At 48.5% G+C, this 144,179-nt stretch overlaps 1 long non-coding RNA gene across 1 annotated transcript; it reads left to right on the plus strand.

Moving 5' to 3' along the window:
- Positions 1-18,481: 18,481 nt before the first annotated feature.
- On the plus strand, positions 18,482-102,030 carry LOC140422755 (uncharacterized). The gene is made up of 3 exons (XR_011947583.1): positions 18,482-18,586; positions 86,037-86,153; positions 101,972-102,030. It is a non-coding gene; the product is annotated as an uncharacterized lncRNA (long non-coding RNA).
- The last annotated feature ends 42,149 nt before the right edge of the window (positions 102,031-144,179 follow it).

Consider the following 144,179-nt stretch of genomic DNA (forward strand, 5'->3'; position numbering starts at 1 on the left):
CGGCCGAATGCCTGCAGCAGTCGCGCCGTACAACATGGCGCCAGCCATGCGTGGACCCGACCCGCCATCCGTGGCCACACAGTCCACATGTGATGACACGTATCCCACACCATTGAGAACTAATCCCATCGGGGGCAGAGCATCGCGAGTGCGCCGGCCAATGAGGTACCAACGGCATTGTGACTGCGCACATCACCATGATGCCATTACTGAGGGGACGGAGAATCGCAAACCGGCGTCAAGCCTGCACTGGCCTTTCCCGGCGTCTGAATCGATCCTCCGCCCAATCACCCATTACGATATCGGCATCGGGCAACAGAAAATCCTGCCCATTTTTTCCAAGTGTCCATTTATCATATCCTTTATAAAGAATTTGAGCATTTTCCCTACTACTAATGCAAAGCTAACAGGTCTGTAGTTCCGGGTTTTCTCTCTCCTTCCCTTCTTAAATAGAAGGTGACATTTGGTACCTTTCAATCTGCAATACTGTTTCAGAACCTACAGAATTTGAGAAGATTTTATGGGTGGAACAGTGGGTAGCACTGCTGATTCACAGCACCAGGAACCCAGATTCGATTGTAACTTTGGGTGACTGTCTGTGTGGAGTTTGTTCTTTCTCCCCGTGACTGCGTGGTTTTCCTCCGGGTGCTCCGCTTTCCTCCCCCAATCCAAAGTTGTGTAGGTTAGGGGGAATTGGCCATGCTAAATTGCCCCTTCGTGTCCAAAGATGTGCAGGTAAGGTGGGATTACGAGGATAGGATGGGGGAATGGGCCTAGGTAGGGTGCTCTTTCAGAGGGTCAGTGCAGACTTGATGGGCAAAATGGCCTCCTTCTGTACTTTAAGAATTCTTTGGTTCTATGATCACCAATGCATCCATTATCTCCATGATTATCTTTTTTAACGGTCTAGGATGGGATTGGATTTGTTTATTGTCACGTGTACCGAGGTACAGTGAAAAGTATTTTTCTGCAAGCAGTTCAACAGATCATTCAGTACATGAGAAGAAAAGAAAATACATAATAGGGCAACACAAGGTACACGATGTAACTACATAAACACCGGCATCGGGTGAAGCATACAGGGGTGTAGTGTTAATCAGGTCAGTCCATAAGAGGGTCGTTTAGGAGCTTGGTACCAGCGGGGAAGAAGCTGTTTTTGAATCAGTTCGTGCGTGTTCTCAGACTTTTGTATCGGCTGCCCGATGGAAGAAGTTGGAAGAGTGAGTAAGCCAGGTGGGCGGGGTCTTTGATTATGCTACTCGCTTTTCCCAGGCAGCGGGATGTGTAGTTGGAGTCGATGGATCGGAGTCAGGCTTGTGCGATGGACTGGGCTATGTTCATGACTCTGAAGTCCCCCCAGCCTTTGCAGAAGCCCCCCCCGGCCAGCAGCATGGGTTCCAGCTGAGCGGCGCAGGACGCAGTCCAGAGAATCCAGCCCAGTCTTCCAAATGGAGAATCCCACCCATTATATCTGTTGTCTTATGACCATCCTAAATGCTCTTTGATTACATATCTATGAAGTGACCAGGATGTTTTTCGACATTCATAGAATAATTGGCTGGCTATTTAATGCTTCCCAATTGTTTGAGGGAGGTGGTGTGGGAAGTGCCTGTTCTGCTCATTCCCACCCCGCTGACCCATCACATGGAATCAAACATCAACTGGCCAATTAGCAGCTGCCTGGTGGAAATACCTGAAAATTACCATTGGAAAGCTGAGCTCCACATGCAATTGGGTATCTAGGACTAGGTAGAAGTGTGGCTACATTGGTGAACTAGAAGTCAGTCATGCCTTCTCACTCTCTCCTTTTTTGTTACATCAGCCTAAAAACAGCAAAGAAATAAATTCTATAAACAATCAATCGCTGCCACCTTCAGCAGCAGACGTTACAGGCCGCCAAGTAGGCCTTTTCATCTGCCCTTGTGCCCCTTCCTCATATCTGGTATAAATCACTCCTAATATTTTTCCTGTGTGGCTACCGAGAAATAGAGTGCAGTCAATTCAGTTGGTCTTTTTCAAAATGATGGCTGGGTTTCCAATTTGATCATCTGCTTACTTTCCATAATATTGGAGACTGACTGGATGGATGACATGGGATTGTTGATCCAATGTCATCACGCCACATTTATGTCAGGAAGGGAGCTTTGTGGTGAATGTATTCACCATAGTATAAACTGTCTGTTTAGTACTGTGGCCTATAGCCAGGAAATGGTAAGACGATCTACCCTGTCTGTATAGTACTGTATCCTATGACCAGGAAATAGTAATACGATCTACCACCATGTATTGTACGGGAGCCCCGGTGGGCTCCCCCCCCCCCCCTCCCGGGGCTGTATATAGACCTGGCCACCTGTGGGCGGCACTCATTGTTACTGAACTCACAGGCAGTCAAGTTCTTGATTAATAAAGCCTCTGTTCACTCGTTCTCATCGTCTTGCAGTGAATTGATGGTATAACAATTTATTGACCGAAGACATCACTATGGAAGCTGCACTAAAGCCTGATAAACTCGACCTTGATGCACGAGAAACAGGAGCTAAGGAGATCTTCTCACACTGGCTCCGCTGTTTCGAGGCCTACCTCGACTCCTCTGAAACGCCTCCCTCCGACGCCTTCAAGCTGCGCCTCCTCCACGCCCGGGTGAGCCATCGAATCTCCGTGACGATTGAGAAAGTCGACACGTACGATGCGGCTGTCACGACGCTGAACAAGCATTTCGTTACGCCCGTAAACGAAGTGTTCGCGCGACACCTTCTCACTATCCGCCGTCAACGGGCCAGGGAATCGCTGGACGAGTACCTGGAGAACCTGGCCCTACTCGCCAGAAACTGCAACTACCAGGATGTGAAGGCCGAGGAGCACATGAAACTGCAGATCCATGACACCTACGTGGCTGGGGTCCAGTATAACTACATCAGGCAGCGACTGCTGGAAAACAGGGCCTTGGACCTGCAGGATACGGTACAATTAGCCACCTCATTAGAGGTGGCCTACCAGAGCCTCAGCGCGTTCCTCACAGACTCAGCGAACCACTCGTGGGCACCATCGACGCGGCCCTCACCAGGTCCGAGTACTTCACAGGCTAGTGCCGCGAGGCTGCCCATCCAGACCGGGGCTCCGCCGTGCTACTTCTGCGGTCAGGGCCAACACCCCCAGCAGAGTTGCCCAGCCTGCACCGCAACATGCAGCGACTGCGGCAAAAAGGGACATTTTGCCAGAGTCTGCCTGGCCCGAGATAAAGCCCCGAAGTCTAAAGCGTACCAGGCCCGATCCACGGACTCATAGGCCTACAGACCCCGCAATGTGGCTGCGTGTCGCCATGGAACGCCCCTTCAGACGCGTCATCCGCCTCGTGCAACTCGTGGGGGCCGCCATCTTTAACCCAGCCCGACACGTGCGACTCATGGGGGCGGCCACCTTGTGACACCGACACCTCTGACCACGCAGACTACCTGCAGCTCGGCGCCGTCACTCTCGACCAATCGCAGCCAAAGCACCTGAAAAATTCTATGATGGTCGTCCGGGTCAACGGGCACGAGACCCCCTGTCTTTTTGACTCCGGGAGCACGGAGAGCTTCGTCCACCCTGACACGGTAAGGCGCTGCTCCCTCCACATCTACCCTGTGGCCCAGACAATTTCCCTTGCCTCCAGATCCAATTCGGTGCAGATCCGGGGGTACTGTGTCGTGAACCTCGCGATACAGGGCTCAGAGTACACCCAATTTAACCTGTATGTCCTCCCTCACCTCTGCGCCCCCCTACTGCTTGGACTATACTTCCAATGCAGTCACCGAAGTCTGATCCTAAGTTCGGCGGACCCTTACCCCCCTCACGGTATGTAGCCTCGCGACCCTTAAGGTTGCCTCCCGCCCCGCCTTCACGAACCTCACCCCCGACTGTAAACCCGTCGCCACCAGGAGCAGACAGTACAGTGCACAAGACGTGACTTTTATCAAGTCAGAGATCCAGCGATTCTTGAGGGAGGGGGTCATTGAGGCCAGCAACAGCCCCTGGAGGGCACAAGTGGCAGTTGTCAGGGCCGGGGAAAAGAATCGGATGGTTGTGGATTACAGCCAAACCATAAACCGGTTCACGCAACTGGATGCGTACCTCCTCCCCCGCATTGCGGAGATGGTCAACCAAATCGCGCAATACCGGGTTTTCTCCACGGTAGTTCTGAAATCAGTCTACCACCAGCTCCCGATCCGCCAGGAAGATCGCCACTACATGGCTTTTGAAGCAGCTGACCAACTCTTCCACTTCCTCAGGATCCCTTTTGGCGTCACTAATGGAGTCTCGGTCTTCCAGAGAACGATGGACCGAATGGTGGACCAGTACGGGCTGCGGGCTACATACCCGTACTTGGACCATGTCACCATCTGCGACCATGATCAGCAGGACCATGACGCCAACCTTCAGAGGTTCCTCCAAACTGCCCAATCCCTCAACCTCACATATAACAAAGAGAAGTGCGTTTTCCGCATACCCGGCTAGCCATCCTCGGCTATGTCATGGGAAAAGGAGTCCGAGGGTCCGACCCTGACCACATACGCCCCCTCATGGAACTTTCCCTTCCCCACAGCCTCAAGGCCCTCAAACGATGCCTGGGGCTATTCTCCTACACTGCCCAGTGGGTCCCCAACTATGCGGACAAAGCCCGCCCACTTATTAAAGCCAGGATATTCCCCCTGACGGCTGAGACCCGCTCGGCATCAAGGCCGATATCACTAAGGCCGCAATGCACATGGTGGACGGGTCCGTCCCCTTCCAGGTAGAGAGCGATGCGTCAGACGTCGCTCTGCCTGCCACCCTCAACCAGGCGGGCAGGCCAGTAGCCTTCTTTTCCCGAACCTTCAACGCCTCCGACATCCGACACTCCTCTGTCGAGGAGGAAGCTCAGGCCATCGTGGAAGATGTGCGGCATTGGAGGCACTACCTAGCCGGTAGGAGATTCACCCTCGTCACCGCCCAACGGTCGACAGCCTTTATGTTTGAGGTGGAGGACCGAACTCTCCACCTACAATTACGATATCAAATTTCGTTCTGGGGAGCTCAACGAGCCCTCAGATGCCCTGTCCCATGGCACATGCGCCAACGCGCAAGATGACCATTTTCGGGCTATCCACGATGACCTCTGTCACCCGGGGATCACCCGGCTTACCCACTTTATTAAGGCCCGCAACCTGCCTTACTCCGCCGAGGAGGTCAGGGCCATGACCAGGGACTGCCATGTCTGCGCAGAGTGCAAACCACACTTCTATCGGCCAGACAAGGCTCATCTGTTAAAGGCCTCCCGGCCCTTTGAGCGCCTCAGTATTGACTTCAAAGTGCCCCTCCCATCCACCAACTGCAATATATACTTCCTGACTGTCATTGACGAGTACTCCCGCTTCCCCTTTGCTGTCCCATGTCCCGACATGACCTCGGCCACTGTTATAAATGCACTGCACAGCATCTTCACCCTTTTCAGATTCCTTGCATACATCCACAATGACCGGGGCACATCATTTATGAGCAATGAGCTGCATCAGTATCTGCTCAGTAAGGGCATCGCCTCGAGCAGGACTACGAGCTACAACCCACAGGGAAACGGGCAGGAGGAGAGGGAGAATGCGACGGTATGGAAGGCAGTTCTTCTTGCCCTCCTGTCTAGAAGTCTCCCGATTCCCCGCTGGTAGGTGGTCCTCCCCGACGCGCTCCACTCCATTAGGTCGCTCCTCTGCACAGTCACGAATGAGACCCCTCACAACCTTGTGTTTGTCTTCCCTAGGAAGTCCATCTCCGGGGTCTCGCTTTCATCCTGGCTGACAACTCCGGGGCCCGTCCTTCTCCGGAGGCATACGAGGAGCCATAAGACCGACCCCCTGGTCGAGTGGGTCCAGCTGCTGCACGCCAACCCCCGATACGCCTACCTCGCGCACCAAGACGGATGGCAAGATAGGGTCTCCCTATGGGACCTGGCGCCCGCTGGTTCCCCGGCTAATGCGCCCCTCCCCCTGCCGCCTACCGCCACCCCCCCACACTCCTTGCACCTCCCTGGGGCTCCTGTACTGTCCCGCGCCTACACTGCCGCCATCCACCACCGCCCTGCCTACCCCCTCCCCTCAACCAACGGCGACACGCCGGACTGAAGCTCCAGACAACATGCTCTCGGAGTCATCAACTGCAATGCCCGCAACTGCCGCACCGCCAGAGCTGAGGAGTTCCAAGAGAACAACCCGGTCTCCAGACAGACTGAATATATGATGACCCCACTTCACCCCCGCCGGACTTCATTTTTTTAACAAGGGGTGAATGTGGTGAATGTATTCACCATAGTATAAACTGTCTGTTTAGTATTGTGGCCTATGGCCAGGAAATGGTAATACGATCTATCCTGTCTGTATAGTACTGTGGCCTATGACCAGGAAATAGTAATACGATCTATCACCATGTATTGTACAGGAGCCCCAGTTGGCTCCGCCTCTGGCTCGCCCCCCCCCCCCCCCCTCCCCCGGGGCTGTATATAGACCTGGCCATCTGTGGGCGGCACTCATTGTTACTGAACTCACAGGCAGGCAAGTTCTCAGTTAATTAAGCCTCTGTTCTCTCGTTCTCATCGTCTTGCAGTGAATTGCTGGTACAACAGGTTTTAACCATTTGATTTGGGACCATAAAACCTAGCCCATTGATACAGCACAGGGAGGTCATTTGGTTCATTGTGGTTGTGCCATGTCTTTGAAGCAGCTGTCCATTTAGACCAATTTCTCTGTCCTTTTCCCATACTCCTGCAAAATGATGCCTAAACATTTATGCTATTTATTAATTAAAAATTATTATTGAATCTGCTTTCACCAACCTTGCAGATAGTAACAGCTAACTGTGTAACAAAAATTTCTCCCTGGTTCTTTGCCTAAATAATTCTGCAACCTATTTAATGACTTGTAACAATTCATCTTTTAAAAAAAACTTTCAAAACCTATTAATGGTGCTCGAAAAATATAAGCTATTGTTGAAAGTCAAATGTATGTTTTTTTTCTTTTAAAATTTTTTTAAAAGGGTATTCAATTCTTTATATTTTACAATGATGGAGCAATTTTAGCATGGCCAATCCACCTAGGCTGCACATCCTTTTGGGTTGTGGGGATGACACCCACATAGACATGGGGAGAATCTGCAAATTCCACACAGACAGTGACCCCGGGCCGGGATCAAACCCGGGTCCTAGGCGCTGTGTGGTAGCAGTGCCAACAGTGTTGCCCCTAAGTCAAATGTATGTTTAATGCTACTGCAGAGAGTCCTTGATGTGTTGGGGAAAATGAACTGCACACAAATTTCCATTGTTGGAAGAACACCTCCAAACTGCATTTAATGGAAGTTGTTGGTAATCTGTGAAGCAAAGTGTTATCTTATTAATGTTGTTGCCAAATTTTGTTTTTTGCCATGATTCCTATGGTTTAACAAAATCAAGAAGAGTAAGGTATTTGAGAATCAATACACCTGTTGGAACTTTTGAATAAGTTGAGCACTTATTCCCTTTCTTGTCCTGACGGTAGGAAAGCAAGCTATAAAGAGCCCTAGTTGAACCATGTCCAGAGTATTGAATACAGTACTAGGCACCCTACAGGACAGAACAAAGAACAAAGAACTAGTACAGCACAGGAACAGGCCCTAAGGCCCTCCAATTCTGTGTTGACTATGAAGCCTGGTTAAACTAAAATCTTCTGCACTTCGGGGTCCTTATTCCTCTTTTCCCATCCTATTCACATATTCGTCAAGTTGTCTCTTAAGTGCCATAATTGTATCTGTTTCCACCACCTCCCCCGACAGTGCGTTCCAGGCACTCAGCACCCTCTGTGTAAAAACCTTGTCACGCTAAACTTTCCCCTGTGCACTTTAAACCTACAAATGAAATGAATGAAAATCACTTATTGTCACAAGTAGGCTTCAATGAAGTTACTGTGAAAAGCCCCTAGTCGCCACATTCCAGCGCCTGTTCAGGGAGGCTGTTACGGGAATTGAACCGTGCTGCTGGCCTGCCTTGATCTGCTTTGAAATCCAGCGATTTAGCCCTGTGCTAAACAGCCCCTAAATGTCCCCCTGGTAACTGGCTTTTTTTACCCTGGGAAAAAGCTTCTGACTGTACATGTAAAGGTAGCTATCATGTTCTGCAGACTGGCTGAAGTGAATGATGAACTCCAGAGCATGTATTTTAAAATAATTTATTAAGGAACAAACTGCGTGGTAAGATAACTAGGATAAATAAACTAATAAACAACTAATAACACTAAACAACTCTTGTGGAACTATTGCCAATACATCTATCTCCCAGCACGACTAACGCCCAACTCACCGATCACATGGGCATGCGATGGGTTTACAACGCCACCTAATAGTCGGAATTCATGCATAACATTATGTACAAACTTCCATTATGCATATCACCACAGTAGCTATTTCTATTGCAGCTATATTATGCCAGCTAAACACACAAGTTTGTACATAAAATGTGATAATTTCACTCAATGGCAGGCTGGAGCTGTAGCATCAAACGAGGTAATCATTCATGTTCACTGTCATTTTCGAGAATGCTTATATATTTATCTTACATTCATCAGTGATGGACCTGTGTTGTTCTTGCTGAAATATTGGTACTGTTCAGATTGTTGCTTTTTGCATTCTCTCATACAATTTGTGTATTAGATGAAGAACAAGAACACTGCTGGGCAAAGTTAGCTGAAGCTGCCAATCAAATCATGTTTAAGATCAAATACTAAATAATCTTTCCAACTTAAGTTGGTCTTTCATGTTTTTGATCTAGTTGCAGCAAGATGTTGTCACTTTTGCCGGATTTCTGATTTTTCAAGAGCCCACAGAATCATTGTGGCATTAATGTCATCACTCAACATAATGCTGCGATCTGTGCCGAAAAAGGATTCTTATATATATATCAGTGCAAATGTTTTACCTGACCACAACATGCACAATCTTGCTTCCCCCATAGCTCTCGTGATTCCTTAAGTTTAAGACATATTCTTAAAAGGAAGGATAACGGTGCGATTTATTGGCCGCATCTTTTGGAATCGGAATGGGAATCGGCTGGCAGATCCCTGGAGAGGATGGGCGGATTCCGGGATTCCACAATGGGCAAGACCCAGACTTTCAGAATTAAGTGAGTACTCACTTAACTCTGCTGACGCCAGATTGAACCAGCGCCCGGAATCTCCTGGCCTCGCTGAGGAGACCCCGGCCATTGAGCAGTTGTCCCCGTGGAATTCTCCCAGGTGATCGGAGGCCCCGCGTGGCTGATATCTGGACAGGGTGACATCCTGGCACTGCTGATGCCACATTGGCATCCTTGCAATGCCACCTGGGTGTCAGCCTGGCACTACCAGGGTGTTCAGGTGCACTGCCAGGCTAGAAGGTGCATTGCCAGGTTGCCAAGGTGGTAGTGCCAAGATGCTCAGGTGGCACGTTGCTGATGCCAAGGATCGGGCCTGAGGGTGCCCTGCCCATATGAGGTGGGCTGTGGGGGCTCGAGGCTTGTAGCGCCGAGAACGACCCCTCGATTCCCACCCAGCACAGACTCTTTTATTTTGGTTAGATCACGCCCATAGTAATTGGCAACAGGAATGGCTATCTGGCCATGGCTCATAAAAACCACATGTCACCAATGAACAGAAGCCAAATGTAAGTATAGTTATGTTTACACTGCAGCTAAAGTTATCAAACATAGCATGGACCTTCAAGCATGTGCCTCGGCGAAAAGACTGGGCTTACAACTTCTTTTGTGTGATTCCCAGTTTCATTATTTTCTGTTACACATTCTACAGTTGCTCCCTTAAAAGAGGCTTCAGCATGACCCTAATGATCAGGATAGCAAAGTCATGGCAGAATATCCGACTGAACATGAGGAAATAGACGTGGTGCTCACAGTGCACGTAGGAAGGCCGGCGCACTAGGCATAATTTCCAAGCACCCTCAAAGAAATCATCCTCTGCATTTGGAACGAAGTGACTCCATCTACATTTGTCAATTAATGGAATGCCAAATCAACTTGTACATGTTCATGCTCAATTGTTCCATAATGGCCTGTTGTGATCTGATTGTCATTCACAATTGCTTTAAAGTAAATTGCTGCAATCCTCTTCTCGTTGCTCAGTCCAATATGCAGGAAACATTTCGCATATTTAAGCCCACACTTTGAAAACAGGAAACCAGCACTGAAAATATTTCCCCCAAACCCTTAATAACTCATACATTGTCTAAGATTTGAGGAATTTCCACGGTTCTGTCAATAGTCCGGAACAGTGTTGAGGTAAACACCTTTCCTTTATTCTTCTTTGTCGGGACAATGAATGAGGACCAAGCCGATGACTCAGACTTGGAAATAGAAACATTCAGCCCATCAAATCTATAAGCCTGGCAATGGCATGCAATATTAGTCCACGACAGCCCACCATGTATGGTCTGTGTCCTTCACTTTAAAAAGAGATGATGACTAGTTTACTTTAAACCAGATTAATTCCTCTGTCAAAACAACGAATGCAAGAATGCACAGTCGCTAGTTATGAGTTTCACGGGTTAATATTACCAACCGGCATTTCCTGTGTATAGTTATATTTATTGACGTACTTTATGTTCAGCATTAACTTTTGAGAGGAAGTTACATTCCAGATGGTGTAACCAATTAGACGGCACACTGCAATTCAATACAGAAAAAGTGCAGCAATTTGATGCAGAATGTTGCTTGCTCCATAAAATTGCAATGACCAGTGGGATTGTGGTAAGATTTGTTCCTGGATGAGAGCAAACCACTATCCAGCAATACAGATGAGGGAGATATGTTCAACTCCCAATAATTAAGCCTCTGTTTAGGCTGGAATGCAAAGCCACAACTGATTAATATTGTATTCCATTAATTGGAATGATTTATATATTAATAATTATAGCATTGGACAAAGTCAGCAAGAAATGTTAATCCTCTTTATCGGCAGTGTTGGGGGATTGTTGTAGCATTCTACTGCCGAAAGGATTGGGATTTGACAAATTCCCTTTAGTGTGGCTTATCAGATACAGTCAACGGCATTTGAATATTTTCAGCTGCCAATAACGCTGTGTTGAAGGCAGCAGCTTATGATACCGTGATCTCGTTCAGTTGCACAAAAGAAAATGGCATAAACCCCATCAACTCAAATACTCCCCCCAAATAATACAATACTCTATAAGTAACTCATAATCTTTCCTAGCAACATCCATAAGACAAATACCCTCTTTAACAAAGACATCAGGTTTAAGTTCTCTGCTGAGAGCAGTTATCAATTTTAAATTAGCAAGTGATCTGAAGACATTCTTTTCATACAGAGAGATCAAAATTACACCTTGTTTGGTTGGATGCAGCTCCAACTCTGAAAACTAAATTAAACACACCTGCAACTGCCAGCTCAAAAATGAAAGTAAAAAACGACAGACAGCCCAGCTCCACCCATACTCTGACATCACTGCAGCTAATTGATAAACACCCATTTCTTAAAGGTACTCTCACATGACACTTCAAAAAACTTCCAGAATTAGGGTTAGGGTAACCCAGCAACCATCTGGTGAGATCTCTCCAGCAATCTTCTTCAGGAATGCTGACTTAACTGCATTCAGTAATGTGTGAATTCACTCTTTGTGTGAAGAAGTGTCTTCTTATCTCTGTCCAAAATGGTTTACCCTGAATCCTCAGGCTGTGACCCCTGGTTCTGGACACACCTATCATTGGTAACATCTTTCCTGCATCTACACGGCCTTGTCCTGTTAGAATTTTATAAGTCTCTATGAGATCCCTCCTCATTCTTCTGAACTCCAGCGAGAACCATTCCAACCTAGTCAATCTCTCCTCATATGACAGCCTCGCCCTCCCTGGAGTCAGTCTGGTAAACCTTCGCTGCACTCCCTCGAGAGCAAGAACATCCTTCCTCAGAGAAGGAGACTAAAACTGCACACAATACTCCAAGTGTGGCCTCACCAAGGCACTGTACAATTGCAGCAACCCATCCCTGCTTCTATACTCGAAACCTCTTGCAAGGAAGGCCATTAGCCTTCTTTACCACCTGCTGCACCTGCATGCTTACCTTCAGCGACTGGTGCACAAGGACACCCAGGTCCCACTGCACACTCCCCTCTCCCAATTTACAACCATTCAGGTAGTAATCTGCTTTCCTGTTTTTTCTTCCAAAATGAATAACTCACACTAATCCAAATTATACTGCATCTGCCATTGGTTTGCCCACTCGCCCAACCTGTCCAGGTCTTGCTGTAGGATCCTGCATCCTCATCACAATTCACCCTCCCACCAAATTTGGTATCATCTGCAAACTTTGAGATGTTACATTTTGTTCCCTCATCCAAATTATTAATATATATTGTGAATAGCTGGGGTCCCAGCACCAATCCCTGTGGTACCCCACTGGTTACTGCCTGCCAATTTGCAAAGGATCCATTAATCCCTACTCTTTGTTTCCTCTCTGCCAACCAGTTTTCTATCCACCTCAATACATTTCCCCAATCCCATGCGCTTTAATTTTGCACAATAATCTCTTATGCGGGACTTTGTCAAACGCCTTCAAAAATTCCAAATATACCACATCGACTGGCTCCCCCTTGTCAACTGTACTGGTTACCTCTTCAAAGAAATCCAACAGATTTGTCAAGCATGACTTTCCCTTCATAAATCCATGCTGACTCTGACTGATCCTGCCACTGCTTTCTAAATGTTCCGCTATAAAATCCTTGATAATGGATTCAAGCATTTTCCCCACTACCAATGTGAGGCTTACTGGTCTATAATTCCCTGCTTTCTCTCTAGCTCCCTTTTTGAATATCGGAGTGACGTGAGCTACCCTCCAATCTGCAGGGACAGTTCCAGAGTCTATAGAATCCTGGAAGATGACCACCAATGCATCCACTGTTTCCAAAGCCACCTCCTTAAGCACTCTGGGATGCAGATTCTCAGACCCTGGGGATTTATCTGCCTTCAATCCCATCAGTTTTCCCAGCACCATTTCTCTACTAATGTTGATCTCCCTCAGTTCTTCACTCTCACTAAACCTTTTATTCTCCAACGTTTCTGGGATCTAATTTGTGTCCTCATTTGTGAAGACAGAACCAAAGTATGTATTTAGTTGCTCAGCCATTTCTTTGTCCCTTATTATTCATTCCCCTGTTTCTGTCGGCAGTGGGTCTACATTTCCCTTTACCAATCTCTTTCTCTTCACATATCTGTAGAAACTCTTAGTGTCAGTCTTTATGTTCCCTGCAAGCTTCCTTCTATACTGTACTTTCTCCTTCTTAATCAATCCCTTCGTCCTTCTTTGCTGAATTCTAAACTGCCCCCAATCCTCAGACCTATTATTTTTCTTGGCCAATCTGTATGCTTCTTCCTTGGATCGGATACTATTTCTAATTTCCTTTGTAAGCCATGGATTGGCCCTCTTCCCCCTTTGCTTTTGTGCCAGACAGGAATGAACAGTTGCTGTAGTTCCTCCATGCGTTCCTTGAATGTTTGCCATTGTCTATCCACTGTCATCCTTTTAAGTAACTCTCCCCAATTTATCAAGGCCAACTCACGCCTCATATCCTCATAGTTCCCTTTATTAAGATTCAACACCCTAGTCTCCAAATCAACTACTTCACTCTCCATCTTGATAAAAAATTCTATCATGTTATGGTCGCTCATCCCCAAGGGGTCTCGTACAGCCAGACTGGCAATAATTCCTTTCTCATTACACAGTACCCAGTCTAAGATGGCCTGCTCTCCAGTTGGTTCCTCCACATATTGGTCAAGAAAACCATTCTGTGTGTACTCCAAGAATTCCTCCTCTACGGCATTGTGGCTAATTTGATTTGCCCAATCTATGTGAAGATTAAAATCACCCATGATCACCGATATTCCCTTATTACATGAATCACTGATTTCTTGTTTAATGCCATTCCCAACCTCACCAGTGCAGTTTGGGGGTCTATATTTGACACTATATTTATCCCTTGGTATTTCTCAACTCTCCCCATACAGATTCCATATTGTCAGAGCTGATATCCTTTCTCACTATTGTGTTAATTTCCTCTTTAACCAGCAGTGCCACGCCACCACCTTTTCTTTTATGCCTGTCCTTCCTAAATACTGAGAACCCTGGGACATTCAGTTCCCATCCCTGTTCACCCTGCAGCCAAGCCTCCATAATCCCAATTATATCATACCTATTTACATCTGCACGATTAGTTCATCCACTTTATTGAAAATGCTCCGTGCATTAAGGCACAGAGCCTTTAAGTTTGTCTTTTTCACAATGCTTGTCTTGCTCCCAATATTTTTCTCTACTGCCCTGTTTGAATTGCGCTCACTCGGGGACTTTGTTCCCTTTTGGGAGAAATGTGTCCCATGAATGATAATTAATGAGAAGAATAAAGCCAAGGTTTTCCAGTACCATACATATCCCTGTGCTGTTCAGATGTGTGAAAATTGGCCAATCCCAATGAGCTGTAATGATGCACTTTCAGAGACTTCATTAATGAGTAACAAAGGATTTATTTACAAGAGCAGCAGTGTGGTTGAAGCTAGTTCTAGAATATGTCTGCTGAAGAAAACTCCTCCCTCTGGCGTGACTCCCCACTCTGAGTCTTGATTGGTCACCTAGGCTAGGTGACCCTTACTCTGCTGTGTTGCCCCTAAAGGGGCAATAACCACATGTATATTATCTACAACTTGAAGAAATAGTGAGTAGTAATGGACCTTATCCATCTGTGAACTGTGTTGGAAAGAATCCGATAAATAATTTTCATAAACAATACTTGTATTTTTCTCAGATGCTTGTTTCCCTTTCTTTGCTCAAGGCCACTTCCATATGTGAGAATGAGAATTTATAATGCTGTTTAAATGATAGATAATTAAATTCAAAAGAACTGTCATGTGACTGTGAGCGTTAAAGCACCAGGTTAATCCTTAACAAGGGAAAGGCTGACATGAGGTGAGTCATAGACCTGAAATCCCACAGACAAAATATTGTTAGGCTTAGTTGTTTTGCTCATAGAACTGTAAGCATTCATCCATGCACAGGAATTGAATCTTTGCCAACTTGCCAACTCATTATTCTATGTGTCTGTGTTTCAAGTGCAATTGTGCCATTAGACAATTACACAATTAGCACTGAAATATGTAATCAAATAAGCAGTAGTATAACTGACAAATTATGTGAAATGTGGAATGTGAGATAATATCAGTAGCTGACAATGTTCTGTTCTGGTTGACCTTCCATTTGTCTTCAATGCGAGTCAGAAGTCAAGTTTGTTTTTAATCTCTTACTTGTCTCATGTTAAGCGTTGAATTATTCTCTTTTTTCCTAATTATTCATTCACGGGATGTGGGCATCAGTGACAAGCCAACAGTTATGGCCCATCTCTAGTTACCCATAGAAGATATTGTAGAGTTGCCTTCTCAAACTGCTGCAGTCTGTGTGGGGAAAGTACTCTGATAGTGCTGTGAGGGAGAGAGTTACAGATTTCTATCTTGCAATAACAATAGAATGATCATGTATTTCTAAGTCAGAGTGGTTTTGATTTGAAGGGCACTTGTAGATGGTGATGTTCCCAAGTGCATTCTTCCCTTGGCCTTCAAGGTCACAGATTTGGGAAATGCTGCTGAACAAGCCTGGGCGAGTTGCTGCAGTGCATCTTGTAGGTGATACACACAGCTGCCACCCTGCTCCAGAGGTGGAGGGAATGAATATTTAATAATAACAACAATCTTTCTTATTGTCACAAGTCAGCTTACATTAACACTGCAATGAAGTTACTGTGAAAATCCCCCAGTTGCCACACTCTGGCACCTCCTTGGGTACACAGAGGGAGAATTCAGAATGTCCAATTCACCTAACAAGCACGTCTTTCCAAACTGGTGGGGGAAACCCGAGCACCTGGAAGAAACCCACGCAGACACGGGGAGAATGTGCAGACTCGCACAGACAGTGACCCAAGCTGGGAATTGAACCTGGGATCCTGGCGCTGTGAAGCAACAGTGCTGACCACTGTGCTACCATGCCACGTGGATTGTGGATTGGGTGCCAATGAAGTGATCTGCTTTGTTTCAGATAATGCCAAGCTTCTCAAGTTTGTTGGAGATGCATTTATTGAGGGAGGTGGAGGGTATTCCATCTCCTGACTTTTGTCTTGCAGATGGTGGGCAGGCTTTGAGGAGTAACAGTATTTATGTCTTGTCCAGTTTGTAGTGATCTGCATATCTGTATGTAGACAAGGGATTAATGTAAAGACACTACAACTAAGCAATCACTAGAGGGCAGCACTAGAGATGTATAAGTAGACAGACGGAAGCAAGGATCACTCTCTTCACAGGAACAATAGCTAGTGACCAGATACAGTCAGAGACAGCTCAGCGCAGGTGTAAATAATCATAAGTACTTGTTAGGTTTTTAAAAAATTATTTTAGAATTTTTTCCAATTAAGGGGCAATTTAGCGTGTTCAATCCACCTACCTTGCACATCTTTCAGTTGTGGGGGCGAAACCCACGCAAACACGGGGAGAATGTGCAAACACCACACGGACAGTGACCCAGAGCCGGGATCAAACCTGGGACCTCGGTGCCATGAGACTGCAGTGCTAACCCACTGCGCCACCGTGCAGCCCTATAAGTACTTCTTAGTTAATCTTGTTCATGTAACATCTAGTTTAAGCATTGGAGAGAGAACAAACTCACAGTTAATTCATCAATGTTACTCAATAATGCACTTTTTAAAACTACGAGTTTTATTCAACATCGAGTTAAGGATCATTCTGGAAGAAACAAGTGAGTAACTGATACTGCGCAAGGCAATACATTACTGTCAGAAATAGTAACATAATACAGTTTAGAAAGAGATGATCAAAATTTCAAAGGAACATAAGGTTTATGAAATTGTTGCACTATGAAAAGCAAACCAGTAAGCAAGGTAGGTTGAGGTCGAAGGTTTATTATAAATTGTAGAGATTTACATTATTAACATTGGATTGAGAAGAAACCTCTCTGAAACCTTTTATGGATACATTAAGTGGCATTGGAACAGGAGTAGGCCATTCAGCTGCTTGGATGTGTTTTGTCAGGTAATCAGATCAGGCTATGATTCATCTTTATTCCATCCACCTGACACTTGATTCATATCCATTGATATTGTTGGTTGACAAAAATCTATCGATCTTAGATTTTAAATTATTAATTTAACTGGCATGTTCAATTTATGGACTAGAATTGGGGGAAGAGCATGTGCGGAAGTGTGGGGGATGCAGCTTGGGGAAGGGGACTCCAATGTTTCCAGGGAGCATGTTAAGGAAGCCCCCCACCCCTGCCTACCAGCAGCCTGTGCTGAGAACATAGAACATAGAACATACAGTACAGAAGGACGCCATTCGGCCCATCGAGTTTGCACTGACCCACTTTCGCCCTCACTTCCACCCTATCCCCGTACCCCAATAACCCCTCTGCTATGCTTGTTACGTGGCATGGGATCTCCCACTGCTGACTATATCCCATAGCTGGTGGGATGAGGCCATTAACTGGGCATTAATTTTCCACTTAATGGTCTCAAGTGGCACACTGGGAGACGAGCTGCCTGAACCCGCTGCTGGTATAATGGTGGTGGGTGCAAGGGCAGGAGGGAAGGTGGCAGGCAGGTCATCTGCTGGAGTTAATGAGTCCTTCTATCTTTAATCTTCAGCAGGGGTATGTCAGCTGCTACCCACTGTTTGTAACCTGAGCCCTGCTCTTAACTATTCTGAAGGATGCAATCTACCCGAATGGGAACAGAGTCCCATAGTGCATATGATTAACTGGGTGCTTCCTGGGGCTTGGAGCGCCAAGAAACACCATGCTATTGAACGGCCAACTTGGTAGATTAGGGGTCTCAGCAAGGAATGCGCGGCCAAGGCTGCACTTAGTCTCGTTTCGTGCACTGAATGGCATGGCGCTCTGGCAGCTGGCAGTGGCATCTGGGAATGGGTGATGGGAGTGCAGTAGAGGAGCTAGTCAGGGGTGGATAGATAGCCACGTGTTATGGGGTAGTAGGGCAGTGGGGGAGGTTATTCAGATAGGTGGGGGTAGTTAGATAGTCAGGAGGTTTGGGAGTTGGGAGTTGGGTTGCCGAAGAGGGATAGTGAAGGTTTGGAAGGTTGTCGAGGTGTGCAGCGAGGGGTTCAAATTAGAACTGGTTTTAAAGCTTCTTGCCTTTACTGGATAACTATTCTCCCAAGAGTGTGGGAAACATCTGGGGTGGGATTCTCCTTTCCACCAGGCGTGTTTCCCTGCGCGGCACCACCCCCACCCCCCCTCGCCGGCAGCGTGATTATCCATTCCCGCAGCCAGCCAATGGGGCTTCCTATTGTGGCCATCCCACGTCACGTGGGTGCGCTGTGGAGGGATCGGAGGATCACACGTACGGAGAATTTGCTGCTGAAGTCTCCAACTGCAAATCAGAATTTCGCAGGATTCCTGGTGCAGGATGGAAGTTGAAACACCCCAGGCAATTCCCGTGCAGTCCTTGCATGAGCACTTCAAGAGGGTTCCCCAGCGGATCTTCTGAGGTACCTGTGGGTTACGAACCTCAGGAGAATGTACTGGGAGGGGCTATGATTTTTACGACTGTTTCCGAATAAGCCCTCTTCTCCACTGTTTATTAGTTTGAAGTCCATTTTACCACCCAATTTATCCTTTTTGCCTGGACATGTTAAAAAATCCTTTATGCCTGCTGTTAAAATAATCAACTAGAGTTTGACAGTAAATTATTGAGCAAATAAGTAGCATTGCTTCAGTTACAGCTGCTGTATTATAATTACTCAAGCACCCCATTGGATTCAGTATGTGAAACATGCTTCACCCAGAAAAATACATTTTCAATGTACCTTCCAAAGTGAATGTACTGGCTAGGGGAATGGCACTGAATGTCACAGGAGTGTGCAGATTGACAAGGGATTGTTCATGTTGTATTGACTTTATTTGCTATGTTCGATGCAATGTGAATGCAATAGTTTAACCATTTTATGGAGAAACATTAATTTGAGAGGAACAGGTTTTGTTAGTGGAGCCAACAGTGCTGTATGTTTGTCAATCCCACTATAAATTTAGCATCAGACTGGTAGTATAATAATTCTTAATATGTTGGATAGAGTGAATGATGAGATAAATTTACAGAGTGTGAGGAAGAAAAGTGATTTTATGTGCCAAACAACATTTTCTTGTTCCAGGCTACAGGCGTTTCTACTTTCGGGTCAAAAGCCTATTTTCTTTTTGGCACTGAAATTAGTTTCTTTAAAGTACTTCTTAAAAATTGAATTCTATTTCTGATTACTGAATAACTGCTCAGCTATATGTCAGAACATGTTTAAATATGCTTCTTTGTCCCTTCAGGAGCTATGCCTTTGACTTGACATTCATTTGTTTTTAAGTGTTAATCAATACTCCATTTTTTTATATCTGTGTACCATTAGCTACTTCAACACCACTTTAGGAGGAGTCATAGCTGTAGCAGGGCTTTGGAAAAACAGAACACAGACGGTCCAGATTTATTTTTGGAGGATCTGCTGGAATGTGGAGTTTTGCTGGTGTTGGATTAAGGGCTGAAGAGACAACCTTTGACATTGCATATCTATTCTATGCCATTGCCAGATTTTACACGGCAGAACTTAAATCAGTAGCAAAGAAGCAGCTATTAAAAATCCTCAATTTCCTTTTGCATGTTATGCAACTCTGGTCCCACATGCAATCCTCTGCCTCATGTAGTTTACCATATGAAAGGGAACAGATAACGGACCCGGGCTACCTTGGAGCAACTCGGCTGCCATTCTATTTGGTGAGTTCTAGGCCCAGAGCAGTCCCGAGCTTGACTCATTAGCATTGTGCAATTTCTGTTAGTTGTCTACATTGTTAACATTTTGTCAAAAGGTTACATTTCATGAGTTTTAGCAGATGTAAAGTTACACATAGGAGAATGAACCATCAGATAAAAATAATAATATGGAAATAACCATCTGTCCTTCAAGCATCATCCAGCAAGATATTTCATATGTTTGCATATGAACGGTGTTGCAAATTGCTTTCTCTCTACAAGATTTTCCCCCATGCAATGCATTGTTTTTTCTTTGTGGAAGAAGATGACCTCTGACAGTGTGGGAGGACAATGGTGAGAGTCCAAACGTATTGGGTATTGACATTCACAAACTCAATACTGCTTCAGGTTTGTGCGACAGTAATCTTACCAGGTTCATTATTCACTGTTGGGAATTATTTCACATTCACCATGTTAAAATGGTATTTGTGCTTCTTCATGCAACAATGTACGTACTGTCAATTCAACAGCAATAAGCCATCGACAATGCCCATCATCGTGTTTTCACACAACGGTCACAAATTGAGTAAGAGGATGTTGTTGTTGTGAGGCTAAAACTCTCATCAGGGAACTCTCTATTAGTAATCAGGTTGAGCAGTGAATGGAGAGTACGTCACAAAGCAGACAGGAAGCGGCAGTCTTGAAGTCTCAGGATGAGCAGACTGCTGCTCAGCAGAGATCCAACATGGTCTCTAGTTACTTCATGATGCTAAAATCAAGAGGCAGACCAGTATTGCATATTTTGTCATTATAAACCATCATACCGTCATGATTGTTCGCTTCACAAGCTGCTATTGAGCAGAAAACAACAGCAAAAGCATCTGTAATAGTCTCCCAGGTATGCAGCAGTAAGCATAACTGAATATTTCTCTGCCACTAAATTTGAAAAGCTGCATTCAAATACAAAGACATATTTAAGCTTGATTTTGTTTTGCTTCAAACACAAAGCATATTTGTGTATGCAGATTAAGCAAAATATTCGTCCGGATTTCAACCATGCCTTTTCTCTTGCACAGTAAAGAGCACAGTGTGGTGATCTCTGTAGGTGCATGCACACAAGGGGTTAATGGGTAGATAGCAGCACCTCATGATCACCAGAGAGCTGGACCAACAGGGGTATAAAGGGTAGCCACACGGGGTCTCTGTCTCTCTCTCGTGTGCTGTGAACAGGGAAACATCAGAATCACATAGATAGTTAGTGGAGTTACATTTAGTTACAATTGTGAAATCTTGTTATCCAATTCCTAGTTCCCATTTTAAGGTAAAGAACTCACGCATTCATAGTTATAGTTACTCAATAAACCTTTGTTGTTACTGGACGAGTTCGAGTCTTCTTCAACAAGATTCAGAGGACCTCATCATCAGCCAAGGATTGAGTAACACGTGTTATCGACCACGCAGGTAATACTACACACAGTTCATTAAATTGGACCCCACATTTCTGAGCAGCCAATTTGCACCCAAGGAAGAGGATCAGTGTGAAGGTGTGGGTGCAGTCTTGGAAAAACTGATGACGACAGAGTTAGAACAACACAGAAGAAGCAGAAGAGGAAGACCTCAGACCAGATGGAATGATGTGATGGCGAGAAACTTAAACGCGGCAGATAGTGGAAGAGGAATGGGTGAATGGGTGACCACATATAATATGGGATAAGCTAAAAGAAGATGACTATTATATGTATTTTCATTATTAATTATAAAGAAGGCTGGTGGACGTCGGACAAAATATGTTCAAAACATTCCAGATCCAAACCATTTTCTTTCATAAATATTTTACTCAAATTTTCCATTTGCAAACACATGAAATATTCAACCAGAATCACGCAATATACAAAACAAAATCCCCAGCTGCCCAACCCGTTCCCCCCAATTTCAGAACAAAATTATTTTGTTGACAATTTTCCAGAATAATACCAATACAACCATTTATGTATAACAATTAACGTATTCCAACCTTTTCTCATCCCTCCTCCACCCCCCCCCCCCCTCCACCCCCACCCCCAGGCAACCCTCTCATTAGATATTAGATTTTTTTTCTAAGTGTAAAAATTGCATCAGGTTGCCGAGCCAAGTTACTTCACTGGGCGGGGACAAGACCTCCAGCCAAGCAAGATTCGTCTATGGGCTATCAAGGAAGCATCTGCCTTCGTCCCTGTCTCTAACTCCGGCAAGTTTGAGATCCCAAAAATACCCACCAAAGGACATGGCTCCAATTCGACCCCAAGAATGCCCGACATGGTGCTGAAGAAGGATCCCCAAAAGTTCACGAGCCCAGGGCAGGACCCGAACATGTGAGTGTGATGGGCAGGGCCCTCAGAGCACTGCTCTCACCTATCCCCTACTTGTGCATAAAACCCACTCATTCGGGCCCTGATCAAATACGCCCTCTGCATCACCTTGAATTGTATCAAGCTGAGCCTCGCACACAAAGAGGTAGAGTTGACTATATATAGACACTCGGTCCACTCCCCATCTTCAAGTTCCTGGCCCAATTCTTCCTCCCATTTTCTTTTAATTTTGTCCAGCAGGACCTGATCCATCAACATCAGCTGACCATAGGTCTCCGACATCCCTCCCTCCCCTGCACTGGCTGCTGAAGAAACTTTGTCCATCAATGAGGGAGGGGGGGGGGGGGGAGGCCACATGGATGGAAGCAAACTCCTTGTGTGCCAAGTTTCATACCTGTTGAAACTTGTTAGCTCTTGAGAGCTTACCCTTCTCGAGCCACCCCTCAAAACTCAGGAACTTACCATCAACAAACAGATCCCCAAACCTCTCCAACCCCTCCTCCTTCCAGACCCCAAAGGATGAATCCAAAGCCACCAGCACAAAATGATGGATCCCACAGATTGGGGCCAAGATTGACATAGATGACATTAACAGCTTGAAGTGCCATTTAAATTGTCCCTATATTTTCAAGTTGGTCAAGACCACCAGATTAACAGTCCATTTCATTGGAGAAAATGTGCCCCTTCCCAGTCGGAAGTATTTTGAGTTCAAATCATTTGTATGGGCACTGGTCGCTATACAAAAGCTGGATCCAGGATCTAAACCTCGGTCCAAAGCCAAACCCAACCAAGACATGAAATAAATAGCTCTATTCCACCCTATCAAACACCTTATCTGCATCCAGTGAAATAATCAGCTCCGTTTCAGGGAATGAAGAGGGGGACAGAACCACGTTGAGCAATGCCTTAGCCAATACCTTCGCGAGTAACTTTGATCAGCATTCAACAAAGAGATGAGACGGTATGACCCATATTCCACCAAGTCTTCGATAGCAAGGAAATCATCTTCTGCACCAAAGAGGCTGGCAACGTCCCTCAAGTAAGAGTCTTCAAACATCTAAAGCAGCATTGGGGTCAGCAACTCGTCAACCCTTCTGTAAAATTCCATTGGGAATATGTGAGGTCCCGGCGCCTTCCCTGACTGCATCAAACTCATACCCTCTTTAATCTCCTCAAGAATCAGAGGAGCTTCCAATTCCTCCCTCTCCTCCTACTCCACCACTGGGAAGGCCAACCATCTAAAAACTCAGACATAGAGGACTCATCCTCAGGAGGTTCCAACTTGTCGTGGTTCCAATAAAACGCTTCGAACACCCTATTAACCTTGGTTGGGGTGAAGACCAGTCCTCTATGAGAGAGCGGGTCCTCTCACAAAAACTTTTATCCACCAACAGAGAAGTATCAAACCTCCAAAGCAGGCACAAAGCGGGGCCCGAGCCAACCATTATGTCCATGTAGTGTGGGTGGTGATCAGAGATCACCATTGCTGAGTATCCTGACTCCATAATCCTTGGCAGCAAGGACATATCGACCACAATAAAGTCAATCCTGGACCTGAGAGAAGGAGAAATTCTTCTCCCCCGGGTGTAAAGATCTCCAATGGTCAGTTCCCCCCATCTGCTCCATGAAGGTCAACAAAGCCTTTGCCATCCCAGAAGATATTAACACCTTTTGTCTCGATTTATCCAGTTGGGGGTTTAAAACGCAATTGAAGTCCCCACCCATGATCAGCTGAATCCAAATCTGGGATTAATGACAGCAACCTATTAATAAAAATAGTGTTGTCCCTATTTGGGGCGTATACATTGACCAGCAACATTGGTGAACCCAGTAGCAGCCCACTGACCATGACATACCTCCCATTCGGGGTCGTCAAAGTCCTTCCTGCTAAGAAGGCCAACCTCCTGTTGATCAGGATCACAGTCCCCTGTGCCTTGCCTTTGATCCCTGAATAAAACACTTGCCCCACCCAGCCCCTCCGAAACCATATCTGGTCTCTAACTCGCAAATGAGTCTCCTGCAATAGCAGCTCATAAGCCCTCAATGTCTAAAGGCGCGTAAACACCCTGAATCTCTTATTCGGGTCACCTAACCCCCTCACATTCCATGTGACCAGCCGAATGGGGGGACATCCACCCCCTCCCCAACTGGAATCAGTCAATCCCATACTGTGGGGCAGCCAGCGACCTCCAGGAAAGGTCGAAATCAGACCCACAGCCGTCAGGTCCCTCAGCACAAATCGGCAAAGAAAAGTCTCCAGTCACCATCAGGGACACCCTTCCTCCCACCCCACCAACTTGTCACCCAAATAACCAGGTAAGGTAAAGTCACCATAGTCCCAGATGAATATAGGCTGCTTTCTCCTTTGAAGGGGAGAGCTGACTTGTTGTTATTTAACCCGGGTGGCCTGGTAGCACAGAGGTTAGCTCTGTTGCTTCACAGCTCCAGAATCCCAAGTTCAATTCCCGGCTTGGGTCACTGTCAGTGCGGAGTCTGCATGTACTCCCCGTGACCGCGTGGGTTTCCTCCAGATGCCCCAGTTTCCTCCCACAGTCCAAAGGTGTGCAAGTGAGGCGGATTGGCCACGGTAAATTGCCCTTAATGTACAAAAAGGTTAGATTAGATTACGGTGGAGATGTGGGCTTAAGTATGGCGCTCTTTCCTAGGGCTGGTGCAGACTTGCTGGGCCGATTGGTCTCCTTCTGCACTGTAAATTCTGTAATCTAACCTGAGGATCACCATACCTCAGGTGAGGAGCAAGGTTGAGAAGGCATTGGCCTTCATGAATAACTTCAGCCAGTATGGGAATTGAACCCATGCTGCTGGTCTTGTTCTGCATGACAAACCAGCTGTCCAGTCAAGTGAGGTAAACTGGTCCTCATGTAATCTATATACAAAACCCCCAAAACCAACCTCTTCCTTATCACACCTCAACCATCCCATTAATATAACCCCTAAATTTAAACTTCATATGAACTACAGATGACCCCATCTCCTCACTTCCATTAACTAACAAATTCATCTAGCTAGCTGACTAGCCCCTCACAGAGAGCCTTCAATCAACCTTAAAATTTCAAAGTACCAAACCTGCCCCTTTCGCCAAAAAACGATTAAAGATTCCAAGAAAGAACAGCAAAAACAGTAAACGTCTTCATATAAAGCAAAAAACAGCCTCACCTATACCTCATCAACCCTTAATAAGAGTGAACAGACAAATAGAAAAAAAAGCACAACCCCCCCCCACCCCAAAATTCCAAATGACCCTCCTCCCTTTTCCAAACCAGTTACTTTCAATTCGAATACAATACAATTATCACAATTATTTCAACCCCAGTCCCTTCCTTTGAATGAATGGCTCAGCTTCCATGAAGTCTCAAAGTGATGTTGTTCATTCTCATTGGTCACCCAAAGATGTGCGGGGTCGACCATGCCAAACCGTACTTTCTTGCGATACAGTGCCGTCTTAGCCTTGTTAAAAGCTGTGTGCCTCCTAGAAAGCTCCGAAAAGACATTTGCACTCATGGCCTTCCCATCTGCTGTTCTGGTGTTCCTTTTCCTGGTAACTGTGGAAGCGGAACACAAATGCCCGAGGTGGCTCCCAAGAATGAGGCTTCTGTCTCAGTGACCTATGGCCACGATCCAGCTCAGGAGGGGCTGCCATTATCTCCTCCCCCACCATCTTCCAGAGCACCTGCGCCATGCTTTTTGTTGGGTTTGGACCCTCCTAACTACTCTGGCAATCCAAACACTCTCAAATTCTGTCTTCTTGACTGATTTTCGAGGTTGTCTATTCAAACCCTTATTATCAGTCGCCATCTTCACCATTTCCACTTCCAAGCAAGCAATCTGGCCACTCTGCCTTGACAGAGCAACTCCTACCTCCTGCAGCTCCACATCCTACTGCTTCACTACCTTGTTTACCTTGATCAGGGCATCTCGGATTGAGGAAATCGCCGCATCAATTGCCTTCTCATGATCCTCTGAAATCTCTCGGCACTGCTTCTGTAACTCAGCTGTCAAAATCTCTACAGTCAGGGGGGTGGCCCCTGGCATTGTCACCTTGCCACCATTTTATTTTCCTTCGATGCACTCGAGGTCTCCGATGTTAATGGGGAGCAGGGGTCAGCCCGACCCCATCGGGTGAAAATCCTGCAAGAGAAGGGACATGCAGTCAGTGAGAGTGAAGGACCATTTTGTCCGATTTCAGCAACTCATCTGAGGGAGGTTACCTGATTGAAGGGGCAGTGGATCCTCACCTCTGCGGCGCACGCCAACTTCGCAGTCGATGAATGCTCTGTCCTCTGTTGCATCCGGGATCTCCAGGGCCCGATCCTCGTGTCGGTGAGGCCTCTGATATCGGGGACTCAGCCTCCACCGCCGCCCCCCCCCCCCCTCCCCCGCCCTCCCGGCCCCGGTCATGTCTTGTTCCTTCCTGTTACGCGCAAGACTGGACATTGTGAGCCACACGCATGATGGATCAGGGGGTGTCTTTAGCAGGTGGCATGTGAAGGGCAGCAGACCTGGACATGAAGGGGTTGTGCTGCTGGGGGCTCGGGGTTCAGAGGTTCAAGCACGAAGATGTGTGGGGAGGGTATGAGGTGACAGCCAGCGATTTGTGGGGGTCAGTGTTGTAAATCTGAGGGGTGAAAAGCAGAACTGATGCCGGGAGAGAGATGGTGACTTACCCTTGCAGTCCGTTGGATATAGGACATAGAACATAGAACATAGAACAATACAGCGCAGTACATGCCCTTCGGCCCACGATGTTGCACCGAAACAAAAGCCATCTAACCTACACTATGCCATTATCATCCATATGTTTATCCAATAAACTTTTAAATGCCCTCAATGTTGGCGAGTTCACTACTGTAGCAGGTAGGGCATTCCACGGCCTCACTACTCTTTGCGTAAAGAACCTACCTCTGACCTCTGTCCTATATCTATTACCCCTCAGTTTAAAGTTATGTCCCCTCGTGCCAGCCATATCCATCCGCGGGAGAAGGCTCTCACTGTCCACCCTATCCAACCCCCTGATCATTTTGTATGCCTCTATTAAGTCTCCCCTTAACCTTCTTCTCTCCAACGAAAACAACCTCAAGTCCATCAGCCTTTCCTCATAAGATTTTCCCCCCATACCAGGCAACATCCTGGTAAATCTCCTCTGCACCCGCTCCAAAGCCTCCACGTCCTTCCTTATAATGCGGTGACCAGAACTGTACGCAATACTCCAAATGCGGCCGGACCAGAGTTCTGTACAGCTGCAACATGACCTCCCGACTCCGGAACTCAATCCCTCTACCAATAAAGGCCAACACTCCATAGGCCTTCTTCACAACCCTATCAACCTGGGTGGCAACTTTCAGGGATCTATGTACATGGACACCTAGATCCCTCTGCTCATCCACACTTTCAAGAACTTTACCATTTGCCAAATATTCCACATTCCTGTTATTCCTTCCAAAGTGAATCACCTCACACTTCTCTACATTAAACTCCATTTGCCACCTCTCAGCCCAGCTCTGCAGCTTATCTATATCCCTCTGTAACCTGCTACATCCTTCCACACTATCGACAACACCACCGACTTTAGTATCGTCTGCAAATTTACTCACCCACCCTTCTGCGCCTTCCCCTAGGTCATTGATAAAAATGACAAACAGCAACGGCCCCAGAACAGACCCTTGTGGTACTCCACTTGTGACTGTACTCCATTCTGAACATTTCCCATCAACCACCACCCTCTGTCTTCTTTCAGCTAGCCAATTTCTGATCCACATCTCTAAATCACCCTCAATCCCCAGCCTCCGTATTTTTTGCAATAGCCTACCGTGGGGAACCTTATCAAACGCTTTGCTGAAATCCATATACACCACATCAACTGCTCTACCCTCGTCTACCTGTTCAGTCACCTTCTCAAAGAACTAATTTCAGAACAAAATCATTTGTTTTCTTCCGACACTGGACGGCCGTCCTCCATTGCAAGCTGCCCGAACTCACAACAGCTTCCACTGCCTCCCAGGTGGCATTGCTGGCCCTGCTGCTAGGTCTCCCAGCCCCTCAGGGGAACAGGGTGGCCCCTCTTGCACCCACCATGTCCAACAGCCTGTCCAGGTCGGTATCACTGTAGCCAGCGGCTGGTCTGCGTGCTGCCATTCTTCTTTCTTCTGTGTTGACTGTGGTGACGGGTCCTTTAAAAACAGCTCTCTCTAGTTAGCGGCATGCAGGCTGGGGCACGAATCAGACGGCGAGTGTGCCTGGAATGGTGAGTAGCTCATAGGGGCTCATTTTTGACACTACATGCCGTTAGATATGGGTCGTAATCTCGCCATCACGGCCCTCGAGCAAAGCCCCACGAACTGTGCCCGAAATGATACTTAGAATTAATTCCGTCAGATTGCGGCCATTGTTTCTTTCTTCTTTTGGTGTCTGGTTTGACCCTATTCTACATCCCCTTGCTTTGGGAGGCTGAAATAAATGTAATAGGGTTTTGAGCGCATGTTCCCTGCAAAAAACGGAACAAAATCACGATCCCCGGCAGGAGTTCCTCCATGTGCGGCCGTTCCGTCACATGCCGCATCAGAAGTTCACGATTCCATCCATTTTTCAGAGAAAATCCTCAAGTGAAAATTTCCATGGATTTCCTCAAATGGTTTCCTGCTATGGGCACCAGCTGGTGGATTTGTGTTGCTTCCCCCTCATTCTGCCTCTGGGTTGAATTTGCTGCAAACATTTTGATAATTTCAGTTTCAAAGTTGTGCAGAATGTAACACATGGCACTTAATATGCCAACTTGCTCTCACTTAAACTGTGTACAGTATACTGTACGGCACACCTAGAGCTGGCTAAGTATCGGGTCTATAGCTTCAAGAGCTCAGAGATAGGCTTCATGTAATTCATTGACTTTGAATTCTTTGAGACATATGGTGAGATCAACCTAAATTGTTTTTGCCATTAACAAACATCAACATAACAAGCCTCATCTCAGTCAGTGTGCATTTGGCAATTGATACAGTTTTACGATACAGGATGTAGCTCACAACAGATCTAATTTTTAAACTGAACCTGATTTCAATCAAAGAAACATCATAAATGAAAGATCGAACAGGAAGACATGCTGCATTAAATATTTAATTGTGTCATAAGGAGGATCTGTATTGGTGCTGTCAATCATATTTGGAATGTGTAACACTTAGTCTGTAAGGAAGCAACTTGTCATTTTGTTTGCACCATCGAAGAGTTGTGAAAGGAATGATTTCATCAACATTTCTACATTGTGAGCACTGAAGGACACAGGAAGGAATGTAGGAAAAGGAGTAAGCCAGTTAGCTCCCTGAACCTATCCACCATTCATTTAGGCAACGGCTGACCTGTAACCTACCTTCATCTGCCCACTTTGAGTCCAGATTCCTTAATTCCCTTGTCAATACAAATGTATCAGTTGCAATTTTGACATTTTCAAATGAATTAGTTTTTTGCGGGAGCGAGTTCCAGATTTTTACTTGCCTTTGTGTTAATAATTGTTGCTTGACATCGCGTGGGAATTGGCAAGTGCTAGTGTTAAAGTTAGGTCTCCCTAATCTGAACTCTCACTCCAGAGTAAATACGGTTTCTCTATTTAACTCATCAAATCCATTAATCATATTAATCAGCTTTTTAAAATTCATTTGCGGGATTTGGGCATCGCTGGATAGGCCAGCGTTTATTGCTCATCCCAAAGTACCCTTGTGAAGGTGGTGGTGAGTTGCTATCTTGGACCACTGCAGTCCTTGAGGTGTAGCAGGTTCAACCACAGTGCTATAAGGGAGGGAATATCAGGATTTTGATCTAGTGACAGTGAAGGGTCAGTGATGTATTTCCAAGTCAGGGTGGTGATTGACTTGGAGGGGAACCTTCAGGTGGTGGTGTTCCCAGGTATCTGCTGCAATTGACCTTCTAAATGATAGTGGTAATGGGTTTGGAAGGTACTATCTAAGGAACCTTGGTGAGTTATTGCAGTGCATCTTGTAGATGGTACGCACAGCTGCAACTGTTTGTTGGTGGTGGAGGAATGAATATTTGTGGACAGGGTGGAAATCAAGCGGGCTAATTCACCCTGGGTGGTGTCGAGCTTATTGAGTGTTGTTGGAGTTGCACTCGTCCAGGCAAGTGGAAAGTGTTCCATTACTTAAACCTGACTTGTGCCTTGTAGATGGGGGACAGGCTTTGGGGAATCAGGAGGTGAGTTACTCTGCAGGATGCTAAGCTTCTGCAGCCACACTATTCATATGGCTGGTCCAATTCAGTTTATGGTCAGCAGTAAGCCCCAAGGGAGGAATTCAATGATGGTAATGCTATTGAATGTCAAGAGGCGATGGAGATGGTCATTGCCTGGCACTTGTGTGGTGTGAATGTTACTTGCCCAGCCCAAGCTTGGATATTGTGCAGGTCTTTCTGCACTTGGACATAGACTGCTTCAGTTTCTGAGAAGTCAGGAATGATGCTGAGTATTGTGCAATCTTCATCAGCAAACATCCCTACTTCCGACCTCATGATAAAAGAAAAGTCTTTGATGAAGCAGCTGAAGATGGTTGGGCTTTGGACACTACCCTGAGGAACTACTGCAGCAATGTCCTGGAGCTGAGATGATTGATGGGCAGCACGGAGCACAGTGGTTAGCACTGTTGCATCACAGAGCCAGGGTTCTTGGTTCGATTCCCAGCTTGGGTCACTGTCTGTGCAGAGCCTGCACGTTCGTCCTGTGTCTGCGTGGGTTTCCTCCGGGTGCTCCAGTTTCCTTCCACAAGTCCCGAAAGACGTGCTGTTAGGTAATTTGGACATTCTGAATTCTCCTTCTGTGTACCTGAACAGGAGCCAGAATGTGGCGACTAGAGGCTTTTCACAGTAACTTCATTGCAGCGTTAATGTAAGCCTACTTGTGACAATAAAGATTATTATTATTATTCCGGTCCTCGCTGTTCACATTTTTTTGTGACCCCTCGCTCTGCAACCCTCCTGAAATCCTCCTGCGACCCACACGCGCATCATGACCCCCACTTTGAAAACTCTGCTCCAGAGTTCAGAAAAATGAAATGTGATGGCATTGAAAAAAATTCTTACCGGGTTTGACAAGATAGATGTAGGTAGGATGTTTCCCCTGTCTGAGGATTCTAGGACGAGAGGACACAGTCTCAGAATTAGAGTTAGGCCATTCAGGACTGAGATGAGGAGGAATTTCTTCACTCAGAAGGAGGTAAACCTTTGGAATTCTCTACCTCAGAGGACTATGGAGACTCAGTCAAGACAGAAAGCATCTAGAAATCATCAGGTTCTATGAAGATTTGTCATATCTCTAGTGACATTACTCTTTCCATTTTATTTACATTGTAATTATTTTTACTTGCCTTATCTGGTACTTTATACACAGAATATGGGAATAATAATAATCTTTATGAGTGTCACAAGTAGGCTTACATTAACACAGCAATTAAGTTACTGTGAAAATCCCCTCGTCGTCACATTCTGCCGCCTGTTCGGGTACACAGAGGGAGAAATCAGACTGTCCAATTCACCTAACAGCAGGTCTTTTGGGACTTGTGGGAGGAAACTGGAGCACCCAGAGGAAATCCATGCAGATGCGGAAGAATGTGCAGACCCCGCACAGACAGTGACCCAAGCCGGGGATCGAATCCGCATCTCTGGCGTTGTGAAGCAACAGTGCTAACCACTGTGCTACTATGGGGATAGTATAGTAGAAGATCAGCCATCATCTAAATGAACAGCAGAGCAGGTTTGAGGGATTGAATGGCTTACTTCTGCTCCTATTTTCCGCACCCAGTAGAACGTGGGTAATTGGGAGCTGCTGGCGGATGAGAATCTGGGGTTAACACCTTGCAAAAAAAAGGAATTAGAAATTTACCTGATGAAGTTGGGTGTTTTGAAATGTTGACATATATGCTGAGTGAATTGCAAGATTTATCTTTGTTGTACCTGCTGTTAAGATGAAAATTGTAGCTTATATCACTGCAAATTGCCTTTTAATACATGTTAACCTTGATTTTGTTTTTTTTGTTAAAATTAAAGTGAGAATAAGTGAAATCTTGTCCATTGGGTTGGATTCATTTGATAAATTTGCTTCTTTTGGTCTGTTGGTCTACACAAAGATCTTAATGCAATCAAAGGATCCTGAATCAAGAGTTTTGAAAGATCATTACCAGTGCACTTACAATTTCTCAAGATTTGTCTTATTTCTGGTGATACTGCTCTTTCTAATTTTTTTACTTTGTAGTAATATCTATTCAATGTTTTCCCTTGATTTGTTTTTACTTATTTTATGTGACAGTTCATATTTTTCCTCTTCTTTGAAGACTTCCTTGAGTAAATATTTTAACAAGTTTGCCATTTTTGATTTTCAATATTAGCTTGTGTCTTGCTCTGATTGATCCATCTTACTCTTAGTCCCCCTCTTTCATCTGTAGAAATTTTGAGCATCGCCTTTGATGTAGCATGTACGTTTTTACATAGAATCGTAGAATGGTTGGAGACCATTCACTCATCATTTCCATGCCCACCCTCTGTGAAAGTAACTCAGCTTGTCCTATTCCACTGCCTTTGCCCCATAACCCTGCAAATCCTCTTCAGATTCCCACCCATTTCCCTTTGGAAAGCCACATTTGAATCTGTCTCCACTTAACTCTCAGGCAGCACATTCCAGATGCTGTGCACTGCCTGGATTGAAAAGTTTTTTTTCCATTCCATCTCTGATTCTTTGCCAATCACCCGAAACTGGTATCCTCTGGTTCTCGACTCCTCCATCAACTGGAACTTAATTCTTTTGTCAACTGTCCTTGGCCAAATGGAGTTATAGTAGTCTTACAGGCGTCCCACAATACTGGTGGGACTTGTTGACTCCAAACTCGGGTTCGCCGCCAGACGCCCCACCACCCCACTGACTCCTCAAGTGGTTGACAGGCTTTCTGACGGTCCTCTCATTGACGTTAACCACACCAGCCCCGACTTGGCTACAACAAGTCCCGTTAACCAAGGTGGACCTGAAGCAAAACTCAACTCCCCACTCCACCACAGGGGTCACATCCACTGAGCTGCTCATGGGCCGTGGGTTGAGATCCGGTGGGATCTTGTGTTTCCAAAGCTGGCGGGAGCATGAAGGCACATCAGGCCTCCCAGAAGAGTCAACAGTCGGAGCAGAGGGACAGCAGGTCATTCCAGGTGGGAGACCCAGGGCGGGATTCTCTGATCCTGAGGCTAAGTGTTGACGCCGTCGGAAACGCCGTCGCGTTTCTTGACGGCATCAACATGGCCTCAGGAGCAGCAATTCTGACCCCTACAGGGGAGCAGCACGGCACTGGAGCAATCCATGCCGCTCCAGCTGCTGATCCCCGGCGTCAGATGGGCGCCGCGGGTCTGCGCATGCGCAGTGCGACCGGCGCCACTTGAATGGGCATTCACTTGGACTAAAGACAGCTTGCCCTTAAAAGGGCTCGAGTAGTCATTGTGGACCCTTGCCCATGGGTGACTTGGCCATTCCCAAGGGTGAAAAGTGGCAGATGGAGGCAACACCTGCAGTGTTTAGCAAGGGTGCACTATTGCACCAATTCTTTAATGGCTTTACCTATACCTGGCCACCCGAGGTAGCTACTTGACAGCATCTTCATCTTTCTCTGCCATGAGTGGGCGCTATGTAGAGGGGGCCCCCTGACTGGGTTAGAACGACCACTCATGATACCCACAGAATCATACCACTCACAGAGGTCAACTCATCTTGATGGTTGAAGTCGTTCCTTCATTGCTCATATTTCTCATAATAAGAACATAAGAACTAGGAGCAGGAGTAGGCCATCTGGACCCTCGAGCCTGCTCCACCATTCAATGAGATCATGGCTGATCTTTTGATGACTCAGCTCCACTTTCCGGCCCGAACACCATAACCCTTTATCCCTTTATTCTTCAAAAAACTACCTATCTTTATCTTAAAAACATTTAATGAAGGAGCATCTACTGCTTTACTGGGCAAGGAATTCCATAGCTTCACAACCCTGTATCACAACAGTCTGTATCATTCTCTTCACCTTTGAGAGTATGGGGTCTCTCTGGGTCCAGTTACGGATGTGTCCACGGACACTGACAGAGTGTCTAGGAAGTTCAAAGCCAGTATGATCTCCTGGGGTACTGGTGGTGGTGGAATGTTCTTTCACAGTGACAGGCAACTTAACGCATCTGCATTGGCAATTTTCATGCCGGGCTAGTGCTGGAAAGCGCAATTGTAGGCTGCCAGCAGCAAGGCTCAACATTGCATCCTCGCTGAGGCTATTGGTGGTCTCGGCTTGCCATCCCTTAAAAGGCCCAGTAATGGCATGTGGTCAGTCACAATGTCAAATCACCATCCATACACATATTGATGGAATTTTTTCACACCGTATATTACTGCTAAGCTCTCCTTCTCAATCTGGGGAGAGTTCTGCTTCTGAAAGTATCCTTGAGGCAAAAGCGATAGGGTGCTCAGAATTATCACCCATTTTTATGGATAAAATTGCCCTATACCGTCAATAGTTGTGTCAGCATGATCATTTTTTCTAGGTGCAGGGATGTCTCATAAGCCTTGACCTTTTCTTCCAGAGGATACAACCCTGTGGCATCAAGGCAAAATCCTAGGTACGTCACTCCTGAGGCCTAGAAAGTACATTTTTGCATTTGAAGTGGACCCCCGCATCCCAAAACCTCTTTAATACTCCCTCCAGGTTAGACATGTGTTCTTCAGGGGTAGTGTCAGTGACTCACTTGTTGTCAAGGTTACCATCACCTTGGAAATTCCCGAGAGGACATTTTCTATTGTACATTGGAAAATAACGCAGACTGAAGCGATGACAAAAGATAGTTTTATATACTGAAAGAGGCCTTTATGGGTATTTATTGTGGCAAACATCTGTGACTCTTCATCCAATTCTAGTTGCAGATAGGCATGACTAAGGTCCAATTTTGAATAGGTAAGGCCATCCGCCAGATTAGCGTAGAGGTTCTTGTTCCGGGGAATTGGGTACCTATCAACCTGGGCAACCTGATTGCTGATTAGTTTATAGTCCCCACAAATTGTTATCGAATGATCTGGTTTCAGAGCAGGGACAATTGGTGCCACCCACTCAGAAAACTGAACCGGCTTGATTAGGCCCAGCTCTCCAACCTTTTGAGCTCTGCTTCAACGTTCTGATGCAATGCGTATGGCACTGGTCTAGCTCTGAAGAACTTGGTCGCCAAATCCAGACATATGTTTTGGCTTTGGATGCCTTAAACCTGAGCTAGTTCCTTGTGAAAAACATCTTCATATTTCCTTGGAACATATTGGAGGATGCCATTGGATATTTTGAACATTTCCAGCCAATTAAGCCTAATCTTCTGTAACCAGTCCGTTCCCATCAGATTGGGTCTATGCCCTTCCATGACAACTAAGGGCCAATTGGCATCTTGCTATTTGTGCGCCATTGCTTTATTGGTGATTCCAAGGATCTTCAAAGTCTCCCCGGTGCACATGCAAAGCTTGGCTGTGGTACTATGCACACTTAAGCGCTGAGGTCCATCATGAAGATATTGGATCGTCTGCTTTACGGTCACCAAAGACCCAGTGCTGACTTCCATTTTGAGGGGTTTGCGTTTACCCTTACGACAATTTCAATCGAGGCCAGCTTATTCAACTGGGCTACATCCAACCAATACATTGCATGCTGCTCTTCTTCAGAGCTCTTCTCCACTATGTTCAGTGGTACTGTGAACTGCTGTTGTTTAATTTTTGCATTGGTGCGCTTTGCTTCACTATGCTACCCAGAAGACTGCCGGACACATCTGTGCCGGGTTGCCCCAGAAGTTAGCTGCCAAATGGGACCCAGGTCGCAGGGCGAGATACGCAGCAGTCCATCTCCACTGTTGATGCACCGCCTGGGGGAACCACCGAGAAGGAGTATTCGGACACGCAAGGTTAGAAAGGTAGACACCACTTAAGTTAGCATGGATGAAGCACATAGCTTAGTGATAGGGGCTACGGCTCAATACTTATATATATATCGCAATAAACACCTGTTCACCAACATTGCAAACTGCCTCGGTCCTCTGCCTGAAGCGTGTGAGGGATGGCCTGGTCCAGGAGCAGAGGGTGTTCAGGGTTGGTGAGGGGGTTTTTGTGTGGGAGTGGAAGGTCAGTCAAGTGGGGCCTGGGTATTGGAGCTGGACAATTGCCAAGACCCCCAGGGCACTTGGAAGTTACCCACAGAGTTTCCCTCAGGCGGCAGAGGACAGGGCCATAAATGTGGGGCACCATGTGATAGGGTCTACCCAGTGAGTGACTCACCACGGCACACCACTCCGATACACAACCGCACCCCTCCCTATCACCGTGGACTCTCTCCCCACCTCCTGCCACCCCACAGGTTCAATGGGACCGTGAGATTGAATGGCCAGCACGCATGCAGAGATCACCCAGGTGGAGGGTGGAATGAGCTACCAAGCACAGGAGTCAGACTTCGTCAAATGACGTGGAGCACCAGAGCTCATCGTGGAGCAGTTTGGCCGTTAAACCTGGTCATCAGTATCCCCGTAGAAAGACTGCTTGTAACACAGAAAGTTATCCTGACAGATCACTAATGCATGTAGAATTACTGAGCTAGTTTCTTGTTTTGACATAACTTCCATTTGCCAGTGAAGTATGCCCTAATACTGCTGAAATTTGGGGGCTCAGCTCGTTTTCCTATGACAAGAGGCATCTGAAGCACACACTTTATGTAAATTGTGGGAAGAATGTTGTGGTGAGGAAGAATTTGTTGCTTCCATGAGACAAACTTCGAATGAGCATGTCTCTATCAGAACTGAAAGTAACAACCAGAAGTACAAGGTAAAAAATTGGATAAGGACTCAAAGCGAGCACTGGGATCACAATGTGTGATTGACTTGTTGCCATTTCAATCTAGTGTAGGCAGCAGAAGGTAAATGCTCGTAGCGCGTGAGGTGTTGGGTGCTCTGAGGTACAGACGAACCAACACGGTTGCGATTGGTACAACGCAGTTTTATTCCATCCAACTATTTATACATCTGACTTGGTACTCAGCACGTTGTGACTGTGTGAGTGTCTTGCTAATGAGGTCCTGGCCCTGTGCTGTTTCCAGATGGACTGCCCAGTAAGTGTCGTCTTTCTTGTCTTATACTGTGTCTGCTCTTGTCTGTGATTGGCTGTCGTGTTATGTGTGTTAATTGGTCCGTTGGTCTGTCTATCATTATGTATGTGTTATGATGTATGTTTGAATATCATGACATCCCCCCTTTTTTACAAGATTATGTGCCTACGTGGTTATAAATATAAATGTGTCCTGAGTGCAGCTAAAGATGTGTGTGCGTAATATTTACATCATGTACTTGGGGCTTAACTATATACAAGGGGCGATGTCAAGTGTGACATGCTAACGAGGTTGTACCATAACAAAAGAAGAACAACGTTGAAATTTGGAACGATCAAATGAGGCCTGGAACGATAAAACAGTGACATGTTATAAAACAGTAGTTGATAAATTTTGACGTGTGAACAGTCTAATAAGTCCAGTCTAGTAGGTGGGCGACGAATTCGGGTTGACCGCCTCAAGGGTGGGTCAAGAACCACCGGCTGAGGTGCAAGCCTGGCCACGGGCGGCGACAGAAGGGGAATGGTATATGGCAGCTCCATGAAGTCGCTATCAGGAACCAGTGGAGGACACGGCGTCTGTGTAGGGTCCCGTTCCGAGTGTGGAAGTAAGCAAAGGGCTCGGCGATTGCGTCTACGCACGGATCCATCCGGCATGCGTACCAGGAACGAGCGGGGAGCCACGCGTCGGAGAACTTCGGCAGGTGCTGACCAGCCACCATCTGGTAGATGGATGCGGACGTTGTCTCCAGGGGCCAGGGAGGGAAGATCAGTTGCCCGTATGTCGTACGATCCCTTCTGGCGATCGTGCTGCAGTTGCATCCTATGCAGTACCGGAGCATGGTCTATTGCTGGTGCCAGGATGGAAGGCACAGTGGTTCTGAGGGTGCAACCCATCAGCAGCTGTGCTGGTGAGAGACCAGTGGCTAGTCGGGCCGAGCGATAGGCCAGCAGGGCGAGGTAGAAGTCCGACCCGGCAGCAGCAGCCTTGCAGAGGAGCCGCTTGACAATGTGAATGCCCTTCTTCGCCTTTCCATTGGACTGGGGATGCAGAGGGCTGGACGTCACGTGTGTGAAGCCATACGAAGCAGCAAAGGACGACCATTCATGGCTGGCAAAACAGGGCCCATTGTCCGACATGACAGTCATCGGAATGCTGTGGCGAGCAAAGGTGTCTTTGCAGGCCCTGATGACAGCAGACGACGTCAAATCGTGCAGGCGTATGACTTCTGGGTAGTTTGAGAAGTAGTCAACTGTGATGACATAGTCCATGCCGAGCTCGTGAAATAGGTCGACACCCACCTTCGCCCAGGGGGACGTCACCAGCTCATGGGGCAGAAGCGTCTCAGGAGGTTGCGCCGGCTGAAAACTTTGGCAGGTTGTACAGTTGAGCACCATGTTGGCAATATCGTCACTGATGCCCGGCCAGTATACCGCCTCTCGGGCCCTCCGTCTGCACTTCTCGACCCCCAAGTGGCCTTCGTGTAGTTGGTCGAGAACTAGCTGGCGCATGCTGTGCGGAATCAATGATGGCTAGGTCGTCTCGTACATTGTAAAACTGCGGGCACTGCCCTTTGAGCCATCCTCCCGCCATGTGGCGTATCACTCGCTGCAGAAGGGGGTCGGCCGCAGTCTCTCGGCGGATACGGGACAGACTGGAGTCGTCAGCCGGCAGATTTGCCGCTGTAAAAGCCACCTGTGCCTCGACCTGACATACGAACCCCTCCGCATCTGGCGGCGTGCTCACTGCTCTGGATAGGGCATCCGCCACGATGAGGTCCTTCCCTGGAGTGTAGACCAGTTGGAAGTCGTACCTCCTGAGTTTAAGTAGGATGCGCTGGAGGCGAGGGATCATCTCGTTCAGGTCCTTGTTTATTATGCTGACCAGGGGGCGGTGGTCAGTTTCGACCGTGAACCGTGGAAGACCATCGATGTAATCGTGGAACTTGTCTGAACCGGTTAGTAAGCCCAGGCATTCTTTTTCGATTTGCACGTAGCGCTGCTCTGTGGGGGTCATGGCCCGCGATGCATAGGCCACTGGGGCCCATGATGCCGTGTCACCCCTCTGCAGGAGCACTGCTCCAATGCCAGATTGGCTGGCATCAGTTGAGATTTTGGTGGCACGAGACGTGTCAAAAAACGCCAACACTGGTGCCGTAGTGAGTTTGCATTTGAGCTCCTCCCATTCCAGCTGGTGTGTGTGTTGCCACTGGAACTCTGTGGATTTTCTGATGAGGTGGCGCAGAGTTGTCGTGTGGGAGGCAAGGTTGGGAATGAACTTCCCCAGGAAGTTGACCATGCCAAGGAAGCGTAGGACAGCCTTCTTGTCGGCCGGCTGCGGCATGACTGTGATGGCGCTCACCTTGTCTGCATCCGGACGGACCCCTGAGCGGGAGATATGGTCCCCAGGGAACTTCAACTCGGTCTGGCCAAAGGAGCTCTTGGCTCGGTTGAGGTGCAGGCCGTTTTCCCGTATGCAGGCAAAAACGCGTTGGAGACGATGTATGTGCTCCTGCGGTGTGGTGGACCAGATGATGACATCGTCCACATATACGCGCACCCCTTCGATGCCTTCCATCATCTGCTCCATGATCCTATGGAAGACCTCGGATGCCGAGATGATGCCAAATGGCATCCGGTTGTAGCAGAACCTGCCGAAAGGGGTGTTGAAGGTACATAGCTTTCGGCTGGACGGGTCCAGTTGGATCTGCCAAAATCCTTTAGAAGCATCCAGTTTCGTGAATATCTTCGCCTGGGCCATTTCACTGGTGATCTCCTCCCGTTTGGGTATGGGATAATGTTCCCTCATAATATTATTATTGAGGTCTTTGGGGTCAATACAGGTGCGGAGCTCGCCAGAGGGCTTCTTGACACACACCATGGAGCTGACCCATGGCGTGGGCTCCGTGACCCTGGATAGGAGCCCTTGGTCCTGGAGATCCTGCAGCTGCTGCTTGAGGCGGTCCTTAAGTGGCGCAGGAACCCTGCGAGGTGCGTGAACGACCGGGATGGCGTCCGGTTTGAGGCGAATTCGGTAGGTGTATGGCAGTGTTCCCATGCCTTCGAATGCCTCCTGGTTGTGGGCGAGGAGCGATTGGAGCTGTGCATAAAACTATGCATCCGGGAAGTCAGACGTGCCGTCTGGAGAGAGAGAGAGAATTTGTTGCACAAGGTGGAGAGCCTTACATGCCTGTGCGCCCAGCAGGGAGTCCTTCGATGAGCCAACTATCTCGAACGAGAGTGTGGCCGTGTGTGTTTTGTGTGTCACCTGGAGCTGGCAGGATCCCATGGCCGGGATAACGTTCCCGTTGTAGTCGACCATCTTGCACCGGGATGGCTGGATTGGTGGTCTGACCTTCATGGCATAGAAGGTTGACCATGCTATGAGGTTGGCGGAGGCGCCAGTGTCCAGGCGGAAAGTGATCGGCGATCGGTTGACCGTTAGAGTGGCACTCCATTCATCGACCGGATTGATGGTGTTGACCCGGTTCGCATCAATGACCGCAACCCGGAAGGCGTCTTGGTCATCTGTGTCGTCAGTTTGGATGTCGTGATGTGGAAGCTGAATGGTCCGCACGTTCCTGCGAGGTTGTCAGAGATGTGGAAGATCAACAGGTTGAGACGCTCGACAGTAGGCAGCGTAGTGGCCCATCTTGCCACAGCGTAGGCATTGTCGGGTTTTTGCAGGACATTGCCCTTTTAAATCTGCAGCTCCACAGCTGCCGCACGTCATGACGTCATGGCGTTCGTTACGCCACTGCGCATGCGCAGTTCGGTCTTGCGTCGGGCGTACCTGCGCAGCACGTCCCTCAGTGTTGCCGTAGGTTTTGGCGCGCACAAACGCGGGAGGCCTTAAAAAGCGCGCGAAACGGCCGCCCTCGTCTGGGCCGCGGGCCGGGAGAAACTTGATTGCCTGGATGCGTTCGGCCTCGTGGGCAGCCTGGCTTGCCGATTCGATCGCGTGGGACCCCCTCCGTGCCGATTTGGTCGCCTGAAATTGGGCATAGCGGCTGGTCGCATTCTCATGCAGGACACAGGCTTCAACGGCAGATGCTAAGGTCAGGCCTTTAATTTTTAGAAGCTGCTGGCGTAGGCCACTGGAGGCAACGCCAAAAACGATCTGGTCCCGGATCATGGACTCTGAGGTGGTGTCGTAACCGCAGGACTGCGCGAGTATGCGGAGGTGCGTCAGGAAGGACTGAAAGAGCTCATCCTTACCTTGCAGGCGCTGCTGAAAGACATACCTCTCAAAGCTTTCGTTGACCTCAACGTTGAAATGCTTGTCGAGCTTGAGGAGGACCGTGTCATACTTAGCTTTGTTCTCGCCTTCCGCGAACCCCAAGGAGTTATATATATCGACGGCGTGCTGACCTGCGGTAATGAGGAGCATGGCAATCTTTGTTTCGTCCGAGGCACCCTGTTTTTCATTGGCTTGCATGAAGAGTTCGAATCGCTGCTTGAAGAGCTTCCAATTTGTGTCCAGGTTCCCAGCGATTTGCAACGGCTGCGGTTTGTTGAGGGTGTCCATGGCTCAGGATGGCAGATTTGCCGGTAGGTATCGATTCACTCCTGGTACCATGAGGTGTTGGGTGCTCTGAGGTACAGACGAACCAACACGGTTGCGATTGGTACAACGCAGTTTTATTCCATCCAACTATTTATACATCTGACTTGGTACTCAGCACGTTGTGACTGTGTGAGTGTCTTGCTAATGAGGTCCTGGCCCTGTGCTGTCTCCAGATGAACTGCCCAGGAAGTGTCGTGTTTCTTGCCTTATACTGTGGCTGCTCTTGTCTGTGATTGGCTGTCGTGTTATGTGTGTTAATTGGTCCGTTGGTCTGTCTATCATTATGTATGTGTTATGATGTATGTTTGAATATCATGACAGCGCGTAGCCCACTGTTCAACACATTGTTGAGTATCTGGATCCTTTAGCTCCTGTGAGGCTAAAATCATCTGAAGCAAACCTACGCAAATTAAAACCTACTCGCACTTCTGGCTGTGTATTCTGGCTGAGTAGATGCTGGAATTTATTGCAGATCAGGCATTCAAAGAAAATCATTGGTTAATGGTGGGAAAGAGAAGGGAGCAAGTTCCAAGATTCTCCGATGCAGTACCAGAGGTCTTGGAGGAGACCAGAATACCCTTCAGAAAATGATGTGAAGTTAGTGGGAGCGGATAGTCACCATGGTCAATGTTAGTGATCTATCCCTAAGGAGCTGGAAGCTGTGCCTAAAGAATTTAATTGATCTTACACGAGTGGCCATCTGCAAATGGCGTATCCCTAACAAAGGGACCACAGGCCTCACACACTGCTCCATTCACCACATGCATTTCACTCATCCAACAAGAAGCTTTGCCAACCATGACACATAGCCTGCACTTCAAAACCTTCAGTTGCACTCTCCCGCTGCCAGCCAACAGCACAGCATAGGAGCAACTTTTTTTAATTAATTGATTTTAAATTCCACCAGTTGCCTGGTGGGATTTGAACCTGTGTACCCAAAGCATTAGCCTAGGTCTCTGGATTACTAGTCCTGTGACATAGAACATAGAGCATACAGTGCAGAAGGAGGCCATTTGGCCCATCGAGTCTGCACCAACCCAATTGAGCCATCACTTCCTCCCTGTCGCCATAACCCAATAACCCCTCCTAACCTTTTTTGGACACTACGGGCAATTTATCATGGCCAATCCACCTAACCTGCACGTCTTTGGATTGTGGGAGGAAACTGGAGCACCCGGAGGAAACCCACGCAGACACGGGGAGAACGTGCAGATTCCGCACAGACAGTGTCCCAGCGAGGAATCAAACCTGGGACCCTGGCGCTGTGAAGCCACAGTGCTAGCCACTTGTGCTACCGTGCTGCCCTCTTTGCTATAAGATGAGATATATAAGATGTGACGTTATCAATATACGGCGGTATGGTGGCACAGAGGTTAGCACTGCTGCCTCACAGATCCAGGGGCTCGAGTTCAATTTCAGCCTTGGGTCACTGTGTGGTGCTTGCACATTCTCCCCGTGTCTGCGTGGGTTTCCTCCGGGTGCTCTGTTTCCTCTCACAGTCAAAAGATGTGCAGGTTAGGTGGATTGGCCATGCATGTCCAAAAGGTGAGGTGGGGTTACTGGGTTACTGGGATGAAATGTTTATGCAGTTTTGTCCTGACATCTACAGCCCAGTTGAACAAAACCTCTTCATCAGTGAACCAGGTGGGTTCACATTGGCAGTAGCCAGCAGGTTGCCTGTGATGTGTCTCTGTATCTCTCCAATGTTGTATATTCTCTCCTGCGAGGAGGAGAAACTGGAAAGATATGTGTTATAAATGGATATAGGGGATGACAAAAGTTGTGGAGGATCACTGTGAGGCATGAGCGTAAGAATGAAATATGGTAAGGACAAGTGTGAGTGTTGGCTATTCGGATGAGAATATGAGGTTCCAGAAGAAAGAGGAATGATTGGAGCTGAGAGGAATGTTGCTCTGAGGAGTGCTATGCAGGAAAATGCTGGCAAAGTCAAATTATGCAACCTGTCACTGAAAACCTTATTCCTCTCACCAGTCCTGCCCTCCTGAGGTCCTAGGTCCCCTTGGTGCCTTGTCTCAAGGTTGGAGGGAGCGCACTTATGCTGCTCACTTCCTTGATCGCTTCCATCTGTGCCTGTTCGGTTTAGAAGATTATCCTCTTCCTCTTATCCTTGGAAAAGGTCGATTCGCTACAAATCCTCATACCTTGCAGCAAGGCCAGCAGGCATGAGTGAGACACCCAGTAATAGCCTACCCAAGTTCCACATTTCTATGGTTGCTGCATCATCAAAAATTCATGCACAGTTGAATCTTTCCAAGCCATGTGTTATGATTTTGGTCGAGATCAGCAAGTATTTTTTTAAAAAGAGGAAATACAAGATCACAGTTATTCCCGAAAAGAATGAAACCACAATATTCCACTATTTAAAACATCAAAACATTTGCTCTATAAGAGTCAAACAAAACAAATGTCAAATACTATCTTAGCTAACCCCCTATTTTCTAAAACCCAGAATTAGCGTAAATAAAACATGAATTATCAGGCAAATTGTGGTCAATTATAAACTATAAATCACACATTAAATGGAAGATACAATGAGGTGGACCTTACAAATTGGCTTGACAGTCCGTCCATCATATTTGTCATTAGTCTCAGTCACCAAGTCCTTCAGAGCTCTGCACAAGGAATTCAGCTTCTCTTCTTTTGGGACTTACCTGATTTCCAGCTGATCCTGAGATCGAGGGTGAAAACTTTCCTGTTTTCCACCCTCAGTCACCGTTTAATCACATCCTGGTCAAGGTGAGCGGTATCCTGGAGAGGGCATCCCATCCATGCTATTTTAACATCCACTGCTTCAGATCACGCCAGGTTGACGGTGCATAAAATGCTGGACTTACCATTGCAAAGAGTAATTTATCACCCGAAACCTCCAACCTCCCATTTCTTCAGTGAGCAAAAAGTAAAATTTCAGGTCTGCCACAAATTGATGGATGGGCTGTCAAGCCAATTTGTAAGGTCTATCCTCATTGTAACTGCCATTTAATGTGTCATTTATAGTTTATAATTGATTCTCAGCAGTGTAACACAAACCCAAATTCCACAGGCATGGTCTTCACTTAAAATGACACATGTCTGTACAACCCCCTGAGTTCTGCTTTCTACAGTCTTGATGGCTTACATCTACTGATGCTTTCTTTAAGTAATAGAAACAGCTGGATCAGCTATACATTTGCTCATTGTTAAGGACGGGGAGAGATGGTAGAACGGTTTGCCTCCCACCTCTTGACTAACTGCAAAACAGATGTGTTTTAAAGAAGTTTTAAAATCTCGAGCACGATGCATCTCAAATGCAGACATAAGACAGATTTTCTGAGAAACTTATAAGAAAAGGCCTGCTCCTACTTTTGGCATTGTAGCACAGTGGTTAGCATGGTTGCCCCACAGCTCCAGGATCCCAAGTTTGATTCCTGGCTTGGGTCACTGTCTATGCGGAGCCTGCACGTTCTCCCCGTGTCTGCGTGGGTTTCCACCGGATGCTCTGGTTTCCTCCCACAGTCCAAGGATGTGCTTGTTTGGTGGATTGGCCATTTGTCCCTTGGTGTCCAAAAAGGTTAGGTGGGGGTACTGGGTTACGGGGATGGGGTGGAAGTGTGGGCTTATGTAGGGTGCTCTTTCTAAGGGCCAGTGCAGATTCAATGGGCCGGATGGTCTCCTGCACTGTAAATTCTACGATTTTCCTCTTTGTAAATGCTTGTTTCTCAATGTAATCACAACAGCCCCACTTACATGCACCTGAGGCACATACATAAGAAAAGGAAAAGGTGATTACAAAAGAGATAGCATGCACTTAGTTTTGCAAAGAGTCTTATATTTCTAGATGGAAGCTGGAAATGTGGCAGACCTGAAATTTTACTTTTTGCTCACTGAAGAAACAGAAGGTTGAAGGTTTATGGTGATAAATTACTCCTAGCAACAATGGGGCCAGAATTTTTTATACATCATCAACCTGGCGTAATCTGAAGCAGTGGGTGTTAAATTAACATGGATGGGATCCCCTCCAGGACCACACTCATCTCGACCAGGATGTAATTAAACAGCAGTGTGGACAGGAAGCCCACCTATGCCCCAAGTAATTTCCACCCATCCTCAATTTTTAAGCTGGATGGTGCTCAATGACTGAGGATGGGGAACAGAAAAAGTTCTCAGCACAAGTGACTAACGCTGTGGCTTCACAGCGCCATGGTGCCAGGTTCAATTCCCCGCTGGGTTACTGTGTGTGTGGAGTCTGCACGTTCTCCCTTTTTCTGCTTGGGTTTCCTCTGGGTGCTCCGGTTTCCTCCCACAGTCCAAAGACGTGCAGGTTAGGTGGATTGGCCATATTAAATTGCCCTTAGTGTCTGAAAGGTTAGGGGGGGTTATTGGGTTACGGGGATAGGATGGAAGTGAGAGCTTAAGTGGGTTGGTGCAGACTCGATGGGCCAAATGGCCTCCTTCTGCACTGTATGTTCTATGTTCAATCTTAGGTGGGAAGGAGTGTGGCACCTCCATCGGAAAGCCTCTTCAAATTGGGGGTGCCTTCCACTCATGGGCCAGAGATCTCTGGCCTTCCCTTCCCCACTCCCTGGTTGATCTGATAGCGAGATCACCACCTTTTCTGATCGCCCAAATATTTCCTCCCCTTCGCGGGACCCCTGGTACTTACTAGCACAGAGGATCCCGGGACTTCATTTCAGTACCTCTTCCAGAACTGCAATGCTGTGTCTGGATGGGCTGGAGAACTATGGGGCAATCTCATTGACTGACAGCTTCCCAATGTGGGACTTCCTTCCATCTCCCACCTGCTGACAATCAGTGATAGACTGTGATGCACGATCAATGACCACTAAAGCGAGGTTGTAGTCCAACTGAAGGCTTTAATAAGCTAGATATTTCCCCCAGCAGCTCAGGTACAGAAAGAAGGCTGCTGGGGCGGCACGGGCTCTTATACCCCACCTTGCAGGGCGGAGCTACCATACCATACCCTGACCAATAGGAAACATACAATATCTACCAATGGTGTTCCAGCATTACCAGGTACCGTAATACCTCTACACAGACTACCACATTCACCCCCTGTTAAAAAAAAGAGTCCGGCGGGGGTGGTGGCTTGATATTACAACATGGTAACGTGGTCGAAATTATAGTTATGGAGGTACCGTAATATCTCTAAACAGCGTTTTGTAACTATTTACAGATTCACAATTAACTATATACACTTTAAAATGAAGCAATCAGTCGATCGGGGGCCCTGGTCGTCCTCTGTGATCGTCGAAGCTTTGGTGGTGATGCCGGTGGAGGCTCGAGCGTCTGTGACTCCGGGAGTGTGGCCTCAATCTCTATGGCAGCTTCAACACCCCTAGATGGCTCTGGTGGGGAAACGGTTGACCTGGGAAGGGAGCGTCTGCAGGGTGCGTCGGAAGGTGGGGGGGCCTAGACGGGGCCGGCGGAAGGACCTATCCTCCTGTTAGATGCACCGGTGGGGGGGAGGGTGGGACTGGTGGCTGGGGTGTGCGTGGGGATCCGGCGGGCGCCAAGTCTTGTAGGGAGACCGTATCTTGTCGGCCGTCGGGGTACGCCACGTAGGCGTACTGGGGTTAGCGTGGAGAAGATGGAACCTCTCGACCAACAGGTCCGACTTGTGCGCCCACACGTTTTTTCAGAGCAGGATGGGTCCGGGAGCTGCCAGCCAGGTTGGAAGCGAAGTCCCAGAGGAGGACTTCCTGGAGAAGACAAGGAGACGTTCGTGAGGTGTTTGGTTGGTCGTGGTACAAAGCAGTGACCGGATGGAGTGGAGGGCATCCGGGAGGACTTTCTGCCAGCGGGAGACTGGGAGATTCCTGGACTGTAGGGCCAGTAGGACGGTCTTTCAGACCTTTCCGTTCTCCCTCTCTACCTGTCCGTTACCCCGGGGGTTGTAACTGGTCGTCCTGCGCGAGGCGATGCCCTTGCTGAGCAGGAATTGACGCAGTTCGTCGCTCATAAAGGAGGACCCCCTATCACTATGTATGTAAGCGGGGAACCTGAACAGTGTAAAGATGCTATGGAGGGCCTTGATGACGGTGGTTGCGGTCATGTCGGGGCAGGGGATGGCGAATGGGAACCGGGAGTACTCGTCAATCACGTTCAGGAAGAACGTATTGCGCTCGGTGGAGGGGAGGGGGCCTTTGAAGTCCATGCTGAAGTGTTCAAAGGGACGGGAAGCCTTTATCAGGTGCGCTTTCTCTGGCCGGTAGAAGTGCGGTTTGCACTCCGCGCAGATTTGGCAGTCCCTGGTGGCTGTCCTGACCTCCTCGATGGAGAAGGGCAGGTTGCGGGTCTTGATAAAGTGGAAGAAGCGAGTGACCCCCGGGTGGCAGAGGTCCTCGTGGAGGGCTCGGAGGCGGTCCACTTGTGCGTTGGCACATATGCCGCAGGACAGGGCATCAGGAGGCTCGTTTAGCTTCCCGGGACGGTACAAGATCTCGTAGTTGTAGGTGGAGAGTTCTATCCTCCACCGTAAGATCTTGTTGTTTTTTATATTGCCCCGCTGTGCATTATCGAACATAAAAGCAACCGACCGTTGGTCAGTGAGGAGAGTGAATCTCCTGCCGGCCAGGTAATTCCTCCAATGTCGCACAGCTTCTACTATGGCCTGGGCCTCCTTTTCGACTGAGGAGTGGCGGATTTCGGAAGCATGGAGGGTACGTGAGAAGAAGGCCACGGGTCTGCCCGCTTGGTTGAGGGTGGCGCCAGAGCTACGTCAGACGCGTCGCTCTCGACCTGGAAGGGGAAGGACTCGTCGATGGCGTGCATCGTGGCCTTTCAAATGTCTGCTTTGATGCGGCTGAAGGCCTGGGCCTCTATCGACAGGGGAAAAACTGTGGATTGGATCAGGGGACGGGCCTTGTCCGCATAGTTGGGGACCCACTGGGCATAGTAAGAGAAAAACCCTAGGCAGCGCTTCAGGGCCTTGGAGAAGTGAGGGAGGGGAACTCCATAAGGGGGCGCATGCGTCCAGGGATGGGGCCTGTGACTCCATTTCTCACTACGTAGCCGAGGATGGCTAGGCGGTTGGTGCTAAACACGCATTTATCCTTGTTATACGTAAGGTTAAGGATCTTTGCGGTCTGGAGGAGTTTTCGGAGGTTGGTGTCGTGGTCTTGGTGGTCGTGGCCGCAGATGGTGACATTATCGAGATACGGGAATGTTGCCCGCAAACCGTACCGGTCAACCATTCGGTCCATCTCGCGCTGGAAGACCGAGACCCCGTTAGTGACACCGAAGGGAACCCTTAAGAAGTGGTAGAGCCGCTCATCTGCCTCGAAGGCAGTGTATTTGCGGTCACTAGTGCAGATGGGGAGCTGGTGGTAGGTGGACTTAAGATCCACCGTGGATATGACCTTATAATGCGCGATCCTGTTGACCAGGTCGGATATGCGGGGGAGAGTGTACGCGTCCAGCTGCATAAACTGTTGATGGTCTGACTGTAGTCGATGACCATCCTATGCTTCTCCCCGGTCTTTACCACCACTACTTGAGCTCTCCAGGGACTGTTGCTGGCTTCAATGACTCCTTCCCTCAGTAGCCTTTGGACCTCTGACCTAATAAAGATTCGATCCTGGGCACTGTACTGTCTGCTCCTGGTGGCGATGGGTTTGCAATCCGGGGTGAGGTTCACAAACAGGAAAGGTGGATCGAACTTGAGGGTCGCGAGGCTGCAGACAGTGAGGGGGGGTATAGGGCCGCCAAATTTGAAAGTTAGGCTTTGGAGATTGCACTGGAAGTCTAACCCTAGGAGTGTGGCCGCGCAGAGGTGGGGCAGGACGTAGAGCCGGTAATTTTTAAAGTCCCTTCCCTGGACCGTGAGGTTTGCTACACAAAACCCCTTTATCTCTACTGAGTGGGAACCGGAGGCCAGGGAGATTTTTTGATTAACGGGGTGGACGAGGAGAGAACAGCGCCTTACCGTGTCAGGGTGTATGAAGCTCTCCGAGCTCCCAGAGTCTATTAAGCAGGACGTCTCGTGCCCGTTGATTAGTACTGTTGTTGTAGCAGTTGAGAGTGTTCGAGGCCGGGACTGGTCCAGGGTCACCGAGGCTAATCGCAGCAGTTGAGTGTTCTCTTCGGGCGGTGTGCAGTCAGCCGAGCTGGGGTCCTTGGAGTCCATCCAAAATGGCGGCTCCCATTGGTCGCACATGGCTGGGGGTGCACAAAATGGCGGCACCCATCCATCGTACGTGGCATCCGCAGGACAAGATGGCGGCGCCCGGAGGCCGCACTGGCCCTGGAGGAGGAAGATGGCGGCGCCCGCTGGCCGCACTGGGACCGTGGAGGGTTTGTGGTGGCAGTCCGCATTAGCCACCGGAGACCGCGGCGACCGCACGGGCCTGGCATACTACCACGAAGTGGCCCTTTTTACCGCATCCCTTGCAGGTGGATGCGCGGGCCGCGCAGCACTGCCGGGGGTGCTTGGCCTGCCCGCAAAAGTAGCAGCGGGACCCCCCGGAGTTGCCAGGCTGCCTTGCCGCACAAGCTTGTGGGGGGATGGGAGATGTCTCGGGGTTGGCTGCGGAGGGGTTCCATGCTGCCCGGGGGGCTGCCGCGCGGTCGAGAACGTAAGCGCGGGCGTTTCAGGATGCCACATCCAGGGAGCCTGCAAGGGCCCGTGCTTCCTTGAGGCCTAGGGTGTCTTTTTCCAGCAATCGCTGGCGGATTTGGGAGGACAGCATACCTGCCACGAAAGCATCCCGGATCAAAAGTTCTGTGTGGTCGCTCGCTGAAACTTGCGGGCAGCTGCAGTTTCTCCCCAACACCAGGAGCGCGCGGTAGAATTCTTCCAGCGATTCCCCAGGGATTTGTCGCATCATTGCTAGCAGATGTCAGGCGTAGACCTGGTTCACCGGGCGAATATAATGTCCTTTTAGCAGCTCCATTGCTGCATCGAAGTCGTCCACGTCCTCGATGAGGGTGTAAATTTCCGGGCTCACCCTCCAATGCAGGACTTACAATTTCAGTTCTCCCATGGGTGTGTTTTCGGCTTGATTCGGAGCACCATCCTTTTAAATCTAGCTTATTAAATTGATGCACGATCAATGACCACTAAAGCGAGGTTGTAGTCCAACTGAAGGCTTTAATAAGCTAGATGTTTCCCCCAGTAGCTCAGGTACAGAATGAAGGCTGCTGGGGCGGCACGGGCTCTTATACCCCGCCTAGCAGGGCGGAGCTACCATACATCTTGACCAATAGGAAACATACAATATCTACCAATGGTGTTCCAGCATTACCAGGTACCGTAATACCTCTACACAGACTACCACAGATAGTCTGTCAGAGTGGGTGGGGAGGCATTCCCTGCCAATTCTCTGCAGGGAATGGTAGCCATCCTGAAAACCCAGGCCCACGTTTCTGGCTTTGGTCTAATTAAAAGTGTAGTCAAGCCCCTGTACTGAAGATCAGGATTGGTTCTAAAGTTCTGCAGGTGGATGCCTAGCCCCGATTCTCTGCCTATTAGTCAAATCTAGGCAGATTTCCTCCTTTGCTGGGTGGGATCTCTTTCCGCTGTGGTATGCTTGCCTCCCAGACTGATTGAGGAACTGAGGCTTTTCTCAAGATGTGATTTCATGAATGATTCTGGTCACAAGCTGGTTTCTGTGGGGCGACCAAAGTATTAGCATCCCATTGTCCACACAAACGATCCCTGACAATGTTAGCATTGACACACAATAAGATTTGAATTTTAGTCGTTTTAACCTCCTTTTGATAGAATTATCTTTTCTTCACACCCGTTCTGTGGAATTTCATTCCATAACATCTAAATCTAAGTGGTCATTGTACCTCACTTTCTATGGGCACTTGGACAATGGTAACTGTTACATCTGGAGGGGAGATCTGTTGAATTTTTAATGTCTTCCCTAATGATTGCTCCAAACAATCATTTACATTTTATAATAATAATCTTTATTGTCACAAGTAGGCTTACATTAACACTGCAATGAAGTTATTGTGAAAAGCCCTAAGTTGCCACATTCCGCCACCTGCTCACGTACACAGAGGGAGAATTCAGAGTGTCCAAATGACCAAACAGCACGTCTTTTGGGATTTGTGGGAGGAAACCGGAGCACCCGGAGGAAACCCACGCAGACACGTGGAAAACGTGCAGACTCTGCACAGACAGTGACCCAAGCCGGGAATCAAACCTGGGACCCTGGCGCTGTGAAGCCATAGTGCTAACCACTGTGCTGCCGTGCTGTCCTAATCCTGACCAGACAAGCGGGTTACTTCCAGGCTTTACATCCATACTTACAGACAAGGAGGGAGTTTGCCAGACCTCTTAACACCTTTCTCCATGTTGTTCCTAAGAAAAATAAAGTACCAATTTTTTTCATACATCTGTGTTACACCTACCTGAGCATAACGTTTTTCTCCGCTTCTGGGTCTAGCCGGCTGTTCAGTCTGCCCATACTGCACCATTGAACTCATCATCATCTACTAAGCTCCAATAACTCTGCCTTTTCACAGGGTTTCAAGCAATTTGATTTCCAATCTCAGTTTCAGTTTTGGTTTCCTCAGAAATTGGAATGGGCAGTTTCCTTTCTTCCTTGCCTTTTTCAATTTCCCTTTTCCGTTTCCCTTTTCGGTTAGGGCCGGTCTTAAAATATACAAGCTTTGAAATCACAGCTTCCATTATACGATGCTGTTATCCCTTTAACCATAAATTCTTTCTTTCACTTTTTTTAAACCTGCTAATTGTCCTGCTATTTTGGAATGGACAAAGTGTTGAAACTACTGCCCCTTGTGTTCTTCAGAGGCAGCACAAAGGTGGGATCCGCATGCAGTTAATCATCAGGCACAATTGACATGCAACCAGGGAAAAGGATAGCAAGGTGTTCAGAATTGCCATAGGCCAAGGTGGTAGTGGTTGAAGATAACTTCAGCTGCAGTAGACTCAGTTGCGGACTTCAATTGGCTCAGCATACCGATAAAGGCAGATGGGTATTGTTACGCCACGCTGGACAAGTGAGCAGTCGATTCCAGTCCCACTTGTCCTGGATTCACAACACAAGCGAATTAACCAATAATTCTTATAAAAATACCCAATTTGCCTTTGGCTGCTCAATAATTACAGTCACCAGGTTTGTAAGTTTAAACACAATTACTGTTTATTTGTAACAGGGCCTATAACGATCTATGCAGCAAATACATTTGGCTAACTATTAACTAATTCCCAACTCCCCACTTTAACTTGCTCCCCACCCTTTATACACACACACACACACGACAGACAAACACAGAGGAGTGGAAAGGGGCAAAATCATAAGCAAAAAGAAAAAAAAGAGTCTTTGTTTCAGATGATGTTTTTTTAGCACACCTTCCTTCGCAGCAAGCTTGCAGGTTCTGGTCTTTGTTTTGCGGCCTGTAATGGTTCATCTGCAATTTCGGAATACAGCGCTTACAGTAGCTGTCCTGGAGAAGCACCTTAATTTACTTCAAACTTTGCTTTCAGTTTTGGTTTGTATGCAGGCCTCTGTAGTTTCAGCAATACAGCACTCACAGAAGATTTTCTGGAAAGTGATAGTACTCACAGCAGGCTTTCAGGAGAGAGATAGTACTCACAGCAGGCTTTCTGGAGAGAGATAGTACTCAAAGCAGGCTTTCTGGAGAGAGATTTAGAGGAGCGAGAGTAGAAGAACCTTTCATTGTCTTGCCAGGATCAAAACTGAATCTCCGTGGGAGTCTGAAACACACTCCACTGGGATATAATCCCATTACCATCTGTTGCCAGGCAGAGTATGGCCTTTTGGGCTAATTCATTGGCCACCAGCCAATCAATCAAAATGAGTCTCAACCCATCTCTCTCACTGATGCTGGCAAGTCTGTGGTCTCCTTTCAAACCAGCACAAGCAAGCAAAGTGATATCTCCTCTAACTTTCTTCAACTTGAATTAAAGATACGGGGTGGGATTCTCCGACCCCCCACCGCGTCGGAGAATCGCCGGGGGTCGGCGTGAATCCCGTCCCCGCCGTCCTCCGAATTCTCCAGCCCCCCAAAAATCGCCCCGGCGTGAATCGCGCCGCCTGCCTCGGAGAATGGCCGGGACTGGCGCGACACAATGGGCCCCGGGGCCGCCTGAATTCTCCGGGCCACGATGGACTGTAGTCCCGCCCGTTTAACGAGGGTCCCGTCGGTGTAAATCAAGGTCGGTCCCTACCGGCGGGACCCGGCTCCGTGGGTGGCCTCCAGGATCCTCGGGGGGGCGCGGGGTGATGTGGTCCCGGGGGGTGCCCCCACGGTGGCCTGGCCCGCGATCGGGGCCCACCGAAACGTGGGCGGGCCTGTGCCGTGGGGGCACTCTATTCCTCTGTGTCAGCCTTGTACCGATCCGCGATGGCCGACACAGAGATGAACCCCCCTGCGCATGCGCGGGGATAATGCCATCAGATGCTGGCGTTCCCGCGCATGTGCCAATGCGCGTCGGCCGGCGGAGGCCCTTCGTGGTGCCAAGCCCCTTCCCCACCGGCCGGCGCGGCGCAAACCTAGCCCCCGAGGTGCGGAGGATTCTGCACCTTTGGGGCGACTCAACGCCGGAGTGGTTCCCGCCAGGGTTTGCGCTGTTTTTCCCCGCCCTGACGATTTGCGCAGAATCCTGCCCACAGACTGCTTGCCTTAAAGAGACATGTCCATTAATCATCCATGGATCAAAATAAGAACTGCAAAATAAAAGAAAGAGGAAATAAGGGAAATAAGCAGGGTGGACCCTTACTCGCTGTAAAGCCATAGGTACCGTCATACGCTGCCGTGATCCCTTGACTATAAATCCTTCCGCTGTATTCCTGAATTTGCAGATAAACCATTACTGTTTTTTTAAACCTGCTAATGGTCCTGCTATTTTGGAATGGACAGAGTGTTGCAAATACTGCCCCTTGTGTTCTTTAGAGACATCATAAAGGTGGAGTCTGCATGTTGTGAATCATCAGCACAATTGGCATGCAACCGAGGGAAAGGATAGCATGGTGTGCCAAATTGCCAAAGGGCAAGTTTGCAGATGACTTCATCTGCAGAGGACTCAGTGGAAGACTCAATTGGGCAGCATACAGATAAAGGCAGATGGGTATACACGTAGAAATGCTTGATGCATTGATCGTCTCTGTTGAGGAGAATTAAAGAGTCATCCACCAACTTGGCACAAAGCTTTGGGCAGGACTTGGAAATTATCCTATCCGGCATGGAATTGGTAGTCAAAACTCTAAGAGAACAATTGTGAATCCAAACATGCTGCAGCATCTGATCGTTAATACCTCAGTTTCCATTGCACTACAAGCAGAAGCCACAAGTCTGAGTCCTGAAGTGAAAGGTCAGACTGATGCAATGCAGGCATATCTTGCTGCTGTGCAGACTCAGCTGGCTGCCGTCATGGCTGCAGGTATCAGTGTACAAATGGCTGTTTTGAGGGTGTCACGGGATATTTAGGTGCTTCTCTGGGAGAGTGTCAGTGGTTCTGGGAACAATGAACCTGTTGTCCACCATAAGCATGTCAGCATTTATCCTCTCAACACTCCCATTCCATCAGTGCCCTTGCTGTTGCCCATCAGTCAGCAAGGTGGTGCAGTCTGTAGCCACATCATCTTTAGTTTCTCCTGCTGAAAATCAGCAGCCATGTGCTATTTGTGCTGTAGGCACTGGGGTAACACTGCATAGGAGCACATGGAAGAAAGGCATTAAAGGATTGTAAATGGACGATTTGTTGCCTTTTGCATGGAATACTAGGTTGCTTGATAGAATTGGTTAAAAATGCTGTTTTGTGTTGGCTTTTATTTTAGCATATAATGATTAAGAAGAGACTGTAATGGTCAGAGTGAAGGTAAAGTGCTGTAGAATGGAGAATTGTGTTCACTGATACCACAGTTCAATGAGCCGATTATTGACAGTCTGATTTTAAAAGGTGTAGGTTGGGCGGCACGGTGGTGCAGTGGTTAGCACTGCTGTCCCACAGCGCCAAGGACACGGGTTCGATCCCGGCCCCTGGTCACTCTCCATGTGGAGTTTGCACATTCTCCATGTGTCTGCGTGGGTCTCACCACCACAACCCAAAAATGTGCAGGGTAGTGTGTTGTTCTCTGTCTTGCTCTATCCGGATGGCTTCATTGTGTAGTGTTGATCATAATAATAATAGTCACTTATTGTCACAAGTAGGCTTCAATGAAGTTACTGTGAAAAGCCAATAGTTGCCACATTCCGCCACCTGTTCGGGGAGGTCAGTACAGGAATTGAACCCATGCTGCTGGCATTGTTCTGCATTACAAGCCAGCTGTTTAGTCCACTGTGCTAAACCAGCCCCTTTGTTGATCAGAGAACAACGGGTCTTGTAAACCAACAAAACAATTTTATTAAATATTACTTAATGGATTTGACACTTATCCCCAAGAAACAGTTGATTGATCACGCATAAACTATACTCATCTACATCTAACTCACTAACATAATAAACTACTCTCTTGCTCTCTCACTATCTTCACCCTTCTAGCCAGCTCCTGCTCCTACCACTTACTCCAACCTTCTGTCCCACAAGGCTCTGCATCATCCCTTATATATTTCTGAGACTATCTCTCTCTAGTGGCTCTCTGTGTACATTTTATTAACCCTTACTTTACTGGCATGTATACTAATACCACATCCCCCCCTTTAAAAAAAAAAAATGTGTTCTTTCATTCTTATGTGATGCAGTACAACCTATATACTCATTGTCCCGTACTATCTCTAATCACTACGTCCGACATTAACCCTCTATCTCTCTAAACCCTGTCTATACAATAATGATAGACAATAAGAAACATACACATCAACATCAGATTATGTCAGTTACATGCATTTGAGGAATTAACTAACAACGTTCTTTTACGTTTATAATCTTTTACGTCCAGAATTTCTGAGTGAGGACTCAGCCTTCACTATGTTATTGTTACAGTGCTAAGTTATCAGTCCAAGCAATTAAAAGTTCTATTAGTCTGAATCATTCTTTGTGTTGACTTGGTCTCTCACCGTGGCTTCAATGTCGCTTTAGTTCTTGCCCTGCCCTCAAAACCTGCTGAGCGTTTGTTCTGTGCGCAAGAAGCACCATTTCCCAACCATCATTCGTATTCTCAGAATCCTCTGATTTACTCTTGAACTCTTGCTGTTCCATGAAGTCTTCAACTTCCCATAGTCTGTGCCTCCTGGCGGTGCTCCCACGTGACCTGTTCACTGGTGAACCTTTCTTATCAACCATTATCCAGTGCAGCTGCGATGTGTCAGTCCCACTTTCACTCTACACAACTGATTGCTCCTAGTGGTCACTACTTCACTAGATGCAAATGATTGAAATAGACTTTCCCAGTTTTCTTTGTGTTGCGCATCACACTTCATTTCCTCACTGTTGTCTTTTCCACGACACACAGTGGTCAGACTCTCATAGTCTTCTTCTTCTTCTTGCTCATTGAATAAACTTGTTAGACTTTCCCAGCCTTCTTCTTCTGTCGACGTTTTTGTTGACTATACACTTCGGACCAGATCTTGCACACCTACTACCAATGTCTGCTCATCGTTTACCACCTCGAAGTCTAGAGGCATTTCCATTTTGCCATGTCTCACCAGAAGACGACACACCTTCCGTGATGACCATGTTCCCATTGTAGTCCACCAGTCGACACCTAGACTTCCCTATGGCTGGCGTTTCATAAGCTTGCACGAACAACTTCCACAAAATCATATTCGCATAGGCAGTTGTATCTATCCTAAATGGTGTTGCTATGCCATTGAGATTGAGATCTACAGTCCATTTTTTGCTTACTTTCTTCTGGAGAGACGTAGTCGATTCTTCATCCGAATCTCTTGGAGCAACCTCATTGACTCGTTATCAAGAAGGTATCCTCTTCTTCGAACTGCTCGAGTTTGCTGTTTTCATTCAAGTGGCTATACTTTTTTTCTTCACATTGGATGCTTCTGATCTTCCTATAGTCAGTGTAAGATGTTTTACATTTATTTGCTGGACCAACTGCTTCTTCCCTGATGTATAACGTCATGTCAATATTGCTGCAAAAGGTTTGTTCAGCTGCTGGTGGAGATTCATTCAGTTTTCTGCCCATTAAACCTGTTTTTGGCACTCTCTTTAAGGGGGCGGGGCCACAACAACCGACATCGTCATGTCCATGATGTCATGCGCACTTACATTGCGTATGCGCCAATCGATCGTCGTCCGGAGTGCGCTCTTTTTTCAAGTGCGCATGCGCAACATTTCTGTGCATGCGCAGAACGGTAATTTTCCGAATCTCGTCTTTTGCTCCACTGCACATGTGTGGAATGCCCTTTTTCCGAAGCGGTGAGTTATTTTTAGGTGTGCTTGCACAAATTGGTCTTCACTTCCAGCAAGCTGAATTTTTTGCTGTGCCACAGCTTCACCGGCATCACAGACTTTCGCGCTACTTTCCCTATGCATCGTTTGGGATCATTTCTTTTCAAGTGCGCTACTTTCATGGGACATTTTAGAAGCTTCCAGCATTACTTGTTTTTGCTTTTGCAGTCGTTTACTCGGCTTTTCTTTTGTTGGAAGCCCACAAATTTTTTCATGACAACTTTTGACCTGAGTTTTTTCATTTTCGTTATCATAGAATAAATGATATAGCTTTACAGCCAGCCGTCCAGTCATGTTTAATAGGAGAGCTAGTTTCCTTTGGCCTGAGGCATTAACAAGCGAGGAGGCATAAATATAAACTTCAAACTGCTATTTGAAGAATGCCCAGTTTTTACATAGTTTACTGACTGTTCTTAGATGATCCGGTTTCTGCAGACTTATGTGCTTCACGGATTTGATTGCTTTATTCAATCTTTTTACGTTTATGGCGACCTCTCTAATCTACCTATTACTAGTTTTTTAGGGACAAACCCCTGGTACCATGTGTTCTCAGCCTTGCTCTATCCAGATGGCGGGGCAGAGAGATCAATTACAAGTAGGCTGGGGAATTAAAATGACTAATGATCAGAAGCTCAGGATGATGGCTTGTGGTTTGAATGGTTGCGTTTTCCAAAGCAGTCACCCCATCTCTGGTACAACAGACTACATCATAAACAACAAATACAGAATTCTAAATTAAAAGTAGAACACGTAAATCACGGTGTTCTCAGGGGGAAGTGCTTGGGGCCCTGGATTTTGGGAAGGGCCTTCTGGGACATTCTGTTTCACTGCTCAATCATCCCCAATACTGTGTCTCCTTTCCGTGGCACCTTACCATGCAAGTCCAGGAAATGCAACCTCTGCTCTTTCACTTCCTTCCACCCACTGTGCTCATTCACAACTTTGTTTCAAAAGGTTTCTCTAAAATGCGTAAACAAAATTCAAACTTGAGCAGGGAGAAAACTGGGGGTGTACAGACTCAACAGAAGTGCTGTTGATCCTTTGTCATTGATGACCATCAATTCAGTCAAGACAGTTTGCACCAAAGAACAGTGGCTTTAATCAACTAAATGTGTGCCAACCTGTAGCTTCTCCCGCACTGAGAGCCTGTCTCAGATCGGCCAGTTATATACCTCCTCAGAGGGGTGGAGCCAACAGCAGTATCAACACAACAATTCAACAGCAACAATAACAGCAACAAGAGTAAATATATACAATAGTGGATGTCGATGCCAATAGTAATAATAGAATAACAGTGAGTATATACAATAGCCATACGTGGCTCACCACAGTCACCAAACCACATTTATGGGGGAAATTCAGAACGTTAACAAGTTGTGTTTCAATATTTTAATTTGCAAAAAAAGATGTTTGCTCCCTGTACACGCTTCAACTTCACGTTGTGCAGCTAGATACAAATTTCATAATATTTAAATGAGTAATAATGGTAACCAACTTTGCAATGGTGCTTAAAGTTAATAAGGTTGAAGAACACAACACACCAAAGAGCTTTGCAAAAATGCCAAATGTCTTTCACCGAGATGCTTTGGGAAGAAACAAAGGGGAGAATTTTAACTTATGGGAGTGGGGAGATTGAAGATGAGTGGGTTGTTAAATTCACAAAATAATAGAATCATAGAATTAACAGCACAGAAGGAGGCCATTCAGCCCATCAAGTCTGCACTAGCCCTTGGAAAGAGCACCCTACATACGCCCACACCCCCACCCTGTCCCAGTCACCCAACCTAACCGGACACTAAGGGCAATTTAGCATGGCCAATCCACCTAACCTGCATGTTTTGGGGCTGTGGGAGGAAACCCAGGCAGCCACAGGGTGAAAGTGCAAATTTCACACAGACAGTGACCCAAGCCAGGAATTGAACCTGGTAGCCTGGAACTGTGAAGCGACTGTGCTCACCACTATGCTACCGTGCCCCCCTGAAGGGTGTCAGTGTTATGGATCATGCTGATTTTATCTGCGAGGGTGTCCTAACTTGAAACAAGTTGGAGGAGTATAATTATATATTTGGAATGGTGTGAGGAATCCAGTGAGAATAATCAGCCCAGTCATTGTGTAACAATTATTAAAGATTGTTTATTAAATTAAAGAAAAGACAAATAAGCATGAACGGGATTATACTATGCTAAGACAATTGTGTATATGAATTACAAAACACACACATAATTTATGTAGAATGTACCCCTTGTTCCAAAATATATCTACGATCTCTGAACTCCTTTCAAATTCCCCGTTTCCCCAAACAACATCTAATTAAATACGTTTATAAGTTAAAACTGGTTATCACACAACACAGGGATGATATCACGTTGCTGGGAAGACGCACCTCATCTGGCCTTTTGAATACTAGGTACTGCTGTCGCTAGGCAGATTTCTGTCTGTTGCTCGGCAGATTGCACCCTAATATGTTTTGTTAAATATGTGTTACTGCTATTACCAGGTAAATCATTGACAGTCAGCTGATCGGGCCTCACTGAAGTGGGACAGAAGTTGGACAGCCAATTTTCTCCCCTGAAGGTGGATTGGTTTTTTAAACATATTGATGAGGCTGAAAGTCTGGTATTTAAATTGCTTTGCAGGGCTAACTGTGGCCATCTGGAATTTCTGGGCTTTGGGGTATTTGTCAGCTTTCGCAGGACAGCAACTGTCAGAAGGAACAGGAGTGCTCATTCCGCATTGCATACCAATGCCAACAGACCACACCCCATACACTACTGGATCAGCCATCCATCACTCCCGGATCAGACACATACATCCCCAACACGCACTCAAACTGCTCCACGTTATACAGTAAAACACAGACATCTGGGTTGTCCTGTCTATGAAAAGTGTTAAAATTTCCCCCATTTCTCATTGGTGATTCTCTGCAGCTAACTGAATTCGATAGAAAGTATTCCTAATAAATAATTAGGCGAGTATTGTTTTTTTTTGCACCTTTAACTGGAGCAGATAGCTGAAGTAAATTCACAACTAGCCGTACACGAATGTTGCCCTAAATTCTTTATGCACTGTGCATTTCTATACTGAACACAATTCTCTGGGGCCTGAAATGGTTTTACAACAAGGGAATGAATCATTGAGAGTGGAAAATGGGAAGCTATTAATTTTTTATCTTGTCACACAGACGAGCCTACAAGTTTATTTTCTGCAGCTACATCTATATGGTAGGTAGGTTTACTCTAATGCATTGATAAACTGCTGCAATAACCAATTTTAACCTTTTAAACACCAGGAGACTGCATATATAACCTCATTATACCAACAATGAACAGGATCATGGGAACAGACAAAGGGGGGTATTTCTTTTAACTCCAAGCCATAAAATCTAGTAAAGTGCTGGTGTAATTGTTAATCTAGCACTGGGGGAGCTAACAGAGGTCAGTCAGCTTTATAATGAAGTGAAATGTCAATAGCCTAACTCCTTGATATTCAGTTATACCAGGTCTAAACCCGAAGCAACATGCTACTAATACATGCAATATTTTATATGCTAAAATATTCAGCAATTATCATTGAAAATTTCTGTTTACTTCCATATAGATAAGATACTGCAGAATTTGTAATAATATTGACATAAATTACATGATTTTCTGAAATATACATTATGGGTCAGAAAGAGATAAGTCTATGTTTCGGGTTACAATTAATGAGCTGCCCACACTGATTAAAATGGCTGAACAGCATGTAAAATTGGTGCATTCACCTCATTTCTAAGATTGTGGCAAGGCCACGAGTGAATCCCATGTTTCATTCCCCATTGTAGTGGTGCCTTGAGCCTCTGCAGGGAGCTAAGTAGCATTCTAAGCTACCTCTGTGCCACGCACAGCCTTTGTTTTTTAAAGGTGCAGTTCCTCTGAAAAGGGAGCTGTAGCAATGCACTCCAGGCCAAAGTATGCAAAGATTAACATCAGTTTGACCCTTCAGACACTAGGGCGGGATTCTCTCAGACCGCGCCGGGTCAGAGAATCGGCGATCGCGGCAATTTTTCACGCGACGCCGGTCCGATGCCGTCCCGCCATTCTCCTACCCGGCATGAACGGCCTCATTGAACGGCGCCACGTTGCCTGGAGAATCATCCAAGGGGGCAAGTCCCGCGATTCTTCGGGGTCCCATGGATTCTGCGGCCCACATGGGCCGAAGTCCCAACGGCGTGACCCCAGATCACGCTGGCGCTGTTCACACCTGCAAATAAAAATCGTCAGCCAGTCGTGCTGGCTGACGCTGTGGGAGAGGAGCTGAGCAGACACGACGGGGCTGCAGGCGAGGGGTGGGGGTCTCCATGTTCAGGGGGGAGGGGCCAGCTATGTTGGCGGGGCAGCGTCTCCATGTTCGGGAGGGGGGTGGCTGGGCCGCTATGTTGTGGGGGGGGGGGGGGTTGGGTAGGGGGGCTTCCATGTTCGGAAGCGGGGGTTGGGTAGGGGCTTCCATGTTTGGGAGGGGGGGTTGGGTAGGGAGCTTCCATGTTCGGGAGGGGGGAGCGTGGGAACAGCATGCCAGCCGCCATGCCAGTGCAGGGCGTTGCCAGAGCTACTGCCACATGGCCCCGGGACTTGCCCATAGGTGCGGCACCCCCCAGGGGCAGATATCCCGGCATCCGTCGGCGGGCAGGGGCGGGTCCGCACCCATGGCATCCCCCATGAGGGCATAGCCATCCAACGATGGCGCTATCAGGAGGGATGGGCAGTATTGGATGGAGCACGGAGGGTGTGGCCAGGGGTCTGGGTGCATGCTTGGCTGTGGTGCATTCAGCAAACCGGTGCAGACATGTAGCCCATGGCACCTGGCTATAGAGGGGACCATGCGCCATCGTTAAACATGTTGTATACCCCCCACCCCCTGCAGATCATAATGTTTGGCCACCATCCAGCAATGTTGGCCGCCGTGGCGGGAGCCGCTGTCCTGTGGCAGCGTCAGCGCATGCGGCTCAGAGCGGCTGCGGCACCAGCGGCTGCAGCAGAGGGACAGGCTGCAGCAGAGGGACAGGCTGCAGCAGAGGGACAGGCTGCAGCAGAGGGTCAGGCTGCAGCAGAGGGACAGGCTGCAGCAGACCAGATGGCACTCTCGGGACGGACACGGATGGGACTGCAGGGCCACCTGCCCGATGGGCGCAGGAGGAGGCCGAGGCGGATGACAACCAGAACAACGAGGGGGATGCACAGGATGACGATACTGATGTGGATGAGGAGCAGGGGGAGCAGGTTGTGGTGGTGCCAAGGCGCCAGAGGCATCCGATGAGGCCACGTGTCTACCGGCGCCGCATGTGCTTCGAGGACCTGCCGGACAGGGCATGCAGGAGGAGACTCAGGATGAGTCGGGAAACAGTCGCACATATCTGCCACCTGATGGCACACCTGGCACCGCGTGGCACTGGGGGAGGACATGCTCTCCCGGTGGCCGTCAAGGTTATGGTGGCCCTGAATGTCTATGCACGGGGTTGTTCCAGTAACCGAGTGGGGACCTTTCCGGCATCTCCCAGCCATCGGTGCACAGGTGCATCCGTGCAGTGAGTGACGCCCTGTATGACATCGCGGACCACTACATACAATTCCCAGTGGACCGCGCCCACCAGAATTCCCAGGCAGTGGGATTCGCTGCCATGGCTAGGATACCCATGGACCATGGTGCGATCGATGGGGTGCACATCGCCATGCGGCCTCCAGCAGAGAACAGGGACGTGTTCATGAACAGGAAGGGGTACTACTCCATGAACATTCAGGTGGTCTGTGACCACCGCATGAAGATCATGCACGTTTGCACACAGTACCCGGGCAGTGTACATGATGCGTTTATCCTGGCACAATCATTCATCCCCGCCATGTTCGAGGGACGCCCCCCCCCACCCCGCCTGCGGAGCTGGTTGCTGGGTGACAAGGGCTGCCCGTTGCAGTCATAGCTGATGACGCCTTTACGGAGGCCACAGACCGACGCGGAGACCCGATACAATGAGGACCATGCAGCAACCAGCGTTGTGATCGAGAGGTGCTTCGGCCTGTTGAAGATGCGTATCAGATGCTTAGACCGCTCTGGAGGGGCCCTCCAGTACCATTCGGAGAGGGTCGGCCGCATCATTGTTGTCAGCTGCATCCTCCACAATATTACCCAGCGGAGGGGTGATGTGCTGGAGGTGGAGGAGGAGGGGGCAGAGGGGGAGGCCACGGGAGGGGACACCTCTCCAGATGAGGAGGATGGGTATGAGGGGGGCAACAGACACAGCATGGGGCCTGGATATGGACGGGAGGCTGCACAACTCCACCGGCTTGGCCAGCGAGCACGTGAGGCGTTAACAGCCGCATGTTTGGCCAACTAGGGGGGGTAGGGGCTCTCTGAGCAGGGGCACTGGCACCACCCTACCGCCCCACCTCACCACCCAGCACACTCACCTCCCACACCACCCGACTCCCTTACCTCCCACACCATCACATGCACAGCACCCTCCAACTGCGGCACAACGAGCTGGTCTCACACGATTGCCTGTGGAAGCGGGTGTGTTCAATGCCATGGTGAATGATGACAACCCGCTCTGCGATGAGCTGTGAGCTCAAAATCGTTAGCCATTGTCTGACTCATGGCCACATCTACACCCTCCACGTGGGTAGTCCCTGTACGCGTTACGGACACTCTCATGAACATGTTGGGTAGCTGGCGGCAGGGTGCCGAGTACAGAGGGGTGAATATTTACACCCACCTGGGCTCACCGTTCCACCGACCTTTGAACACAGTGCCAATCAGTAACATTCACGACCCCGCGGCCGCCGGACATAGAACAGAGGCATCTTGCATTGGTGTAACAGTGAGTTTAATTGTAACGGTAACATACAAGTGCCCTAGCCCCTATAACTATACTGTGCCCTTCACCCGTGCCATCTTACTAGGTGTCAAACTTCTTGACCTTACGGGCCCTACCACTACGTCTAGGTATTTCCCCAGACGGTACAGCAGGAGTGGAGGCGGACTGCTGAGACTCCTGCCCTGTGACTTGGCTCCCCATTGGCGGGCGTTTCCTGGGGTGGCCCAGCTTGGATGGACCAGGCTGCTCCGCGGGTGTGCTGGATGGCTTGGTGCCACCCTGTTCTGCCCACTGCCCACCAGATGTGCCAGGGACGGAACGGGGGGGAGTCCGAGGATCCGTGGTGTTCCGGGACCTCCCTTGCAGGAGTCACCGGGATGGGCCCCAGAATCTCCTCCTCCCTCGGGGTGCCCGGTGGCCCCCTGGCCTCTCTATGGGATGGGGATGCGAGTGGAGACAAGCCCCGAGGCACCCCCGACACCTGGCGCTGCCAGTCCTGGAGGCCCGCTGTGGTATCGACCAGGTTCTGAATGTTAGCAGCGATGGAACTTCTGTGTGGGCCTGCGCCACCTCCCTCTGTGCTTGTGCGACGCCATCCAGCATCTGGGCAATGCCGCCGATGCTCTCAGCGATGGTCTGCTCAGACTCGGCCAGACTGCGGAGCGCGGCTGAGATGTCCAGTTGGCTCTGGCACATGGCCGCTTGTGAGAGGGCAGCCCTGTCCTGGACCACGGATGACGTGTGCACATGAAGCCCCACGCCTTGCATAACCTGACCCATGGCCAAAACCGTTACACCCATTGCCTCCAGCTCGGACGCCACCCGTGCGGTGTCGGCCTGGGTGGCAGCCATGACTGGCACCACTCCCTGCCCCTGGACGCGGATGGACTTCCCCACCTGCGTCTGCAGTTGCTGGAAGCTGGCCGCCATCCCGTCATCTAGTCCCTGGGTTTCTAACTGCATCAGGTCTGTGAGTGGGACTGGAAAGTCCAGGGCACCGGGAACTGTCTGGGCGGCAGCTAGTTGCTGGGACTGGGCTGCCCTCCAGCCATCCGGCTCCTCGGCTGCTCCTACCTTCACCTGCTGTACTGGTACGGCTGTGTGGTGCGCACCAGTCTGTGTCCCAGAAGCCTCATCAAGTCTGACACTTGTTGGGGCTGAGCAGATCCGAGACGATCGGCGGCAGGTCCTGCAACACACAATGCAGCATGTTTTGTTACACACGCGGACTGGGGTGAGGGGGTGTAGTGGGGGGGGGGAGGAATGGGGTGAGGGTGTGTACTGGGTGGGGACAGGGGTGAGGGTGTGTGCTGGGGGGAGGGGGTGAGGGTGTGTACTGGGCGGGGGGGAATGGGATGAGGGTATGTGCTGGGGGGGGCGAGGGCGGTGTAGGCAGGCAGGGGACCCTCAATTGCTGGTGCGCCTCTGACCTGGCAAGGGGCAACCTCCTGGTCCCTGCCTCCGCCAACGAGGCCCAGTGACTTCTTTTCGTGTATTGTGAGGGGGTGCAGTACAGGTGAATCCCCTCCAGTTCTCGCATGCTCCCTGAGGTTGTGGGCGGTCTTCTCCTAGGGGGGGGCAGCAAAGTATCAGAGTTCGTCGGTACACAGCATCCTGCGCAGATGTCACCTATATGATGGCATGGGAGCACTGGGCACCCGGCCACTGCAGCTCTCAGGGGTGTGCAGCCCATGAGGGTCAAGTTGGGGGGTTTGGCAACACTCCTGGGGGGGGGGGTTAGTGTCACATGCGTGGCTGGTAGGGATTGGGTGGTGCCAGGGGCACGTCTCGGTGTACTCAATCTGGCTGCCCTCGTCAGGTCATGCATCTTCTTGCGGCACTGTTCGCCCGTCCGTGGGGTATGCCCCACCGCGCTTACCGCAACGCCCACCTCACGCCAATTGCTCCGTACTGTGCTGGCAGGGTGCTGGTGGCCACGCCTATGGCACAGGATCGCCCTCCTCGCTTCGTCCAGCAGCGTCTCTAGGTCATGGTCACGGAACCTCGGGGCGGCTCGGCAGGGGGCGTCCATCTCGCCAGTCTCGGGACTTTGCGGGCACATTTTATGCGACGCGGCGCCATGTCATCGGGGCGTCGCGCGAATGATGGCAGTATGGCGCCACACCTCCCATGCTTCCCGCCACACCCGTGCTAGCCCCTTTTGTGGGCCAGAATTAGTCGTCGGGTCGGGACGGTGACGCCGTCGTAAAACGCGGCAGCGTTTACGACAGCTCGGACATTCTGCCATGCGATGAGAGAATCCCACCCTAGCTTTCTGGAGTTTATCAAAGTTGAGTGAATGCATCCACACATCACACCTCCAGCCCACCACGCTGCTCAATGCACCACGCCCACTCACAGTCGCACACCCTGGCATTCAAGCCTCAGATTGCACATCCTTATACTATACCTCACCACATGTTCTTTGATCTTTAGCTCAGTGGGCTAGTCAGCTGGCTTATGATGCAAAATCAAGCTAGCAGTGTGGGTTCAATTCCCATACCAGCTGAGAATTCTGAATTCTTTCTCTGTGTACCTGAACAGGTATTGGAATGTGGTGACTTGGGGACTTTGCAGTAACTTCATTGCAGTGTTAATGTGAGCCTACTTGTGACGACAGAGATTATTTATTTATTTTTATCGTGCCAGCTGCACACACATCTGAACATGTTTCTGATAACCTGCAGATATTCAGCTACAGCAGATATGTCGCTTTGGAAACTTTAGGATTTAGGAGGAAGACTTTCCTCACCAGAACCGCCCCCACCTCCCAGTCCCGCCACTCTGGAGAAATTGGTCAGACAGGGAGGTGTCAGGCCATATTTCCATCTCGGGCAGAAACCTTTCAACCAGAAGCCCAAAAGGGAATGGTCAGTTAATGCTCAGAGTGTCACAACGAAGACAGTGCAGCAATGTAGAAAATAATTCAATAACAACATTTGGGTGGCCAAGATGGTTAATTATTTATTAATTGTGTTGAATTGGAGGCATTGACTGGGGACTCACTTGTGCCTCTATAAATACAAAGAGACAAACTGTGGAAGTTGGGGAGGAGCTACATGCTCAGAACAGTGCAACTTTGTGAGTAAATGTTGGTAAGAGATTTCTAAGATTAGCTCCACTTTGAATTTTTCAGCAACTAGCTTCCTGGAACCTACCAAATCTGAGTGAATGCATCAAAAGTCACATCACCAACCCACTATACCTCAGTTGCTTCATCAATGAGCTTCCCTTCATTGTAAGGTGGGTGTGTTCACTGATGATTACACAATGTGCAGCGCCATTGTGACTCTACAGATACTGAAGCAGTACATGCCCGTACAAAACAAGACCTGGACAATATTCAGGCTGACCCTGATAAGTGGCAAGTAATGTTTGCACCACACAAGAGCCAGTCAATGACCATCTCTGACAAGAGAGAATTTAACAATCTCCCCTTGACATCCAATGGCATTACCATTTTCAAATTCCCCACTGGAACATCCTGGGTTTGCCATTGACCAGAAATTGAACTGAACTAGCCAAACAAATGCTGTGGCTCGAAGGGCAGGTCAGAGGCTGGAAATTCTGTGGAGAGCAACTCATGTCCTGCCTCCCCAGAGCCTGTCCATAGCCACAAAGAACAAGTCAGGAGTGTGATTCAATACTCTTCACTTGGCTAGATGAGTGCAGCTCCAACAATATTCAAGAAACTTGAGCCCCTCCACCACCTTAAACATTCACTACTTCCACCCCAATGCATAGTGGCAGCAGTGTGTACCATTTATAAAATGCACTGCAGTAGCTCACCAAAGCTCCGTAGGCATCACGTTCCAAACCCACTACCTCTACCACCTTAAAGCTCAAGGGAAGCTGTTAAATGAGAACACCACAACCTGTGAGTTCCCATCCAAACTGCACACCATCCTGACTTGGAACTGTGTCACAGGTTCATCACTGTTGCTGGGTGTCTGATGTCAAAATCCTGGAACTCCCTTCCGAACAGCACTATGGGTGTCGCTGCACAACATGGACTCCAGCGGTTCAAGAAGGCAGCTCACCATCACCTTCTGAATGGCAATTAGGAATGGACATATAAAATGCTGACCTAGCCCAAGCTGCTGTTCCCTTGAATGAATAAATAATAAATAAGGGGCACTGAAATAAACACAGTGGGTGTGATTTAACCATCATGTTGCATCCGGCACAGATTGGGGCGCTTTGGGTGAATAGCAGGAATGGGCAAAAATGACATTCCAGCCTGCCCGGCCCGCTCCCGATGGCGAGTTCCCGATCTCGCCCAAAAATGATGAGAATATCGTTAACCCTCATTTTTATTCATTTCAACTCATTAGTGTGATGGAAGTTGAATCTAACGGTCTCCCAGGAATTACCCAACTCCCCAGCGAGAAATTGCATGGGTGTCGTTTAGTACTCCTTTTTAAAAACATGACAATAGCACAATGGCTTCTGAGGGGAACCGAGGAGGTGAGTACCCATTTCCATTTTCTGGCATGCAGCTCAAGGGCACCGGAGCTGCTGCTCCAGTGCTCAGGGGAGGGGAGTCTTCAGGGTGCTTTGGTTTGATCAGCGGGCTGAAACATTCTAGGTCGGAGGTCACCCCTGTGCCGAGGGGTGAGGGACTTTGGGTCTGTGAGGCCTTCAAGCCATTTTTAAATATTGTGGAGGCCCATAACAGGGGCAACCACAGCTGCAGCACATCTGTCCGACCAAATGCTTCCAGGACAGAGCTGTCTGTGGCTTCTATCCTGAAAGTCAATTTAACCCCCTTTGACTGTGAGCAGACCCTAGCTTCACAGCTGGAGGCTATTTCAAATGAGGAATTAGCCTTGTTAGTTGTGAGAGCGCTTCACAGCTGCAGGTTGTGTTTTCTGCTTACTGCTGCTTTTGGTTGCAAATGCCTGGAGGCTGCTGTTGCTGTTTCCTTCCTGGGTCCTAGAACACTGGACTGAGGGGGACATATGAGTCAAGAAGACAATCCGGTTTGAAGTAAGAAGACGCTGCAGAACCTGGTGCATTGATCCAAATTCGTGACCTGCTAACGCCGTTGAAGAACTGCTTTCGCAGATTGCTGATGCTTTTGTTGTAGTGAGTGTTGCATGTAACTGGTCCATCACCGCTGGTTAAACACGCTGAAAGTCAAGGATGTTCAACTGCACCCTAAGCGGCAGTAGAATATATGGATGCCAGGATTTGAATCCAGTGAAATTAGGCCATGTGGGAGGGCCTGCACAGCTGCGGTTCCTGGATGGAGAATGACACTGATACGTGGAGCAAGTGACACATTGAAGGACAGAGAATTTCTCTGACAAAGTTCTGGACATGATAACACATTCTCAGACTTACCCTCCATTTCTATTGAGGAACCTATGAGGGTGATACCGTGTGTTTGGCTTTTCTTGTGACAATGAGCTGATATAGCTTTGTATTGGTACTGTCATGTGAGAGTATCTTTAAGAAATGGATGTTTAAGCAATGTACCTTTAAGAAAACAGTGATGTCAGGGAGTGAATAGAGCTGAGCTCAGTTCAGCCATTTTGAAGTTTCAGTTTTGAGGAAAAGAGCTTGGGTGTGTGTCTGTGTTTTGCAGTGAGCTGGATCTGCTATGATCTCTGCCACGAAAGACTATCTCTGGATCATTTGGGTGATTTAAACTCATAATAGTAAAGCCTTTAACCTGATATGTTTCTGTTAAAGGTGTTAAGTCTCATGGATGTTGAAAGGAATAACTGAAGGATTATTTAGTGTTGTAATATTTTTGGGGTTATCTTTGAAGTAAGGGGTGTTAAGAGATCCAATGTTTATTTAAGAGGTTAAGTTTAGTTCATGGAATAAACATTGTTTGTGTTTAAAAACCCACGTGTCCATAATTGTAATATCACACCTGGAGAACAAGCCGCGTGCTTCAAAAGCAACAATCCATGAAAGGGAGAGGTTGGTTGAACTCCATGATACATTTTAGGGGTTCTGAAAACGCCTCACCCATAACAGTACCAAGCTGGAATGGTGACATTTCCTTGTTGTTTAATGGTTAGTGTGACATGTGGAATGTTATATCGTTGATTTTTAAATCTTTGTTACTGTTGACCATTTAATAAACAAAAAGTGCCTCCTTGTGGACACCCGTGCCATGTCTTGAAGGATGATTAGTGCACAGTATGTCAAACAAAGTTGGATGCCTGAACAATATGCCTGAACTCTAGGAGCGTCAGCACCATAGGGTCTCCTCACTGTCAGTGTTTTCTCTCTCCTCGGACAATCCCGCGATTTCAAGGGCCAGTCCCTCATAAGGTGTGAGGACTCGGATCGCTGGCATCCCGCTCCCCTATCTTGGCCGGCCCTTTCCCGCTTGTCATCGGCTATTTTCTCCAGTGGTCACAAAGAGAGGACATTTTGTGCTACACGCTTGATGGGTCGGGGGTCTATAGCAGGTGGCATTTGTAGGCACTGCAGCTGGACATGAAGGGGTAGTGCTGGTGGGTGCCAAGGGGTGCTGAACAGAAAGCACAAAGCATGCGAGGTGTCAGCGGTGATCTTTTGGTGGGGATGGACATTTTGGAATTTGAGGGGTGGCAGGCGGAACTGATGCCAGGAGAGAGGCGGTGACTTACCCTTGCAGCCCGGTGGAGGTTGTTGGTTTACTTTCGACTTTGAACCGTGGTCCTCCTTGTCATGCTGCCCAAACTGATAGCCGCTGCCACTGCCTCCCAGGCGGCATTCTGGTCCTCCTGCCCCCTCAGGGGGAAACGGTGGCCCGCCTCTCATCCATAACATTGAGAAGCCTGGCCAGGACGACTTTGCCAAAGCGAGGTTCAGGCCTGCGTGCTGCCATGACTTGGAGTGAGTGATGAGGGAGCGTTTAAAAGCTCTCTCTTGTGAGCACAAATCTTGCAAATGAGATGATGAGGGAGCCAGTAATGGTAGGAATCTCATGGGGGTTAATGTTTGGCACTAAGTGCCGTTGAAAACGAGCCGCGACTCACCAATGCGGCCGTCGAGAAACACCCCACCAAATTCGTCCAAAATGACACTTTGAATTTTTTCCGTTGAATCAGACCCAAAGTTTCACACTTTCTTTCGATAAAAAGGTGATTAAAAGCAATGCAGAATCCTTAGAAAGTTGATAATGGTGATATTATAAATTAACGTAAGGAAATAGTGAACATGTTAAGGAAGTACTTTTCATCGCTAATTGCACTGGAACAAGAAGACACTGGGTAGTATTCACAGCACAACCAGGTGGCAAGAGAGGGCCCGCCATTGCCTGGTGGTGGGATCTACTGCTTTTGCCGTTGTCAACGTGGTTTCCAGTTGAATGCACCCCTTGCCACCGGGAAATACTAAGGGGGTGCGCCGTCGGGGAGACCGCATGATCCGCCAGCGTTAGCAGCCGGAAGGTTTCGGGTACTGTTCCAACCATCCGAAGAAATAAAACATTGAATCAGGAACAGGGATTCACCATAAATTACATAAGCAAATTAACAGTAACAAAGAAAATGGAACAAAAGTTTGACAAAAAACAAGGGCTAGATGCTCTCTAACCGCGCGCGGGTTTTAAAGAAATTCGGTGAGGCTTTTGCAGAAGCTGGAATTTTCCAAATTTCTCTCAATTCGGGAACCTTTTATTCAGTCGGAAACTTGCACACTAAAACCCTGCTATTGAAAAGATGAGAAAGGGAAACAATTGAAGTATTAACCAATCTGCAAAACATCTGTTGGTGGGAACTGGCCAGAGTCCATCGGCACGATGCTACCACCGCGCTGCGCCCGGCACAGAGGTGGGCACGACGGGTGAATCGGGGCGAGGCCCAAATTGGGCTTTGCGCGAGTCACTTGACTTGTGACACCTGGTGCGACCTGGATCATGCCCTCATTGCATGTGATACAGGTAATGATATTTAATTACCATCTTGACGCCGCATTTAACTGGCGCCCAGGGAGCACCGTCCACAACGGCAAGACCTCAACTGGGCACTGATTAGTCCTGGTCTCCATAACTAGAGACCATTTTTGAAGGCCACTCGGGGGGATTTTGGAGGCCATTGGAGCCCCCTCGTTGGCCGGGGACAGGACAAGGCAGTACCTTAGCACTCCCCCTGTCAGCTGGCACCCTGGCAGTACAACTTTACATTCTGGCAGTGTCAGCTTCGCTCAAGATGACAACCCGACAGCGGGATTCCCTGGGAATTCCTCATATTCCACACCATATATAAATTTGTACGGCGTGGAACACTGAATTGCTTGCTGGCTTGCACCCCCAGTGGAATCGTAAACTGGTTTCAAGATAGAACATGGGGTGTGATTCTCCAAAATGGAGACTAAGTGTTCGCGCCATCGTGAACGTCGTTGCATTTCATGACGGCACAAAACGGGCGTGGGCAGTCAGGATTCTGCCCCCCACAGGGGGCCAGCATGGTGCTGGAGCGGTTCACGATGCTCCAGTCTTACATCCTGGCGCGGAATGGGGGCGGTGCCAACCCGCGCATGTGCAGTGGCGAAGCGCCAACCGATGCATGAGCGGTAGACTCACGGAACGCTCTGGCCCCGACACAACATGGCGTGGGGGTTCTGGGGCCGGAAGCGGAACAAAGTAGGCCCGGGGAGGGGGAGAGGACAGCCCACCGATCGGTGACCCCGATCGCGGGCCAGACCCCATCGGAGGCGCCCCCCGGTGAAGGAGTGCTTTTCCCCACCCCACATGCCGCCCCTCGACCCTTCGCGCAGAGTTCCCACCGGCAGCAACCCGGGGTGAACGGCGCCGGCGGGATTCTGCCGTTTCCACGCGGCCGCTCGGCGGGACTCTGCCGTTTCCACGCGGCCGCTCGGCCCATCCGGGCCGGAGAATCGACGGCCCGGCCGCAGATAGCAGCCCACGACCTGTGCTGCGCCAAACGCGCTGGTGCAAATGGCGCCGCTTCTCCGCACCTCGCTAACTCGCGCGCCGGGGCGGCGTGGCGCGGTTGCGCCGATTCTCCGGCCTGGTGCGGGGCTGGGAGAATCGCGCCCATGGTCTCCCAAATGAAGAATCTAGCCCACTGTCTTTCAGATGAGTCTTTCACCTGAGGCCCTAGCCACCTGCTCAGGTGAGAGTAAAAGATCCCAGTTGGGATTCTCCGTCCCGCTGCACCTGTTTTCTGGTGTGGCGCCACACGGCGGCAGCAAGATCCTCCATCCCAAATGCCAATGGGATTTCCCATTGTGGGTACCCCCACACTGTCGGGAAATCTGCGGGCATGAATGAGCTGCCGGCAAAACGGAGGATCATGCCAACGAAGAATCCAGCCCCCATGTCACTATTTCAAAGATGAGTGAATAAATTATCCCTGTGTCCTGACCAACATTTATCCATCAATTAACATCACAAAAAACAGATTATCTGGTCATCATCTATTTCTGTTTGGAGGAGCTTACAACATGTGAATACATGTCAAAAATACTTCAGTTGGAAAGCAATTTGAGACATCCGGTAGTTAAGATAAAAGTGCCATAAAAATGCAAATCTTTCTCTTTGACTTTGGAAGGAGACCGAACTTTTGATCAGTTGATCAGCATTGCCTGATGAACCTGGTTTGGTGAGGTTACTAAAATAGTGGTCAAGAAAATGGTTTGGTGAGGTTACTAAAATAGTGGTCAAGAAAATGTCTATCGATGTTACTTATATGGACCGCCACAAGGCATTTAATAAACTCCCTCATAACAGACTGTGAGCTAAAGTTGAAGCTTATGGAATTGAGAGCAAATTATTTACCCGGTGATGAAATTGGCTGAGCAAAAGGAGACAGAAAGTAGCGTTAACGGAATGAATAATCTAACTGGTATGATGTGATCGGTATGATGGCTCTGTGTTGGGTCTCAACTATTCACCATATTTATTCGTAACTCAGATGATGGAATATATAGAGAGCCTCCCCTGTATTACAATGACACAAAAGGTTGTATTTTTAGAAGAATAGATGGAAGCATAAAATTACTAAACCATGGGTGCGATTCTCCACTCCCGCGCCGGTTGGGAGAATTGCTTGGGCTGCCAGAATTTCCCGCGACGCCGGTCCGACGCCCTCCCGCGATTCTCCCAAGCGGCGGGAATGGCCCCGTCGAGTTCCGCGGGCCGCAGGCCGGAGAATCGCCCGAGACACCCAAAATGGCGATTCTCCGGCACCCCTGCTTTTCTCAGGCCCGGATGGGCCGAGCGGCCAGCCCAAAATGGCGGGTTCCCCCCGGCGGCGTCCACACCTGGGGCGGAATTTCTAGTATCGGCGCGATGTCCGCCGAGCGGCGCCCAAAACGGCGCAAATCAGTCGGGCATCACGCCGCCCCAAAGGTGCGGAATCCTCCACATCTTGGGGGGCAGAGCCCCAACCTTAAGGGGCTAGGCCCGCACCGGACTAATTTCCGCCCCGCCAGCTGGCAGAAAAGGCCTTTGGTGCCCCGCCAGCTGGCGCGGAAATGACATCTCCAGGCGGCGCATGCGCGGGAGCGTTAGCGGCCGCTCACGGCGCATGCGCAGTGGAGGGAGTCTCTGACTCTGACTCCGGGCCGGAGAATCGTGGGGGGGGGCCCGCCAACCGGCGCGGCGCGATTCCCGACCCCGCTGCCGGAGAATTCGGCAACCGGCGGGGGCGGGATTCACGCCAGCCCCCCGCGATTCTCCGACTCGGCGTGGGGTCAGAGAATATCGCCCCCTGGTCGCTGTCGTCGGGAACAGCGCGGGAACAGCGCGGGAACGCTGCGGGGGGCGGGGCGGTCTGCGGGGGGGGGGGGTGGATCCTTCACCGGGGGGTAACACAAATGTGGGTGGCCCGCAATCGGTGCCCACCGATCGTCGGGCCGTCCTCTCTGAAGGAGGACCTCCTTTCTTCCGCAGCCCCACAAGATCCGTCTGCCATCTTCTTGTGGGGCGGACTCGGAGAGGACGGAAACCACGCATGCGCGGGTGATGCCAGTTATGCGGCGCCGGCCGCATCATGTATGCGGCGCCACCTTTACGCGGCGACAAGGCCTGGCGCACGTAAATGACGTCCCCACTCCTAGCCCATTATCGGGCCCTGAATCGGTCGGGATAGGGGCCGTTTTGTGCCGTCGTGAACCTCAACGCCCAAATTTGTTGATCAAGTGAATTGCAAATTGATTTCAGTACAGACAAATGTAAGAGCATCCAATTCAGAAATACGATAGATCAGAATAATTTTGAAATTGTGAAAAGCCAGGAGCAATGCAGCTTCAGAATATCATCTGAAAGTCACATGGGCTGGTGAACTTTATATTTGGATGGCAGAATATAATGCAGCGGATGTTTGCCACAGCTATACTCAATTCTGACAAGACCACACCTGGAATACTGAGGACAGTGCTCAGCATTATGCATTGGGAAGAATATATTGGCTTTGGAGGGAGTGCAGAGTAGCTTTACTGGAATGATACCGAGACAGCAAGCGTTAATTTATGGAGAGAGAGCGTTATATTCCTGGAATTTAGAAATGGTAATTTGATTGAATTTTTTAAGCTTTTGAAGGGAATTGATACAGTAAATGCAAAGAAACATTCTCCGTTGGTCAATCTGGGAAAGGATTTTCAGGAAGTTTTTTTTTTCATTCGAAGAGTGCTTGTAGTTTGAAACTCACTTCAGCATATAGGTTTTGAGTAATCAAAAGTACGAAAGGACATTGGGAAAAAAGGAGTATGTGGAATTAGGTCATTGATCAGTCATTATCATAGCAGAACAGGCCTGAGGGGCTAAATGGCCTACTCCTGTTTCTGTGTTCTTAAAAGAAGTTTTGTTGAAAATGTAGAAGGCTCTTCAAGCTCGAAATTCATATTTGTATAATAGTTGCTTACTTCATTTCTAGACTAAGGTGTTCTTTTAAGTGGCTTGTAAGAATCAAGATTGTGAAAACAGATTACACTGATTTACAGAGACATTAAACCATCAATAATTTGCACAACCCTATCCCGTTCCTATAAACTGCCAAACACACCAGAGAGCAAAAAGATACGCACTGATGATTGGAGTTTGTTTATGAAAACTACTGATATTTTTAAGTGATTTCCTGAAGGCAATAAGCTATAATCGTGCTCTGTCAAATAGTTATCAAAATTAATTATCTTGCAGGGTTGATGGGAAAACATTCTATGATGATATCTAGTGCTATGATTAGACCTGAATAATCGTCAGTGAAATCAGTTATTGACTACAGTACGAGAGCAAGTTCAGCAATCAATCACATCCTCCTCATTGAAGATACAAATGCACAGAGGGCTATAAAATTGGCGGGCCTGTGCCGTGGGGGCACTCTTTCCCTTCCGCCTCCGCTACGGCCTCCACCATGGCGGAGGCGGAAGAGACTCTCCCCACTGTGCATGCGCGGGAAACTGACAGCGGCCGCTGATGCTCCCACGCATGCGCCGGGAAACTGACAGCGGCCGCTGACGCTCCCGCGCATGCGCCGCATTTCCGCGCCAGCTGGCGGGGCAACAAATGCCATTTCCGCCAGCTGGCGGGGCGGAAATCCCTCCGGCGTCGGCCTAGCCCCTCAATGTTGGGGCTAGGCCGCCAAAGATGTGGAGCATTCCGCACCTTTGGGCCGGCGCGATGCCCGTCTGATTGACGCCGTGTTTGGCGCCAGTCGGCGGACATCGCGCCGTTGGGGGAGAATTTCGCCCCAGGTTTGTGCCTGTCTGAGCAAAGTAACATTTTGTTTCTCAGCTTTTAGTGCTGATTTTCTCATACAGTAAGCATGAAATATGACAAATTTTAAGATGCATGCAGGCACACATCTTGCACAATTCAATGCATTTGGCTAAGGTCTACCATTGGCAAAAGGTTTGCTTCAAGTTGGGAGGTTCAGTTGGATGGTATGTGCTACTTGTGGCTGTGTTGGAAGACATAAGGCGTGAGGACAACCTCTGAGTTCATCTAAGGTTCCCTTCAATTTTGAGGGTATTGCGGGTTATGGAGAAGGGGGCATTTGCGTAAACATCGGTCCAAGCAATGCCAACAAGAGGCACTGAATTGCGGATTTGTCTTGCATGCCACCTCCCTCAGTTTTGTCTCCCATTTCACAGGACACCCTGTTCATGCTTCTTCTGGTTCCACAAAAACTTAACTTGCAAAAAGTTGCATGGCTGTTTTATTTTTGAGAAACTTCCAGTAGCAATTTTAAGGGAAACATTCACAAAAGGCTCAGAACAGTTTTGTTCTTGCTGCATGCAGAATTCATAATCCATGTGACTGGTAAATCCCAGTGTACCAGGGCTGTTACACAGTAGCAAAGGCGAGAGGAAGAGTTGTTCATTTAATTTACCAAATCCAAAAGAGTGGCCGGAGTTCTCCGGTTATTGCCATTCAGTTTTCCTGCCGGCAGCGCACCCCCGCCAGCGGGTTTTGTGACGCGCTGGGTGGGTACAATGGGAAAACCCATTGACAATCGGCGGGAAGACAGAATCGCGCCACCAGCGAACAGCGCACGACTGAGAAACACGTGGCTCGGGGTCCGGAGAATCTAGCCCAGTAAATAAATGAGTTGGATGATAATGAGTTCCTCACTGGTTAAGAAAAACCTTCCATTGGAGTAGTCATTAGGCTCTTGTCCATGGGAAGATATTTCCTTTGGTTACTTTTACTATGTCTGTAAACAATAGATTACAGATGGGGGGGGCACTTTTTTTCCAGATGTTTTCCATTTTACTGGACAATACTGAGAAATTAGACAAGTTGAAAGTGCCTCCAGCTCTTCAGAAGCTTTAGCTGTTCTTTTTTTCATTTGTTTGAGGCATTTATTACCGATCTCTAATTGTCCACGCAAATTTGGTGGCGAGCCACCTTCTTGAACCGCTGCAGCCCATGTGGTGTTGGCACAGGGGCAGTGCTGTCAAGGAGGGAGATCCAGGATGTTCGTCCTCCAGCAGTGCAGAAACAGTGTTCAAAGTCACGATGGTGTGTGGCTTGGAGGGGAACCCTCTGGACGATCACCTCCAGAAGTCTTGGGTTTTGAAGATGCTGTTGAAGGAACTTTGAATTGCTGCAGTAGAATCAAGCATATGGTAAACACTACTGCCACAATGCAGTGGAAGGAGTGAATGCTTCAGGTAATAGATGGACTGCCAAGGTGCTGGCTACTTTTTCCTGGATAGTGTTGAGCCTCTGTAGCACGACTGGAGCCGCACCTATCCAGGCAAAGGGAGAGTGTTCCATCATACCCTGGGCTTGTGCTTTGTAGATGGTGGACAAGTCCTGGGAAGATACACCAACTGTAAAAATCCATAGAATCTGTACAGTGCAGAAGGCGGCCATTCAACTTCTCAAGTCGGCACCAACCCTCTGAAAGCGCACTCTACCTATGCCCAGTCTCCCGCCCTCTCCATGTAAGCACACGCATTGATCATGGCTAATCCACTAACCGGTACGTCTTTTCGATACGAGGAGGCAGTTTATCATGGCTAATCCACCTAACCTGCACATCTCTGGCCTGTGGAGGAAACCGGAGCACCCGCAGGAAACCCATGCAGGCACGGGGAGAATGTGCAAACTCCAGACAGTCACCCAAGCTGGAATCGATCCCGGATCCCTAGCCCTATGAGGCAGCAGTGCTAACCACTATGTCACAGTCTCTGCTCCTGGTCTATTCTTGTAGCCACAATATTGTAGCCTAGGATGCAGCCCTGATGAACTCCTGCAGCAATATCCATCAGCTGAGATAATTGGCCTCCAACATTCATAAGCATCCTCCTCTATGCAAGCCATGACTCCAACCATTGTAGAGTGTTCCCCTTGACTGCCATTGATTTCAATTTCACTAAGGTCCCTAATGTCCCACTCAATCAAAGGCTGCCTTGGTATCAATGGCATTCGCTCGCACCTTACTTCTGGAATTCAACTCTTTTGACCATGTTTAGTCTAAGGCTGTAATGAGGTCTTGAGACCAGCAGTCCTTGTGGAATCCAAACTGAGCATCAGCGAGCAGGTTATTGGTGAGTAAGTGGCACTTGATAGCACTGTCAACGACACTTTCTATCACCTTGCTCATGATTGAGAGTAGCTCTTTGGATTGGATCTGTTCTGCCTTTTGTCAACAGCACATACTTGGGCAATTTTCCATCTTGTCAAGTAAAGGCCGGTGTTGCAGCTGTATTGGAACAATCTGGCTTGGGCACAGCTAGTTCTGAAACAGTCTTCAGTGCTACAACCATGATGTTATCAGTGCCCTTAGCCGTTGCTATGTTGAATGGCACTGCAACAGAATAATACCTGCTTTTACCTTCATGGTGATGGCTGTACAGAAATGGAATTCTGACAGTAATCACATTCTTATTGGCTTTCTTTAGGATTTGTTTCTGATGTGTCTTCATAGATGGCCTTTTAAGTATTTGTAGACAGCAGGTCTGCCATTCTTTAGCGTACAAAGTGATTATCAAGTGGGTCTGCTGCCAGTTTGTAGTGAAACCTCATCAGTAACTAACCAGAAGATGTCATAATAGATCAATCAGAGTGCTGGCTAATTGGTGTCTCTCAGAAATGTTTATCTCTAAAAAAGAAAAAAAATGTTTATCTCTGTTCACATCTGAGAATGTTAAAGTACTTCACCGATGGCCAGCTTTCGAGTTTTATTTTTAAGCATTGCTGATTTCATAACAGTTTGAAATTTAAGTTAATCTTTCTGTTTGCATTTATCAGCAAATTTCATTCATACCAGTTGGTTAGGTTGATCATCAATCACCATCACCAATTATAGATACATATTCAACAAAGACAAAGGAAGGTTGATTGCAGCACTGAGTACTTTTTGGCCTATCTATGGCTTTCAACATAGTTGATAACCGCATCCTCCTCTAATACCCCTTCTCTATTGCTGGGTGTGCATCATTCCATCCTTGCATATCTAATGAAAACCAGAGAAATGCCAGCAATAGCTGTTTTCTTACTCTCGCACTGGAGATCACCACACATCTTTCCTTTGTCCCCTTTTATTTATGAACTACATACAACCCTTCGGTGATAGTATCCAAAAACACAACTTCAGGTTCCATATGCATGCTAACAAAGCTCAGCGCTATCCCATGGCCACTCTCTTGGACGTATCAGCCATCTCTGATTTGTCACACTCCTTTCCAACATCCAGTATTTCCAGTATTTGATGAGCAGATATTTTCCCCAGTTAAATCTTGAAACGAGCAAAACCATTATCTTTGGTCCCCACCAGAAGCTCCATTCCCTGACTGCCATTTCCGTTCCTGGTAACTTGCTGAATCTGAGCAAAACCATTCACTACTTTGGTTGAAAGCAAATTAGTGCGGATGCTGGAATCTGAAACCAAAGAGAAAATGCTGGAAAATCTCAGCAGGTCTGGCAGCATCTGTAGGGAGGGAAAAGAGCTAACGTTTCGAGTCCAGATGACCCTTTGTCAATGCTTAAAAAAAATGTGGGAAATATTCATACTGTGGGATGAGAGAATGAAAGATGCGTCATAGCCACAGCAACCAAGGGAACAGAGTGCTAATAGCCACATAAACCAAGGGGAAAGAGTGTTAATGGCAGTCCCCAGAGAAAACAAAAGTATGAAAGGCCAAACAGCAGAGAAACTAACATCAGAGGATAAACTGTGACAGATGTAGATGTGGGGATGGGGAAAGGGAAGCAAAGGGGAGAAATGGTAAGGAAAGGGGGGATAAAGATAGGGAGGAAATATATATAAAGATAGACAAGAAATAAATAAATGGTAAAAGACAGTTAAAATGAAATGGGATGAAAACAAGGAAGTTGAGGTGGGGCACAGCTAATCATCTGAAGTTGTTGAATTCGATATTGAGACCGGAAGGCTGTAGCGTGCCTAACCGGAAGATGAGATGTTGTTCCTCCAGTTTGAGTTGAGCTTCACTGGAACATTGCAGTAGGCCAAGGACAGACATGTGGGCCTTAGAGAATTGTGTTAAAATGGCAAGCAATGGGAAGGTCAGGGTCCTGAATGCGCAGACCAAAGGTGCTCAGCAAAGCAATCACCCAGTCTGCGTTTGGTCTCTCCGATATAGAGGAGATCACATAGGGAGCAGCGAATGCAATGGATCAAATTGACAGAAGTGCAAGTGAAACTCTGCTTAACCTGGAATTAATGTTTTGGACTTGGGATGGTAAACATTCACTACTTTGGTGTTCCGTTTGATCATGAGGTAGGTTTCCCTTCACATACTCACATTATCATCAAGACTGCCTAGCTCCATAATATTGTCCAACTCCAACTCTGCCTCAGTTCATCTGTTACTGAAAACCTCACTCATGCCTTTGCTACCTCTAGACTTGACAATCCATTGTTCTCCAGGGATGCCTCCTAATTCCACCTTACATAACTGTGTATTCATCCAAAATTCCATTGCAATATATCTTAACTTGTTCCAAATCTGATTCATCCATCTCTCCATAGCCTAAACCTTCCCTTCCATTTAGCCTCCTCCAGCACTACAACCCCTCGAATTTCCTACATTCCCCCCCCCCACAATTCTGGCTTCTTGTGCCATATTTTAGTCCACCACCATTGGCAGCTGTGCTTTCAGTTGCCTGGGGCCCAAGCTCTGGATTCCCTGCCCTAAATCTCAACGCCCCTTTTCTCGTTTAAAGTGCTATAATCTACTTCAGTGATGAAGTTTTTATTCATTTGTTCCGATTTCCCGTTCTCTGGTCAAGAAGATGTCAGAAGTGTTTTATTGCTGTCGTTTATTTTAAGCATTTTGGGATGCTTCACTCTGTTAAATATTCTACATAAATGTAAGTTGTTGCCGGCATCACCAAAATATGCTTTGCAGTTTGGTAATTTGAAGTTGCAGCAATTTTGAGAAATAATTGTCTGATCTACTTGTTGAAAATTTTGAGATTCGCCCAATATATATTAACTCACACCCTCCATATTGTGCGAATAATGAATAAAAATGAAAACAATTGTAAGAAGCAATACTCTTTAGTTATAACTGAAGGAGTTTCTCTTCTGCTCTGGGAAATTGGTTTTCTGAACACCTTCAAAGCTAAAGGGCAGTTTTCCCTCGTCCCTTGGAGGCAGTGGGACTGAGGGGAGTGTGGTGCCGAGAAAATTGGGAAGTGAGAAAAAAAAAGAAAAAGTGCTGGATAGACTTGTCGATGTGTCCCTGCCTCCAGCTGCTTTTCCAGGGAAGGGTTTAGTGCGATGTGGTGAAGAACAATAGGGGTGGAGCAACCATCATATTCTTGCTGCCAAGCTATCTTGTCAGCAATGGGGAACATGGTGGAAAGCTCTCCTACCCAGAAACTAAATGATTCTCTTAAGTGGTCAATTAATGGCAACTGATCCCATTTTACCAATGGTGGGTGGCCCTCTGCCATGTAGGGTGACAGCCAGCTAAAACATTGGCTGCCTCCTCATGGGCTCAAGGGTGAGGTTGTGGGGGTGGGCTGGTAGCTGAGTGGGTCTCCTATTCGGATGGATACAATTTGGCCCACTGTGAGGTCCCATAGTGGAATTGGCCAGCCCCATGGGAACAGCACCGCTTGCTGGAATCAACAACCCCCTTTCACGTGTTTTGCCTTCATGTCGCCGTTGCTCCCAGAACATACTCACCTGCACTTCCATTTCAGCTTCAGTGACAACCCTGTCTGCTATCACCCTGCTGATCTCTGTGGCACCCTCTTCCATTGCTGTCAGAATTGACAGGAGGGTGGCTTTACCTTCAGTGCGAGTTTGTCCTTGGCATTGTTCGTGCCCTCCTCACAGAAGGTGAAGAACAAGAGTTTGCTAAATATAAAGGGTCCATGCATGCATCGTGTGGCACAGGCACATTTGATACTCCTCACACTGGAAAGAGGAGCAACCATTTATCCGGTTAACTCTGCCTCAGAGCATTTTCGGTACAAGACAAATGGACACATTCCTTTGCATTGCTGCAAACCATGTGACTTCCAGCTGTTCCATGCATTGCATGTGACAAATTCATCGCTATCCACTGAGTGTTGCATGGCACTCACCTTGACATACCTCAAAAGGTCTTTGAAACACTTTGAAGATTATACCCACATCGCTGCTGATATGCCATGTGACTCCAACTTGGTTAGTCATGCTGGCTGGCCACCTCTTCCTTCTCCCCCCTTCCCTCCCACCCATTCAGGAAATTGAACATGTCCCTGTGCCTTCACCACCTCCAACATAACCTCCAGGAAGAATTCTGTGAAACACTGTCACTCTTCCATTTTGGTCCACCCTCTCGTGTTCCAGTCTCTCCAGAGCACTCTCACTGCAGCCACAAAGAAGACTGCCAGCTATTCCATAAATTTGACCCAACAGTTCACCCTCCCACCTTCTCCTCCTGCCCTCCACCCATAATGGGCAGTGAACCCAGAGGTGGGATATTAATTGTTTGCTTTCTGGCAGATTGAACTGGATGACATACCACTCTCACTTTCGGTTTGTAAACATAGTAATGAAGATGCCTGGCATTAAAAACAAAGTCAGGAAAATGCAACCCAAAATGTCAGCTCCTTCCTTTGCCTTTCATTACATCTGACATGCTGTCTGATGACTTAAAACCGCTTGTGTTTTTCCTCTCTTACACCAACCAAGTATAATCTGAAGTTTTTAGTGGTGATTTTAGTTTTGCATTGATTTAATTCAACTGATGCAGTTGAGGTGTATAGCTTCTAAAAGGGCATAAAGAAACATCCTTCTAAAAAGGCATAAAGAGACTCAAGGTTACTTGTTAGATTGTAGAAGCGCAGATAGAAATGATAGTTATTTTGTATTAAACTAATGTCACATTATAATTTGGGCGTCATGTCATATTCTAGATTCTTATCCAATGTCCACTCTTTTTGCCAGGTAACCTTTCCGTCCAGTTAGCCATCTTGCAACCTAGCTGTCATTCTGAATAAGAGAAGCAGGAAGGTTCATTTTGTAGACATTTGAATAAACACCGTCAGTAGCTGACCCATGAGAATGAATCTTGAACATTGATGGAAGAGATGCACTTCCATTGATAGTTTTTTTCACCTTCTCCAGTCAAGCTGGACCAACTTGATAAATAAATCCAAATGTAAGAGCAAAGGAAATGCGATCAGGAGGAGACCACACAGTCCTAAAGCCTGCTCCCCCATTCTGTATGGTGTGACCATGGCTGATCTTCTGCCTCAATCCCAGTTTCATGCCACTCCCCATATCCTTTGATTTCCTGAGAGACCAAAACCTGTATATCTCAGCCTGAAATATTTTTCTTTTTTCTTTACTTTTTTCAATTAAGGGCAATTTAGTGTGGCCAATCCACCTACCCTGCACATCTTTGGGTGATGTGAGACCCACGCAGACATGGGGAGAATTCAGAAACTCCCATGGACAGTGACCCAGGGCCGGGATCGCACCCAGGTCCTTGGCATCGTGAGGCAGCAATGTTAATCACTGTGCCACCGTGCCGCCCCATCGCAGCCTTAAATGTAGTCAATGATGTAGCATTCACAAATGTTGGAGATAGAGAATTCCAAAGATTTACAACCCTCTGAGGAGAATTGCAAAATTCAGATATTTTTCTTAATACTCCAAAATTTAAGGCTGAAAAATCTAACCCATCACTTTTTAAAAATAAATTTAGAATGCCCAATTATTTCTTCTTCCAATTAAGGAGCAATTTAACGTGGCCAATCCACCTACCCTGCACATATTTGGGTTGGGGGGGCGAGAAGCAAACCCAGGGAGAGTGTGCGATCTCCACACGGACAGTAACCCAGAGCCGGGATCAAATTTGGGACCTCGGCGCCGTGAGGCAGCAGTACTAACCACTGCGCCACCGTGCTGCCCTCACCCATCACTTTTTAAACATTTAGACAGCTTGCAAATAATTCTGAAAAGAAAATGTTAAAGAAAGTCAGTGCACGTTACCAACCCGCTCTGAAGAAGTGTCATATGGATGCAAAACGTTAACTCTGTTTCTCTCTCCACAGATGCTACCAGACCCACTGAGTCTTTCGAACATTTTCTGCTTTTATTTTAAGTAACCTACCACTTGGATTTCCACTTAAATGGACAGTATAATTCTGAGAATCTTTCATTTCTTCCAAGTAAGTTGAACCTTTTGGGAGAAAGTTTCTTTACTGGGTATGTTTGGCGAGATTCCTTGAGTGTTGACGTCGTCGTAAACGCCGGAGCCTTTTACGAAGGTGTCATCTGGCCCCTATGATCAGCGATCTTGTGCTGCACAGGGGGTCAGCACGGCACTGGAGAGCCTCACACTGCTCCAGCTGCCGATACGGACGTCAAAACGGGCGCCGCGGGTCCGCACATGCGCGCTACGGCTGGAGTAAGTTCGCGCATGCGCGTGGGTTGCCTTCTCCGCATCGGCCCCGACGCAACATGGAGGAGAGCTACAGGAGCTCGGCACGGAAGAACATTGGCCCCCACCGGGATAAGCCCGCCCGCCGATCGCTAGGCCCGGATCGCGGGCCAGGCCACCGTAGATGCCCCCCCTTGGGGTTGGATTTGCCGCCCCCACCATGTCGACCCCCGCAACATGAACAGAGGTCCCACCGGGTAGGACCATATGAGAATGGCGCCGGCGGGACACTGACTAACTCGGCGGGCACTCGGCCCATTGCGCGGGGAGAATCGCCGGGGGGGCCGCGTTGAGCGGTCCCCAACCAGCGCCGTGCCGATCGCGCCAGCGCCATTGGCGCCGATTCTCCAGTGACTGGAGAATCGGCGGACCTGCATCGGAGTGGCTTCACGTAAATCGCGCACCCCCCGGCGGTTCTCCGTCCCGGCGCGGGGTCAGAGAATCCCGCCCGGTGTATGTGTAGATACACTTTATGATGTGTTACTGAATATCACTGTTGAAATAATGACATATTGATCCAAGTATATCTTTGAAATCTGAAGTGATCAATTATTACATTATTCCAATTTGGGGAATCCTTCATCATTTAATTGCTGCAGTTCTGTCCCTATACATCTTGGAAGCTAGATTTCTTCCTCCAATGTTACATTGGCATTGATTCTCTGTTTTGGGGATTAAGTGCTCCCTCCAGCGGAGAATTGGGACTGGTCTCCATTTGCGCTAGGAGTGGTGGCCAGGTGCAACCATGAAAGCATATGCATGGGGGAGAGATTATTCGATTCTTTTGGAATCCCTGAATTGCAAGTTTGAGCAGACGGGCCCCCTCCCGATCACAATACTAATCCTGTCCCCCCCCCTCACCCTCCGGATGATAAAGAAGTTCTATTCAGTTGTGCATCTTGCAAATGCTGCTTTAGTACACCGATGGTAGAAGGAGCAGATGTTTAAGCCATTGGCTGAAGTGCCAATTAAGTGGGCTACTTATCCCTGAATATTGTTGAGCATCTTTAGCTTTCTTGGGGCTATATCCATCCAGGCATTCCATTATCAGTGGTAGAGAGATTTTAGGAAGTCAGAAGGTGAGCCATTAAATCAGTAATATTACTGATTTTGTATTACAAACGTTTGCAATCTGATCGTAGCCTCCTTGAAATATTGCAGTCTATGATAAAGCCATTCCATTAATTAAGGAGTACCAACATTTTGATCAAGTGCCAATGAAGGGATGATGACGCATGTCAAATTCAGTGTGGAGTGTAACTTGAAGGTGGTGGGAGTCCCCATGCACCTCCTGCCCTTGTCTTTCTAGGAAATGAAAGTTGAGGGTTTGGGAGGTGCTTCCAAAAATTATAATGGCAAAAATAAAGAAAGGGGAAATAGGGGAATTAACAGGAAGGACCATTACAACTAGAACTGGCATATACGTAGCTAGTGGAGTTAAGTGTCTGGTCAATGATGACTGACGGAGAAGGGGACTTCACAATTCTGGGGCGTCATTCTCCGACCCCCCGTCGGGTTGGAGAATCGCAGGGGGCTGCCGTGGATCCCGCTCCCGCCGGTTGTCGAAGTCTCCGGCTCCGGAGATTCGGCGGGGGCGGGAATCGCGCCGCGACGGTTGGCGGGCCCCCCCGCTCAATTCTCCGGCCTGGATGGGCCGAAGTCCCGCCGATAAATTGCCTGTCCCGCCGGCGTAAATTAAAGCACCTATTTACCGGCGGGACAAGGCGGCGTGGGCGGGCTCCGGGGTCCTGGGGAGGGCGCGGGGCGATCTGACCTGGGGGGTGCCCCCACGGTGGCCTGGGCCGCGATCGGGGCCCACCGATCCGCGGGCGGGCCTGTGCCGTGGGGGCACTCTTTCCCTTCCGCCTCTGCCACGGTCTCCACCATGGCGGAGGCGGAAGAGACTCCCTCCACTGCGCATGCGCGGGAAACTGTCAGCGGCCGCTGACGCTCCCGCGCATGCGCCGCACCGACATGTCATTTCCGCGCGAGCTGGCGGGGCAACAAAGGCCTTTTCCGCCAGCTGGCGGGGCGGAAATTCCTCCGGAGTCGGCCTAGCCCCTCAATGTTGGGGCTCGGCCCCCAAAGATGCGGAGCATTCCGCACCTTTGGGGCGGCGCGATGCCCGTCTGATTGGCACCGTTTTGGGCGCCAGTCGGCGGACATCGCGCCGTTTCGGGAGAAATTCGCCCCTGATGTCATTGAATGTCAATGGGAGGTGGTCAGACAATGTTTTGTTCTTCAAATCAGCCCCAAATTTGTCCATATGATGAAGGGAGTGGAATTAAAGCAACAGCTGTCCCTGCACCAATGGATTTAATTGGAGAGATTCAAACTAGGAGGAGCCAGAGGAATCCCTCCATTGTCCAACACTGATACATTCTGATAAGCATCTTAAGATATTTTTTTCCTAAAAGACACGACACAAGTGGTAGCTGTCTGCAGAAACCTCTCTGAAACTGTGACTCTTCAGTAGAAAACATTTGATAGGCATGGATAAAGGGTCATTGGCCCAGGATCATTGGTTTGAACTTGTCTTTCCAAAAAAGAGCCACCACTTTCATAATCCCTGTATTATCAAATGTAGCTTTTTGCATTTTAGGGTTAACTTAGCTGATTTAATTTTGTTCCAGAAGTTTCCATATCTACTGCTGGGGTTTTAAATGCATACCTCACATTGATAATAATTAATTGACATCAATGTTTTGAATAAAGTTCTGCCGACACTTGAAATACTTTGTAAAGTTACATGTTTGTGAAGATTATTAAGCATTTGAAAGCTACAAAACCTTTGTGTTAGCTGTTGTATTATTATAGTAATGTAATCTTTGGGCTTACTTACTGTACAAGACATAAAGGATTGGGCAAACATGTTGAAGTTTCCTCCCACAGGCCAAAGATGTGTAGGTTAGGTCAATTGGCCATGCAAAACTGTGCTTAGTGTCCAAGAATGTGCAGGGTAAATGGATTGGCCATGCTAAATTTTCTACAGTGGCCAAAAGATTAGGTGGGGCTACTGGGGGTTACGGGGATAGGGTGTGGCCATGGACCTATGTAGGGTGCTCTTTCGGAGGGTCGGTGCAGACTAATGGGCCAAAGGGCCTTCTTCTGCACTGTAGTAATTCTATGCATCAAAGCTGTGTGTGTGCTCTGCTCAACGCAAAAGTGAAACTAAGACTGGATCACATGACACATTTCCCTTCATGTGATGTTATGCTGATATCCCTTAAAGATATATAACAATATCAACAAAAAAAGATATCTAGAGGTACAGTTAATGGGTCATAATTTCCTCAAAACGACAAGCAGCATTAGATTGTCACTCTGTACCAACTTGCCTTCTCTAAATTGCAAGGTCACATCGGGGCTGTGGGTTCAGCTTAAGTCAGGGGTCTACAGCTGGGTCGGTCAAGTAAGGTTGCGGGGGGTCGAGGGGGTCAGGTTAAAGCATGTAGGTGGGGAGGGGAGAAATACTGTGTGAAGGGGGGCAGTGCTTAGTGGGAGGCCATTGGGGGATTCCTCTGGGGTTTCAGGTGTGTGAGGGTGTCCCACGCAGGGCTGTGTCTGGGTGCAAAATCGTTACTCTGAAGTTAACAGTTCCTTCACTTCTTCTACCTTTCAGAGTAACTATTAGTGTAACACTGACTAAACCATCCAAAGTCAGCAATTTAAATTACTTTGTCAGATGGTTCCCAGCCTCGCTCAATTGTCCAGGAGAAGTTATGCCTTCTGGGCAATTGATATGTAAACCCTTATTTGGGAGCTTTCGAGATGGATTCCTCAGAGCAGATTTGGCTAACTCCCCAGATCTGATGCTGGGGAGCCAGGAAGTTAAGGGCTTCCATTAAGCTTTATAGTTTTGAAATAGTTTTAAAATGTTATCCTACTAGATTGCCTTCATTGTGGTTGCTGCAGTATTAGATATCGATGAGCATGTTACAGATGACCCTCTATTGGTTTGAAAGTGCACGTTTTGACAATATGGTAAAGAGATAAGTGAACATTTCTGCTGCTACTATTTTTCACTCCTAGGACAGTGGTTAACACTTAATGCCGTTGAAGTAAAAAGAGCAATTTTTGCAATTTGGCCCTGATTTAAATGCAGTGCAATGCTTACTGAGTGAGGGAACAACACACAGTCATCTGCCTTCTTATCTCGTGCAGCTGATCATTTACACTTGCTGTTTCTCACTGTTCTTTCATTAGCACTAGCCATGCATAGATTTGCAATTTTAACTTTTAAGCTGGTACTTTACACTTGATGAAGCAGTCTGATAACAATATGGGGCAAGATTCTCCGACCCCCCGCCGGGCCGGAGAATCACCGGGGGCTGGCGTGAATCCCGCCCCCGCCAGTTGCCGAATTCTCCGGCACCGGAGATTCGGCGGGGGCGAGAATCGCGCCGCGCCGGTTGGCGCTCCCCCCCCCTCGCAATTCTCTGGTCCGGATGGGCCGAAGTCCCGCTGCTAGGATGCCTGTCTCGCCGGCGTGGATTGAACCACCTACCTTACCGACGGGGCAAGGCGGCGCGGGCGGGCTCCGGGGTCCTGGGGGGCGCGCGGGACGATCTGGCCTAAGGGGGTGCCCCCACAGTGGCCTGGCCCGCGATCGGGGCCCACCAATCCGCGGGCGGGCCTGTGCCGTTGGAGCACTCTTTTCCTTCCGTCTTCGCCACGGTCTCCACCATGGCGGAGGCGGGAGAGACTCCCTCCACAGCGCATGCGCGGGGCTGCCGTGAGCGACCGCTAACGCTCCCACGCATGCGCCGCCCGGAGATGTAATTTCTGCGCCAGCTGACGGGGCACCAAAGGCCTTTTCCGCCAGCTGGCGGAGCAGAAAATAGTCCGGCGCAGGTCTAGCCCCTCAAGGTTGGGGCTCAGCCCCCCCAAGATGCGGAGGATGCCTGACTGATTTGTGCCGTTTTTGGCGCCGGTCGGCGGACATCGCGCCGATACCGGAGAATTTCGCCCATGATTTGCATGCTTATATTGGTCATTCGCCAATGCAAATATGGCTGAATGGCCTCCCTCTACATTGTAGGGGCTCTCTGGATTGCTTAAATGGGATAACTCATGGCAGACAGATATGTGAAAGAGTGAGTTAGGGCGGCACAGTGGCATAGTAGTTAGCACTGCTGCCTCACAGCACCAGGGACCCGTGTTCAATTCTGGCCTTGGGTGACTGTGGAGTTTGTACATTCTCCCATGTCTGTGTGGGTTTCCTCTGGGTGCTCTGGCTTCCTCCCATAATCTAAAAATGTGCATGTTAGGTGGATTGGCCATGATAAACTGTCCCTTCGTGTCCAGGGATGTGCAGGTTAGGTCTGGTTGCGCGAATAGGGCAGGGAAGTAGACTTAGGTAGGGTGCTCTTTTAGAGGGTCGGTGCAGATTCTATGAGCCGAATGGCCTCCATCTGCACTGTTGGGTTCTATGGAAATACATACACCAGTTCAAATCAAATGCATTGTAGCACCTCAAGGTGGATTTGCATTCAATAATTTTTGTGCCAGGCACTCTGTATTGTGCCTGGCACAAAATTACTTTGCGACCATTTCAAATTTTCAATATCAAATTAATGTTCAATATTCAAATAGGAAAATTCTGAAATACATTTTGTACAGAACACATGAATGCATCATGGACACCACAAGGGCTTCTATTTCCGTAACATTTTAAACTTCAAGTCAGCTGTCGAATTTACAAACCCAAGGGGTTTTGTTAGTGAAAAACACAGTAACTAACAAGGATACATTGAGACCATAGAATCATAGAAGTTACAGTGCAAAAGGACACCATTCGGCCCATCGAGTCTGCACCGTTCCCTGGAAAGAGCACCTTACTTAAGGCCACAACTCCACCTCATCCCTGTAACCCAGCCACCCCACCTAATCTTTTTGGACACTAAGGGCAATTTAACATAGCCAGTCCACCTAACATTTTTGGACTGTGGGAGGAAACCGGAGCTCCCGGAGGAAACCCACGCAGACACGGGGAGAATGTGCAGACTCCGTACAGACAGTGACCCAAGCCAGGAATCAAACATGTGTCCCTGGAGCTGTGAAACAACAGTGCTAGCCACTGTGCTACGGTGCCGCCCACTAACTGCATTGTGCACTTGCTCCTACCTTCCCAGATTATTTGAGTGTGAAGATCGAAATCTGCTCCAATGCTGAGCATGGCAAAGTGCATCCAGTGAACACATTGATGCTCTAAATATGATGGAAATTAGGAGACTTCTGGCAAGCGGTGAAGCACACGTAGCGACCACATCCAACAAATGTTTCAGGTTTTTAAACATGTGACTTTTCCCTGTTAAAGAGGCATCTTATTATAGTTTTCCATGTTTTCCTTTTCACCTTTAGCTGCAAGAAGGCTCAGGTTTCCTATACATTTCTCCCCCAACATCAATAACTTTGTTCCTCCCATAAGTTTTGACACATCACAAGATTTCTGCAGTCCATCCCCATTTGTAGGTATCCAGGGCGGGATTCTCTCACCCTGGGGCCGGGCCGGAGAATCGCCGGGACCTGCACCACGCCGCCACTATGCCAGTCCGCCGATTCTCCGGAGAGTGGAGAATTGGCGCCGGCGCAGTTGGTGCGGCGCCGGTCGGGGGCCGCTCTCCGGGGCCCCCCCCCGGCGATTCTTGGCCCGGGATGGGCTGAGCGCACCGGTTGGCGTGATGCCATGCCCCTTGCGTGCTGGCCGGCACGGCGCAAACCACTCTGGCGCCGGCCTAGCCACTGAAGGTACGGAGGATTCACGCCACTCCTTTGCGCCGGAGTTGCCTGCCCCGCCGAATCCCGCCCCTTACCTGCATCTGCACTGACTATCCTTTCTAAGTATTTTGTCAGTTTCAATTAGATAAATCCACATTCTTTGAAACTCTAGAAAAGAAAGGCTTGGTTTCCCCAATCTCTTTTCGTGAGACAGTCCCACCATCCCCGGGACAAGTCTGGTGAATATTCATTGCACTCCCTCTATGGCAATAATGTCCTTTCTGAGGTAAGGGGACCAAAACTGTACATAATATTTGAGATGCAGGTGGATCGAGCTTCTATACAACTAAAGCAATGCTTCACTACTCCTGCATTCAAATCCTCTTGCATTAAAGGCTAACACTTCATTAGCTTTCTGAATAACTTACTGAACCTGCATGTTAGCTTTCAGTGACTTATGGACAAGGACACCTAGGTCCCTTTGTATATCTACACCTTCTACTTTCTTACCATTTAGAAAATACTCTGTGCATGTGGGCAGCACGGTAGCATAGCAGCACTATGGGTCCCAGGTTCGATTCGCGGCTTGGGTCACTGTCTGTGCGGAGTCTACGTGTTATCCCCGAGTCTGCATGGGTTTCCTCGGGTGCTCCGGTTTCCTCCCACAAGTCCCAAAAGACGTGCTTGTGAGGTGAATTGGGCATTCTGAATTCTCCCTCTGTGTACCCAAACAGGTGCTGTAAAGTGGCGACCAGGGGCTTTTCACAGTAACTTCATTGCAGTGTTAATGTAAGCCAACTTGTGACAATAAAGATTAATTCTTTTTCATTCTACCAAAGTGGATTACCTTATATTTTTTCACATTATATTCCATCTGCAATGTTCTTGCCCTCTCACTATGTCTGTCCAAATCCTCCTGTAGCCGCGGGACAAAGGTATTTATTTGGCAGTGAGAAATTAGCTGAAACAAAATCATATTTTTTGCTGCATGGTATTATTGACATGTTGAATGCTTTATGAAATGCTCTGCCTTTTTAATTAAGGTGTGTAGCCATCTGGGATGGCCACTTCCCGATTACAAAATGGACACTTTGCAAAGATTGCAGGGAAAATGGACAATACTGAGAAAACAAGCAGGTTCAGGGTTTGTCTGTTGATTAGAGCCGCAGGTCACAGACAAGACCAAAACTGCAAACCATTAGCATACTAATGGGCCATCTCCGGGGACAAAAGAGTAACATTTAAGTAAACGATACTAAGGCAGACACCCCGGCACTAGAGGAGACCAGAACAAAGCAGGCCAACAGCCACCTAGGACACGCCCAGTCATCAGGGCACCCACCTCTTTATTGGAGGAAATTGATAGGTACGATCGAGAAACGGCCCAATTAATTGGGGCCAAGTTCAAGGCCCACCCAAAAGTGCGCAAAGCCCCTTTTGGGTCTAAGAAGGAACCCCAAGAGAGAATCGCTATCTTGGCTCCGGCTCTCACCGAGGAGAGACCTGCCCAAAAGCTGCACCAGAACAAGTAAGTCCAAGGTCAACGCACACCACCAGACAGACATCCTTAGCTGTTATCCGGTACCAGTTCCACCCCAGCAGCCTCAGAACCGAACAACAGCCATTGTTCCTCTGACTGAGTGGGTGCCCGAAGCTAAGTATAGGCTTTGGCAGTAGTGATAGTTTAGTCTGTAGTATTTGTGCATGATTATATTTAACTGTGTGTGTAAATAAATATGCATTTGACTTTGAAATAACTAACTGGTGTATCGAGTCTTTGATCAGTATTCGGTTTGAACCTTGTGGCGGTATCGAGAGATACCTGGCGACTCTAGAGCAAAACGTAATTAGAATTCAGGAAGGCGACCACATTGGCCGCCATATTCAGAGCCAAATAAAGAGTAACACAATTAGCAACATTTACTGGTGACTTCTGGCGGGATTCGACCTAGAGGTGGCCTAGTCACTCTGAGAGAACCCAAATTTGAATTGGAATCCAATTGGAAATAGAAAAACCACAAGTGTGAGAACGATACTAATCAAACCTCTGAGATTTGGAAGTGTGTTAATGCATGCGTACTAACAGGGATATAAGGTAAACCTTAGAGATTTTGTTGCGTAAAACTGTCGGGAGTTTTGTAGGCCGGAAAATAACGTAAGCCGTTCCCGTATTTACATCACCACTTTATTACCCCCTGTTCCAAATTCAGTAGAGAACCCAGAGATAGAGAAAATGGCAAAGAAGGCAATGGAACGCCTTATGAACCCCCAAGAATTTGAGGTCGCAGTAGAGTAGGACAGTGTCCCGGATGGGAAGAGGAAATCAGAAAGTACCTCAAAGGGAAAGGATGGCCCCTTTGGAGTGAATTCTGCATGAATGGCGAAACAGGTCCCGGGAGAATAGGACATACTTGGTGGGAGAACCTGTCAGAGATCCACAAGAAGAGCTTGGGGAAAGCTCGCAAGCCGATGGCAATCGTGACCTGCTTGGCACAATTGCGAGGCACAGAGGAGGTCGTTAGGACCCTCCGTAGAGAGACAGAGGAGAGAGGCAGAAATAGTGAGGGAGATGTGAGCGAGTTTGAGAAGGAGAATAAGGATTTAAGAGAAAAGTTAGCAGCGAGGACAGAGAGGTGGATGATGCCAAGTGGGCACACTAATTTTGTCTCGCCCATTTGAGTAGTTTTCAGACCCAATATGATAAGGCCTACCAGGACACGCAACGTGCGGTCTTGGTAAGACAAGAAACCGAGCAACAGGTAGAGAAATTGCAGAAGTAGTGCAATGATTTAAAAGCAGCCCTATGAGCCCTCCACACTTCCACGACGGAACAAAGGCAGAGCTCTGTAGATCACGCAAAGTGCCGGAAGCAAATTGCAGAATTGCAATCTCTGCTTTCTGTCCAGAATGGGTTTCAAAGTACGTTTGGACCCCAGTTAGACCAGGAAAACTGCCCCGATTGGCAGAATTTAAATGAAACTGCCCACAGCTACATACATGGGACATGTACGCAAGAAAAACCCCGGAAAAGAAAAGCCCCCAACCCCCGACTGAACAGGCAGAACACACCCCCATGAACCCTGTAACCACACACCGCAGGGCCGCAGCAGAAGGAAACACAGATTTCCTATATACAACCCCGTTAACCATGACCCAATTACGGAATGCATGTGGAAAGATTACATTGTTCCTTCTCACATCAGACCCCACCATTTATTCGCTATAGTTAAACAGCAGGCTACACTGTACGGCCTGGACGAAAAGGAGCAAGTAAAGCTCACAGTTTTAAGCCTCGACACTTCAGGCGTGGCATCCCTTCCCGACCCACAGAATTTAGGAGGAGGCACACTCCAAGAGATGCACACAATGATCCTAGATGCGATCGGCTATAACAGACGATAAGGGAATAGTGTAGATGGGCTTTAGAGTGATTTCACAGGTCGGCGCAACATCGAGGGCCGAAGGGCCTGTACTGCGCTGTAATGTTCTATGTTCTAGAGGCGAACCCGTAGAAGGCCGAAACAAGTGTAGGCAAAAGAAGACAGAGCACTCCACAGCGTTTGCTGGACGCTTGTGGATACATTTTACAGTGGTATTCGGAGAGTTAGCCCGCGCCCATTTGCCTGCAGATAATATGGCCAAATGGATTCGAACCCTAGTCTCTCATGCGACAGAGGCAGGACAGAGGGCTTGCGCAAATTACAACCCTTCAGACGAGGCCCACAATGAGAAATGGGTTTTGAAAAGATTGTCCCGCGCTTGGGAGCAATCAGTCCAAGGCAAAACCGCATTTGCAAAACCAGAGGAAGAGCAGACAGACATGAATCCAGTTAAAGCGCACCAGAACCCCTCATGGGTAAATGAGGGCAGGAACAGCCCACAGCAGCCTAAATCCCAGGAATGTTACAACTGTGGACAATTAGGACACTTTGCACGAGAGTGCAACGCGCCCCAAAAGCAGTAGAGAAACCAACAGACAGGCACCCTAAATAAGAATAGGGCAAAGCCAATCCATAGCGTTAGCGCCCGTTCAGAGAACATAGACATGAATGGCACCGACCGACGGTGTTCGGGCTCCCCAACTTGGATCTGTGACACCCTTTGGGACAAGTCCGGTAGGCCGGTCGTAGCAGGCAAAGTCCGGGGATGCCCCGTAGAATTTCTTTGGGACACAGGAGGGTCCCGCACCACACTCAATTCCTCCACGATGTTTCAGCGAGACACGTGACCCACAACAGACACCATCACACTCAATGGTTTTATAGGTCATTTACAACAAGGACACATCACAGCCCCTGTAGCGATACAAATAGGGAACATTACAACTAAACACCCCGTAGTTTTGGTCGATCTACCCCACACAACTGAACACATCCTAGGAATTGATTTTATGAGCTCCCACAACCTCTCTTTAGATCCAGTTAATAAATGTGTATGGAGAATGGCAAAGGCAGCACGAGCCCCCGCCACACTCACAGTTGGAGGCTATGAAAACAGGATTAGCTCAGTAGGAGACTTCTGGTTCGACCCTCCAGCCATTAGTCAGGACAAACAGGTCAGGGAAGTCCTGCAGCAACACAAAGCAGCATTTGCACAGCACGACTGTGACAAGATAGCTGGCTTGGTGAACATTACAGGTCCTGACCCCAGACCTCAAAAGCATTATGGTTTTCCCCAAGAGGCACAGAGAGAAATCTCCAATGTAATAGAGAGTTTGCTTGGTCAAGGCGTACTCAGATCAGTAGCCTCCACAAATAACGCACCAATTTCGCCCGTCAGGAAACCCGATGGATCATGGCGACTGACCATTGATTACCGGGAACTGAACAAAGTAACCCCAGTAGCAGCCCCCACCATAGCCATGAGTCCTGAGACCATGCTCAAACAGGGACCCCAGTCAAAAAAAATTTTGGTTTTGGACATAAGCAACGGCTTTTGGTCCATTCCATTGGATAAAGGGTGGCAATATAAATTTGCCTTTACATTCCAGGGACAGCAATATATGTGGACGTGCCTTCCACAAAGCTTCCACAACTCCCCCTCCATTTTCCACCGACAGCTGGCAAATGAACTAGCAAAATTTTCCCGACCCGATTGTCTGGTCCAGTATGTAGATGACTTGCTAATACAGACAGACACAAAGGGTGAGCACATTTCACTTCTCGCCGAACTCCTAGGACTCTTAAAAGAGATTGGATGTAAAGTCAACCCTAAGAAGGCCCAGATTTTGCAGGAAAAAGTGATTTACTTGGGTAAAGTAATCATTCACGGTAAACGCGCGAACGAGCAACAGAGAATTGACTCAATTGTCAAATTGCCCCTTCCCCATAATGTCTCAGCCCTCCGGTCATTTCTAGGACTGGTTGGCTACTGCCGAAACCATATCGACCCTTTCGGCCGTGCTCCTCCAGGAACGCCATGACCAATTATGCCCCGTGGCATACGCCTCACGCGTATTAGATCCAGTCGAGCAAGGATTTTCTGCCTGCGAAAGGCACCTGCTCGCAGTTTTTTGGGCAGTACAGTACTTCGCCTACATTACAGGACTTAACCCCATCACCATTCTCACTGAACACACCCCAACACAGCTATTTTTAGACGGTCGACTTAAAGATGGCACAGTCAGCCAAATCCGTGCAGCCCGTTGGACCCTTATTTTACAGGGACGGGACATTACAGTAAAAAGAACCAAGACCCACACTTTCCTAGCCGATAATTTGCAGTATGCAGGCACCCCACATGAGTGTGAGATCATCACCACAAAACACAACACAGGCCCATTTATACCTAAGTCAGCTCCCAGGAAAGCAGGAAATACACCCCACAGACCCCAGCCCACAGACAAGTGCGCACCCCTGAAAATTTATGTGGATGGCTCCTCCATAGTTTTGAACGGCATTTACGTAGAGGACGCCCAGGGATACGCCCTAGATTAGATTTCACTAAAGTTGCCAGGACATCTAGGCTCGCTGGCAGCAGAACTGGCAGCCATAGCGTACATTGTAGACCACCCTCACTCGTTTCTGACCCCGACAGACATAGATTCGGACAGCTTATATGTCTGTAATAGTTTAACGGAATTCCTACCCCTGTGGGAAACTAGAAGATTTGTTTCCGCAGACGGAAAGCCCCTACCCTCAGCCCCATTACTCCGTCATATCCTAGACACAACCAAAAATAGGAAATATGGCATAATTAAGGTTCACAGTCATCACCGTTCTTTCCCCCCGGTAACGTTAAAACAGACGCCCTAGCGAAGGCAGGTTCCAGATATGGTTACTTTTGGAACCCCCCCGAGAACACCCCAGTACACGCAGTTCAGGTCTCACAGCCCAACATTCAGGATCTCGCAAAGGCCCAGAAGGAAGATGAAAAACTCTGGGAAGTTTTATAAGTAACCTTCCCAGCCCCGTACGACAAGTTTAAGAACACAATCACCACACATGACGGTGTGATTTTGAAAGAAGGCATTTATGTAGTTCCCAGCCAGGACAGGAACCAGATTATTTGTCAGTTCCATGACAATCATGGACACCAAAGCATTAAACCCACCCAAACCCACCTCAGACCTCTCTGCTGGTGGCCTGATTTAAAAGCCGAAGTTACTCACTACATTGAAAATTGCTTGATCTGTGCCCAGAACAATCTGGACAGATATGCAAGAAAGGCTCAGTTTAGTCACACCCGCCCCGTTAATGGCCCCTGGACAAATTTGCAGATAGATTACATAGGATCCCTACCCCCCTGCAGAAATGGTTATAAGTATGTGTTGGTGGTCATCAACACCGCCACAAAATGGGTGGAAGCTTTTCCATCGAGAACGAATACGGCCTAGACAACAGCTAAAATACCAACACAGCACATCTTTACAAAATGGGGCCTCCCACGCAGTATAGAGTCCGATCAAGGCTCCCATTTTACAGGACGAGTAATGAAAAACGTCCTCACAATTTTCGGAATCAGGCAAAAGTTTCACACAGCCTACCACCCCCAGTCAAGCGGCATCGTAGAACGAATGAAGAGGACTTGAAAAGCCACTTGCAGGAAAATGGTACAACAGAACACAGCACCTGGGATTCAGTTCTCCCATTTGCCTTAATGTTCTTAAGAAACACGGTATCCACGTCCACAGAATACACCCCCCACACTCTCATGACCGGACAGAGTATTTATTAAGAATGGATTTGGCCAGCCCCGCAGTCACCGCCCTCACGCATGAAAATGCTGTACAGCAGTTAATTGAGAATATAAAGGCAGCCCAGCTCACAGCAGCTGTGAGACTTGGGACCAGGAGGAAACAAAGCAAGGCTTGTTTCGACAAAAAGGTACACGCCACAGAGTTTGTAGTAGGGCAGCAAGTAATGCTTTCCCTATACAACCCCAGTTCATTCCTTTCCCCTAAATTTTCCGGACCGGACTCCATTTCAGACAAAGTCAGCCCCTCGGTATACAAGATCACATATCCCAATGGCAAGTCTGTGTGGTTCCACATAAACCAGCTCAAGGCTTATGGCTCGCAGAACAACCATGCACACCACATCTTGCTCGCAGCAGCAGACAAGCACGCCCCGCCCACAGATGATGTATTCCTACCCTCCACCAGCCAGTCCAGCCCGTCCGCAGACATATCTTCAACTCCACCCCCAGAGGCACGACTCCGCCTCTCCCTTCCTTCAACCAGCAGCGACAGTGACAGTGATAGCGACAGCAATGACGACAGCCACAGCACCCAACGTTATGATTACACCCCTGCACCAGGCCCCACTCCCAGTGAATCTGAGCATGATTCCAGCGACCCCTTTGAAATCGCATACATCAAAGCCCCTGACCCAGGCCCACCGCCCGACGATTACGGATTAAAACCTAGTAGCTCCAACCTCGACCCACGATTCTGGCACCGGGCCAATTCATTCAGGCTCATCAGGAATGATGAGATGGGCCCCAATTCGCCCCAAGCAGCTTTAGCCAAACTACTCCAGTCAAGAGTATGGCAGCCGGGAGAAGGTGATGACATAGAGTCTGACTCCCACCAAACGAATCCCTTTGCGGCCCTGTTCGCTACTGAGCAATGAGGTGTCCAGATGATGGTAAAAAGGAACCGATGGAGAGATACGGTGTCCTTTCTGATGCAACCTGCACCATGTTTGTTCTATGTTTGTTCGTTTAAGGTACATGTTTGTTGTTTGTGAATTTGAAAGTTTTTCATGGCCCCACCCACCACCCTTTTGACGCCCAATGGCTGTTAGAGGAACTAGTTTGTCGACAGACAACCGTTCAGAGGAACTAGTTTGTCGGCAGACACCACTCATAGCTACTCTCCTGATTTGATCACGAGAGACAGCCCCCATGACGACCATATTCTTACCCGTTTTTGCCGGTGGCTCAGGCAGTGGAGAAACGGCACTGGTACCCGCCCTGTCTGAGGACCCCCCTCTGGTCAGCTATGCTCGGGTAGACCACATACGGCACTGACCACCATCCTACCCGGTGATTCCACCCATTTCTTACCCGCCGCGGCCCATACGCACCCCATTTTGGCTCGTTACGTTCAAAATTATTTTGTTTGTTTTTGGCTACCCTTGGGTTGCTTATGTATGCTATTTCTATCCTCAAACACTAGGATGGTAGATCGCACAGGCTGCGAGACGACTCACACTGTGTCAGTATTTTTCTCGGGCGTCTTGTCCAAAGATTTGGTTTAAAAAAAAAAAAATTTTAAATGAGGGAGTCACAGATGGTGACCAATCATAATGTGTAATTGGCAGAAAGGACAGACATACAAGATCTTAAGCAAGATAATAACAGATATTATGCTTGTGTCCCTAGAACTCCGGAACCTCAAGAACCCCAGAGGAAGAAAAAGAAGACAGAAAGACGGAAAGATGAAGCAACTGGATCTTAGCAGGATCCCTTCAGTTGCGCGCGGACGCTACCCCCCTGACCCCTACCACACAGGCCGTGAATGATTCCCACCCCTGCTATACACTGTACCCCGAGACAGTTACCGACACCCCGACCTGGTGTGACAAGTTTATAACCTGGTATTCACTATCGTACATAGTAGAATCAATCTAAGTACTTGCGATACTCTGCAGTGTCGTGCAGACACTTAGACTCAGAAAATGGCGAAGGAGAGCCTCCCGCTCACGCACCCCGGTATACATGTTTAGGTCCCCTATTTTCGGACTTCACCAAACCCCCCAACCGCTTGAGTGAATTAAAGCGAATCCGTTTTTCTTTACATGTGTTTTGCTCAATAAAGAAATGTAAACCTCTGTGCTTGACTGCCAAGCCAGAGAAACTTGTGTTGCTGATATTTGTACATTTAAAGTGTTGTAGAATTATTGTTGATTGTTTGAGTGAGGATAGTTTATTGAGGATAGTTAGAGGTTCCAGTTTTTTATTTTGTAATGCATGCCTGAATGTCATAGCGCCCAGTAGAGTTTTATAATGATGCATGTATGTAAAATGATTTTTGGTAAAAAATTGCGTTTCATAGGATAGGGCAGTGTAGAGCCCGTGAAGTGCTCATGGGTGCCCCGCTTGGTCAGAGAACGACGACGACGCGGTAATGTGATCCTTCACGCTTCGCATTGAGGATCACAAGGAGGGTGTGTAGCCATCTGGGATGGCCACTTCCCGATTACAAAATGGACACTTTGCAAAAGTTGCAGGGAAAATGGACAATACTGAGAAAACAAGCAGGTTCAGGGTTTTTCTGTTGATTAGAGCCGCAGCTCCCAGACAAGACTAAAACTGCAAACCTATTAGCATACTAATGGGCCATCTCCGGGGATAAAAGAGTAACATTTAAGTAAATGATACTAAGGCAGACACTCCGGCGCCAGAGGAGACCAGAACAAAGCAGGCCAACGGCCACCTAGGACATGCCCAGCCATCAGGGCACCCACCCCTTTATTGGAGGAAATCGATAGGAACGATCGAGAAACGGCCCAATTAATTGGGGCCAAGTTCAAGGCCCGCCCAAAAGTGCACAAAGCCCCTTTTGGGTATAAGAAAGATCCCCCAAGAGAGAATTGCTCTCTTGGCTCCAGCCCTCACCGAGGAGAGACCTGCCCAAAAGCTGCACCAGAACAAGTAAGTCCAAGGTCAACGCACGCTACCAGACAGACGTCCTTAGCTGTTATCCCGTACCAGTTCCACCCCAGCAGCCTCAGAACCGAACAACGGCCATTGTTCCTCTGACTGAGTGGGCGCGCCCAAAGCTAAGTGTAGGTTTTAGCAGTCATGATAGATTAGTCTGTAGTATTTGTGCATGATTATATTTAACTGTGCGTGTAAATAAATAAGCATTTGACTTTGAACTAACTAACTGGTGTATCGAGTCTTTGATCAGTATTCGGTTTGAACCTTGTGGCGGTATTGAGAGATACCTGGCGACTCTAGAGCAAATCGTAATTCAAATTAAGGAAGGCGACCATATTGGCCGCCATATCAGAGCCAAATAAAGAGAAACACAATTAGCAACAGGTGTTTCAAATAAACAAGTTAATATCTGTTCAAATAATGCAGAAAGGTATTTCACATGAACAATTTCTCACCAATATTACACAGTATGATTTCAAGCTGAATGGGCCTAAATTTGCTATTCTACATAACTTAATTTTTTCCGACTTACACCTCTCACTCCAATCGGAATATGGAAGCAAAGAGAGTTAAACAAAATTTTATTGACACATGGGGTGCTATAAAAATGATGGTTGTATGAAACACAGAATTGTTATGGAGCAGAAGAAGACCAGTTGGCCCACTGTGTCTGCATTGTATCTCCAAATGAGCATCATGACTCAGTGACATTATCTTGCTTTTTCCCTGAACCCTTGCACATTGTTTCTACTTAAGTAGTCGTCTAAAGCCCTCTTGAATGTCTCAATGGAACCTGCCTGCACCCTACTTCCAGGAAGTGCATTCCAGACCCGAACTAATCGCCGTGTGGAAAAGTTTTCTCCCACATCACATTTGCTTCTTTTGCAAATCACTTTAAATCTGTGCCCTCTCGTTTATGAACCTTTTATGAGCGGGAAAGGTTTCTCCCTATCTAACCTGTCCAGCCCCCTCATGATTTTGAACATCTCTATCAAACCTTCCTTTCGCCTTCTCTCCAAGGAGAACAGTCCCAATCTCTCCAATCTATCCTCATAACTGAAATTTCTCATCCCTGGAACCCTTTTAAAACTCTTCTGTACTCTTCTGTACTCTGCACTGTGTCCACAACCTTCCTGTAGTGTGGTGCCCAGAACGGTACACAATATTCCAGCTGAGGTCTAACTAGTGTCAAGTATAAGTTCAGCATAACCTCCTTGCACATGTACTCTATGCCCCTATTGTTATAGCCCAGGGTACTATAAGCTTTATTATCTGTTCTCTCCATCTATCCTGCCACCATCAATTATCTGTGCACAAATGCAGGGGAATTCTAATGTGGCTAAAAGGTAGCAGCAGAAAGGGCATCCACCCTTTCAGCTTGTAAGATGGACATCAATATTAATTAAGAAAGAACTGCAAGTAATACGGAAGCAGTGGCAATTATTGCTTGCTGCCTTCTTCCGGAGCATCTGCACTGTGACACCTGAGTACGGTTAACTGCAATATTGTTAGACCATAAGATCATAAGACATAGGAGTGGAAGTAAGGCCATTCGGCCCATCGAGTCCACTCCACCATTCAATCATGGCTGATTTCAACTCCATTTACCCGCTCTCTCTCCATAGCCCTTAATTCCTCGAGAAATCAAGAATTTATCAACTTCTGTCTTAAAGACACTCAACGTCCCGGCCTCCACCGCCCTCTGTGGCAATGAATTCCACAGACCCACCACTCTCTGGCTGAAGAAATTTCTCCTCATCTTTGTTCTAAAGTGACTCCCTTTTATTCTAAGCCTGTGCCCCTGGGTTCTAGTCTCCCCTGTTAATGGAAACAACTTCCCTACATCCACCCTATCTAAGCCATTCATTATCTTGTAAGTTTCTATTAGATCTCCCCTCAACCTCCTAAACTCCAATGAATATAATCCCAGGATCCTCAGACGTTCATCGTATGTTAGGCCTACCATTCCTGGGATCATCCGTGTGAATCTCTGCTGGACCCGCTCCAGTGCCAGTATGTCCTTCCTGAGGTGTGGGGCCCAAAATTGCTCACAGTATTCTAAATGGGGCCTAACTCATGCTTTATAAAGCTTCAGAAGTACATCCCTGCTTTTATATTCCAAGCCCCTTGAGATGAATGACAACATTGCATTTGCTTTCTTAATTACGGACTCAACCTGCAAGTTTACCTTTAGAGAATCCTGGACTAGGACTCCCAAGTCCCTTTGCACTTCAGCATTATGAATTTTGTCACCGTTTAGAAAATAGTCCACGCCTCTATTCTTTTTTCCAAAGTGCAAGACCTCGCACTTGCCCACGTTGAATTTCATCAGCCATTTCTTGGACCACTCTCCTAAACTGTCTAAATCTTTCTGCAGCCTCCCCACCTCCTCCATACTACCTGCCCCTCCACCTATCTTTGTATCATCGGCAAACTTAGCCAGAATGCCCTCAGTCCCGTCATCTAGATCATTAATATATAAAGAGAACAGCCGTGGCCCCAAAACTGAACCCTGCGGGACAACTCGTCACCGGTTGCCATTCCGAAAAAGAACCTTTTATCCCAACTCTCTGCCTTCTGCCTGACAGCCAGTCGTCAATCCATGTTAGTACCTTGCCTCGAATACCATGGGCCCTTATTTTACTCAGCAGTCTCCCGTGAGGCACCTTATCAAAGGCCTTTTGGAAGTCAAGATAGATAACATCCATTGGCTCTCCTTGGTCTAACCTATTTGTTATCTCTTCAAAGAACTCTAACAGGTTTGTCAGGCAAGACCTCCCCTTACTAAATCCATGCTGACTTGTCCTAATCCGACCCTGCACTTCCAAAAAATAAGAAATCTCATCCTTAACAATGGATTCTAGAATCTTGCCAACAACCGAGGTTAGGCTAATTGGCCTATAATTTTCCATCTTTCTCCTTGTTCCCTTCTTGAACAGGGGGGTTACAACAGCGATTTTCCAATCCTCTGGTACTTTCCCTGACTCCAGTGACTTTTGAAACATCATCACCAACGCCTCCACTATTTCTTCAGCTATCTCCTTTAGAACTCTAGGATGTAGCCCATCTGGGCCCGGAGATTTATCAATTTTTAGACCTCTTAGCTTCTCGAGCACTTTCTCCTTTGTGATGGCTACCATATTCAACTCTGTCCCCTGACTCTCCGGAATTGTTGGGATATTACTCATGTCTTCTACTGTGAAGACTGAGGCAAAGCACTTATTCAGTTCCTCGGCTATTTCCTTGTCTCCCATCACAAAATTACCAGCGTCATTTTGGAGCGGCCCAATGTCAACTTTTGCCTCCCTTTTGTTTTTAATGTATTTAAAGAAACTTTTACTATCATTCCTAATGTTACTGGCTAGCCTACCTTCAAATTTGATCCTCTCTTTCCTTATCTCTCTCTTTGTTATCCTCTGTTTGTTTTTGTAGCCTTCCCAATCTTCTGACTTCCCACTACTCTTTGCCACATTATAGGCTTTCTCTTCTGCTTTGATGCATTCCCTAACTTCCTTTGTCAGCCATGGCTGCCTAATCCCCCCTCTGATAACCTTTCTTTTCTTTGGGATGAACCTCTGTACTGTGTCCTCAATTACTCCCAGAAACTCCTGCCATTGCTGTTCTACTGTCTTTCCCACTAGGCTCTGCTCCCAGTCGATTTTTGTCAGTTCCTCCCTCATGCCCCTGTAGTTACCTTGTTGTCCAATTTATTTTCATACTGCTATCGTGCATCAGCTCATCCACATAAGAATGTATGAAGATCCTTTTGTGTTTATAGGATCGGCAAATAATGAATGAAATTAATGGAATGACATTTATTTAACATTAAAGTGTGCTAATGTATGTTCCATGTGTCTTAGTGCCTGTGAGAGAATGTGTATTAAGAGCTACAATGTGTGTAGATGTGTACTGATGCACAATGACTTGCATATAACCTAATGGATGTTGCCATAAGATTAATTGAGGTGTGCTTATATGTTGCTTTTGATCATAGTGTTCTTTTCACACTTGTGTTTCTGAATCTCAATGTTGTGTTTCCCGGGACTGATAAATGTGAAATTTCCCTGTGTATTTCCTTGCAACCTTGAGTAAACTTGATGTATCGGCATTTCAAGGAGGTTCCTGAGATATTCTCACCCATATATCAAAGGGGTCAAAGATGAATTCCACTGATAATTATGCTCGACTTAATAGCAACTGTTAGTAACCTGAGAAACAACTGGAGTAGATTGATCTGCTGCAGCACAGAAAGGTGTATCTGTATGTAGCTGCTACTGACCTCCTGCAGTGCTCTATCAGTCTTGTTCCGAATAACTCTTCCCAGCTCTAAGTACTTTGTTACCCAAGACTTATATCACTACAAACGAAGCATCATGTGAGATGTGTACATTGCGCTTTTCACTTAACGGCACTGGCTGCATTCAAACTTCAGGCTGGTAAAATGTCCTTTGACTTCCTAACCCACGTCATTCAGGGTTACTGGGGAATTTGAACACAACCAGTTTCAGAGCATTGAGGTGCTTTTCATAGAGTTGAATGAAGCAGATACACCATGCAAATATTGAGTCTCCTCTGCTGAATGGGATATTCAGATATGCCTTCTACCTGAAATGTGTCCGGAAAGAATTTAGAGTGGCACGGCGGGCCTCTGTTTGAAACCTTTGAGCCCCTATTAGTAGCAGTGCATTTGATCAATTCTGTCACTTTTATCAAGTGAGCCCTGGGTGTGCTGGAATAAAAACAAAATACTGCGGTTGCTGGAAATCTGAAATAAACACAGAAAATGCTGGAGAGACCCAGCACATCTAGCAGATTCTGCGGTGAGAGAAACTGGGTGTGAATTCGCCGTCAGCGAGATTCTCCGTTCCGCTGGCAGCGCGCCCCCGCCTGTGGGTTTCCTGGGTGGCGTGGGGCGGGTGCAATGGGAACCCCATTGGCCAGCAGCAGGAATGGAGAATCCCGCTGCCAGCAACAATGCGTCACCGGGAAACACGCGCTGGGGAGGCGGAGAATTCATCCCACAGTTAACCTTTCAATGTCCAATATGGCACTTCTTCGGAGTCATAGTGGACTCGAATTTGTTAACCCAGTTGTGTTGTAAATGTCATTACTTTTTGCTGCCAGAGTGTCAGGAGAAGAAAACTTCTGTCATGATCCACTTGCTCTTGGGAGGTTTCTGGGACTCATTTTTAGACACTTAACCCAAGAGAATACCATCTGGACATGTAGTCATAGCAGGAATATTGGGAGAACTCTTTACTTGCAGGAACATGTGAGTTTGGGGATGGGCAGGCAGTTAAAAGCTCAAAAACTGATAGTGAGTCAGCAAACCATCTCAAGACCACAGATGGCCGCATTTAACTACAGCAGGTCAGGCTGCGACACAGCAGCTCCCTTGGAAGAGGTGGTTTGTCAATTTCAATATTTGAAGTAGTTCATTAAGGATGAGATTAACATGGGTTTTGGAATTTCGCTATGGGTGCATGGGTTTCCTGGAACACATCAGCGGATGCAAGGTGAGTCACAGCAGCATTGAGGCACCAAAGAAATGACAGGCAAATATTCCAGTAAGTCTTGAAATCAAGCAGCTCCAGTGTCATCTGAATCTGCGAAAGGCATTTTGGTTTTCTTGTGCTAAGAGGTTACTTTCACTAATTTGGAGGTCAGTTCGTCCAACCGTCTCTTTGGCGCAGTGATCCGCCAGATCAGCATGGCTATTTGATGTCAAAATTCAGATGAGGACCATGATGATCAGCAATAGCACCAGCAGAAACTGCCTGCTCCTCAGAGAACTGTCGCTCCGCAGGACAGAGGGATGAGCAGAGAGGTACGACTCACAGGAGGCGATACCCATAACACAGGATGTGCAGGCAGAGCTATTTTTTGCACACGTTCGTGATGCAAGTGTCTCAGGGTCTCGCATCAGGTGGTGTCAGAGATTTGCATCCTGTTGGACCTGGTGACGATCGTTTTCCAGCCACTGACACAGTAAATACTGCCCTCAACTTCGTCCTGGGCTACATTGGATACATTTTCAGGATCTGAAAACTGATAGGCCACAAATACATAAGGCTAATTGGCAGGGCCGCCAATTATACATGTTCTTTCACTGATAGTGCCAGTCAGGATGAGTGGGCATTCAGGTTGGTGGCTCCGGCTAGTTTTCCATTGGAATCATGCATCATCAACTGTACACAAGCAGCAATTAAATCACCCCTACATCACCCAAGAGTGTTCATTAACTGCAAGGGCTTCAACTCCATGAATTTTCAGCTGTGGTGCAATCACAAAAAAAATATTTTTGCAAGTTTGTACAAGATGTCCAGGCAACTGCCACGATGCTTTTGCCCTGCGTCGATCAAATCTCCATGATCGCATTGTGCCTCAAAGCAGCCTTACTGCATGGAGACAAGGGATACCCAATTCCAATGTGACTTATGACCCCCTTCAGAATGCCAGCCAATGAGCCCAGAAACAATACTAAGGAATGCTATATGACAACTAGATGTGTCCTTGAGAGAGCAATCAACATGCTGAAGTTATGTTTCAGCTGCCGAAACAGATCTGGAGATGCCCTTCAGTACACACCAGCCAGAATCGCCAGAAAGGCTGAGATGCACTGTGCTCTGCTTAGTGGTGCACAGCAGTGAGGTTTGACCTTCTGAAGGAACAAGGTGTGGAGTACAGAAATTCTTCAGGTGAGAAGGAGAAGAAATATGAATATGATACTGAGTGGATTGAGAACATGCCCGCACAGATTTAGGATAACTGGTAAAAGAAGCACTGGTGACATGAGGAAATACGTTTTTTCACGTAGCAAGTGGTTAGGATCTGGATTGCATTGTTTGAGAGTGTGACGGAGATTAGTTTAACTGAGGCATTCAAAAGAAAATTATCTGAAAATGAACAATGTGCAGGGATATGGGAAAAAGACAGGTGAGTGGCAGAGAGCCAGCACAGACATGATGGGCCAAATGGCTTTCTTCTGTGCTATAGCATTTATTGGTTCTGTGATTCAGCCATGAATATTGTCCTAATTGTTGAAAGATTCTGTTAGGTTGCACAGTAACCTACAATTCTGACAATATGTAGCTCAAAGATCTGCATACCTTATGCAATTGTATATTTTTCATCTTCGTCTTCTTAACACTTCTGCATGATTCAATCCTTGTGGTTTCTGAAAAGGCTGAGGCAGGCTATTCAGATCCGTGCTCTGATTGCTGAGGTGCTGTTGGCTAACATCCTCAGATTTTAGATTCCGTGAGGACTCTGCCAAAAACTGCACTGCCTGCACCTGTGCAGTGCCCTGAGGGTGCAAAGTTGCATGTAGGCTGTTGACCAAGGTAGAGGTAAGGGATAAAGGGTGGGAGCACTTTGAGCCCAGTCCCCACTTTGATAACTCCTTTCATCATTATCCACCCTATTAGGCCACATGCACTCCTCTGCTGGTAATTAGCTGGAAATAAATTTGTTGCACATCTGTGGGGCAATGAAGATCCAAGTTTAGGGTTTTATCAACCCTATTTAAGGTGGCATCCAGAGTTTGCATGCCACTGGTGAGGGCCTATGTGCACTTGTTTGACTCCCATTTATAGTTCCATGTAATTGATCATGGATGAAGACATGCATTGTACATCATATTCCTCATATTTGAGACAGACGTGTCCAATTGGTCGCATGTGTGTACAATGGGGCTTAAAAGCCTGTCTGCAACACTTATTCATTGCCCCTGCTCCTAAATACTCCTCTTCATTGACAAACCCCAAAGTTCAATGTTTTGAGTCTGGATGACTCTTTCTCAAAGCTAGGAGCACTTGGCTCCAGACCTCCTTGCATGTTCTCTCTCCACAGATGATGTCAGACCTGCTGAGATTGTCCAATATTTTCTGGGTTTTTATCAGATTCCAGCATCCACAGTAATTTGCTTTTACCCAATGTTCCACATCTGAGCCCAGCTGGACAGAGCATGGAGCATCTTGTGGCCTGCAACACAGACACAGTACTGCTGTCCCTCTCTCCAATCTATGCTCTGTGATAGTCACCACTGTTTGTATAATACGTGTATGAGAGGTAATACGGTAAGGCTCCTGTACTACAGGTACGGGGGTAGATTCCTGCCCGCTGGCTCCGCCCACTAAGCGGAGTATAAATGTGTGTGCTCACCGAGCTGCTGCCATTTCTGGTTGCAGCTGCAGGAGGCAACACATCTCTGCTTTATAAAGCCTCGATTACTCTCTACTCTCGTCTCGTCATAATTGATAGTGCATCATGCTCTTTCTCATTTGTGCGAGCCACCAAGTAAGAATTTGTTGAAGGATCAGTGCGCACGTGATCATATTTTACTTGCTGCCGAGTTAATGTGAGTGAATGTTGTATGTGGCTGTCTGGTATTTAATTCTTTCACAGGGTAGCTGGGAGACCCCCACCACCTTCATGTCTCCAATAGTCAAGCATTCCAAGACTCTGCTGATGTCCAAGTGTCCTCCTCTGCAGGTATCCGTTGGGGTATTGCGGGAGGAGCATTTCTGGTTCTCTGACTCTTCCTCCTCTTCTTTTCTCTCTTCTTCAAGATTGAGGAAAAGAGAGAGTTTTGAGTGAGTGGGAAGCATTTGATGAGGGTGAGTTAAGGGATAGGCTTGCATTAGGATGAGGGTCAGTGGTGGTTAGACAGGTAGGAAAATGAGGAAGCGCAGAGACAGAAAGCAAGATATGCTTGCAGGTTAAGTTGGTATGAGGAGTGATGATCTGGAGTAGGCTTCAGAAGGAAGAATTAGCAGATTGGAACAATGCACACATCAGGATATCATTGGAAATGCTGCCATATTCACCTTCTTACATCATCAAACCACTTTTACCATTGAATCCAAGAGTGTAGCACCACACTCCTGCTGCTGATGTCCACCTCTATCACCAACCTCACCTTTTTGCTTTCACTGGCAGAATTCGTCCTCCAATCTCCGGGTAACAATATTTTCCTGCAGGTTTCTTCTGCCCTCAGTGGCATACCCACTGAGATTTCAGGTTTGCATTCTGATAGTTCCTTGTGTTATGCTCCCAATTCCAGAATTCATCCGATGCTATCTTTACGCTGTTCTTTTAAATGCTACAGTTTAAATCAATTCATGTCATCACATCACTCAGCCTAATTGGTTGAGAAATCCATATGTATGTGGTTTTCATTAGAAAGACAGAGGTTGAGGGCTGACCTGATAGAGGTCTACAGGATTATGAGGGGCATGGATAGAGTGGATGGGAACACACTCTTTCCCAGGGTGGAGGGATCAGTCAACAGGGGGCATAGGTTTAAGGTCCGTGGGGCAAAGTTTAAAGGAGATGTGCGAGGCAGGTTTTTTACGCAGAGGGTGGTGAGTGACTGGAATGTGTTGCCCGGGGAGGTTGTTGAAGCAGATACATTAACGGTGTTCAAAAGGCATTTTGAAATACACATAGATAGGATGGGTATGGAGGAATATGGCACAAGGAAGTGCCGAGGGTTTTTGCAAAGGTTGGTATTATGACCGGTACAGGCTTGGAGGGCCGAAGGGCCTGTTCCTCTGCTGTATTCTTTTTTGTTCTTTGTAATGCAATGGTTGGCTTAAAGCATGGCTGAAAGCTGTGCTGCACTGACTCCTGGGTTTCCCGCAGACTGCTGCAACACCAAAATCTCATCACTTCCAATGTATCAGCAAGTAAAATCTCTCTATGTTATTGCTGATGAATTCAATAAGGCAGATCTTCCAGTGCAGCTGTATCTTTAACAGACAGTGTTTATAAAGATAGAGCACAGATGTAGATGGTTTGTCTGTAAGAATGAGCTGGAGTTGGCACTTCAAAATGCTGGGCTTTCACACCCGAATGTGCAAAATCATGCAGAACAGATACCAAATAATTCACACAATGTAACACAGGATGTGAATGTTCTTTTATTCATTCATGGGAAGTGGGCATTCATTGCAAGGCCGCCATTTACTGCCTATCCCTAAAGAACTCCCACAGTGATGTCCTAAAACTGTGGCCCAACAACCATAATCATGTTCGTTTGTGCTAAATACAATTGTGGCCAGTCGAGAATTTTCTTCTTGACTCCTATTGACTTCAATCGTCCTGTGGCTCCTTGATCCCTTACTCGGTAAAATGCTGCTTTGATGTCAAGGTCAGTCGCTCTTACTTCATCTTTGAAAATCAACTTTTTTGTCCATGATAAAGCAATTACTGCGGATGCTGGAATCTGAAACAAAAGTAGAAAATATTGGATAATCTCAGCAGATTTGACAGTATCTGTGGAAAGAGAACGGAGCTAACGTTTCGAGTCTGGATGTCCCTTTGTCCAAGCTTTCATAAAAAGTCATCCAGACTCGAAACGTTAGCTCCCCTGTCTCCACAGATCCTGACAGGCCTGCTGGAGATGTTGCAGCATTTTGTGTTTTTCTTTTCTCCATGTTTGGATTAAACTGCAAGGAAGTCTGGAACCAAGTGGCCCTGGCAGAACCCAACCCAAACTGAGCATTGCACAGTGGATTATTGCTGAGTAAGTGCCACTTGATAGCAATCTCAACAACCGCTTACTCACTTTTCTGAAAGTAGGCTGATGGAGTCGTTATTGGCCAGAATCGATTTACCCAGCATGATGCGGTCAGTTTTCCACATTGCTGGGCAGATGCCAGTGTTGCAGCTGTACTGGAAAAGCTTGGCTCTGGCTGTGGATAGTTCTGCAGCAGGAGTCTGCAGCTCGAGTCTTCAGCACTGCAGCGTGATGTTACTGGGGATGAATGGTGAATCAAGTTCACTTCCATGATCACAGTATGGCCTGTAGCCATCTGGGATGGCCACTTTCAGCATATAAAATGGACACTCGCAGAGCATACAGGGAAAAATGGACAATGCAAAGTAACAAGCAGACACAGAGCCTGAATGTGTATTAGGAAGACAGACTGCCGACGGAACCAAACCTCTTGGCCGATTTGCACATTGATGACCCATTTCCGATGAACAAAGAACTAGTGCTCAGGTAGCTGATACCGTCCCAGACATTCCAGCGCCAATACCTCAGCAAGAAGAAACAAACAAAATAAGGCCAACGGCCACTTAGGACATGCCCAGCCATCAAGGCACCCTCCCCTTTATTGGCTCATATCGATGGCAGTGATCGAGAAGCTGCCCAATTAATTGGGGCCAAGTTTAAGGCCCGCCTAAAAGCGCTCGAAGCCCCCCCAAGTATAAGAAGGAACCCCCGCCATGTGTTCCCTCTCTTGGATTCGGCTCTCAAGCGGAGAGACCCTTCCACCTGCACCACCAGAAGCAAGTAAGTTCAAGTTCAACGCTCGCTACCAGATGGACGACCTTAGCTGTACTCCTGTTACCTCTTCGAACCCAACAGCCTCAGATCCGAACAACGGCCATTGTTCCTCTGACCTAAGTGGGCACCCGAAGTTAAGTATAGGTGTTAGTGATAGACATAGTTTAGCCTGTAGTGTTATTGTGCATGAGTAAATCATACTGTGTGTAAATAAAGTAGCATTGACTTTGAACTAACTAACTGGTATATTGGCTCTTTGATTGGTATTCGGTTGAACCTTGTGGCGTTATCAAGAGATACCTGGCGACTCTGAAAGCATATTCATAATTAAGATTAAGAAAGGCGAACTTATTAACCACCATATTTATAGCCACAAAAGAGAGCAACAGGCCACAAGTGAATCCCACAATGAACGCTTTTCCAGGGCACTGTGGGCAGTTTTTGCACACTGCACGAGGCAGAGGAATGGTGTTGGTTATGATTTGCAAGCAGCCTCCCCTTCTTTACATTCGCAATAAGAGTTCCTATAGAAGGAAAGCAGCATTAATGGACAGCAATCTGCTGGATATTTCCTTTGAAACACTGGGGGTTAAGGGAGGTGTCGCAGGGAAAGATATCCCAAATTTCTTCCTTCCCAGATACAGTGGTGAGACACATGGAGGTTGTGCGAGAGGTCATTTTCCACCAGATGCCATGAAGCCGTGAAGCAAAGTCACAGAAGGGAAGTGTTCAGCTGGCAAGAGGTGTTAAAGGCCAAAATGCCACTGCATGGACATAGCAGCAGTGCTGGAAGAGATTTAAAGACCATAAGTAGGTGGTCAAGCTGATTGAGTGCATTTCAAATCACATCTCAGGCCCAGCATTCATCTCTCGCATCGCTGAATGCACCAGGCTCCCAACAACCTAGTACTCAGGAATCACTCCGAACGTCCTTTTACTTTACCCACACACTTTTCAATCATGCCAGTAGCGCTAACATTGCATCATGTCCCCCGCTAACCTACCGTTATTCAGTTTTAGTAGGCACATCACCCAAGCCCACTGGAACAAAGCCATTGGCATTATGCCTTCTCTTTTCCAGGAGAAGGTGACCAACAACAGGAGAGTAAGACCCAGAGGACCAGTATGCCTGAATCCCTACAGCATCGTCAAGGAGATAGTGATAAATCATTGGGAACAGTGCCACAGAAGAAATAGCATTCGGAGCTGCCAAAAACATTGAGGATGAAGATAAATTTCTGCCTGATGCACTTTCTCCACTCACTTCTCACCATGATCCTGAAAGGTGCCATGAAATGGAACCTGCCAATGTCTGTGGATGTACCCCTCATGCCCAATTCAAGTTCTCCCCTTGTGCTATTGTGCTTTCAGATATCAAGAATTGATTGCTGCTCAACCTCCAAAGAGCCATGAGGAAGAGGAAGAGCAACCTCATGAGAGTGAAAAGGAGACGCCAGCTTTTGGCCCGATACTCACAGCCAACAGCTCAGATATTGGCTCTGACTGTACATTAAAGGATGGTGGAGAGCAAGGATCAGCAGGTGATGAGTTGCCAAGTATGAGCGGGCTGTAGCCAGACCAGGGGAAAGGATGGCACCTAATTGAACTCCCTGAAGGCCAGGGTCACACACCAGATCTGCTGCCCGAAAGTGAGATTAGGACTTTGTTGGGACAGACGACAGGAAAATGCTGCTGATAGTACACCAGCCAGACAACCTAATCACTGAGCTAGGACCATGGAGGAGTCCAGCTTCAACATGATGGTTGGTAACATGCAGAGCTTGGAACACATTCTTTCCAGAATGGAAATGGTGGCCAATTCCAGTGCCCAGGACCAGCAGTGTGCAGGAAATATCTCCAGCTGCAGCTCCTGGAAGACCGGGTTTCAGAGCAGGAGTGGTGTCTGGGGACAACATCCATGAAGGGGAGAGTGTCGTGGATCGCACACATAGTGAGGTGGTCACACCGCAGGCTCAGACTTCACAGGCAGGAAGGGAATGGCAGAGCAAGAGAGCTAGGCAGCCAGTGCAGGAATCTCCTGTGGCCATTCCCCTGCAAAACAGATATACTGCTTTGGATACTGTTGAGGAAAATGAACTCTCAGCGGACAGCAGCAACTGTCAAACTTGTTTCACCATGGTTGGTACTGCTGCAGAGGGGAGGAGTAAAAAGTATGGGAATGCAATAGTTACTGGGGATTCGATTTTTAATGGAATAGACAGCTGTTCCTGTGGCCATAAATGAGACTCAGGATGGCATATTGCCTTTCTGGTGCTATGGTCAAGGATGTCTTGGAGCAGTTACAGGACATTCTGGAAGGTGAGGGTGACCAATCAGTGGTTGTGGTGCACATCGGTCCCAACAAAATAGGTGAAAAAAGGGATGGGGTCCTGAAAGCTTGAATATAGGGAGTTAGGAAGAAAATTGAGAAGTCGGACCTCAAAGCTACTGATCTCAGGATTACTACCAGTGCCACGTGCTAGTCAGAGTAGAAAAGTAGGATGAAATGGATGAATATGTGGCTGAAGAGATGGTTTGACGGGGAGGGTTTCCGATTCCTGGGGCATTGGGACCGGTTCTATGGAGCTGGGACCTGTACAAACTGGACTGGTTACACCTGGGCAGGACTGGGACTGATGTCTTAGCGGGTGTACTTGCTAGAGTGGTTGGGGAGGGTTTAAACTAATATGGCAGGTGTATCGGAACCGATATAAGTATTTAGAGCAGGGGAATAAAGAACAAGAGAAACAGAAAGGAGAATAAGAAAAGTGATGGGCAGAGAAATCAAGGGCCTGTATAAGATAATGACAATGTAAAAAATACTAGGGATGGGACACGGTGGTTAAAAGAACTTAACTTAAATTGAGGGATATTCAGTTTTTAGGAAGGACAGACAGAAAGGAAAAGGTGGTGGAGTTGCATTGTTGATTAAAGAAGATGTTGACATAATATTGAGGAAAGATATTAGTGCAGATGATGTTGAATCCGTCTGGGTGGAGTTAAGAAACATCAAGGGGCAAAAAACATTCATAGGGGTGGTATACAGACCACCAAACTGCAGTGATATTGTTGGGATTAGCATGTGGCAGGAAATCAAAGCTGCATGTGATCAAGTAACATCTGTGATTATGGGTGACTTTAAATCTGCATATAGATTGGGTGACTCAAATTAGTCACAGTACAATAGAGGAGGGATTTCTGCAGTGCATATGGGGTGGTTTACAGGACCAGTATGTTGAGGAACCAACAAGGGAACAGGCCATCTTGGACTTGGTGTTGTGCAATGAGAAAGGATTAGTTGCCAATTTAGTTGTGGGAGAACCCTTGGGGATGAGTGACCATAATATGGTAGAATTCTTTATCAGGGTGAATAGTGAATTTGTTGATTCTGAGGCCAGGGTCATGAACCTCAATAAAGATAACTATGATGATATGACAAACTGGGAAACATTACTGAAAGGAAGGATAGCAACAGCAATGGCAGGCATTCAAGGAACGAATAGGTGAACTACAAAAGTTGTTTATTCCTATTTGGCACAAGAGTAGAAAGGGAATTATGGCCAAACCATGGTTTACAAGGGAAAAGAGAGATAGTATTAGATTCAAAGAATAGGCAGACAAATTAGCAAGAAAAAGCATTAGACCTGGTGATTGGGAAGAGTTTAAAATGAATAAAAACATACTTGACAAATCTACTTGAATTCTTTGAATATGTAACTGGTAGAGTTGACCAGGGAGAACCAGTGGCTATGGTTTATTTAGACATTCAGAAGTCTTTCAACAAGTTCTCACATAGCTGATTAATATGTAAAGTTAAAGCGCATGGGATTACGGGTAGTTTCTTGAGATGGATCAAAAGCTGGTTAGCAGACAGGAAGTAAAACGTTTGAATAAATGGGCCTTTTTCTGATTGGCAGGCAGTGACTAGTGAGGTACCACAGAGATTTGTACTAGGATCTCAACTGTGCACATTATATAATAATGATTTGGATGAGCGAACTAAATGTATTATCTCCAAATTTGCAGATGATACAAAGTTAGTTGGGAGGGTGAGCTGTGAGGAGGATGCAGAGATGCTTTAGCTGGGATATGACTGCCCGTCATATGCGTGAATGGGCATATGCATGACAGATACAGTATAATATGGATAAATGTGAGGTTATCCACTTCGGTAGCAAAAATAGGAAGGCAGGTTATTATTTGAATGGGTTTAAACTGAAAGAGGTGGATTTCACAGTAACTTCATACTTGTGACAATAAAAGCTTATTATTATTATTATTCACTGGTGTCCTCGTGCATCAGTCGCTGAAAGCAAGTACGCCGATACAGCAGGCAATAAAGAAGGGCAATGGTGTGTTGGCCTTCATAGCGAGAGGATTTGAATATAGGACGAGAGACGTTTTACTGCAATTGTATGCGGGGCATTGGTGAGGCCACACCTGGAGTGTTGTGTGCAGTTTTGGTGTCCTTATCTGAAGAACAAGAATGTTCCCGATGGTGGGGGAGTCCAGAACTCGGGGTTGTAGTTTGAGGATAAGGGATAAACCTTTTAGCACTGAGTTGAGGAGAAATGTCTTCAACCAGAGAGCGGTGAACGTGTGGCATTCACTATCACAGAAAATAGTTGAGGACAAAACATTGTGTAATTTCAAGAAGGAATTAGATATAGCTCTTGGGGCTAAAGCGATCAATGGATATGGGGTGAGGCAGGATTAGGGTATTGAACTTGATGATCAGCCATGATCATAATGAATGGCAGAGCAGGCTTGATGGACTGAATGGCCTCCTCCTACTATTTCTATGTTTCTGCAGCTGTTGGGAAAATTCAGTGCCCTGGTGTTGCACCAGCACATTCAATTGACTTACATCATGATAGTGTCCATTGGAGGTGATACGCCTGCTTGCAACCATTCCAATTTAGTCACGCACATCATGAAAAAAGTGACCAATCGTGCACCCCAGCTAAGGAAACCTATGGTAGGCCTTTGTGTAGTACTACACTATGCAGTTTCACACCTGCGATTTCAATCAAAATTTCCACAAGTGGTCTTCTTCCTTCCTTTATGAATTAATCATAGCCAGGGAATCTCTTGCAATGGCTTCTCTTCCTACTCCCTGAGGTTTCCTCCAAAGATCTTTCACTGACTTCCTCTTCATGCTGCACCTTGGCAGCATCATCCTATAGCCGTATGGTTAACAGCTAACATCTTAAGGCATGATGGGAAAAATACTCCAACCTATACCAGCGTAAAAGCTGTGGAGGACATGTGATTACAGTTTATCGAGCTAGTCTACTGAGCAGTTTTGTGATAAGGACTTATTTAACATGGAATTGCACCTCAGTGACTACCTTTTACTCAGGCCCGCCGACCATGTCCAGGTCCTGGCGGTTATGGGCAGCCTCCTCCTGGGGCGGGCGGCTGAAACAGAAAAAACACAGTTTTAGACAATCTGACGCATGCAGCCCAAGATTTTTGGTAGTTAGTGGCTTCAGTGGCCAGGGCACCCGGCCATGGTGGCTGGCATGGGTGTTGCCATGTGATTCAGGGTGAGGGTTTGGCCACCCTCAGGGTGGTGAGTGGGTAGGGTTACAAGTGTGTGGGTCGTGAATTAGTGCCAGCGGTACAGGGCTGCCTACTCACCCTGGCGGCCCTGAGGAGGTCATGCAGTTTCTTCCAGCACTGCTGGCCGGTCCGGATGGTGTTGCTCGTGACGCTTACTGCCTGTGCCACCTGCGCCCAGGCATGGCGAACGACGAAGGCTGACAGCTTCCTTCCCGGGCCGGGGTACAGGGTGCCCTACCTCTCCTCCATGGCACCTTGTATTGTGTCAAACTCGAAGTCCTTGAATCTCAGGTCGCTCTCCAGACTGCCATCTTGTTGGCTGGGATGGTGTATGTGGGGAGTGAAGTGTGTATATGAGGCTGCAGCTTGTCAGCCTCCTGAGTGTCAATCGCGAATCTCACAAATCCCACACCATTTCTCATTGGAATCAATTTTGTTCCACGAGATGCCGGTGCTAGCCCCTCAACAGTCGTTGAATCGGGCCAGATGTGGTGCCAGTTTTGGTGTCATAGGACTCCACTAATCCTGACCCAGAGTCAACACCTAGGGCAAGATGCTCCGCAGCCCCGCGCCAAAATCGTGGCCGGCGCAGGGGTGGAGAATCCACTTTCACGCCGTAATCGGGCCCGGCACCGATCCAGCGATTCTCCGGGCCCCAAAAATTGGCCGTGACCGCGGAGTACACCGCACGACGGGGGGCCCTTAGCCAGAGGCCCATCCAGCAATCCTCTGCTCCTGACCGGCCGAGTTACCGACGGCGTGGAACTGATCACCAGTTGCTGTTCGGGACGCTGGCAGGGCGGCTGCGGTCTGAGTACGGAGCCCTGGTCGGGGTCGGGGGGATCGGAGGCCGGGGGGCGGGGGGGGGGGGGGGGGGGCATATAGGCGGCCGGGGATTAGATCTGCATGGTTTCAAGCTCGCACGTACGACCGATCGGGGCTCTCATTTCCCCAGTGGCTCCGTGGTCCCTGTCCGCCATGGAGCTTGGCGTGGCCGCTGTAGGCCACCGCCATGCGCATGTGCGGACTCCGAATCGGAACTGCGGGGGCCCATATCCGCAGCTAAAGCTGCGAGATACTTGTGGGTCCCTGCTAGCCCCTGCAGGGCATTGAATTAGTTCAACGTTTTGATAGGAATTTGGGGAGTAAAACTCCACCGTTTTTAGGCTGGCTGGGGGGGACATAGGGGCCGGGATTCTCCGATCCCGCTCCGGGTTGGAGAATCGCCGGGGGCGCGGGAAATTCCAGCCCAGCTGCTCCAACGCTGGGCTGCTGATTTTCCGACGACCGGAGTATCGTCGTCAGTCGCGCCCGCGCGATCGCCGCGATCCTCTGCGGGCGATCGGCCGAACTCCCGCCTGCGTGGTTCACATCTGTTACCACCCAGCGGGAGCGGACTCTTGGCCACAGTGGCGGTCCTGGTGGGGGCGGGGGGAATCTGATTCCGGGGGGCCTCAGCGGTGGCCAGGCTCGCGATCGGAGGCCACCGATCAGCGGTTCATCGCGATCTGGGAGGGCTTACCTTACTCCGCGCCGGCCGCTGTGTGGCTCCACCATGCCGGCGGCGCCTGCGCCGAAGTGGGCCGCTGAGGGCATGTGCGGATCCGTTTGCAGCTGCCATGCACAAGCGTGGCCATGTGGTCGCGCAATCTGGACAGCAGGGCCCCGTCGGCAGCCAGAGCTGCGGGACGCATGCCAGGGCCCTGCCAGCCCCCTGGAAAACGGAGAATGACCCCAGACTTTCGAGGAAAAAGTCTGGATTGATTCTCGCCCGTTTTCCAGCAGGCGTGGGGACTTATAAAGGGAGAATCCCAGCCCCGGTCTCATTTTGGGAGAATTTCGCCTCAGGTCTCAGGAATGGAGAATTGTGCTGATTTTTTTTTGGTGCCATTTCCAAACCCATTCCCTGAATGCTGACCACATCTCTCTTCCTGGCAATGTTCTGAGACGAAAACAATCTCTTTGGCATCTTGGTGTCACATTTGACCCCAAGACGAGCTTTTGACCTCATATCCTGTTTGTTTCCATCTTCATAACATTGCTCGACTTCACCGTCTCAGCTCATCTATTGTTGAAACCCTCATTCCCCCTCTTAGGGGCTGGTTTAGCACAGGGCTAACGAGCTGGCTTTTAAAGCTGACCAAGGCAGGCCAGCAGCACGGTTCAATTCCCGTACCAGCCTCCCCGAACAGGTGCTGGAATGTGGCGACTAGGGGCTTTTCACAGTAACTTCATTTGAAGCCTACTTGTGACAAGAAGCGATTTTCAATTTTTCATTTCATTTCCTTGTTAGCTCTCAGCTTCACTATTCCAACTGACTCCTAACTGTTCTCCCTTGTTCTGCATTCCGTAAACTTGATCCACAATTCTGCTTCCCATGCCGTAGCTCACAGCAAATCCTGATCGCCTAACATCCATGTATGCACAGACTTACCTTGGCTGCCAGCTAAGCAACAGATTGATATTAAAATTCTCATAATTGCTTTCAAACCCTTCCATGGCCTCACTCCATCTGTCTCCTCCAGCCTCATAACCAACCGTGACATCTGCGCTACTCTGATTCTAGGCCCTTATACATTCCAGACATTAATTGCTCCACGGTTGCTGACTGTGCCTTGAGTTGCCTCGGCTGTAAACTCTGGAATGTCCTCCCCATCACCTCGCCATCACTTGTTTTTTCCATATAAAGCAATTATTAAAATCCGCCTTTCTGACCTAGCATTTAGCCAAATGACAAGATATCTCCTTATGTGTCATATCTTGTTTAGTAATGTTCTGGTGAAACACTTAGGGGTGTTTTATTACGTTAAAGGCACGATATAAATACAAGTTGCCATTGTTGGCCGTATTGCCTTTTAAAAAACTTTTGTTAATAATTGAACGTCTTTCTGACTTCATCTGCAGTGCAAATGGTTGGGAATACAGTAGTCACCATTCGTAATTGTACCTAAGACATGCCAACCTTACCTTGGTGATGTTAATTCATGGAGTAGAAAAGAGCTACTTATTTGATCAGATATCTATGACTGGATCAAGTTCTTCTTGGAACTACAGCTGATGCAACATCACAGAGTTTTACATCAACTTGTTAAGTGGCAATACATGGTGCAAGTTTAGTCCCAGTGGAAAATATGGGACTTCACATCTTAAAAATGTTAATATTAATAAAGCAGAAAAATCTGGGTCATTAACGCAATTAGAACTGAAAATGGAAACTTACTCAACAGCCTACCACCATCTGGTGTTATCTGCTTTCGCTGAGGTGATCATTGTGGTCCAATAGCTTTCCTTATGGCTACCTTCTGTTTTCAGCCCAGTTAGACTCTTTTCTCTCAAGAGATTATTATCTATTATCGATTCCTATCGATTGCTATTCGTCCTAAAGCTACCTCTTGTTCTGTTTTGTTCCTGTGGTGCTTGAGCCATTTGTTTAACTGTATGGCCCCTTTAATTGTTTGCAGAATTTTGCATGTGACTCATGATCTCACTTAAATGGCCCGACATATTCACAGCCTATGTGGGAGTCTTTGGGTCGTTGTACATCTGCAGACAGAGTCTTGTTACATCGGAATCAGTTAACTCTTCTTGCTCGGCATTATTTAATGCAAACTTTCAACACTATTACCTGTACAGTTCCTATTGAATGTGGCCTTTACGTTGCATATTTGTTGGAACATGCCTTTGTCCACACTTTTGCCAAATGTTTGATTTGCCTTTTATGGTACTTAAATATTGTGACTCATGCAAAGCATGCAACCTTAACCTTTATAATACAGCAGTTATTTGTCATTCTATGAAAGAAGAAAGATTACGCATAAATCAGTGCTGCGATGAATGCAGGAAATGTTTACACAGATGAGATAGATGTGTTGCAGTAATATTATTAAAGAATCTAGGTTAATGTATCCAGATGCTGGGGCTGAAAAGCCAAAGTTAAGATGTTGTAAAAGTGAGATCATCATTCATCCTGACCATGTATGTGTTTACAAAGCGAGGCCAAATGGAATTTTGTTATGATTGCTGGAGATTCCCTGGAGAATAGATCATTTGAGATGGACTGAGTTTAGAGTTAGGTAAGAATGTCAGAGGATCTGAGTGGGATAAAGGTAATGTAATTAATGGGAGGCACCAAGGGCTGGATTCTCCGCCGGCGGGATTCTCCATTTGCCGACGCCCAGGAGTTTCCCGACGGCACGGGGCTGCCCCACAATGGGAAACCCCATTGACCGGCTAGCATAACGGAGAATCCCGCCGGCGAGTCTGGGCAGAAAATTGGCGCGGCAGTACGGAGAATCCAGCCCCAGATCTGTAGGAAGCAGTTTTGCTTTTAGTTTTTGCTATGATTTTTAAATTGAGCAGTAGTCTGACATAGACAGAAGGATTGATAGTCTGTTTCCTGAAATAACCTCTCTCTCTATTCAAGCAGGCTTTCCAAAGGTCCATAAAAGTGTACAGCAAGTAATCCTGGGCGTCATTCTCCGACCCCCCGCCGGGTCGGAGAATGGCCGTTGGCCGCCGTGAATCCCGCCCCCGCCCCCGCCGAAGTCTCCGAAGGGAGAAAAGTCGGCGGGGCGTTAATGGCGCCGCTGCCGCGGAGAATGTCACGGGTCTGCGCAAGGCAGCCAATTTTCGGCCTGCCGATATTCTCCCTTCCGGATGGGCCGAAGTCCCGTCGACGTGATGACCGTTCACGTCGACGTCAATCACACCTCCTTTTCATCGGCGTGACCCGGTGCTCCAGGCTCACGCCGACCAGCGAGGAGGTGAGTGACGGCCTGGGGGGTTGGCTCTGGGCAGGAAATGGCGTGGCCGCAGACTGCTTGCGTGAGGAGAGGTGTGTCTCGGCTTGTGTGTGTGTGCGGCGGGGGGGGGGGGGGTGGTTAGAGTAGGCTGGGCTCCGGGGGAGTGCCGGGAGGGGGTCCGTGCCGGGGTGGAGGTTGGGGGTTGTGGAGGGGGTCCGTGCCGGGGTGGAGGTTGGGGGGGGGGTCCGTGCTGGGGTGGAGGTTGGGGGTTGGGGAGGGGGTCCGTGCCGGGGTGGAGGTTGGGGAGGGGGTCCGTGTCGGGGTGGAGGTTGGGGGGGGGGGGGTCCGTGCTGGGGTGGAGGTTGGGGAGGGGGTCCGAGCCGGGGTGGTGGTTGGGGGGGGGGGTCCGTGCTGGGGTGGAGGTTGGGGAGGGGGTCCATGCCGGGGTGGAGGTTGGGGAGGGGGTCCGTGCCGGGGTGGAGGTTGGGGGGGGGTCCGTGCTGGGGTGGAGGTTGGGGGTTGGGGAGGGGGTCAGTGCCGGGGTGGAGGTTGGGGGGGGGTCCGTGCTGGGGTGGAGGTTGGGGGTTGGGGAGGGGGTCCGTGCCGGGGTGGAGGTTGGGGGGGGTCCGTGCTGGGGTGGAGGTTGGGGGTTGGGGAGGGGGTCCGTGCCGGGGTGGAGGTTGGGGGGGGGGTCCGTGCTGGGGTGGAGGTTGGGGGTTGGGGAGGGGGTCCGTGCCGGGGTGGAGGTTGGGGGGGGGGGTCCGTGCTGGGGTGGAGGTTGGGGGTTGGGGAGGGGGTCCGTGCTGGGGTGGAGGTTGGGAGGGGGGTCCGTGCCGGGGTGGAGGTTGGGGAGGGGGTCCGTGCCGGGGTGGAGGTTGGGGGGGGGGTCCGTGCTGGGGTGGAGGTTGGGGGTTGGGGAGGGGGTCCGTGCCGGGTTGGAGGTTGGGGGGGGGGTCCGTGCTGGGGTGGAGGTTGGGGAGGGGGTCCGTGCCGGGGTGGAGGTTGGGGAGGGGGTCCGTGCCGGGGTGGAGGTTGGGGGGGGGGTCCGTGCTGGGGTGGAGGTTGGGGGTTGGGGAGGGGGTCCGTGCCGGGGTGGAGGTTGGGGGGGGGTCCGTGCTGGGGTGGAGGTTGGGGGTTGGGGAGGGGGTCCGTGCCGGGGTGGAGGTTGGGGGGGGTCCGTGCTGGGGTGGAGGTTGGGGGTTGGGGAGGGGGTCCGTGCCGGGGTGGAGGTTGGGGGGGGGGTCCGTGCTGGGGTGGAGGTTGGGGGTTGGGGAGGGGGTCCGTGCCGGGGTGGAGGTTGGGGGGGGGTCCATGCTGGGGTGGAGGTTGGGGAGGGGGTCCGTGCCGGGGTGGAGGTTGGGGGGGGGTCCGTGCTGGGGTGGAGGTTGGGGGTTGGGGAGGGGGTCCATGCCGGGGTGGAGGTTGGGGGGGGGGTCCGTGCTGGGGTGGAGGTTGGGGGTTGGTGAGGGGGTCCGTGCCGGGGTGGGTGATGGGAGGGCAAATGAGTTGGTCCACCTGGCCAGGTGCCAGGCTCCAACAGTTGGAGTCATGCGGTCCATGCCACCTGGCTGGGGGGAGGAGGGGATATGGGCAATGATGACATGTCGTCGTTCCCCTCCCCCCCACCAGACCGTCATGTTTTCATCCAGCGATGTTGGCCGCCGTGGTTGCAGCCGCTCATGTCTATGTTGCCCTGGATGAGGAGGAGGAGGAGGAGGAGGAGGAGCGTGCCAGAGAGGCGGCGCAGGCTGCCGCAGAGGGGCAGGCGGCAGCCGCCCAGGCTGGAGGGACACCTGACCGACAGGACGAGGAGGGGGAGGAGGACGTCGTGGCCCCACGGCAACGGAGGCACCCGAGGGCGCCCCGTGTGTACCGGCCCCGGCAGTCATACCAGGACCTCACGGACCGGGAATGCAGGAGGAGACTCCGGATGAGCCGGGAAACCGTGGCACACATCTGCCACCTGCTGGCACACCTGTCACCGCGTGGCACTGGCGGGGGACACCCTCTCCCCGTGTCCGTCAAGGTTACGGTGGCCCTGAACTTTTATGCAACGGGGTCATTCCAGGCACCGAGTGGGGACCTGTCCGGCATATCGCAGACATCGGTGCATCGGTGCATCCGGGCAGTGACAGATGCCCTTTATGCCATGGCGCACCGCTACATCCGCTTCCCCGTGGACCGGGCCAGCCAAGATGCCCGGGCCGTGGGCTTCTCTGCCGTTGCCGGGGTCCCCATGGTCCAGGGCGCGATCGATGGGATGCACGTCGCCGTGCGGCCACCTGCAGAAAACAGGGCCGTGTTCACTAATAGGAAGGGGACCTATTCAATGAACGTACAGGTGGTCTGCGACCACCGCATGATGATCCTGCACGTCTGCGCCCGTCACCCAGGCAGTGTACACGACTCATTCGTGTTGTCGCGGTCATCCATCCCCGGCATGTACGAGGGACGCCATCCCCGGCTGAGGGGCTGGTTGCTGGGCGACAGGGGCTACCCATTGCGATCGTGGCTGATGACGCCTATACGGAGGCCACGCAATGAGGCGGAGAACCGCTACAATGATGCCCATGTAGCGACAAGGGGAGTGATCGAGAGGTGCTTTGGCGTGCTGAAGATGCGTTTCAGGTGCCTGGACCTCTCTGGGGGCGCCCTCCAGTATCGGTCAGATAGGGTCAGCCGCATCATTGTGGTGTGCTGCGTCCTGCACAACATAGCCCAGCAGAGGGGCGATGTGCCGCAGGCAGAGGAGGGCGGAGTGGAGGAGCAGCAGGAAGAGGCCCAGTCCTCCCCAGATGAGGGGGATGGGGGCAATGGTCAGGGCAGACGGGGTAGACACAGGCGGGTGGCTGTCCACCGTTACCGGCTGGCCCAGCGGGCACGGGACAGACTGATAGACGCCCGCTTCACTGACTAGATGGGCGTGGGAATCGGGTAATATGGCCACAGACCGCACACCATGACAACAGCCGACCACCCCCACCCCCCACCCATCCACCCACCCAGCACCCTCACCCCCCTCCCCAACCCCACACACCCCACCCGCATGCACACCACCCCCCCACCCCCAATTGCCGATCCACCGGCGGCACAACGGGCCGGGCTCACCCAGTTGCGGGTGGACGTGTGTCTGTCGCAGGCCATGGAGGATGATGACAACCCGCCTCCGATGAGCTCCTGGCTCTACATCGTTGGACTAAGTCTGACCCATGGCCACAGTACCACCATCCACCCGAACCATCCCTGCATGCGGCTGTGACACTGCAGCGCACGGTCCCGTCCTCTGCCCGGGGGATGTTGATGGCGGCCCAGGGGGAAGGGGGCAGACTCACCTGGGGCTGAGGTAAGACCACCCGTCACACACACACTTGCGCTCAACGTACATGACACGCCCGCACACTTTGGACAGAGCACAAAGGCAGCTTCGGTAGGTGTAACATTGACTTTAATAACCAAAGGAGTTCATGCACGTGCCCTAGCCCCTAAAACTCATCTGTGCTCTGCACCCGTGCCAACTTACTCAGTGACTAATTGTTTGGCCTTACGGGCCCTTTGACTACGTCTACGTGGTTCCCCGGACGGTACAGCAGAACTGGAGGTGGACTCATGTGATTCCTGCCCTCTGACACCGGATCCCTTTGGCGGCCGTTTCCTGAGGCGTCCTGGCCTAGGTGGGCCAGGCTGCGGCCCGGGCGACTGGGATTGCGAGCTGCCAGCCTGTCCTGCCCGTTGCCCACCCGATGCACCTGGGACGGAAGGGGGGGAGTCCGAGGTGTCGCGGTGTACCGGGACCTCCCCAACAGAGGGAGCCGGGACGGACCACACCACCTCCTCCTCCCTCGGGGTGCCCGATGGCCCCCAGGCCTCTACATGGCTGGTGGATGCGAACGGACTGGCCATCCGACGCGCCCCCGACATCTGGCGCTGCCAGTCCTGGAGGCCCGTGCTGGTATCGACAGGGGTCTGCAGGTTTGCAGCCATGGAGCCCAGGGGGTTGTCGAACCCTGTCTGCGACAGTGCGACGCCAGCTCGCACATGGCCACTGGCGCCGATGCCCTCAGCGATGGCCTGCTGAGACTGGGCCATGGCCTGCAGAGACTGGGCCATCGCCTGCAGAGACTGGGCTATGGCCTGCTGAGACTGGGCCATGGCGTGCTGAGACTGGGCCATGGCCTGCTGAGACTGGGCTATGGCGTTGAGCGCCTCTGCCATCTGGCGCTGGCACTGGCTCATGGCCTCCTGTGAGAGGGCAGCCATTTCCTGGGCCACAGACGCCGCCTGCACGGAAGGCCCCAGGCCTCGCAAACCGTTCCCCATGTCTGACACCGTCGCACCCATTGCCTCCACCGCGGACGCCACCCGTGCGGTGTCAGCCTGGGTGGCACGCATGACCGGGACCACTCCCAGCTCCTGGACGCGGGTGGACTCCTCCACCTGCGACCGCAGCCGCCGCAAGCCACCCGTCACCCTATTCGCTCGTCTCCGTGTCGGTGGTTGCATCGGATCTATGTGTGGGTGTGGTAACTGCAGGAACCCGGGATCCATCTGGGCGGCAGATGTTCGCTTGGCCTGGGCTGCCCTCCGACCGCCCGGTCCCTCTGCTGCTCCTACCTCCACCTGCTGTACCGGGACGGCTGTGTTGTGCGCACCAGTGAGTGTACCAGACGCCTCATCACTAAAGTGCCCAACCGTGGTGAGTGTTTCTGCGATGGTGGAGGGTGTTGGTGACAGCAGTGGCGTTGTGTCGTGCTCTTCGTCCCACTCTGAGTCCATGGCACTTTGGGGTGGGGGTTCGTCTCCACCCATCCACTCTGAGTCACTGTCCGGTATTTCGTCTTCCCGGGTAGGGGTGTCCTGGGTAGTGCTGTCCCGGGTAGTGCTGTCCCGGGTAGTGCTGTCCCGGGTAGGGGTGTCCTGGGTAGTGCTGTCCCGGGTAGTGCTGTCCCGGGTAGTGCTGTCCCGGGTAGGGGTGTCCTGGGTAGTGGTGTCCCGGGTAGGGGTGTCCTGGATAGTGGTGTCCTGGGTAGTGGTGTCCTGGCTCGGATGTGACGTGGGCCTGTGGCTGCCCCCCTCATCGCTGGGTGGTCGCTCCCGCACGTGACGGGGGTGTCGTCTCCCTGTTGCTCCAGGTCTCTCCGTCTCCCGTGGTGTGCGAGGGGCATCCTGCGGGCGTCGCATGCTGGAGGGTGCGGGTCTCTTCGTCTCCCGTGGTCTCCGAGGGGCATCCTGCGGGCGTCGCATGCTGGAGGGTGCGGGTCTCTCCGTCTCCTGTGGTCTCCGAGGGGCATCCTGCGGGCGTCGCATGCTGGAGGGTGCGGGTCTCTCCGTCTCCCGTGGTCTCCGAGGGGCATCCTGCGGGCGTCGCATGCTGGAGGGTGCGGGTCTCTCCGTCTCCTGTGGTCTCCGAGAGGCATCCTGCGGGCGGTCTGCATCTGCGGGGATGGGTGCCTGGACGTTTGGTCCTGCGATACACAATGAAGCATGCATGGTTAGACATCAGGCAGTGATCAGGTGATACGGGGGAGGGGGATATAGGGGAGGGGGGATATGGGGACAGGCTGTTGGTGGCTCACTTGCTCGTGGGGCCCCGACCTCTGCATCAGCAACCTCCCGGTCCTCAGGTCCGCCAGCCAGTTCCAGGGCCCTTTCCTCGTGTACGGTCAGTGGCCTCTCATCAGCGGGCCCTCCTCCAGTCCTCACATGCTCCCTATTGTTGTGTGCGCGCTTCTCCTGTGGGGGGGGGGGGGGGGCGGGTGGTGGCAGGGGTAAAAGGCAACAGTGTTAGGCAGGTATATGAATGCACGCCATCAGTTGCGCGTGCATTGCAGAGGTTAAGGTTAGGGCTACATTCACTTGGGGATATGGGGGATATGGGGGAGGGGGATATGGGGGAGGGGGGGATATGGGGGAGGGGGGATATGGGGAGGGGTGATATGGGGGAGGGGGGATATGGGGGAGGGGGGATATGGGGGATATGGGGGAGGGGGGATATGGGGAGGGGGGATATGGGGGAGGGGGATATGGGGGATATGGGGGAGGGGGGATATGGGGGATATGGGGGAGGGGGGATATGGGGGAGGGGGGATATGGGGGAGGGGGGATATGGGGGAGGGGGGATATGGGGGAGGGGGGATATGGGGGAGGGGGGATATGGGGGATATGGGGGAGGGGGGATATGGGGGATATGGGGGAGGGGGGATATGGGGAGGGGGGATATGGGGAGGGGGGATATGGGGGAGGGGGGATATGGGGAGGGGGATATGTGGGATATGGGTTAGGGGGGATATGGGGGAGGGGGGATATGGGGGAGGGAGGATATGGGGGAGGGGGATATGGGGGATATGGGGGAGGGGGGATATGGGGGAGGGGGGATATGGGGAGGGGGGGATATGGGGGAGGGGGGATATGGGGGAGGGGGGATATGGGGGAGGGGGGGATATGGGGGAGGGGGGATATGGGGGATATGGGGGAGGGGGGATATGGGGGATATGGGGGAGGGGGGATATGGGGGAGGGGGGATATGGGGGATATGGGGAGGGGGGATATGGGGGATATGGGGGAGGGGGGATATGGGGAGGGGGGATATGGGGGAGGGGGGATATGGGGGAGGGGGATATGTGGGATATGGGGGAGGGGGGATATGGGGGAGGGGGGGATATGGGGGAGGGGGGAGGGGGGATATGGGGGATATGGGGGATATGGGGGAGGGGGGATATGGGGGAGGGGGATATGGGGGAGGGGGATATGGGGGATATGGGGGAGGGGGGATATGGGGAGGGGGAATATGGGGGATATGGGGGAGGGGGGATATGGGGGAGGTGGGATATGGGGGATATGGGGGAGGGGGGATATGGGGAGGGGGGATATGGGGGATATGGTGGAGGGGGGATATGGGGGATATGGGGAGGGGGGATATGGGGAGGCTCACCCTGCCTGCTCTGACGAGGTCGTTCACCTTCTTGTGGCACTGGGTGCCTGTCCGTGGTGTTAGGGCCACAGCGGTGACTGCCTCTGCCACCTCCCTCCACAGACGCCGGCTGTGGCGTGGGGCAACTCTGCGGCCGTGCCCGGGATACAGGGCGTCCCTCCTCTGCTCCACCGCGTCCAGGAGCGCCTCCACATCGCGTGACTCGAACCTCGGGGCTGAGCATCGGCCAGCCATCAAGTCGGGTGTTGCGGTCGGGTGTTCCGGTCGGGTGGGGGGGAGCTGCGCGGCCTTATGAGCCGTCACGCCGTGCAGCGCGTATGACGCTGCACAGCGTGAACCACTGCGCAAGCGCGGATCCCGTTACGTCGCTGCTAGCCCATTTCGGGCCGCAGACTATCGGCCCATTTTTATGACGTGACGCAAGTGGGATTTGCGCCGTTTTTTGCGCCGATCGGCGGAGTTTCCGCCGATAACGGAGAATTTCGCCCCCTGTGTTTATTTATCCTAACTTTATTTATCAGTGGCTTTTGACCTGTGATGGACTTTGCCTAATTGGAGATACAGAAGGTATAAATTAATAGTAAAAAGTGTTTCCTTTTATTTTTAGAATTGGTTAACTATTAATTAAAAAGTTATGTTCTGTGATGTTAATCTGCTTAATCCTGCGTTAAGATATCATTTGCTCACAGTTTTAAATTTTTTTAAAAGTGTTTGGGATTTTTGTCCAGTCTCCTGACAAATGTTGGGGTCTGGTCCAGGGTCTCAACAGCACAAATGATAAATAATTGTATTAGGGAAGAGGGAATGTTTTCGTGTCACATTGACAATTGAAATTAAATAAACGTCATTCATTGCTTAGCGAAGGGATGACTTGAAGAATGAATGTCCATTCCATGAAGATTCATGATGGAAAGTGCTAGAGTAATCTCTTATTTATGGTAACCCTGGTATATTCACACATTTAGCATTCATTCATATCTGGTTTTACCGTCAAAATTTATTGAAGGTCAACATGATGAATGATGGAGATCTTTGGGTTCTTTGTTCCCAGAAAAGTGGCCTTTTATTACTTCAAGTATTTTGTGGAATTATTCAATTTTACACAATTAAGGGGCAGCATGGTGGCACAGTGGTTAGCATTGCTGCCTACGGTGCTGAGGACCCGGGTTCGAATCCCGGCCCTGGGTCACTGTCCGTGTGGAGTTTGCACATTCTCCCCGTGTCTGTGTGGGTTTCACCCCCACAATCCAAAGGATGTGCAGGATAGGTTTTTTGGCCACACTAAGTTGTCCCTTAATTGGGAAAAAAAAATAATTGGGTACTCTAAATTTTAAAAAGAAAAAAAACATTTTACATTATTAAGTTTCACTGCTTGGATTAAGGCTCTGATAGAAATAGAGCTAAAGAATATTGACATGGTTAGCAGGATAGAAGAACTGTCACAAAATGTATCCTCACCCCCTCGGCTATAAGCAACAAAGCTGAAATACAGCCATCAGCTATGAACATATGACTGAGCCCTTAAACAGCCTGGAACTGATGGCTGTGTCCTATGAGGCGAATGGAAGAGAAAGAGATAAAAATCTGAAACTGCAGCATTTGACAGAAACAAATAAGAGACAATTTGGAGTATGAATGTACGAATTTCCTCCCATTGATAATTTTGCAGAAAGTCCATAAGCACAGCATGATTTTGCTTTATTCTCATACCGAGTTTCTACTTAAATTGCCAACAAATAGTGTTTCACCTCAAAGAGAATTTTAAGGAACAGTTTTAACCTTGACTGTTTGTGGAATTAAGTGTGCAGGCAGTTCAAATGACCCAACTTACTCTTACTGATTTCCCAGCCTATATCCTGTGACCTTAACCTGAGCAGATAAAGGGGACAATGGCTGAAATGCACCACGATCCTTCTTTAAGGATGCAGATTAAGCTTTATTAATATAATTTAAGAAACCTCATCCCAATCCTGAAATTTCTTCATGATCATAGAATCCCTACAGTGCAGTAGGAGGCTATTCAACCCATCAGGTCTGCACCGACCCTCAGAAAGAGCACCCTACCAAGGCTCAATCCACTGCCCCATCCCCTTCACCCCACCTAGAGGTAGTTTAGCATCGCTAATCCAACTAACCTGCACAGCTTTGGACTATGGGAGGAAACCAGAGCACCCAAAGGAAACCCACGCAAACATGGGAAAATGTGCAAACTCCACACTGGCAGTCACCCGAGGTCAGAATTGACCTGAGTCCCTGGTGCTGTGAGGCAGCAGTACTAACCACTGTGCCATCACACCACCCAAATGTTATAATATTGATAATTATAAAGTAGCCGACCTCGAGGTCTAAATCTTCTCGACATTGAGCATTTTGGGTAGATGGGACCATGAACCCTTCGCAATGGCAATATGTCTCCTGGGATAAATTTTACACGAGTCTCACAATTAGGTGACCGACTCCAGGATGAATGTTTAATTAGCGATGGCAAGCAGGTGGTGGAGGTGGCATTGAAAATCAGCACATGAGGCTGCAGGGTCATCCAACAGCTTTTGCTATTGAAAGTGCTGCTGGCAGCTCTGGGTATCTGGAGGACAGAGTCTCACCACCAGCGCTATTCCTCACTGCAGTCTCCACGAGATTGGTGGGGAATTTTCATCACCACACTCCTGCACTGCAGTAAGCCCTGGACTATGTAGGAGCGACATGTAAGAGTGTTTGAGAAATTCCATCAGCAATGCCTCTATTACATCCTCTGGATTCAATGCGAGAATCCTCAAATAAATACTGGTACTCTTCTTGAAGCCAGCTTCACCAAAATCCTGCCAAATCAATTACAATGGACTGGACACTGTGTCAGAATGGCTAAAAAGTCACCAGGTTCTGCTTCCTCAAATCTCAAATGGCCATCTTACAAGGAAGTTCAAAGAAAACACTTCATAGACACTCTGAAGCTCTCCTTGAAGAATATTAACATTAATGACTGGAAGGAGCTTGCTATCAATCATTAAAAATGGCGACAACTTGCCCATCAAATTGCATCTAGCTTTGAGTCCAAGCATCTTAATAATGAGACAGAGAAAAGGAAGTAAATCTTGCTTGCTAGATCTTACTACGTTGTGGGAAGTCCTGCCCCATATGTCCAAAGATCTGCAGGTCGAGAATCGGCCTGTTCAGTCACACAAGGATCCATGGCAGAAACTTGTGATCCTGAGTAAACGTTATCCTTGAGTTGAGAGATAGCAGCTGATGGTGAGGAGATGAACCCATCACCATAACTCAGCAGTGGACAAGTACAAGGTACATCTTACAATTCAAACTGTATTGAGACAGAAATCTTAAAAAGGCTTGTAAGACCTTTGTAAACCAAACTAGCTGTATAATTTGTGTTCATTTAGCAACAGGTAGGATGTACCAGAGGTCAGAAAGTTGTTTGCAACTGTTTATACTCCTTAAAGTTACAAAACCTCAAGTTAATAAGGCATATGGGATATTTGCCTTTATTAGCCAAGGCATAGAATATAATAACAGGGAGGCTATGATGGAGCTGTATAAAACACTTGTTAGGTAACAGCAAGAGTACAGTGTGCAGCTCTGGTCTCTTCACTAGGAAGGATGCGATTACATTAGGAAGGATGCAGAGGAGATTCACCAAGATGCTGCCTGGGCGGGGGCGTTTCAGCTATGAAGAGAGACTGGATAGGCTGAGGTTGTTTTCCTTATGTCATGTGTGAGTACCTTTAAGACATGGATGTTTAAGCAATGCACCTTTGAGAAAACAGTGATGTCAGAGAGTGGGTGGAGCTGAGGTCAGATCAGCCATTTTGCAGTTAGTTTCGCAGTTTGGAGGAAAAGAGCTGGGTGTGTGCCTATGTTTTGCAGTGAGCTGGATCTCTGCCATAAAAGACCATCTCTGGATCATTTGGGTGATTTAAACTTCGAATAGTGAAGCCTTTAACCTGATGTGATTTTGTTTAAAGGTGTTAAGTCTCTTGGAAGTTTGAAGGAACATTTTAAGGAATTATTTACTGTTGCAATATTTTCTGAGTTATCTTTGAAGTAAGGGGTGTTAAGAGATCCAATGTTTATTTCAGATGTTATGTTGAGTTCATGGAATAAACAGTGTTTTTTGTTTAAAAACCCACGTGTCCATAATTGTAATCCCACACCTAGGGAAAAAGCCGTGTGCTAGGAAAAGCAATAAATCCATTAAAAGGAGAGGTTGGTTGAACTCCATGATACATTTTGGGGTTCTAAAAACGCCTCGTCCATAACACTTAGAGCAGGGAAGGGTGATGTACCCTCGATCACCTGAAGGGTGATCGAGATGTACAAAATTATGGGGGGACATAGATTGGGTAGATAGGAAGAAACATATTTGCTTAGTAGGGGGTCAATAACCAGGAGCTATAGATTGAAGTTAAAGAGCAGGAGATGTAGAGGAAAGACTATTTCATTCAGAGGGTGGTGGGAATCTGGAACTCGCAATTTGCATAGGTTCCTGTTTTTATTTATTCATTCAAGGGACATCAGCTTTGCTAGTTAGTCCAGCATCCATTGCCCATCCCTAATTGTCCTTGAGAAAGCGGTGAGCTGCCTTCTTGAACCGCTGCAGTCCCTAAGGTCAAGGTACACCTAGAGTACTTTTAGTGAGGGGTTCCAGGGTTTTGACCAAGCGTCACTGCGGGAATGGTGTTCCATTTCCAAATCAGGATGGTGAGTGGCTTGGAGTGGTTCTTTTAGGTAGTGGTGTTCCCATGTGCCTGCTGCTCTTGTCCTTCTAAATGGTTGTGTTCGTGACTTTGGAAGCTGCTGTTAAATGGAGCGTTGGTGAATTACTGCAGCGCATCTTGCAGATGGTGCACACTGCAGGTAGGATAGTGGAGGGAGTGAATGTTTGCAGAAGGGGTGCCAATCAAGTGGGCTGCTTTGTCCTGGATTGTGTCAAGCTTCTTGAGTGTTGTTGGAACTGCACTCATTCAAGCAAGTGGAGAGTATTCCATCACACTCCTGACTTATAGTACAACCTATGGCTCTGTGAAACCCAACATCTCACAGTGCCATGAATCATTCTGACCACCTTTGGCTTTCAGGAACACAGCTCCGCATACCCAGATGATGCAAATTGAGATGGTGGCACAGTTCACAGGTGAGGAGCAGTAACCGGTAGTTATAATCTCTATATTATAGTGATTCTGAAATAGGGATTCTGTTATGACAGGGTTTGTTCATGAAAGGAGATTCTTGCTGAGCATGATTATCTGCTAGAGCCACTTGAGTCTGTATAATGCAGTCTTTGAATGGTTGTCTGCATTGCATGTGCCAGGTTCATATTTACCGGTAGTGGGACCAGCTGAGCAATGTTTACAGCCTTCTAATCAATTGCTGCCAAGCTCATGATCCAATTAAGGACAGTGGTGAATTCCTTATGATATTGCCCCAGTAAGAGGTCTGATCGCTCCAAAGCCTGTGAAACCCCAGCAAGAGATGTAGGCACTGCTAAGGTAAGTCAGCTCTTGAGAGGTAAGGAAAAAAATATAAAGCAGAGGGGAAAAGCAAGCAAGTCCCTCTGGATGGCCCATTTATGACCAAGGGGTCACTGCTTGGGGCCTCCTTTTTGAGCCATAGAGCCTCTATCCCTGATGGTCCTTGAAAGTACTCGTGGAAGCCATCTCCATGAAGCAAACAACCAGCAGACCTGAGGGACCTATCCCAATGAGTCATTAAATGTTTAATCGGCTGCCTGCCTCCATTTGACAGGCAGCCACTAAGCTTCCGATCCCACCATTAGGAAACTTCCATAGTGGGCTTCCACTGAGGAGGCACTCCGGGACAGCTCCCGCTATTTTGCTATTTAGCCCCCCCTCCCCCCACCCCGGTAAACTCCCAACCTGTCACCATGGGGCTGGGAAAATCCTGCCCACGTTGTCGCGGAATGTTATGGAATGTTGCTAGAAAGGTTTTCAGCTCCAATGCACAAGATGCTCTTTTGGATTGTATGCCCTGTTGGGTGATCAGATTCCGACAATCTTGAGGCAGTGATTGCCAATCTATATGGTTGCCCAGTGGTCTACTTCCATTCAGATCTATGAACTAGCTGAAGGAACATGGGTGAGTTTGCAGTCTTGATTCTGACACCATATGTGACCCATTTAGCATTGCTGCAGATGGTGTGCAGGACCAGCCAGCTACGGCACAAGCTGGTGTGGCTGACTCAGCCCAAGGAAGTAGCACATTCCTACTCTGGAGTTAGCCAGTTCACGTAAGCATTCCACAGGAGAAAGTTTCAGAAGAGATCATTGGCTAGAGGGAGGAGAGCGAACATACTCAATCAATCAGCATTAAGACCAAGCGTCCTGGGAAATAACAGGGATATCATTCATAAATCACGCACAGGCAATTAATTAGCTCCACTCTACCATATCAAAAGACGGATATTACAGTCATCAAGAAAGTGCGGGAAACAACTGTCAAAGATGTTTGGGCGACTTGATTGTGTAGATGTGAAGACGAATATTATTTAAAAAGCAGCTCAGGCACTTTGCTAAAGGAATCTCATGCTACCTCCTTTTCCTGACTGCACCGGTTGTGAGAAACTACTCCTTCATGCTCAGTGTTTGGTTTGTTTGTTATTTCTGACATAAGATTAATCTCTTCTTCAGTTAGACATTCTTCCACAGTAAAGAATGGAATTTGCAGTACATGATGACCATTCCAGTGATTGGTTAACTCAGTTGGCTGTGGGCAGGACGGTGGCACAGTGGTTAGCACAGCTGCCTCACGGCGCCGAGGTCCCAGGTTCGATCCCGGCTCTGGGTTACTCTCCATGTGGAGTTTACACATTTTCCCCGTGTTGATGTGTTATGTACTCTGGGATAACACAGGCTGCAACTGGATGCAGCTTTACCAAAACATACCCCAGACCTTGAAGTTAGTTCAATCTGATTTATTGAACTAGTAGCACAGTTAGCAAAGTTCTCTATGAGTTCGACTCTCTGCTAACCAAAGTGTGGTTACTCTGTCTGACTGAACCAGACTAGCTCTTAGCCACGTGCTGGAGGTGTGATACTGTACCTATACCCTGACACACCCTGTAGATGATCATCAGTGGAAAGAGGCGGAGTGTGAGTGCCTCGTGCCTTTTATAGTGAGATACCACCCCTGAGTGTCCTGCCTGCTCATTGGTCATGTCCTGTTCTCTGTCTTCATTAGCTGCCTGTCTGTGCCTGTCTGTGTATCATTATCTGCATGTCTGCAAATCATGACACATGTTTGCGTGGGTTTTGTCCCCACAACCCAAAGATGTGCAGCGTATGTTGATTGGCCACGCTAAATTGCCCCTTAATTGGGGAAAAAAATGAATTGGGCATTCTGAATTATTTTTTTAAAACTCAGTTGGCTAGATGGCTAGAGTGCGAAACAGATTAATGACAACAGCATGGATTCAATCCTTACATGAGCAGACATGTGGACACAATGCCCCGCACACGTATTCTGAAATAAAGCTTGCTCTATTAGTGTTCACAAACCCTAGAAACAGTACATTAAGTACTTGCTGCAAGCTGCTCTTTTGTGGTTTAGATTTTCTTCCTATTCTAACATTGTTTGAAAGTTTTTTTTTTTAATTTAGTGTACCCAATTAATTTCTTTTCTCCAATTAAGGGGCAATTGAGTGCGCTCAATCCACCTACCTTGCACATCTTTGGGTTGTGGGGGCGAAACCCACGCAAATACGTGGAGAATGTGCAAACTCTACACAGACAGTGACCCAGAGTCGGAATCGAACCTGTGACAGCAGTGCCATGAGGCAGCAGGGCTAACGCTCTGCGTCACCGTGCTGCCCTGTTTGAAAGTTAATCTAACTTGCAACTTATTTGTCACAAGGTTGTGCCCCACTGTACTTCCATTCTGACTGTTGTTTCTACATTGTTTTCACATCAGGGGGGCTGTGGTAGTGCTTTTGCAACTGTTAGTTAACTTTTGTTAGTTTTCTACATTGGCATGTATTCCTGTGGAATTTGGTGGCTCTGCAATCCTGCTGTCACTGGTTGGTAGGGAAGGAGATGGTGGTCTTAATCAATCGTATAATGCATTCATAAACAACAACTTGACTGATAGTCCTGATGTCCTCTTTGTTAAGGACATATGTAGAGTCAAATGGATTTAGAGTTCTTGTTTCTTGGACAGTCAATACCAGTTGGACCCCTGCTGAATTTCAAAATATTCCTCAAGCAAAAAGAACAACTCAGTAATTTCCTCTCCACTAAATTTATTCCTTCAGAGGTCATTGCCAGGTAGACATGCTGAAGACTGTCAGTAGTATGATGTGATATGTGATGGTGCTGGGGGTGGGGGGGGGGGGGGGGGTGGTGGGGGGGGGGGGGCTGGTGGCGGGGGTGGATATACTTTTGGTGCCATTCTGTAAACAATCTCAATCTCTTTGAACTTTCTGAAGCTGAGGCTGTGACACTGGCAATTGTTTTTTGAAACTATATATTCAAGAACTACTCCAACCATAATACAAAATAGGAGCAGTAGACCATACCCGCCATCGAGCCTGCCCCATCATTCAATACGATCATGGCTGATCTTTGGCTTCAACATCATTTCCCCACCACTCCCCATATCCCTAGATCCCTTGAGTCTCTCAGAGACTAAAAATCTGTCCAACTCAGCCTTGAATATATTTGACGATGGAGCATCCATAGTCCTCTGGGGCAGTGAATTTGTGTGAAATGTAAGACACAATAGACATAGTAAGAGAGGAAGTCTTGGAGGGACTGGCATCCTTGAATGTGCCTGGAGATTTCTTTATTTATCTTTCCTTTCATGCTTGAATGCATCTGAAGTACCCCCCATTAATTCTGAAATGTCTATAAACACTCTTGTTATGATTGGCAGCTGCCGATCACTTCAAAGCAGTTAAATGTTTTCACTTCCTCTTTTCTAGCTGCAGGAAGCACTTAGCATTGATGAAGTGGGAAGCTGTGTTTAAACCATTAAGTTGTCCACCAAACAAAAGTTAAAGGTACTTCACTGTGGAATTGAATAAATGCTTAGCATTTCAAAGGATCTCAAGGGATTTCAAGCCGTTTTAGGTTTTCTGGATTTTCTAGGAAGGCTCTGACATTTCAAAAAGCAACAGTTTCAAAAGCATAGATAGGGCTGAGGGAACAGATGTGAGGAAAGGGAAAGTGTTCCTGGCTGACTCTTCACTGAATTGTCTGATCTGCTCATCAGCTATCAGGCAGAGCAATTCAGAGTGAGAAGGCCACTTCAGAATTTAAAGGTCAGACCAAGATGAAGATTTTAACAGAGGGCTGCCTGAGAGCACCATGCCAACAGTGATATTCAGGTTGCCCAGGGCTGAAAGGGTTCATCCAGACATGGGGCCCTCAGCCCATGGGAGAGTTCCAGGGTCAACCCTTTACCCAAAGCCTAAACCCACTCAACCCACGAGACCCATGGGGGACACTACCTCTGCAGCCTGGCAATAGCAGAGAGACACCTGAGCAATGGGCTACCCCTCTTGATCCAACTCAGGGCCCATTGCATCAGGCTAATGAGTCAATGCTATGGAATCAGTGCCATGGTGCCAGGAAGCAGAGCACTATTGGCAATGCTAGGGGTGGGGATTGAAGGGGGGACAGAAGGGGGACCTTCGGGAGTGTGGCTGAAGAGTGTGGTTGAAGGGGACGCAGGGCTGATGGGTGGGATGACTGAAGGAGTAGGTGAGGGACGGGCTGGGGGTGCTGACGGAGGGTGGGAGGTGGTCAGGGTGTCAGGTGGGGGGAGTGGGTCACCCTCATCCATGCGAGGTGTGGGGGGGTGAACCGTTATTCCCATGGTGGGGGGCAAGATGCTATCCCTTGATGAGGGGTTGGGGGTGCTCCCCTTGTCCGCATGGCTGGTCAACATTTGCATTGTAGGGGTCCTGTCCATGGATGCTGGGATCAGGGTGTCAGTTCAAAATGGCAGCCCAACCTCTGACTGTAGGGAAACTAGCATTTTTGCCGCTATGCATATTTTTGCATTGTCAAGCCATGAGAATTCCACCCCGGCGATGGTCTTGTACCAACGGGACACTGCCCTGATTTTCCACTGGCGGAATCACTTAGAATCTGGAATGGAGAATGTCAGCATGTATGTTTTCAAGAAGGAGTTAGATATAGCTCTTGAGGCGAAAGGGATCAAGGATATGGCGGAAAAGCAGGAAAAGGTACTGAGTTGGATGATCATAATGATTGGCGGAGCAGGCTCAATGGACCAAATGACCTACTCCTGTTCCGATTTTCGCAGTTTTTATGTGAATCCTGAACTTAAACAAATTGAGAAATTTGCAGGTGACACAACAATTGCCAATGTGGTTGATGATGAAGAAGATAGCTCTTGACTCCAGAATTATATGAATGGTTCGGTTCAGTGGGCAGAGAAGTGGCAACTGGAATTCGATCCAGAAAAGTGTGAAGTAATGCATTTAGGGAGGAGAAACAAAGCGAGGGAATACTCAATGTATGGGAAGGTATTGAGAGGGGTTGAGATGGTGAGAGAGCTTGGAGTGCTTGTCCACAGGTCCTTAAAGGTGGCAGAACAGGTGGAAAGGTGGTCAAGAAAAGCTTTTGGAATGAGATATTGAGTTAGGTATTGAATACAAATACAGAGATATAATGATAGAATGGTATAATATGCTGGTTAGGCCACAACTGGAATTATGTGTACAGTTATGGTCAACATATCACAGGAAGGACATAATTGCTTTAGAGAGAGTGCAGAGGCGATTCACAAGTATGTGGCCAGGGCTTGAAAATTGCAGGTATGAGGAGAGATTGGATAGGCTCAGTTTATTTTCCTTAGAACAGAGGAGGCTAAGGCGGTGACCTAATTAAAGTGTACAAAATCATGAGGGGCCAAGATAGGGTAAACAGGAAAGACTTGTTTTCTCAACCTAGCTGAGCTGTCGTTACCAGGAGGTAGATTTAAGGTGGTCGGTAGAGGGATTAGAGAGGATATAAGGAAAAACATTTTCACCCAAAGGGTGGTTGGCATGTGGAAGTCACTGCCTAAGTTGGTAGTTGAGGCTGAAATGCTTACCTCATTTAAAAGGTACCTGAACCTGGTCTGAAGTGTTGTAACCTGCAAGGCTCCAGACCAGGTCTGTTTGTTTCTTTTTTCTCTTTTTGGGCTGGCGCAGACACGATAGGCGAAATGGCCTCTTTCTGCACCGTAACCTTTCTATGGTTCAACAGTTCTATGTTTCAAAACCTGCAGAATGAAAACAATTCTCCTCAGTTCAGTCCTAGATAATTGTTCCCTTATCCTGAGACTGATTCTGTGGCTTAGATTCCCCAGCCACGGAAAACAACAGTGTCTACCTTGTCAAGTCCCTTCAGAATCTTGTATATTTTACTGAGATAATGTCTCATTCTTCTGAACTCCAGAATATATCGACCTAATTTACTCAGGTTCTCGTAGGACAACCCACTCATCCCAGGGATCAATCTCGTGAACCTTAGCTATGCTTTTTCCAATGCAAGTATAGGTTTCTTTGAATATGGAGACCAAAACTGCGAATAATATTTCAGGTGAGGTCTTAACAATGTCTTGTACAAATGCAGAAAGACCTCTTTATGTTTGAACTCCAATCCCCTTGTAACAACGATCAAAATGCCATTTGCTTTCCTAATTAATGTACCTGCATGCTCACTTATTCTGTTCTTTGTAAGAGTGCACCTAAGTCTCTCAGAACACTAACATTTAGAATGTTCATGCTGTTTTTCCATTCCGATGACCAAAGTGAATAGCCTCACACTTTCCCACCTTATATTGCATCTGCCAACTTGTTGTCCAAGAATTTAATCTGTCTCTGTCTCTTTGCAGCCTCTTTGTGTCCTCCTCACAGTTTACATTCCCACCTTGCTTTGTATCATCAGCAAAGCAGATACGTTACTCTCTGGGGTAAAGTTTCCGGTCCAGTCCACTTTGGGAATCATTGTGGCGGGACGGAAATTTTGATGGCCCATTTAAAAATCCATTGACCTCAAGCGGGAATTTCCAGTCACGGGGCGGACCAAAAATCCCATCCTTTGTCTAAGCCACCAACATAGATTGTAAATAGCTGAACCCCCAACACCAATCTTTGTGTCACTCCAGTATAAGCACAACCTGCCAACTTGAACATTTCCCCATTAATTCCTACTAATTTCTTCATGTATGTTAACCAATACTATATCCATGCTAATATATTACTCCCAACTCCATGATCACTTACCTTGCATATTAACCTTTTGTGTATCACCTTATCGAATGCCCTTTGGAATTCAAAGTAATGCCCATTCCATACAGGGGAGCTGGAGTGCCTTGAATATACAATGTGTGAATACTGGGGGTTGGATTCTCCGC

This window comes from Scyliorhinus torazame, chromosome 5 (assembly GCF_047496885.1).
Source record: "Scyliorhinus torazame isolate Kashiwa2021f chromosome 5, sScyTor2.1, whole genome shotgun sequence".
Classification (NCBI taxonomy): Eukaryota; Metazoa; Chordata; class Chondrichthyes; order Carcharhiniformes; family Scyliorhinidae; genus Scyliorhinus; species Scyliorhinus torazame.